General features: G+C 56.9%; 11 protein-coding genes, 1 long non-coding RNA gene and 1 other non-coding gene across 30 annotated transcripts in view; 5 read left to right on the top strand and 8 right to left on the bottom strand.

Moving 5' to 3' along the window:
* Nucleotides 1-1,253: 1,253 nt before the first annotated feature.
* WDR83OS (WD repeat domain 83 opposite strand) lies at nt 1,254-6,997 on the bottom strand. 2 transcript variants are annotated; one of them, XM_037887775.2, is made up of 4 exons: nt 6,844-6,997; nt 4,596-4,701; nt 2,227-2,324; nt 1,254-1,472 (listed from the first exon to the last, which is right to left on the bottom strand). In XM_037887775.2, exons 1-4 carry the CDS (start codon nt 6,891-6,893, stop codon nt 1,406-1,408), a joined length of 321 nt encoding a protein of 106 aa, XP_037743703.1. In that variant the 5' UTR covers nt 6,894-6,997; the 3' UTR covers nt 1,254-1,405. The 2 variants fall into 2 exon arrangements, with proteins under 2 accessions (XP_037743703.1, XP_043388854.1); XM_043532919.1 differs by lacking the exon at nt 6,844-6,997 and adding an exon at nt 6,455-6,773.
* Nucleotides 6,960-12,816, top strand: WDR83 (WD repeat domain 83). Of its 3 annotated transcripts, none has more exons than XM_037887773.2 (10): nt 6,960-7,077; nt 7,759-7,915; nt 8,372-8,492; nt 8,908-9,013; nt 9,603-9,651; nt 9,773-9,899; nt 10,233-10,300; nt 11,509-11,617; nt 12,052-12,166; nt 12,290-12,816. In XM_037887773.2, exons 2-10 carry the CDS (start codon nt 7,813-7,815, stop codon nt 12,443-12,445), a joined length of 954 nt encoding a protein of 317 aa, XP_037743701.1. In that variant the 5' UTR covers nt 6,960-7,077; nt 7,759-7,812; the 3' UTR covers nt 12,446-12,816. The 3 variants fall into 3 exon arrangements, with proteins under 3 accessions (XP_037743701.1, XP_043388852.1, XP_043388853.1); XM_043532917.1 differs by lacking the exon at nt 6,960-7,077 and adding an exon at nt 7,124-7,168 and having other exon boundaries at nt 7,613-7,915; XM_043532918.1 differs by lacking the exon at nt 6,960-7,077 and adding an exon at nt 7,130-7,219.
* Nucleotides 12,495-18,914, bottom strand: DHPS (deoxyhypusine synthase). Of its 4 annotated transcripts, none has more exons than XM_037887771.2 (10): nt 18,712-18,914; nt 17,899-18,112; nt 17,426-17,590; nt 17,035-17,156; nt 16,552-16,648; nt 15,988-16,074; nt 15,201-15,306; nt 14,733-14,836; nt 14,308-14,433; nt 12,495-14,167 (listed from the first exon to the last, which is right to left on the bottom strand). In XM_037887771.2, the coding sequence occupies exons 2-10, from the start codon at nt 18,100-18,102 to the stop codon at nt 14,072-14,074; spliced, it is 1,107 nt and encodes a 368-aa protein (XP_037743699.1). In that variant the 5' UTR covers nt 18,103-18,112; nt 18,712-18,914; the 3' UTR covers nt 12,495-14,071. The 4 variants fall into 4 exon arrangements, with proteins under 4 accessions (XP_037743699.1, XP_043388851.1, XP_043388850.1 ...); XM_043532916.1 differs by having other exon boundaries at nt 17,899-18,118; nt 18,692-18,867; XM_043532915.1 differs by having other exon boundaries at nt 17,899-18,142; nt 18,712-18,867.
* A 2,607-nt stretch (nt 18,915-21,521) lies between these two features.
* LOC122463396 (guanine nucleotide-binding protein G(I)/G(S)/G(O) subunit gamma-7-like) lies at nt 21,522-25,435 on the top strand. Its single transcript, XM_043532920.1, has 3 exons — nt 21,522-21,618; nt 22,687-22,779; nt 24,171-25,435. The coding sequence occupies exons 2-3, from the start codon at nt 22,687-22,689 to the stop codon at nt 24,294-24,296; spliced, it is 219 nt and encodes a 72-aa protein (XP_043388855.1). The 5' UTR covers nt 21,522-21,618; the 3' UTR covers nt 24,297-25,435.
* FBXW9 (F-box and WD repeat domain containing 9) lies at nt 22,083-36,640 on the bottom strand. Of its 9 annotated transcripts, none has more exons than XM_037887769.2 (11): nt 35,682-35,829; nt 33,340-33,768; nt 32,032-32,171; nt 31,305-31,466; nt 30,644-30,756; nt 29,562-29,653; nt 29,238-29,386; nt 27,956-28,069; nt 27,247-27,336; nt 26,663-26,728; nt 22,083-22,278 (listed from the first exon to the last, which is right to left on the bottom strand). In XM_037887769.2, exons 2-11 carry the CDS (start codon nt 33,764-33,766, stop codon nt 22,243-22,245), a joined length of 1,389 nt encoding a protein of 462 aa, XP_037743697.1. In that variant the 5' UTR covers nt 33,767-33,768; nt 35,682-35,829; the 3' UTR covers nt 22,083-22,242. The 9 variants fall into 9 exon arrangements, with proteins under 9 accessions (XP_037743697.1, XP_043388846.1, XP_037743696.1 ...); XM_043532911.1 differs by lacking the exons at nt 22,083-22,278; nt 35,682-35,829 and adding exons at nt 25,521-26,266; nt 36,505-36,640; XM_037887768.2 differs by lacking the exon at nt 22,083-22,278 and adding an exon at nt 25,521-26,266 and having other exon boundaries at nt 31,305-31,433; nt 35,682-35,866.
* Nucleotides 36,641-36,797: 157 nt separating this feature from the next.
* Nucleotides 36,798-67,480, bottom strand: TNPO2 (transportin 2). Of its 3 annotated transcripts, none has more exons than XM_037887845.2 (25): nt 67,210-67,480; nt 65,257-65,370; nt 64,838-64,913; nt 63,386-63,535; nt 62,236-62,342; nt 59,519-59,652; nt 58,082-58,163; nt 57,049-57,171; nt 56,083-56,201; nt 54,366-54,426; nt 52,020-52,188; nt 51,604-51,756; nt 50,488-50,713; nt 49,511-49,682; nt 48,717-48,803; nt 48,346-48,453; nt 47,807-47,965; nt 47,629-47,716; nt 46,880-46,978; nt 46,164-46,259; nt 45,266-45,341; nt 43,083-43,182; nt 42,157-42,231; nt 41,212-41,342; nt 36,798-39,777 (listed from the first exon to the last, which is right to left on the bottom strand). In XM_037887845.2, exons 2-24 carry the CDS (start codon nt 65,353-65,355, stop codon nt 41,235-41,237), a joined length of 2,667 nt encoding a protein of 888 aa, XP_037743773.1. In that variant the 5' UTR covers nt 65,356-65,370; nt 67,210-67,480; the 3' UTR covers nt 36,798-39,777; nt 41,212-41,234. The 3 variants fall into 3 exon arrangements, with proteins under 3 accessions (XP_037743773.1, XP_007058262.2, XP_027676478.2); XM_007058200.4 differs by lacking the exon at nt 67,210-67,480 and adding an exon at nt 66,378-66,512; XM_027820677.3 differs by lacking the exon at nt 67,210-67,480 and adding an exon at nt 66,316-66,392.
* Nucleotides 53,175-53,242, bottom strand: LOC114019150. Its single transcript, XR_003564259.1, has one exon. It is a non-coding gene; the product is annotated as a small nucleolar RNA SNORD41 (small nucleolar RNA).
* A 1,578-nt stretch (nt 67,481-69,058) lies between the features above and the next one.
* Nucleotides 69,059-76,662, top strand: LOC102935522 (RING finger protein 11). The gene is made up of 3 exons (XM_037887677.2): nt 69,059-69,272; nt 73,256-73,425; nt 74,792-76,662. The coding sequence occupies exons 1-3, from the start codon at nt 69,153-69,155 to the stop codon at nt 74,961-74,963; spliced, it is 462 nt and encodes a 153-aa protein (XP_037743605.1). The 5' UTR covers nt 69,059-69,152; the 3' UTR covers nt 74,964-76,662.
* A 2,619-nt stretch (nt 76,663-79,281) lies between these two features.
* On the bottom strand, nt 79,282-87,945 carry TRIR (telomerase RNA component interacting RNase). The gene is made up of 3 exons (XM_037887678.2): nt 87,396-87,945; nt 81,410-81,487; nt 79,282-79,951 (listed from the first exon to the last, which is right to left on the bottom strand). Exons 1-3 carry the CDS (start codon nt 87,675-87,677, stop codon nt 79,844-79,846), a joined length of 468 nt encoding a protein of 155 aa, XP_037743606.1. The 5' UTR covers nt 87,678-87,945; the 3' UTR covers nt 79,282-79,843.
* On the bottom strand, nt 84,797-87,062 carry LOC122463395. The gene is made up of 2 exons (XR_006286731.1): nt 86,062-87,062; nt 84,797-85,991 (listed from the first exon to the last, which is right to left on the bottom strand). It is a non-coding gene; the product is annotated as an uncharacterized LOC122463395 (long non-coding RNA).
* A 108-nt stretch (nt 87,946-88,053) lies between the features above and the next one.
* On the top strand, nt 88,054-97,294 carry GET3 (guided entry of tail-anchored proteins factor 3, ATPase). Its single transcript, XM_027820685.3, has 7 exons — nt 88,054-88,458; nt 89,236-89,383; nt 90,010-90,158; nt 91,950-92,100; nt 92,495-92,602; nt 95,826-96,023; nt 96,637-97,294. Exons 1-7 carry the CDS (start codon nt 88,298-88,300, stop codon nt 96,766-96,768), a joined length of 1,047 nt encoding a protein of 348 aa, XP_027676486.2. The 5' UTR covers nt 88,054-88,297; the 3' UTR covers nt 96,769-97,294.
* A 3,245-nt stretch (nt 97,295-100,539) lies between these two features.
* Nucleotides 100,540-109,992, top strand: BEST2 (bestrophin 2). The gene is made up of 11 exons (XM_037888081.2): nt 100,540-101,039; nt 101,552-101,716; nt 104,003-104,181; nt 104,459-104,553; nt 105,236-105,469; nt 106,608-106,762; nt 107,274-107,351; nt 107,550-107,702; nt 107,971-108,051; nt 108,300-108,454; nt 108,827-109,992. The coding sequence occupies exons 3-11, from the start codon at nt 104,030-104,032 to the stop codon at nt 109,404-109,406; spliced, it is 1,683 nt and encodes a 560-aa protein (XP_037744009.1). The 5' UTR covers nt 100,540-101,039; nt 101,552-101,716; nt 104,003-104,029; the 3' UTR covers nt 109,407-109,992.
* Nucleotides 109,993-114,311: 4,319 nt separating this feature from the next.
* Nucleotides 114,312-121,883, bottom strand: part of HOOK2 (hook microtubule tethering protein 2) — a 22,375-nt gene continuing 14,803 nt past the window's right edge. The window contains exons 15-23 of one of the 2 annotated variants that reach the window (XM_037887965.2): nt 120,977-121,114; nt 120,669-120,756; nt 119,847-119,852; nt 118,383-118,417; nt 118,067-118,149; nt 117,690-117,793; nt 117,291-117,398; nt 116,248-116,319; nt 114,312-116,041 (exon numbers count right to left, since the gene is read on the bottom strand). In XM_037887965.2, coding sequence (XP_037743893.1) covers nt 115,874-116,041; nt 116,248-116,319; nt 117,291-117,398; nt 117,690-117,793; nt 118,067-118,149; nt 118,383-118,417; nt 119,847-119,852; nt 120,669-120,756; nt 120,977-121,114 — 802 coding nt within the window. In that variant the 3' untranslated portion in view covers nt 114,312-115,873. The remainder of the gene's footprint in view (nt 116,042-116,247; nt 116,320-117,290; nt 117,399-117,689; nt 117,794-118,066; nt 118,150-118,382; nt 118,418-119,846; nt 119,853-120,668; nt 120,757-120,976; nt 121,115-121,883) is intronic. The other variant, XM_037887966.2, reaches the window with a different exon arrangement.

The raw sequence follows: 121,883 nt of genomic DNA, 5'->3' as shown, positions 1-121,883 counted from the left end.
AGGCAAAAATGAAGAGTAATCTAGCAGGCTATTAAAAGTCAATGAATTCGCTTTTTTAAAACTGTAAACGCTCAGCAATGAACCTCACTCAAACAACAAAACACACATTTGCTTTTAGAATTACTTCCCTTAAAGCCCCCCCTTTGCCCCCGGCCTCACCCCCACTCCACCCCTTCCATGAGGCTCTGCCCCTGCCCCGCCTCTTCCCACCTTCCCCAAAGTCCCTGCCCCAACTCTTCTGCCCCCTCCCTGCCCCTATTCCAACCCCTTCCCCAAATCCCCACACCAGCCCCGCCTCTTCTCCACTTCCTCCCCGGAGCGCACCGTGTCCCCGCTCCTCCGCCCTGGAAAGTCCTAAGCGTCGCCAAACAGCTGTTTGGCGGCGGGAGGCGCTGTGGGATAGGTGGAGGAGAGGGGACGCAGCACGCTCCGGGACAGGGCGGAGGGTGAGGGGAGTTTGGCTGCTGGTGGAGTCAGTGCCTATGGCGGGCCACAGGAAATAAATCCACAGGCTGCATGTTTTTCAGACCCCGGCTCTAGGGGATGCCTCCTGAGAGCCAGTGTGGGGCTCCCCCATTGGTGGGCACCATGGCCTGGAGTGAATCTCCCAGGGAGCTGAGGCTGGCCCCTTTGTGTGGGGACGGGGGCCAGCTGTGCTTTACGCTGTCACCAGGACTCTTGAGGGCTGGGGCGAGGTTTACACCGCCCCACCCCTCCGTCCGCATGCCTGCTGAATCTGAAGCCTCAGCCCTTCTCTGTGAAACGGTGCAAGTGCTTCCTAATAACCACGTTCCAGGCTCAAGCCCCCAGCCTTTCGCTGCTGGCCTCGGAGGCCAACTACAGCCTGCAGCATCCTGCTGGTTTGAAGCGAAAGTGTGTATTGATCTAGTGCTGGTGAAAAGGTGCCAACAGAACAAACCTCTGAGACTTAAGTCCTCTGTCCACAGAGCAGATGCAGCGTGGCCAGGAGCCAGCTTAAGCTTCCCCCTTATGCCATCCTCCCAGGGGGCGAGGACCCCACCCAGCAGAGAGCAATCTCTGTGGCCGAGTCAACACTTGGCCTCTGTACTGTCAACAAGTCAGTTAGTGCCAGTCATGGTGAATTATTTTTACAATGGGGACCCTCGGAAACTGGACTGAGACCCACAAAATATCAGTTCGATGGTAAGTACTTTCAGCCCCTATGAAACCGGTGGCAAAGAGATGAAAGGCACTATCCTACATGCGCACAGATTATTTTTTTAAACCAAAGCTCCTACAGCAACAACCCATTTATTTTGATAGCCGAGTGTTACAACACACTGCTTGTACAAACAGATGGTTCTAGCGTGTGAATCCTTCCTCTCTGCCGACAGCGTCTCTCTGGGATTTGCAAGAAGGAGTTGTGCAATGAGCTGTAATCTCTTCACCAAGGCGGAGACATGGGTTGGGGATTCTGTAGATAGGACATCACCACAGCAGAGATAGACAACCTGAATCCAGAGGAAAAAAATCAATCATTTTAAAAACCAACCAACCATGAGGTTTTTTTATTATTTCAATATCCACCGTCATGTCTGGGTCTTGTACAGCATTAGCATGTTGATGAACAATTCCCAGGGATTCCAAAGTACTTGCTTTCTCAACCATGCATACGAGGATTGCTCACCCACCCGGAAATGGAGCCACCTCTACAGTGGAAGGTAGCAGTCACTTAACATCAAACACTGTTCCAGTTTTTTGACAGATGAAGAATTTTTCATCCAACTGGAACTGCAGTGTAGGTATTAAGGAAACAGACTGTAGATTCCAGAGTTGGGAATTGGTCAGGACATGGGTTCACAGCTCAGCTTTTAGGAAAAGATGCCATGGAATTTAATATCCAAGAACGAATGAGACCTTGGTTTTGGATCTCATTCAAATGATGGCACCTCCAACAGACCAGCCCTCTATCACCAAAGCACCATGCTGGGGTGCTGGTTCATTGCTGACTAGGATGAAGAGTGCGCTGTACTAATCACCAACACCATTTTATCCCCATTTTACAGATGGAGAAACCAAGGCAGCAGGAAAGTGTCAAAGTATAAAATCATGCAGTATTAGTGGCAGAGTTGGGTACAGAACCCAGAAGTTCTGGCTTCTACTCCTCTGCTCTAACCACAACACGGACAGGCAGGCACATTTGGACGTATGTCTTCCATTCACATGATGAGTCAATGAGACAGTAAAAGAAAGACAATGACTCACATGAAGCTGCTCATCATCTGTTTGGTGTCCTCTGAGCTTCTGGAGTTGGCAAAGCTAATGAAGGAGCAATAGACAGCAATCCAAGCACACCACTTCAGCTAGAAACACAGAGGAACTAATGTGAGAGCCTCAAAGTGGGCACTTACGGGATCTCTCAGGATCTTCAATATCTAATAATACTGGGAAAGTCCCAGAGCTCTTTAAAACATTCATTAAACAAAGGTCACAATCCCTGCTCCCTTGTGAAGTTAGTTAGTTTCAGTACCATTTCACTGACTCGCCCAGAGTCACACAGCGAGTCAGTAGCACAGCTAGGAAGAGGACCTCAGTCCCTGGAAAAATCATGGAGCAGGTCCTCAAAGAATCAATCCTGAAGCACTTAGAGGAGAGGAAAGTGATCAGGAACAGTCAGCATGGATTCACCAAGGGAAGGTCATGCCTGACTAATCTAATCGCCTTTTATGATGAGATTACTGGTTCTGTGGATGAAGGGAAAGCAGTGGATGTATTGTTTCTTGACTTTAGCAAAGCTTTTGACACGGTCTCCCACAGCATTCTTGTCAGCAAGTTAAGGAAGTATGGGCTGGATGAATGCACTATAAGGTGGGTAGAAAGCTGGCTAGATTGTCGGGCTCAACGGGTAGTGATCAATGGCTCCATGTCTAGTTGGCAGCCGGTGTCAAGTGGAGTGCCCCAGGGGTCGGTCCTGGGGCCGGTTTTGTTCAATATCTTCATAAATGATCTGGAGGATGGTGTGGATTGCACTCTCAGCAAATTTGCGGATGATACTAAACTGGGAGGAGTGGTAGATACGCTGGAGGGGAGGGATAGGATACAGAAGGACCTAGACAAATTGGAGGATTGGGCCAAAAGAAATCTGATGAGGTTCAATAAGGATAAGTGCAGGGTCCTGCACTTAGGACGGAAGAACCCAATGCACCGCTACAGACTAGGGACCGAATGGCTAGGCAGCAGTTCTGCGGAAAAGGACCTAGGGGTGACAGTGGACGAGAAGCTGGATATGAGTCAGCAGTGTGCCCTTGTTGCCAAGAAGGCCAATGGCATTTTGGGATGTATAAGTAGGGGCATAGCGAGCAGATCGAGGGACGTGATCGTTCCCCTCTATTCGACACTGGTGAGGCCTCATCTGGAGTACTGTGTCCAGTTTTGGGCCCCACACTACAAGAAGGATGTGGATAAATTGGAAAGAGTCCAGCGAAGGGCAACAAAAATGATTAGGGGTCTAGAGCACATGACTTATGAGGAGAGGCTGAGGGAGCTGGGATTGTTTAGTCTGCAGAAGAGAAGAATGAGGGGAGATTTGATAGCTGCTTTCAACTACCTGAAAGGGGGTTCCAAAGAGGATGGCTCTAGACTGTTCTCAATGGTAGCAGATGACAGAACGAGGAGTAATGGTCTCAAGTTGCAATGGGGGAGGTTTAGATTGGATATTAGGAAAAACTTTTTCACTAAGAGGGTGGTGAAACACTGGAATGCGTTACCTAGGGAGGTGGTAGAATCTCCTTCCTTACAGGTTTTTAAGGTCAGGCTTGACAAAGCCCTGGCTGGGATGATTTAACTGGGACTTGGTCCTGCTTTGAGCAGGGGGTTGGACTAGATGACCTTCTGGGGTCCCTTCCAACCCTGATATTCTATGATTCTATGATTCTATGACCCCAAAGTCCTGGCTCCCAGTCCCCTAATTTAACCAATAGGACACACTCCCTCCTCCAGCCAGGAAGAGACCACAAGAGCATTGACTTCCAGTTCCCTTTTCTACCCACTAAACACTCAGCCCGGAACAGAAGTTGACTCCTTCTCTTCCAACCCTATTTCAGTGCAATGGCTTAGACCACTCTAGGTCTCCCCCTCATCCATCCCCCAAATCATTTAACATAGGGAGGCTCTCGAATCCCTGTCACTGGAGGTTTTTAAGAACAGGTTAGACAAACATTTGTCAGGGATGGTCTTGGCATACTTAATCCTGCCTCAGTGGGCTGGGGGGACATGCACAAAGCAGGAGGGTCTTGGAGCCCAGGCTCCCACCTGAGCGGGAACGTCTGCACTGCTATTCTTAGCCCTGCGGCTGAGCCAACTGATCTGGTTCTGAGACTCGGTGCCGTGGAATTTTCTTTGCAATTCAGATAGACACTAGGTGATCTCCTGAGGTCCCTCTTGCCCAGCATTTCTAGGATTCTGTGAAAGAGCAGCCAATTGGTTAAGGGAACAGGCACGGTGAGGCTATGGAGTGCTACAGCGCCCAGCTGCACAGATGTCCTTTATAATAAAGAGCTGGCATCTCATGTTTGCGTCACCCTAGAAGGCATCTTATCTATGCAAGAGCTAATGTTCATTCCTTTCCTGCGCACCTTAAGCATTAAGCCGCACATGCTGAAAATCATCCCCAGCAGGTTCATGTAATCTGGAGTGGGATCTTCCAGCGTGGGGTTGTTCTCTGTAGACGGAGGCTTGTACCTACAAAGCAAGCGTGAAAAGTCATGTTAGGAGAGAGAGGAGGGAGTGTTAACTCACGCTTGGAAACTATTAGCCCTCTTCTCCATAGGTAGCGTGAAGATAAACAGGGATCTGCAGGGGTGCGGAATGGGATAAGGGGCCTTTCATCTCCAGGTCACTGGTATCAGGCCAGCCCTAGCTCAAGCAGACTGGGTGGCTCAGGGTGGGGATAAGGAATCAGACACGGGGGCTTTCTCATCTAGAGCAGTGGTTCATATCCACCCCCAGGCCTGAGCAGCTTAGTACACCAGGGAATGAGATGTGGAGCCTTTCACCTCCGTTAACCAGGTCTAATGCAGGTAGAGAGGGACCTAAAGTCAGTCCCAACTGAGGTCAGTTCATGGGAAATGAGGTGGCAGGTTTCTGGTTGGTTGAGATTGGTGAAGGGGGTGGTGGTGTCTTAGGAACAAGAATAACCTGGGGTGAGAGATGCCAGTATCTCCACTTCCCTGCTCTCTGCCATAATCCTCTGACAACTGGCCAGATTCCTGCCACCCACCCCTCGGGGTCCCGCTGGGCAACCCCACCGGACACACACCCCACGGCGATCACCCACCCCTCGGGGTCCCGCTGGCCAACCCCACCGGACACAGACCCCGCGGCGATCACCCACCCCTCGGGGTCCCGCTGGGCAACCCCACCGGACACAGACCCCGCGGCGATCACCCACCCCTCGGGGTCCCGCTGGCCAACCCCACCGGACACAGACCCCGCGGCGATCACCCACCCCTCGGGGTCCCGCTGGCCAACCCCACCGGACACAGACCCCGCGGCGATCACCCACCCCTCGGGGTCCCGCTGGCCAACCCCACCGGACACAGACCCCGCGGCGATCACCCACCCCTCGGGGTCCCGCTGGCCAACCCCACCGGACACAGACCCCGCGGCGATCACCCACCCCTCGGGGTCCCGCTGGCCAACCCCACCGGACACAGACCCCGCGGGCGATCACCCACCCCTCGGGGTCCCGCTGGCCAACCCCACCGGACACAGACCCCGCGGCGATCACCCACCCCTCGGGGTCCCGCTGGCCAACCCCACCGGACACAGACCCCGCGGCGATCACCCACCCCTCGGGGTCCCGCTGGCCAACCCCACCGGACACAGACCCCGCGGCGATCACCCACCCCTCGGGGTCCCGCTGGCCAACCCCACCGGACACAGACCCCGCGGCGATCACCCACCCCTCGGGGTCCCGCTGGCCAACCCCACCGGACACAGACCCCGCGGCGATCACCCACCCCTCGGGGTCCCGCTGGCCAACCCCACCGGACACAGACCCCGCGGCGATCACCCACCCCTCGGGGTCCCGCTGGCCAACCCCACCGGACACAGACCCCGCGGCGATCACCACCCCTCGGGGTCCCGCTGGGCAACCCCACCGGACACAGACCCCGCGGCGATCAACCACCCCTCGGGGTCCCGCTGGCCAACCCCACCGGACACAGACCCCGCGGCGATCACCCACCCCTCGGGGTCCCGCTGCCCAACCCCACCGGACACTGACCCCACGGCGATCACCCACCCCTCGGGGTCCCGCTGGCCAACCCCACCGGGTCCCGCTGGCCAACCCGACCGGACACAGACCCCGCGGCGATCACCCACCCCCAGGGGTCCCGCTGGGCCAACCCCACCGGGTCCCGCTGGCCAACCCCACCGGACACAGGCCCCGCGGCGATCACCCACCCCTCGGGGTCCCGCTGGCCAACCCCACCGGACACAGGCCCCGCGGCGATCACCCCTTCCCATGTAACAGGAGAATTTGCCCTGCCCAAGGCGTTGGCTGTCAAGGCGCTGCCATGTGGCGCTCGCTGGCCGCTCGTCCCTCGGGCACGCTCCAGCCTTCCCTACGGGGCAGCGCCGCGGCCTCACGACGGGCCCAGGGCTGCCAGGCTCGGCGGTTCTCACACTTCTGCCCTGGTGACCCCCGGCACGGAGCGAGCCTCGGAGTGCGGCGCCCCGCGCCGGAAACGCCGCTTATCCGTTGAACACCGTTATAAATGCTGGAGGCTCAGCGTGGGGGGGGGGGCAGCTCGCGACCCCCCGTGTCATAACCCCCCGTTTGAGACCCCCTGACCCGCACCCCCCGCCCCGCCCGCTCACCTCAGCACCTTGTTGGGCCGCCGGGGGTCGCTCATGCTGTTGCCGGACATTTGCTCCGGGGGGGCGCGGATCGGTGTAACACCCCGCGGCCCGCAGCAATGGTTCCGGGACACCCCCCGCCCCCTGCGCCTGGCCGGGGCGAGCCGGTCCCCGAGCCTGGCCCCACGGCGGGCGGGGGACGAGGCGGGGCCGACAACGAGCCCTACACCCCGCGGCGGGTGCCGCTCGGAGCAGGTGGGGCCAAGCGGGGCGGAACCAAGGGAGCCGGAACCTGCGGGGCCGGGGGACGGGAACGGGAGGCGGACACGGAGCGCCCCTCTCCCCGGTGCAGCGTGGGGGAGAGGAAGCAAAGGGGGGGCCTGGGGGGGGCTAGGGGGTGAGTGAGACTGGGGGGCTGGGGAGGGCTCTGGGGGCTCGGGAGCGTGTAAGCGGATGATTGAGCCTTAACAGGCTGGGGAGGCTACAGGGGTTGGAAGGAGACTAAGGAACTGGGGGCCGTAGGGGGCTCTGTAGGCGCAAGGCTGGGGAGGCCCCGGGGGTCTCTGCAAGAGCTGGGTTGAGGGGCGCTGCACACAGCTCTATAGGGGACGGCTCCAAATGTCTGCAGCTCCATAAGGCTCCCTGGGTCTTAATAGGATGACCTCTGTGCCCCCGACCGCACATCGAACCCAGCCACGGCCTAGATCTAGCGGGGGTTGGATTTTCCCTTTCCCTGCCTCCTGTGGCAGCAACAGCCACCAAATCACTTTCCTGTTGTTTCCTTAGCCAGGGCGGCACCAACCGCTTCCCCGAGCTTGTGAGCGAGTGTCTCCAGCCCCCAGGGAGACATCCCTGAAGCTGGAGTGTGGTGAGAGATTTGTAACCCGCCCCAGCTGACCCCGATTGTGTCTCGTCCCCCCATCCCCACGCTTACAGAGTCCGGATCTCCCAGATCTAGCCACCGAAGGTAGCGGCCGCTTGGGTCCCATCATGGCGTTTCCTGAACCGAAGCCCAAGAAGCCAGAGCTGCCAAAGAAGCTGGTGCAGAATCTGGAGTGCAAACAGGGAGCGGTCAGGGCAGTGAGGTTTAATGGTGAGTGTGTCCTCACGGGCCCTGTGAAGTGAGTCAGTGGGCTCTAGTGGGTTGAAATGAGGGCCAGCACTCCTGGATTCTGTTCTCAGCTCTGGGAGGGGAGTGAGGTCTAGTGGTTAGAGCAGTGAAGTCAGAGCCGTGCGGTGCATTTAGAGCCCTGTTGTTGCCAGCAGATGTCAAAGAGTTCAGACTGATAATATGTTGTTTATTGTTGTGTTCTGGTGGGAATGAGGATGTGTCTTAGTGGAGATCTGCCCTTAGTTTCTTCCATCGTTTTGGGGGTTGGCTTGGAGGGGGCAGCTGGGAGAGCATGCATGGGACTAGCAGGGAGCCATGCAGAGCAAGAGGACAGCAGGGAGAACAGCACCGCTGTGGGGTGGAAATGCTGGATATGGGGTTAGTGCCTCTGTGGGTTACGCTGTCCCTTTGCATCATTCTCCATCCTGTCTCCTGCAGTGGACGGAAATTACTGTCTCACCTGCGGAAGCGACAAGTCCCTGAAGCTGTGGAACCCCCACAAAGGGACCCTCCTGAAGACCTACAGTGGCCATGGCTACGAAGTGTTGGACGCAGCTGGGTAAGGGCAGGGGACGGACTCTACCTCTCTCTTAACCCAAGGCACTTCAGGATCAAAACCACTGTAGAGTGTTTGGCATGCAAGTGGTTAAAGCAGGTGGGGAAGGGTATTGGTGGAGTGAGGACTCTGGGGTTCTATCCCCAGCTTTGGGAGGGAGTGGTTTTTAGTGGGTTGCATAGGAGGGACACTGCTGGGAGTCAGGACTCCTGGGTTCTATTATGTCACTGATATGCTTTGTGGAATGTGTCGTCCCCCACCCCCATTGTGCCTCAGTTTCCCCCATCCGTAAAACGGGGACAGCTACGCTGACATGCCAAAGGGATGCAAAGCCTCATAGATGCACGTCTGTAACCTCTCCCTGAGGGGTTGGATCCCCACGATAACACCTAACCTTGTCTCTCTGCTTCCCCCACAGTTCCTTTGATAACAGCCAGCTCTGCTCCTGCGGGGCTGACAAAACGGTCGTCCTGTGGGACGTAGCCAGTGGGCAGGTGATCCGCAAGTTCAGAGGTCACGCAGGGGTGAGGCCCCTTTGGTTACTGCAGTGCTGCCTGGGTTGGGGGGTGCTGCAGGCTGATGTCAGCCGGCCTGTACATGTGGGGAATGACTTGGCTGGGTGTGGGGAGGGGCCAGGGGAGGCCCAGCTACTCTGTCCCTACAGGTGTAGCTGGCTGCCCCATCGCTTATTACATCAGGCCAGGGAGGCTCCCTTGCTCTCAGCCAGTAGGTGTGACAGATGGCGACCTTAACCCTTTGTGCGTGCTACCAGGGTGGGGACTGAATCGAGGTGGTGCTGCCTAGGGGGCGCACGGACAGGTGCAGCAACTGAGTGTGGGTACGGGGGGTGGGTTTTAGGATGGTGAAGCAGGTCGGGGTCACGTTGAGTTGCTTGTAGGGAGCGTTGGGAGGGGAGATGGGGGGGCTGTGGGGAAGCTGCAGTCAGGTTCAGGAGGGGATGAGGGGATCAGTGTGGCTTGGGGGAGATGCTAACGAGCTGGGGTGATTGCTCGGCGGATGGCCCAGCGACTGCAGGGAGAGCACTCGACAGCCACGCACCGTGTGCTGAACTTGGCCCCGGCTGTCCTTCCTGACCTGTCTCTCCATCCACAGAAGGTGAACTGCGTGCAGTTCAACGAGGAGGCCACCGTGATCCTGTCGGGTAAGCAGACCGGCTCCAAATCCCCAGCTGACTCATTGCGAGTCCTGCAGGAACTCCGTGGACTGGCAGGGCTAGAGCCGGCCAGGCTGTTACTCCGAATCTGCTCTGTGCTCTCTCCTAGGCTCTATTGATTCCAGCGTCCGCTGCTGGGACTGCCGCTCACGCAGACCCGACCCAATCCAGATCCTGGACGAAGCCAAGGACGGGGTGTCCAGCCTGAAAGTGTCGGATTACGAGATCCTCTCTGGGTGAGGGGCGCTGCGTCAGGGAGGGGGCTGTAGACCCAAGTGTGAGTTAGAACAGCCAGAGCCCCCAGGACCCAAACCAAACAACCTTCATCAGGGTAGGGAGAGGCAGGTAACCTCCCCCACCAGGGATGTGCCGTCTCACGTTTGACCCTTGTGGGTTGCCATATTCGGGAATGGAGCTGATTCAGGGGCTTGACTCCCCCCTTCTCCAGTTATATTCCCAGGAGCTGCCCTGGGAGCACCCCAGCTGGGCCTGGACAGTGTGTGTGTTGGAGGACGGGGCATCACATCCTCTGTACTTGCCCTGTAACCCCTTCCCCGTTGCCCCCCCAGCTCCGTGGATGGCCGCGTCCGGCGCTACGACCTGCGCGCAGGGGAGCTGTACTCGGATTACGTTGGAAGTAAGTGAGAGAAAACAGCTACCGCCAGGAGCCCGAGCCACGGCCAGAAGGGGGCGTGGCGATCTTCTGGGCTGACTGCCTCCATAGCACAGGCCAGAGAACGTCCCTGGGTTCAGTCCTGCTTGTAGGAGACATCCCACCAGGACTTACAGTTGCCAGGGACAGAGAATCCCCCAAAAGCGCCCTATGCAGTCTGGGCAGGAACGTCCCAGTGGGATTAAGATCCCCCCACTGCTGACTAAGGAGGACTTGTGGCACCTTAGAGACTAACCAATTTATTTGAGCATAAGCTTTCGTGAGCTACAGCTCACTCCATCGGATGCATACTGTGGAAAGTGTAGAAGATCTTTTTATACACACAAAGCATGAAAAAATACCTCCCCCCACCCCACTCTCCTGCTGGTAATAGCTTATCTAAAGTGATCACTCTTTCCCTACAGTGTGTATGATAATCAAGTTGGGCCATTTCCAAAGCTATTACCAACAAGAGAGTGGGTTTGGGGTGGGGGGGGAGAGAAAACCTGGATTTGTGCTGGAAATGGCCCAACTTGATTATCATACACATTGTAAGGAGAGTGATCACTTTAGATAAGCTATTACCAGCAGGAGAGTGGGGTGGGGGGAGGTATTTTTTCATGCTTTGTGTGTATAAAAAGATCTTCTACACTTTCCACAGTATGCATCCGATGGAGTGAGCTGTAGTTCACGAAAGCTCATGCTCAAATAAATTGGTTAGTCTCTAAGGTGCCACAAGTCCTCCTTTTCTTTTTGCGAATACAGACTAACCCGGCTGTTACTCTGAAACCTGCCACTGCTGACTGACACCAGGTGCCATGGGGGAGGGGAGGCTGGCTTGGCTTGGCTGATTAAGGGGTAGGGAATGGCCTGTAGGGGGCGCCAGTTCCAACGCTGCTCCAATGTGGGCACTAGACTGTCAGGGAATGTGACACAGGGACCTTCCCCTCTAGGGGCGCTGGTTCCGATTCAGCCCTAGGGCAGGCTGGGTGGAGGTTGGGGGAAATGGGACGCTGGCTCTGATGTGGCCCCTGGGCAGGGGGCTGGCTGGCTTGAGAGGTAGGCGAACGAGTCACTGGCTCTGATCCAGACCCAGGGCAGGGGGCTGGCTGGCTCAGCTTTTACCGAGCACCCCCCTCTGTGCCAACTCCTGGTTTCCATCACCTCCAGCATCTGCTGCTTTGTCCTTGCAGGTCCTGTCACCAGCGTGTGTTTCAGCAAGGACGGGCAGTGCACGCTGGCTGCCAGCCTGGACTCCACCCTGCGCCTGCTGGACAAGGACACTGGGGAGCTGCTGGGAGAGTACGTGACCCCCTCGCCTTCTGGCCGGGAGCAGTCGGATGCGCATGTTAGGGACACTCCCCCTCCCCGGGCGCAGAGCTGGGGCTTAACACAGGGGCTCAGCCAGTCCTAGGACCCTTGTTGCATAAGAGTCTCACGCTTGTTCTCTCTGGGGCAACCACTCTCTGAGTCTGGGGTCTTAGACTCCCCTCCCCCCCGCTACAGCCTCCCAGCCTAACCTCTCAGGCCCAGCTCCTCAAAGATATTTAGGCACCTGCCTCACTGAAATCCAGGGCCCCAGGAGGGGCCGCTCACCGCACTAGGGCCCTGTACACAAGGAAAGGTGGCTTCAGGCCAGCCTGGGGCACGGCCCATGGTGTAATCCGGCTGGGGTACAGCAGGAGGGGTTCCCCGTTCTCCCCCATTCAGACGCTGTCTGGTCTGTTCCGCTCTAGATACACCGGCCACAAGAACACAGCCTACAAGCTGGATTGCTGCCTGAGCGAGAAGGACACGCACGTAGCCAGCTGCTCGGAGGACGGGAAGGTGTATTTCTGGGACCTGGTTGAGGTGAGGGGGGGGCTGCGCAGGGCAAGTCTAGCCCGCAGCGGGCAGAGGCCCCACTCCTTGCCCTCGGCGTCGGGCCCCTCCTTTCCTAGTCATTCTCACTGGGGGCCTTTCCTCCCCCCGCAGGGCTCCCTGACGCTGAGCCTGCCCGTTGGCAGAGGCGTGGTCCAGTCCCTGTCCTTCCACCCCAGCGAGCCCGGCCTGCTCACCACCACCGAGGGGCACGTGCAGTTCTGGAGAGAGGAGTCCCACACGGCAGAGGAGCAGCCACCAGGCTGCTGAGCTGGAGCATCGGGCATCCATCCATCCAATCACACACGGACTCAGCCTGGGGGCAGCTGCTTTATTGAGCCATGTCTCTGAGTCGGGGCCGGGACTCTACAGACTCTGTGGGGGAGCAGCAGCAGCGAGCCCCAGAGCAAGCCATGCAGGAGTCATAGGCCTGCCCAGCACCGATGTACCAACCAGTGACCCTACAGTCCCCATCTAACCACCTGGCCCCCCACTATCACCCTACACTCCAGGGGGCGGCTGGACACAGCCCCAGCTGGCTCAGGGGCCTGGGAGACTTCAGAAGATACTAGGGGCTAACATTAACGGGGAGGCACCCCCCACCCCTCCAAGGGCTCTGACCATCCTCCGTCTGGGACTTTGTTTTTTTAGAACTTCCTCAAAATCCATTCCCCAGGGCCTGGGCCCGGCTACTGCTGCCACACGTCCTTTCCATCGGTCAAGTACCCCGCAGTGACCCCCCCGGCCCCCACTGCTTCACCCTCAGCTGCCCCTGGTCCGTTCCAGAGGGCACAACCAGCGCCCTGCGAGGAAACCGACACCTGGGCACCAGGTCCAGACAGGAGCTAAACTCTGGTTTCCCTGCTGCACAGACGCTGCTCTTGAAGAGCAGCGGCCAGTAAATCGCTCCTGGGCAGGGGCGGGCAGGCGCCGGAGCTCAGCCCTGCCAGGCGGTTCTCTCTCCACTGCAGAAGGGGGTGTTCCGAGCGCAGGTTAGAACAGCAGGCACCCGGGCTCTCCCCACGGGGGCACAGCTCACATCCCCCCCAGGCTGCCCTTGCGACTGTGCTCAGTTAACCTGCGCTCAGGGCGTTCTCCCCTCTGGGTCGCGGAACACGCAGCAGGGCGGGTTTAACGCAGCTCAGCCGCTGACGTATGAGGGGAGCCGGGGGTGAGCTGCTAACCTCCGTTGAAAGCCGGCCGGCCGGATCTTCGCTGCTGGTTTCAGCTGAGGTTAACATCCGGGGTAGGGCAGATGTCCTGACCAGGTGGGATGGGAACACAGGGGTTCTTTCCCAAAAGCCGAATAATAAAATCGTGTTTGTTAAAACTTGCCATGCATCAGCAGGGCCGGGCCCAGGCCTGGCCATGCTGCCCCCAGCCACCCAAAGTGTCCAATCAGTAAATAAACAACTGGAAGGAAGAACAGGTCCCAGCACGAGTCCATGGGGCCCAAGGTGGATGCGGGTACAGGGGTCCGCAGGTGCCAGGTTCTGCCAACGCCCCAATGCACTGAGCATCACAGCCCCTGAGGGCAGGCAAGGCCACCCCCATTCTACGCGGGGGGGGGGGGGGGGGGGGTCGGGGGTCACCCAACCAGTCAGCGGCAGAGCTGGGACTCGAACCCAGGAGTCCTGACGCTCAGGCACGCCCCAGCCCTTGTGAATTTGGAAGCAGGGTGTTAAAGAGAGGGACAGGGATAAAGCCAGACCCTCCCCCACTTCCCTGGGATCCCAGGGCAAGCCCAGCACAGCCACAGGGCAGAGGCAGGGGGAGGTGCAGTGTCTGGTGATGGGCGGGGGTATGAACCTATTTGCTCCTGGGGCCTAGGACTCCCGTCCCCCTCCGGACTCCCCACACTACATCCCAGGCCGGGGCCCTGCTGGGCCAGGGGTCTCAGTCATGCTGCTTCTCGGAGCCGAAGGCGCTGGCTTTCTGGGCGAAGGTCTCGGCCACCAGCAGCGGGAAAACCAGGGAGGCGTCGGCATAAACCTGCCACCAGGAGAGCGAGTGGGGATGTGAGTGCAGGCACCCAGATCCTATACCCCTGCCATGCCCCCATCCCCCAATCCCTCCAGCTCCCCATCCCCCAACACAGCCCACACCCCCACCCTCCAGCTCTCCATGCCCACCTTCACTGGCTTGGCGTCTATGCGGATCTTCCCCCAGGACACCGCCTCGTCTGGCCGCGCCCCCGAGTCGGAGCCGTCGAACTCCTGTGCTGTGTTAACGTAGACGGCGTAGTCGGCACCGTTTCTCTGCAAGGCGGAGAGCGAGGGAGTGTGACACCAAGGCGGGTTTCTCCCAGCCCGCTCCCCCAAGCATGACGGGGAGGGAATGTGCCGTCTGAGGTCATAAATTTAATCCCCAAAAAATGTTGGACCTAAAGCTACAGCACCACTCTTAGATGCACCTAGGTTAACACACATGAGCCCGACGGGGGGAGCAGGCGCGGCGGCCAGGCAGGTGGGCCCACCCGAGCCCAGTCAGCAGGGACACACCCACCCACCCACCATCCCAGGCCGCAGCAGGGGTCCCAGCCCGAGCCCTCCCTCACCATCAGGTTGGCGTTGGCGATGTGGTGCTTGACAAGCCCCCCTCCCAGGATGATCATGCCTGTCTTCTTGGCGAAGATGGCCTGGGTGTTGATCAGCCGGAGATCTGCCGAGAGAAAGAGACCATGGTGACCCCCTTCTTCCTGCCACCCTCTCCCAGGAATAGGACCCAGGAGTCCTGCCCCGCCCCCTCCCCTGCCTTAACCATTAAATCCCACTGCCCTCCCCGAGCTGGGCTAGAACCCAGAAGCCACTCTGTGCCTTGTCTGGGGTGGGAGGTCTCAGCAGGGGGACAATCTGTATGCTCTTCGGTAATGCAGAGAGGGTTCCCAAGAGCTCAGTATGAAGGGGGTCCCCCCCACTAGGAATCTCCCCAGCACTGCAGGCAGGGGGCCTGCGATTCCTGCCCAGTCTAAGCCAGGGGGCTGCTGCAGAGAAAGGACCATGCCTCGGGGGAGGGAGACAATCACCTTCCACGATGTCCAGCACCAAACCCGGGTTCTTGTAGGAGTGGAAGAAGATCATGTCCCCCAGGGATCCGTCCGTCAGGGCCGGGCTCAGCACCGGGATGTTGTTCTGCAAAGGGGCATGAGTGGGGCAGGGAGTGTGGGGTGGGGCAGAGGAGATGGGAGGGGGTGTTTGCATTAGATCCCCTGTAGAAATTAACTGGGGGTGTGGGAGGTAAAGCAACAGCCTTGTGAGGGAGAGTCTCCCTCAAAGTAGCGTTTGTGGAGGAACAGGGCCACTATATTATGGTAGAGCCTAGACCCCCCCCCATGCCAGGTGCTGCGCGGACCCCCCCGAAACTTTCCCTGACCGAGATCAGGGCCCCCGGTCATGTCAGGTACTGTGTGGACATATAGCAAGAGATGGTCCCTGCCCCCAAAGAGCTCACAATCTGAAGAGACAAAGGTAGGAAGGGAAACTGAGGCACAGAGAGGGGAAGGGACTTGCCCAAGGCCACCCAGCAGGCCAGTGGCAGAGCTGGGAACAGACCCCAGGCTGCTGATCCCTGCCCCAGACCAGGTGGGACCCAGGGGGCCATTGTTATCTAGCCTGCTCTTAAAGGGGCAGCGCTCCAACCAGCTGGTCACCCAGGCTCTCCCAGAGAGGGACTCGGGGGGGTGGGAGGGGGGGGGGCAGCGGTGTGGTTCAGCTAACAGTCAATCCTAGCCCAGAAAGGTTTAGCCAGAACCCCAGTGGGGAAATGAACAGGACCCCCCCACACACCCCAATTTCTCCCTCACCCCAACTGACCTTCTGTGCCCAGTAATAGACCGATTCAGGGTTGTTTATTTCCTTGCCCAGCCGTGCGATCATCTTGGACGGGGTCCATTTCACAGCCTGCAGGACCCAGGGGTCAAAGCTGTGGTGAAACCCCCCTCTCCTGCCTGGGCAACGCAACCCGAGCTCCGCCCCCCGCTCAGAGGGAGTTATCGAGGTTCACGGGCTCATCCTCACAGCTCTCCCCGTTACGGTACGGATAGGGAAACTGAGGCACAGAGAGAAGTGACTCTCCCAAGGAGTAAAACCCAAGAGTCTTGACTCCCAGTGCCCACCCACCCTCTGCTCAACTCACTAGACCCCCAATTCCATTCCCAGAACCAGGGATAGAACCCAGGCATCCTGACTCCCAGCCCCCCTTTCTCTAACGACTCCCCTCCCATCTACACATGCCAAGTATTTTGGCGAGGCGGGAGGGTGTTGGGGGCGTTCAGTAGGGATCAGGTCAGAGACTTTCCCAGCATCCTACAGGCCCAGCACCATCCCTCCCCTGGGACACGGCCTCCCCTGATGCTTCCCCCACCCCCCAACTCTCACCTCCATGTTCTGCTCAGCGATCATCTGGTCCAGGATGGGCATAAGCCAGTCTTCAAACTTGCAGTAGTTGTCGTTGGGCACCAGCAGGTTCCCGATCCTGGAGAGAAACAAGCAGGTTCAGCTCTTGGCCCCCCCAAAACCAGCTGGATTCAGCCTCTCCACGAGTCTCACTCTGCCCCAAGGAACAGGGACACAGCTGGCATCTCCTGATCCCCACAGATGCCGGGGGGAGCAGAGAGGATCCCGGCAGAGTGGCTGGGAGCAGGAAATGGAGCCTTTCACCTCTAGAGCATCAGTTCCTGACCCCCAGCCTCCCCACTCTCCTCCCTAGACCCCACTGTCCTCCCAAACCAGGGACAGAACCCAGGAGTCCTGGCTCCCATTCGCCCCCTACTCTAACCACTAAATCCCACTCCCCTCCCAGAGAACCCAGGAGTGCGCCCTCCTGGCTAGACCGGAGCAGCCCCCCTGGCCCCCCTGTACCTGTTGATCCCGTTCTGCCGAAGCTCCTTCCCCCGCAAGCTGAACTCCCCCACGTAGGTAGGCGCCAGGCATTTGATGAGATCCTCTTCCACGCCGCCTGCTGTAGTGACCAGCACGTCCACCTGCGCGGCACAGGGACCCCGGCCTGTCAGAACCCCCCTGCCCTGGGACCCCAGTGCTGGGAGCCCCCAGCTGAAGGGGCGGGGGGGTGGCCGCTGTTCGGGTGTCGGAGCCCAGCACTGGGTTAAGGGGGAATATGGCAGCAGCCTGGGTGTCAGAGCCTGGCACCGGGAGGGGCCCTCAGGGACACAGGTGCTCAGTGCCAAGGGAGCACAAGGGACACTGGGGTGGGGGGCAGTGCTCAGGGACCGGGGGGGGGGGGGGGGCATACCATGTTGTGCTGCACCAGGTAGCGGATGGTCTCGCGGATGCCCGAGCTGATGAGGTTGGAGGTGTAGCCCAGGAAGATGGTGCAGCCCGAGGGCTGCCGGCGGCAGGGGTTCAGGTCGGCGCGGGTCTCCTCCTCCTCGCCCAGCGGCTCCAGCTTCGCCGCGATCTGGGAACCGGAGCAGCCACATGTCAGGGGCACCCGGTCTGGTGGGTCGGGGCACTCACCCCCCCCGTACAGGTCCCCAAGCTACCGGCCCCCTATCCTCTGGCTCTCCTGTTAGCAGCCTCAAGGAGCAAAAGGGACATGGAGAAACTGAGGCACAGAGCGGGGCAGTGGCTTGCCCGCAGCAGAGAGGTACAGAACCCAGGAGTCCTGACTCCCAGCCCCCATCGTCCTGCTCTAACCACTCGACCCCACTCCCCTCCCAGAGCCAGGGTAGAACCCAGGCGTCCCGGCTCCCAGCCCCCCCTCACCATCCTGTTGATCTCCTGCACGGCCTGCCCGAAGCTGGTGGCCTGGAAGCCGGTGGTGAGGTAGGACTGGAGCAGGGCGCGGTGATCCAGCCCGCGGTCGAAGTCGTAGCCCCGCACCTGCAGGCTCTCCTCGGGCAGCCCGGCGCTGGGCTTCAGCACGGCCGCCACGGCCGCGGCCGGGAACCGCTCCCCGGGGCTCTCCATGGGGCCGGCTCTGGGGGGGCCGGGGGGAGACAGGGCGGGTCACGGACCGGGGCAGGGGCGGCGCCTCGCCAGGCCCCCGCGCGAGCCCACGGGGCGAACCCCGCCCTCCCCCGCTCCGAGCCCCCGCTCCGAGCCCCGCCCCCCCGCGAGCCCACGGGGCGAACCCCGCCCCCCCCCCGCTCCGAGCCCCGCCCCCCCCGCGAGCCCACGGGGCGAACCCCGCCCCCCCCCCCGCTCCGAGCCCCGCCCCCCCGCGAGCCCACGGGGCGAACCCCGCCCCCCCCCCCCCGCTCCGAGCCCCCGAGCGAGCCCCGCCCCCCCCGCTCCGAGCCCCGCCCCCCTGTCCGAGCTCCGCCCTCCCCGCTCCGAGCTCCCGTGCGAGCCCCGCCCCCGAGCGAGCCCGAGTCCCACCCCCGCTCCAAGCTCCGCCCCCGAGCGAGCCCCGCCCCCCGTTCCGAGCTCCGCCCTCCCCGCTCCAAGCTCCCGCTCCGAGCTCCGAGCGCCCGTGCGAGCCCCGCCCCCGAGCGAGCCCGAGTCCCACCCCCGCTCCAGTTCCCCGGGGAGCGCCACAGAAACCCCGCCCCAGCCTCCGGCCCGGCTGGCTCCTACCGGCGCCTCAGGCCCCCGCTAGCCCCGACGCCAGACTCCTGCGCCTGGCTGCCGCCATGTTGACCCCGGCCAGCTACGGCAGCGCCGCTGGGTCACGCGTGCGCCTCGGGGAGGAGCGCGTCCGTACTGCTGGACGCTGCCATCTTGCCCCTGAACTTCCGCAGCGCTGGAACCGTACGCGTGGGAGCCGCCATCTTGAACAGAAGCCGGTTACGGCGCCCCTCAAGGGTCAAGTGTTCTCCAACTCCAAGAGCCTCCTAGCTTAGAGCATCTGCAGAGGTTTCCAATGGGCCAGTCTCAGGCCCGACAAGGAGCAGCCCCCTACCCCGGTCCACAGTACACCCGTATATAGGTGCCCTATACCTAGAGTGGCCAACCTCCAGGATTGTCCTGGAGTCTCCAGAAATTAAAGATGAATCTTTCATTAAAGAGTATGTTGTGATGAAACCTCCAGGAATAAATCCAACCAAAACTGGCAACCCTATCTATACCAGGTCAGGCCAGGCAAATCAGATCAGCTTCCCCTCGTGTGGATGCAGGTCTGGCACTACTATTCCTGTATGGGAAGGGGAATAAGCTACACCAGCATAAGGCACCTTTATCCCAGTGTAACTGTGTCAGCTCTAGGGGTTGTCCCCATTTAGGTCATCTGGGGGACAGAACCAGCATCCTGTGCGAGTAAATGCATGAGCTGTTCCTACCTGTAGCTCACGAAAGCTTATGCTCAAATAAATGTGTTAAGTCTCTAAGGTGCCACAAGTCCTCCTGTTCTTTTTGCGGATACAGACTAACACGGCTGCCGCTCTGAGACCCAGGCCCTGAGTCAGCAGCCAGCACCACACCAGGCTAAGTGGTTCCTGAAGCACATACCGGGGCCTGTTCCCTCTGAAAGGCAGCATGGCAAAGCAGCCCAGTTCTGTGCCCAGCTCTGCCGGCTGTGAGCGCAGACCAGCTCTCTGTTCTGGGGACCTGTACTCTGGGAACCATCAGCTCCTAGCCGGGCTTTCACAGCACAGAGACGGCCGGGAGGCGTACGTGGTGAATAGCGAGGGTAATTAACCACAGGAACACTTTGCCAAGGGTCCTGACGGAGTCTCCATCCCTGACAGTGTTTAAATGAAGACGGGATGTTTTTCTAAACAATCCACTGTCCTTCAAATGGGAATTGAATCCTACCAGGGAAATTCCATGGCCGGTTAGACAGGGGGTCAGACTAGCCGGTCCCCTTGGAATCTATGAACTAACCCCGGCAATCCTGCGCTGGCTGGAACGTGTCCCATCATCCTGAGGCTGCCTGCAGCCAGGGTCGAAGGGCTCATTGCTCAAGCTCTGTTCACGGGAGCGGGCAACACCACACGTGCTACCCTTGCTCCCTTGAGCCACAAAAACGGGGGCAGGCTGTATCGCCTCCACCGCCCCAGCTCCTTTCATCTCTAGGTAGGCTCTTCTACTGCGCCCCATCATGGTGGTATCGAAGTTGCCCCTCTTTCTGGTTCCTCTCCCCCCACCTCTGCCCCTTTACCACCCACCATCGCCAGCCGGCGCCTCCTGCCCGCCTGCCACTCTCCGGTGGGGCTGAGGTGTGGGGAGCAGTGGATGCGAGTCCCGATCACGTGCTGAGCAGCAGCCATGTGAGGCCCAGCCTGGACAGATCAGGTGTCCTGCTACCCAGGCCCCATGAGCAGACTTCTCCCCGTGCCCCACCTCGCCTTTATGCCAACAGCCATGAACCCCGGGGCCCCAAGTTGGGGACACAGGTGAATCTCACCCATCCAGATGGGCAGGATGCCCGGTCAAAGGGAAGTCTGTCTTCAAAGCAGAGTGACCGCCGCTGACCTACAACCCTGTCTGCCAACCTCTGGGGGTGCCCTGCAGTCTGGAGGTGGGACAAGGCAGGATATCATGGCTGGGGGAGACCCCGGAATGCCAGGGTTCAGGGTCCCTGCACAACCACCCCCTTTTCCCAGCTGCAAGGCCCAAGATCCAGCGAGGGACCCCCCACATTCCTGCCCCATGTCAACATGGGAATGGGGAGGTGCTACAGCCCTGCAGCATCCAGAACTGCCCAAGAGGGGCAGATTCCACAGTGGGGACTGCAGCTGTGTCCGAAGCAGCCTGGCAGGTTGGAAATGCCCACCCCTGCTGGTGGGTTAGAGCGGCCGTAGAGAAGCAGCTCCCTGCCCCCCAGATACCCTCGACCTTTGGAAGCAGATTGATTGAACTCCTGCAGCTCTTCCCAGGAGGTCCCGTAATACCAAAGGTTTGCCTGTGGTCTCATGAACACAGCAGTGGGAGTCAGGACTCCTGGGTTCTTTTCCTAGAGCAAGGAGGGGAGTGGGGTCTAGTGCTTAGAGCAGGGGGGGCTGGGAGCCAGCTGGGACTCCTGGGTTCTATCCCCAGCTGTGGGAGGGGTGTAGGGTCTAGTGGTTGGACTGAGAAAGAGGGGATCTGGGAAGGACTCCTGGATCCCAAGGCATGATTTCCACTCTCACCCCTCTCCCCCCACCACGAGCCCTTCACCCCAAGCCTGGCTGCATTTCGGCTCTGGCTGCTCTCAGGGCTGAGATGCTGGAGCCCCCCTGCTGGGGAAAACGCTGCCCCGGCCCAGCAGGAAGTGCCCCCCTTAGCCCTGGAGCTGCAGCTACACATTGCTGGGTGACATTTCGCTCTGTGCATGGCCCAGCTGGCTTCAAAGGCATCAAAGCATGCGGGGCGGGTGGGGAGGCCCAACTGAACCTCAGCCTCTTGAGAGCGAGAGCAGGCAGGCGGCAGCCTGGGGAGGGGGGATAAATAGGGCAGAGGCGGGGGCACCGGGAGGCTGGTGGAGACTGACAGAAACGGGCAGCGATACAGCATCTGGGGAGTGCACCAGGCTGCAAACGGGGGGGAAGCGTTTTGCCATCTCAGGTGAGCAGAGCAACCCTGTCGGGGGGGGGGCGGGGGGGCAGAAAACAGGCCCTGATTTTGATCCCCCCTCCCCTAAATCGAGACAATGGGGGAGGCCGTGGAATTGACAAGAGGTTCGGATCAGAGCCAGGCTCAAATGCTGGTTCTCAGGACCGGAGGGGATGAGTTTCACCGGCAGCTGGATGACTCAGATGGCTCCTGCCGGCATTGGCCCAGCTCTGGGACTGCTGGTCCCACGGGGCAGGAGCGACAAACAGGTGCAGGGATCAAACCCCAGCAGTGTGTGTGACCCCCATCCTGAGCTTGGGATAGAACCCAGGAGTCTCAGTCTGGGAGGGGAGGGGGAGACCGAACTCCTGGCTTGGAGCCCTGCTTCTGGAAGGGGAAGCTGTCTAGAGGAAGGACTGGGTGTCAGCACTCCTCAGTTCTATCCCCTGTCCTAACCGTGGGGTCTAGTGGTTAGAGCAGGGTGGGGGTGGGAGTCAGGCGTCCTGTGTTCTAACACAGCTCTACCACTTGGTTGGTGACCCCAAGCTAAATCACTGCCACGCTCTGTGCCTCAGTTTCCCCACCTATTCAGTGGTCCTATTACCTGTGTTGCAGAGCAGAGGGCGGGAGCGTGAACTAACTTTTCCAAAGTTCTCCAAGACCCTTGGGCATCTGGAGGGATGGGAAAGGATTATTAATGTGCCTATAAACAACATGCAGCGTGTTTGCACAACACCCAGCACAAGGGGGTCCTGCTCCATGAGCGGAGCGGCTGAGCGCTACCGTATTACAGCTAATCAATAATAATGGAAGGATAAAGGGGATGGGTGCCCAGGCTTCCAGGCCCAAGATTTAGTGCCTGCCCCAAACTGTTGTTGTGCGCTGTTATATATCTGCCATGCCCCGCCCCAGAGGTGGCTGCATTTCAGCGGCATTTGGGAGTCTTCAGCTCTGCTGCCATTTAAACGTCACGTGCTTTTGCCTCCTGCTTTGGTTCTCGCAGAGCAGCCTACGTGCTTGTGGAGCTCAGCATCTTCACCCCCTCCAGGTGGTGTAACCCAGCCCTCCTTTGCCCTGCAGATGTTGGGGAAGGCGGCCAGCTGCAATCACACAAGCCAGGGCCAGAGGGCGGTGGAGCAGCTGCGGACAGAAGCCGGGCTGGAGAGAATGAAGGTGACACGACCTCCCTCACAGTCCCTACACTGGGGAATTCATTTGGTGCTGGATTGGCGGGGCCCAGCCTTGCCCCGCTGCTGAGGGTGAGACAGGAGTTCTGCCTCCAGGCCCTGGCTCAGGACTCCTGGGTTCTGTTCCTCGCACAGACTCTGTTTCTGCCCCACCCCCGCTAGAAACCAGCCTGAGGCCTAACAAACCCATGTCATGGGAAGTAGCACAAGAGGTGATGAACCAGCAGCTGCTGCCCAGCTGGAGCAGAAGATTCAAGGCCTAAATGGGGACCTAAGGCCCCTCTTATCCACACACACCTACCTTGAAAAGGGTAGGGAGGGCGAAATTGACATGGCAGGATCCCAGTTAGAGGGGATCTTTCACCCGGGGGGCAAGACCCAGAAGCAGAACCATTTGATTTGGGTGGGGGGAAGGGGGGGCCCAGCCTTGCCCCATGCCAGATCTCCCCCCATAGGATAGCACCACACAGGGGCCTGAGAAGGGGCAGCTGCTGCTCCCCAGTGGGGAAGAGTGGGGAGCCCCTTTCCTACACCCCTGCCCAGGGCAGCTGCGACACGGTTGTGCGGGGCGGTTCCAGCCCTGCAGCAGCCGGGGTGCATGCCAAGTTCAGGCTGCTCTGTCCTCAGGCCCCTGTTTACAGGACGGAGTAGCGGGAGCAACACAGTGGGGAGCACGGTAATTGCCTGGGAGGTGGTGGCTGGGTCAGGCCGCCGTGTTCCTTTCAGGCGTGGTTTAGCAGGACGTGGGGCCCAGGAGAAAAACAGATCCTGCCGGGATCAGCTGCAAAGTCGGCTCTGAAAGTGGGAGGCAGCGGGGGGGCACGTAGGCTCCTGGCCTCTTTCAGCTCTGGTGGGATGGGGCCCTCCCCGCTGGCACCAACCTGCGCCAGGCCCTTACGTAAAGCTTACCCTGGGCTCACTCTGCCCAGAGTTGGTTTCCCCCTCAGCGAGATGGTGCTTTCTGCTGGCAAACTGGCTGGGGTTGTGGGGCGGGGGCTGGAAGTCAGGACTCCTGGGTTCTGTTGCCAGCTCTGGGAGGACAGCAGGCTCCAGTGGTTAGAGCAAGGGGGTGGGAATCAGGAACTCGCACTCCAGGAGCTCCCCAAGACAGGGATAGAACTGGTTCCCAGCACTCCCCTGCTCTGGCCACTAGACCCCTCTCCCCTTCCAGGGAGGGTGCTAGGAACCAGGACTCCTGGGTTCTGTCCCCATCTCTGGGAAGCCCCGCAGGGTAAGGTCCTGACTCCCACTTCCCTCCCAGATCTGGGAACAGAACCCAGGAGTCCTGACTCCCAGTGCTCCCTACTCTAACCACTAGCCCTGACCCCCCTCACCCCGCTGTTTGGGTTTGCTCAGCTGCCTTCTCTCCCGCTCTAGGTCTCCCAGGCAGCCAGTGAGCTGCTGCAGTACTGCCGGGCCCATGCCCAGAGCGACCCGCTGCTGACCGGTGTCCCTGCCTCTGCCAACCCCTTCAGAAACAAGAAAACCTGCAGCATCCTGTGAGGACCCTGGACCTCCAGCCCGATGCGGACAACAGGCAGCGGCCTCTGAAGAGGGGAGCAGGCTCGGAGGGGGCATGACGGGGTTCCTGCTGTGTCCCACCCTATCACCCTGCTCCCCTCCCCACATCCAGGTCAGCGCAGCCTCTGTGTGCAGAGAGCAGGAGACTTTCCGACCCCTGGGGCCCGATCCCTCCTGGTGTAAATCAGGCGAGAGGAGGAGCAGGGAGTTGGGGGGAAAGTGTGGCCCTGCTGCAGCCGAGGGAGCTTTACCATCACTTTCAAGGCAGCCAGGCTCTCCCCCAGGTACAGCAATCCCCTTGTCAGTTACAGCCTCTGCACACAGCATGGGGAAGGGGAGCCAGGCCAGGCCTGATTGCAGGGCAGGGCCGGCCAGCCTCAGGGACAAGCCGGCCCAGCAGCCCTGCTGCCCTTGGGGTCCCCATTCACTCCATCCCCCTGGGGCTGGGGTGCAGACTGGCCACTGGACAAGCTGCCCCCACTCTACTAAGCTGCCTCATCCCTGGCTGGAGGAACCCGCGCTGGGGGTGAGCACAAGGGGGAGGAGCTAAGACCCAGTGGGTCATTCCGTTCTCAGCCCCCCTCCCTGGGGAGATGGATGCCCAACTCCGCCACCGACTCCGTGTGTGACCCTGGGCAACTCACTTCCACTCCCCCGTGCCTCAGTTTCCTCATCTTCCCAGGAGGGGGACTGGGAAGCACTAGGTTACTACGGTGATAAGGGCCTGGTAGGCAGACAGCTACAGCCTGCCGTTGCAGGGAGCCCAGTCAGCGATGGCAGCCGGTTCTGTTGGGTACTGGGCCCGGCCGTGCCAGCTCGTTGCACACAGGCAGTAAGGCCCCTAGATCCCCCCGACCTGGACTGGATCAGACCCAGGAACCTCAAATTGCGTTTTGTCCATTTTGACAGTGAGCTCTTCGAAGCCAGGACCGTCTCACTTTGTGTTTGTGCAACCTCTGGGGCCCTGATCATGGCTGATGCTCCCAAAACACCCCTCCTAATAAAGCATCTGCAGCCCAGTTCCCCCCAGTGCCAAGTGCTTCACTTAGCTTGCAGATCGAAGCTAGCCTGGGCCCTTTCGTCTCCTACTTGGCTGGTGCCGGGAGGAAGCCGCCGTGCCTGGATTTTCAAGGCTACAGGCATTGAATTTAAAACTAAACACGTGATTTCACTGGGAAGGGGATAAAAACCCACTGACATCTCTAATCAGATCCTGTCTGGCAGAATAGTTTAATCAACAACATTAGAACGTGCGTCTCAACTGAGTCCCTGTAAGTTACACATCAGCTCTGGACTCTGTTTCGATCTGGTCAGCCCTTGCGTCTGTTTTCCTCAACCTTTAGCAGGAGCACCCTCAGGCTGTGTGGAGCTGGGTTGGATGGTTACTGGTTCTGACCCCTTACGGCCGTCCCCTCCTGCGCTGTGACCTGAGAGATTTTTGGAACCGGCCTCAAAGGAGCAGCAAGAGCCCTGCGCCGTGGAAAAGCAGGTGGGAGGTCGACAGATAAGTAGCACAGGCCGCCTGGCAGTCAGGCCAGGGTTGTGATAAGGAAGGAGCCCAGAGGGTGGAAAAGGGGACAGTGGTGGAAGAATGTGAGCCAGAGAGAGCTAAGTCAGTGCGTCTAGCAGGGAAAGACTGGCCAGGCTCCGATCCCTCTGGAAACTCAGGCATGGAAATCGCTCTGGGAATGGCAGCGCCAGGGCGAGCTCAGGCCGTGAAGCTTTGACCTCCCAGCTCCTCGAGCCTCTTCCAAAGAACAACGAACAAACGAATGCTGGAACTCTGGCCCCTCCCCTGGGCGGGAACATGGGCCGGTGCAGCACCTCCCTCTGGGGCCGCAGCTGCAAGACGTGGCTCTGCGGATCCAGGCCTCCCATCAGGCATCGAGCCTCCAGATTTCCAAGGACAGGCCCCCGGAGGCAGCTACTACAATGTTGCCTTCCGCGCTGACCTGTGAGGGAAGCCGGGAGCGGAGGGGTGGGTGTAAACAGGCGCGACAGGAATCAGGGACTGAGGCCATGTCAATCTGGGAGGCCAGGGGACCAGCTCCAGGGTTCCTGCTAAATACACCCTGCCCCCGCCCCGAGTTCAGCCACAAGGACAAAGCGTCCAGCATTCAGCACGGCCTCAGATTCACACCTCGGGGCAGCACGTTCTCTCCCCTGGGCGCAAGGGAGCGCCCCCTCTGGCTGATCTGAGTGGTCGCCTGCCCTGGCCAAAGGAAGAGAGCCGAGGAGAGAGAGAGGATTCCACATGGACATTCCCCCACAACAGACAAGCTGGCTGGGAGGGCAGAAAGCTCAGGCACCCTCGTCCCCCAGTTCGGAGTCCGAGCGCCCCTCCTTACCCCATTCAGCACGTTGTTGTGCGTCTGTGAACAGATAGTGCGAGGCGGGTCCGTCGGAACGTGTATCTGAAAAGAGAAAACTCATGGGGGAGGTTGCCCAGGGCTGGGTGAATCCTTGGGAGGAATTGGGGGAGCCTCTCTCTGTGCTATTTTTAGGAGGGCCCACTGGTTCTTTGGTCATCAGGACTACGGGGCTGCATTGGTGCAGCTACCCTGGGACTGGCTACGGGTGGCCGGAAGTGGGGCAGGCAGATCCCAGGCCCAGACGAGGGTGTTACTGACTTGGAATCAGAAATGGCTTATTTGCACAATCCTTGCTGTTTGCATTATAGTGAAGCATGTTCTGGTGATGAAGCTGAGTGTGCAGAGGGCTCTTCCAAGGGCCAAGACACAATCCTCAGAACCCTCCAGCAAGCAGGAATTACCTCTCTTCCCCCAGGTGGGGAAACTGAGGCACAGACAAGGGAAGTGGCTTGCAGCCAAAGTCGCAGAGCTGGGGTTGGGACTCGGGTGTTCCTGGCCCCCAGCCTCTATGAGTAAGGAGTGGGGTGGGGGAAGGATTGCTAGGGAAGCATGGACCTTACCCGCAGGGTCTTGTCAGTGGAGGTCGTGTACAGAGTGCCCAGGGAGTGCCAGACCCCAGTAATCTGGGACCGGTGACCCACGTCAAAGTACTGTGGGGCGGAAAGAGACAGTAAGCTCTCTGCATACCTCCAGCTGGGGTTCACCACAGAGGGGAAAGCCAAGGCACCTCTCTGTTCCTAGCCCGTGTGGGTCCCATGCATCTCTCTGTTCCTAACCCATCACCTTCATGCTGGGGACTCTCACGCATATGCATCCAAGCCCGACCAGTGGTTCCCACTCCAAGGTGCTTCGGAGGGCCCAGTCTAGGGTGTCGCAGGTCAGATCACACCAGGACCCCATGGAAATCTAGGTATTTTCGGTATTCATCTGGCCCCACCAGTAGGAAGTAGCAAATGGGTCATTGAGAGCCATCTCCCCTGGCCTCCAGGGAGAGATGTTCCGTCCAGGGCATGGGGAATCGAGACCCATCCAGCACGGGGTTCATGGAGGAGAGCCCTCAAGTGAAACTGACAGTGGCTGAGTTCACAGCCCCAAGCTGCAGGCAGGCAAACAAGCAGCAGCCCTGGTGTTAATCCTCTGGGGTGAAATCCTGGCCCAGCAGGACCTGGATTTCACCCCAGGGTGAAAGGGGGCGGGGGGAAAACAGACGTAGTGCTTTGCAAGCCTGCATCCCTCTGTTCAGCCCCAGATCAGGGCAGGCCTGCATACCCGGATGCGCTGGAAGCCGCCTCCTCTGTTTTCAAAGACGTAGAGTCGTCCCTGGTTGTCCCCGGCCCACAGCTGCGTCCCCTGGTAGGACATGGAGAGCAGGTAGGATTCCAGCTGGGGAAGGAAAGGAGCAAAGAGAGGATGGCACAGCTCTGGGGGTGGATCGGTGTATGGGGGGTAGTGGATCACACAACACCCTCTGCCTATTCTAAAGGAGTTCCTTGACATTGGACTGCATCAGGCTGCCTGTTTCCTGGTTCCCCGCAGGACATCACATGTCACGGACAACAGAGGCCTGATGAGTGGAACAGGAGAAAGAGGCTCAGGTTTCAGGGGGACCTAGAATGGGGGGGACCCGCACGCCACAGAGGTTCAGCCTGGGACACCAGCCCTGCAGCGTGTTTAATACCAGTCTGTTTCTTACCGTGCAGCCTCCCTCATTGCTGGTGAATGAGCAGAATGCCTGGTTCATCTGGCAGGAGGAGCTAGAAGGGCTTCACCGCCATTAAGCACCACAACCCTTCCTCTACGAAGGAGGCTTGTGTTACCCCACTGTACATCTAGGGACACCGAGGCACAGCGACTGACTTGCCAGAAGTCAAACAGTACGTCACTGGCAGACATAAGCCCCGACTCCGTGGGTGCTCGGGGAAAAATTAGTGGGTGCTCTGCACCCATTGGCAGCCAAGATCCCCTCCCGCCCGCCCCCCCACGCTCCTCCTCCGCCTCCTCCCCTGAGTGCGCTGCATCCCCGCTTCTCCGCCTACCTCCCAGCACTTGCTGCCGCCAAACAGCTGTTTGGCAGTATAGGAAGATCCGGGAGGGAGGGGGGAGGAACAGGACAGTGGCGAACTCAGGGTAGAAGGCTAGGCCGGGGTGGGGATTTGGGAAAGAGGTCAGAATGGGGGCAGGGCAGGGCTGGAGTCTGGGCAGGGCTGGGTGGTCGAGCAGCCACCAGCATGAGTAGAAGTCAGCACCTATGGTGGCAGACTCAGAAGTCCTGACTCCCAGCCCCACCTGCTCGAACCACAAGACCCCACTGCCCTCTCAGAGCTAGGGATAGAACCCAGGAGGCCTGACTCCCTGCACCTCACACCCTCCTTCAGATGCAACCAATTGGGTCAGGGACTCTCTAAGGATTACATATTCTCCTCCCCCAAAATGTCCTCAGGTAGGGAGCGCCTACAAACTCCCATCTCCCTCCTCTCCATGGTGATTCCAGGCAACCTCCACTACCTTCAGCAGGTAGGAGGGAGAATAGTCACCAGCTCCGGCCACCCACCTGCAGCCTCTGGAGGACGCTATTGGCCCGGCGGTCGAAGATGACCAGCGTCCGGTCTTCGCTGCCTGAGATGATGAAGTGCTCGTCGGCCACAAGGGACAGGACGGCGCTGGAGTGGAGCTTGCGGCTCTTCAGTGGGGCCTGGGTAGCTGCCAGGAAGGGAACGGCATCAAGATCTGTGGGTCCTAGCCAGGTGATGCCTGCACTGGGCCCTGGGTCAATTACCCTCCCACGTAGCCCCACTGCATTGGGCCTGCTGCGCTCAGGGGTGCAGGGATGAGCTCAACCAACAGCTGGAGCCTCGACCCTAAAGCGGACACTAACCTCGCGGGTCGTACACCGTCACCTTCTTGTCGTAGGTCCCGGTGACCAGGATGTCGGGCAGGTAGGAGAGACACAGCACGGGAGCTTTCCCACTGGGAGTTGGGGAGACAAGACAGCGAAGGGAGAACAAATATGATCCTTCAGGATGAGCCTCGCAGTCGTCACCCCCCCAGGGCTGGAATGCCCAAGGCCTTTGGTCCCTCCGTGCCCAGCCTTTGGGCGGGATCCCGATGACGTCTGCGCGAGACCCTTCTCCTCTGCTGCTCCTCCCGAAAGTATTTATCAGATCCCCATTACCATAATATCTGAGCGCCTCGCAATCTGGGCTCCCCCCACATTACCGTAATGTCAGAGCACCTGGCAATCGGGGCCCATATTACCGTAATGTCGGAGCACCTCCCAATCTTTAATGCATGTATCCTCACTAACCCCGTTGTGTAGGGCTGTGCAGTTAACCCTACTGTATGTGTGGGGAAATGAGGGCCAGATTTTTACAGGTACCTAGGCACCTAACGCCTCTGGATCTCACTGGGAGTTAGGCACCGAGATCTCTTTAAAAATCCGTCCCTAAGTGACTGGCCTGAGGTCTCACTAGACTCTGTGCTGAATCCTGCTCTCTTGTGTGCCGGGCCAGCGCCCCAACCATTGCACCCTCCCTCCTCTCCTGCCAAGCAGCAGTCTCCGTTGATCGTCTTTGCTCTCGGATGATCCACCTGCCCCCCGGCTGCATTTTAAGCCCGTGATGTGGTATTCTAGGGGACAGTCTGTCTGGCAGGGACTGCACAGTGCAGAGCCAAGTTGTAGCGAGCCACGCAGGGAGATGCAAAGGAACGGCTTCTTGCCCGGCAGCCCCCAGCTTCAGCCCACTTCCCCGGCCTGAGCCCTTGGCCTCCCCTCTTCGGTACTCTGGTCTAGACTCTGCCCAGCAGCACCATCTCCTCCCCCCTCCACCGAGCATGGCCGGCCCGACCCCAGTCTCTAAGGCACTGCAGATTCCACTGGTGGCTGAGACTCTGGTGGGAACCAGGCTGGGATCGCTTCCTGGAGGGCCTGTGGTGCAGGGGGAGGAGGGGAAATGGTACCTGATCTCCCCAAACTGCTGCCCGTTGGCCTCTATGTCCCACAGTTTCACCGTGCTATCCCAGGAGCCTGAGCACACCTTGTTGTCTCTTGAAGCGAGTGACCACACCCAGCCCTGCACCGGGAAAGGGAGAGAAAAGGGTTAAAGTAAGAGGCTGCCCTTTCCTGGTGTCTTTCCCCGAAGCCCTTTAGCCCCCCAGACTCCCTGCAATACACAGAGTTAACCCCATTGTACAGACAGGGAAACTGAGGTGCAGAGCAGGGACATGAACACAAGAGATCCCAGTGCCCCATTCCTGTGCCAGTCACTAGACACGCTGTCCCGGCTCAATCCAACCCGACAGAAGGGAGGAAGAAAGCTCACATTCAGCACAGGCGTGGGCAAAAAGGGCACAGGGAAGGGGGGACTGGGCCAGGGGAAAATTTCCCGTCCAGGGGTCTCAGCAGGCCTGGCATCCCCAGAAGAAACCCCCCATCTCACGGCTACTGGCACCAATTAGCTCCCCTCGTCATGGCAACAGCAGGGGCTGGGAGACAGCTCGCTCTCCAGCTGCTTGGGCGTACCCATGCTGAGGACAGAGTGCTACCAGCATCTTTCTCCAGCTCAGAGGAAGCCTGGTCAGACTCCTCCCCGCCCCGGGAGATTGAAGGTCAGGTTCCCACCTTGTGCGTCCCGTTGCGCTCTGTGCCCAGTGCTTTCACCAGCACCTTGTCCGGGGACTGGCCCAGCTCCCGCAGATCCCACAGGTTGACGTTCCGATCCCGGGAGCCTGAGACACAGAGAGCCCCACCCTGCAAGAGAAGGAGACAGACTGGCCACGGGTCCTTTGAAATGGGAGAAACTGGTCAGTCATTGGTACAGTAGCAAAGAGATGATGGGACACTCAGAGGCAGGGACTCAGAGGTTAGAGCAGGGCGAGGCTGGATGTCAGGACTCCTGGGTTCTACTCTTGACTCTGCCAACAATTTGCTACATGACTGCTGGAAAGTCACTTCCCTGGTCGATGCCTCAGTTTACCCCTGTGCACATGATGTGAGCCGCTCAGATACATGTAAAAGTATCGCCTACTCTCACCCTACAGAACTCCTGGAGCCAGAGACCAATGTGCGGAGCCGCCCTAGCTAACAGCGCTCAGAAGATAACACCACCACAACCAACCGTACATGGGAAGAGTCTTCCATGCCTACTCCAGCCAACAGCTGCATCTCATGATTAGAGATCAGCAGCTGTTAAACCCAGAAATAGAACCCAGGAGTCCTGACTCTGCTCTACCTCACTAGACCTCACATCCTTCCCTCCCACAGCCTGGAGTAGAACCAAGGAGTCCTCACTCTCAAGCCCCCCGCCACCAGACACCAATAGCCAGCAAAGGAGGAAATCGGATCTCACCTGCAAGAGCAGAACGGAGTCTATGGAAGCGAAGTGGCCCTCGGTGAGGGAGAAGTACTCTGTTCTCCTGCCATCACAGGCCCAGTGTCTGAGATGCTCCTCCAGCTCCATGCAGGCAACCGGCCAGTTGAAGTCCTCCTCTGCGTAGAAAGGAAGAGATCACACAGATCAGGGTGAGGGGTGTCCCGCTCTGGGCGTCCCATAGCCTGGGTGGGTAGGGAATCTGGGGCTTCCAAAACTGCTGGGAGCTTTGACCCCACAGCCACTCCCCATCTCCTGCACCAGGTCGAGGTGGGGCTGCGTAAAAATCGCTTTCTTCAGGGTAGGGGCTCTCAGTCTTTCCAGGCTACCGTAGCCCTTTCAGGAGTCTGATTTGTCTTGCGTACCCCAAAGCTTCACCTCACTTCAAAACTACTCGCTTACACAATCAGACACAAAAATACCAAAGTGTCACAGCCACACTGTTACTGAACAATGGCTTGCTTTCTCATTTTTATCAGAGAGTTATAAAATAAATCCTTTGGAATGGAAATATTGTACTTACATTTCAGTGTACAGTCTATAGAGCAGTAGAAACAAGTCATTGTCTGTATGAAATTTTAGTGTGTACTGACTTCGCTAGTGGTTTTTATGTCACCCGTTGTAAAACTAGGCAAATCTCTAGCTGAGCTGATGGACCTCCTGGAACATCTCTGCGTACCTCTGGTTGAGAACCGCTGCTTTAGAGTCCGTAAACCCTTCTCTTCCCAAGGACGGGGATATGTCACCTCTAGGGGCCCCAACGCGGCCCCTTTGAATGGATGGGCAGCAAAGCTAAGCCACAGCATTGCCGCCTCAGAGCATCACAAACCACCTCCCATCCCTCGATCCAAGGAAGGGCGGCGGGGGAGCTACGGCCATTACAGAGGTGAAGCCAAGGTAAAGCAGGGAGGGGACTTCGCCAGGATCACATAGTGACGTCAGCTGCAAAGCAGGGAACAGAAGTCAGGTGTCCTGGTTCCGAGTGCCCCCCTCCACTGTAACCACTAGACCCCCTTCTGGAGCTGGGGATGGAACCCAGGAGTCACGACTCCCAGCCCCCTGCCCTAACAGCTGGGGATAGGACCCTGGAGTTATCGTTACCCTCCCTGCACAGTTCTAACCACCAGCAACTAACTCTCAAGGTTGTAGAGTTAACAGGGGAACCCCTCTGAGGCTCATGAAATAGCGTCTGGTCCTACAGTAGATCCCTGGCCCACAGTCCCGTGCTCAGCCCTTGTCTCTCCTCCAAGTCCCACCTCCAATGAAGAAAGTCCAATGGAGATCTACCTTCCACCACCGGGTAACACCCACTGATCCTCTTCTGAAGGCGAATCCTCCAGGTCACTGGGTCCTGCACAATATCCCTGAGGGTCCGACAGACCAAGGGCAAGACCTCGAGAACAAACCTGGCTTCCAGGTAAGAGCAGATCTCCAGGATCAGCTCCAGAGGGAGGGCTAACAGCCCAGAGGTCACGTTGTCGCTTGCAGGAGACTTCTTCAGCTCGAGGGGAGACCTGTGCTCCGATGCCTGGGCCCTGGGCCCCACAGACAGTGACTCGGGAGGTGGGCACTGGGCCTTGTGGCTGGGCTGAGCAGAGCTGAGGATGCGGTCGACGTACTCCTGAGCCTGCGTGTCTGGATCAACCTTGTTCTCTGTGTCGGAGTCATTGTCGGAGCCTTGGGGGTCCTCGGAGGAGCTTGGTGCCAGGTCCATGGCTGCAGAAGCAGTAGGGACAGTGAGAGTGGCAAGCACAGCATAGGAACCAGTACAGCATATCGTATGTAAGCATAGAGCAGAGCATAACATTGGCCATTCTATCCCATGCAGCCGATACAGCAAGGGACAGGTTCAGTCCACCAGTCCCTTTCATTCTGCCAGCTCATCCGGTAGCTGTATGTGCTCAGGGTTGGAGTTTAAGGCCAGAAGCGATCATTAGATCATCTGGCCTGACCTCCTCTAGATCGCAGGCCATTCAGTGACCCCAGTAACTTGTGTTTGGCTAAAGCATCTTTCAGAAAGACAACCTGACTGGAAGACAAGACAAGATGGAGAATCCACCACTTCCTTCAGAGTCTGTTCTAATGGTTCATTATCTTCCCTCTCAAAAATCAGTGTCTAATTTCTCATTTGCATGTGTCTGGCTTGAATTTCCAGGTGTTCGTTCCTGTTCTGCATTTCTCTACTATGGTCCCTCTAGACCCACCATTGCATCCACCTGCTGTACCAGCTCAGACCCACAGCCCTATGTCCTCAGCTTCCCATCCTCTTGTTCTGCAGTGTTTCCCAAAATAGGGGGGGAAAGGAGAAGTGAGGACTGACAGACTTCTCAATTGTTCTCCAGAGTCTCAGCTTTCATCATTAATTAAGGTCTTCAGCTGTTGTGGTTGCAAGGAAAACCTTCAACACATGCCCTGACTGTAACACTGCCGGAGTCTGCAAAGAGCCTGAGCTCATAACCCTGAGACGGGGCTGTTGCCCCAAGTGTGACCGACACAGCAACAGTGCCTGAGTTTGCAGAGAGCCCATTCTCTCAGATGCCCTCTCTGAAAAAGTAGAAATTTTCTGTAATATTTGTTTGATTCCTACGTGTACCTCAGGTGCCCTATGTATTTGCCATGCTACCCAGAGTGGTACGAAAGTGTTATCTGCTGTTTGGGGCAGGATGTGATGGGAAGGATGTGATCTAACTGTCTGGGGTGGGATGAATGTGTCACTAAAGGACGGCTGAAACCGAGCCATATCTATGGAGAAGCTGGAAAGACAACAGGAACCCCAAAGGCTAAAACAGTCACACCTAGAAACCAAGAAGGAGGAGATCCCCCCTCCCCCAGGATGTGGAGCAAAGGCCCCAGCTGGAGAACGAAGAGGACAGGTGTCAGGGAGAAGGGCTGGCCTCTGGGGAGCCAGAGAAGCTTTCACTTGGGGCTGACAAGGAGACAGACAAGGATGGATTCCACAGTAGCTTGGCTGATGGGCCCGGCTTGGCCAGGACGGCCCATGGTTTACCTCCGCCTCTGGGCGCTAACCTCAGGGCATTCAGATGCTACAGCCAGGTGACTGACCTGCCTGTGACGCTGGAGGGGGAGCGCACAGGCAACCCGCAGGAGGCTGGCTGGGCTAGGCTAGATTTGCTGCAGGGAGCCAGGAGAGACAGGGCCAGACTCGGATTCCTAGGGGTCTGGCCCCACAGAGTTAGGGCCCTGGGCCCAGCTGGTTCAGGGGGGTGTCGCACCCCCCCCCCCCTCGCAGAGACCTGGGGGACCGGCTGGCTCAAGGGGGGGGTCGCCCCCCCGCCCTCGCAGAGACCTGGGGGACCGGCTAGCTCAAGGGGGGGGTCGCCCCCCCCCCGCAGAGACCTGGGGGACCGGCTAGCTCAAGGGGGGGGTCCTCGCCCACCGCAGAGACCTGGGGGCCCGGCTGGCTCGGGGGGGGTCGCGCAGAGACCTGGGGGCCCGGGCCCGGTCCAGGGGCGCCGCCCAGGGGCTGGCTGCAGCCGGGGCAGAGCTCGGAGCCGGGGCAGCGCGGCCGGCAGCGCGGAGGAGGCTCAGGCTGGCGGGGGAGGGGCAATGAACGAAGCCGCCGCCCCCGGGACCAGCCTGGCCCTACCCCGCCCCGCCCCCCTTCTTACCCCCGGCGGGGGCCGAACCGCTCCCTCTGACAGCGGAGCCCCGCCTCCTCTTGCTCTCCACTTCCGGATCCGGCGCGTCCACCCCCCAGCGTCACAGGCCAGGCGGCTTCCGGCGCCGGAAGATGACGTCACATAGCGGAACTACTGCTCCGCCCTCTTTCTCACGTGACTGCCCTTTCTAGGGTGAGATCATCCTCGGCAGGGTCTGGGTCATAGATTCCCCCCCCGTGTCATGACGTCAAGGCATTCATGTGACATCATACGGATGACATAACCCTCTTATGACATCACAGGATCAGTGTCTTCCCCAGCCTTAGGCAACAGCCTTCGTACACCCCCAGCCAGCGACCCCGCAGCCCTCCCAGGGGCAGCGTGGCAGGAGCCAGGCCCCAGCTGGGCTGCCCACCCCAGCTCCTCCCTGAGACAGACCAGGGCTGGGTCTGCCCCGCCCGAGGCTGGCCCAGACCCTACCCCCAACTATCGCACCTGTAGAGCCCCCGCCCTAGCAGCCAAGGAAGCACCTCTAACACCCCACTCACCCCCCCCCCCGTAACCAGCGAGCTGGGCTCTCGGCTGCCTCTTGCAAATCCAGAAGCAGGCCAAGGAAGCAGGGCACCACTGAAGGCGGTCAATGAGGCCAGCTTCCCAAAGCACTTGTGACCACAGTCTATCCTCATGCTCCATTTTTGAGATGGGGAAACAGAAGCACAGAACTTAAGTAGCTTGCCCAGTATCATACCACTTAATGAACCCAGGTCAGTGCCTTTAAAGCACACCCATGTGCTAATTCATTTTTTCATTTGTTCTGTAAATCTTCACCCACCTTTACAAAGGAGGTATTTTTCCCACTTTACATATAGGGAAACTGAGGCCCAGGGAGGGGAAGTGATATGCCCAATATCAACTCTCAGGCCTGTGGCAGAGCAAGAAACAGACACCCCTGCAGGGTTATGAGAAGTATGAAGAAACGTGGCAGCGAGGAATGCGGACCACAACTCGTGGTAGACAATACAAGGCCCTATATGTCAGTATACTTCCTAGCAGATTCAATTGTGCTCTGGAGATAGGGGAGTGAGGGAGCATAGGGATCAAATAAAGTGGGGAGGAGAGAATGGCAAAGTTTACAAACCCAATATTTACTTAAGAAAAAACACTGAGCTTAGACACACCTGTAGAGTGGAGTCACATGAAATTTGCTTTTTTTTTTTTTTTTTAAGTTGACAAAATTATACATAAAATGAGAAAAATCTCATTTCAGCAAGGTGCAAGCAGCGGCTTCAACACTAGGTACACTGTCACCATAGGAAACAGTACAGCACATTTACAAATATACAAATCCAGGGTTAACAAACAGGAGGCAGAAACTAGAAGCACTTATACAAAAAAAAAATCCATTTCTAGAGGCAGTCAGGTCAAGTAGCTTAAACTTCACTGTTCGAGAAAGAGTTCACAGCCTTCTTTCATCTTCCTACGTTTTGGGAACTTAAAACAATTTTTTTTAAAAGTGTTATAGCAAGCTGGGATGCCAATTTACTTAGCAGTATAGTTCTTGTTCATGCATTTAAAAAGATCACACCAGAACCCTGCTCTAATGGAAATCCATGTTTCATCCCTCTCTGGAGGAGGAATGGAGGGAAAGGGAATGCTTAAAAATAAAGCATCAAAATGCAAAAAAAAAAACAAAAAAAAAAAACATCTGATAATTTCCCAGAGACCTGCTCAAGTCTTATACCAATAAAAAATAAAAATAAAAAAGGAGGCTGAATTGAAGGAATGTATCTATTTAGTTCCCCATCCCTTCCTTCCTCTAAGGCAGAGATGCACTTAGGGCTGAATGCGGCTTGAGTCTCTCCCCACCACTCAGATCTTCAGCAGGAGAGACGGCTAGGGGCTACACCAGCCAGTGAAAGCAACAGTAGACACTAAGCCAGCCAGGGTGCCATGCTCAAAATTTTGTGGTGGAAGGCCTATTGGGATGTTCACCCGGTGAACTCCAGTGCAAAAACTTGGAGGGCGTTAAAAGAAAGCTTTAAAAAAAAAGTATAGAAAAAGGAGGGAAAGGAAGTGCTGAAAAATAACCAGGGAAGATGAAGGGAAAGGATCAGTGAAGCTTAAGTTACTGAGTGATCCCACAAACAAATGCTTTCAATAGACACAGGTGCAGCATGACTGATCCTAGAGTGACCAACTGCTGCTTTAGTAAATTGGTTCCCCCCACCCTGCATGACATTGCCACCCAAAAGAAGATGGTGGGTTCCTCACTGCAAGGTACTTTTGCAACAGGTGCGGCTGCAGCCTCGAGAAGGGTCAGACTTTCCACAGTTCAACCACAGGTTCGTCCTGCTGTCACCTGAGTGACTTTCAGTTTTTATTTTTATTTTTTTTTTAAAAAAAAAGGAGTCAGAAAACAGAAATCCAGGAAGGAGTTGGTGAAGAGTTCTCCCCAACCTGCACTCGGAGAAAAGCAGCGTCCCAGCGGCGCTCTCCTCTCAGGAGAACTGGAATTTCCCTTGGTTCGTGTCACTTTGGGAAATGATCTCTCTTCATCCCACAGCTCAGTTGATTACAGACAGATCAAGCAGACTCAGACACTTCCTGACAACTGGCAGCACCGCCTGCCCACTCAGTTATTCTTGCACCTTTAAAGGATTAAACCTTCCCCCTTCTTTCCTCCCCATACAGCTGCCTTCTGACTAGTGGCAAGTCAAAAACCACCCAGGCTGTCAAATGGTGCTTTCACAGCACATTTCCTCATTTATAGTTAAAAAGCTGTGGTTACACCAAGTCAAAAGCTTTCAGCATAACTAACCCCTGATTTTTGTTTTTTTGTTTGTTTTTTAAATAAACCGGGGACTAAAATTCATGGGAGTCTTTTGTCAAGACTCCAAATGAGCATGTAGCAGAGTTTATGGACTTGTCTTTAAAATAAATCTGACTGTTGCCAACACAAAGCTACCCTCCCATCCCCTCTGTGCTCCGCTACTTTGACTGCCCTCTTATTTTGTAAACGGAAGTGGCAGAAACTCCATTAAGACAGAAAGCGTAATTAACCGTAATGAATTATGTTACTTGGGACCGAGTGCAGTACATGTCTCCCTGATCAGGTGCTCCATAAACCAGGTGAAGACTAGATGTCCAGCCTATGCATGATACAAACACATCACTTACAATCCCACCCTAGTCACTTTCACCTCCCTCTGTCTGTAGCTGAAGGACAGGTTAAGAGAATTCACTGCACTGTGTATGTTGATTTTTTCTTTTTTCTTTTTTTTTTTTTAATATAAAAAACATGCTTCTCCGACAGTATTTGTTACAAGGGCCCCCTTCACAATAGAAATCAACTGGATCTCGGGTCAGGAGGTCCTTACGGGTTGGGATATTTTGTGCATCGCGTCCAGTAAACAACGCCATGGAACTATTTCAGAAAAGGTTTTTTTCTTGCTGTTTTAAGTTTCTAGATGAAAAACAATTACATGTAATTATGGGCTACTCACAGGATTGCTAGTCTACTTCGGTCACCATGCAGTCTTGAAGAGGTGAGGAAAAGCTGATCTCAAACACTGGTGACTGGTAATATTTATACAGTAGTATAACCTTGGTTTTATTATAGTTTAACCCTTCCATTCTCAACAGCTCGATTTTTAACCATTAGAACTTTTTATCCAATTTTAGCATTTTATTCATATCTTTGTTTTTAAAACCTAGCCTTTAAATGTTTTTTTTAAAATTATTATTCTTATTATTATTATAAGCTAGTCCTTTTCTATTATGGCCCTAGTTAGATCCCTTTCTCAGGAAGTGTTGCAGTTTAAGATCGCTCCCCTATTTTGGCCCACGGCCAACCCCCACCCCATCCCCATCTACCAGATGATCTCTGAAAAAAAGAGGAAAGAGCCCCTTTTCCCAATCACTGAGATTCCCTGGTTGCTTGTTTGAATTGATCTCGGAGGTCCCCCCACTTCAAAATTTCAGGAGATGGGAGGGAAGTCATTTTATGTCCCACAATGCTCCTCCCTTCCTCCCTAACCCCCCATTAACAGGGCTCTGCAACACCTGTGGACGAGTTCCCAGTAACCCTCCCAGCACATACAGGAACCTAGAGGAGAGACAAGAGAGAGGACACCAGTTAGTCAAGGTACACACGGGTCAAATGAAGCCCTCTGAAAGGGACTCAGAATAGCTGCAGTCATTATTAGCCACAAGTCTCATTTCCCCTGCTTTTCCTGGAAGACTCTGGCAATGGGAAAACTAGCAGATTATAGCAGCACATGTGATGCGGAGGAGGAAGAGATTTGTATCCAGGTTGGCTGAAACTTGTCATAACCCAAATGTGCAACAAACAGTTGGGAGACGAGCTCTTGGTTAAAAATCCAACACCTCAGTGGGTGGGCAGACAGAGCTCATAAGCCACAACCTAGACAGCCAAGGAGTCCTCCACCGAAATTAAGGCAGATGAGATTTGATAAGCCCTGCTGTTTCGAAGGCAAAACACAAATGGCCAATCAGGCTGACTTCATATTCCCCTGCTTTGGGGCATCAGATCAGTTTTGCAAACTGTCCATCTGCTAACTTTACATGTCAAAACTCTTTGTTCCAGGTAAGAGAGTTTTTTGGGGTTTTTTTTTTTTTGGGGGGGGGGGTGCGGAGGGAGAAGAGAAATATTTAAGCCAAAGTTTTAAAGCTTGGGTGCATTATAAATGAGAGACCTGATTCTCAGCACCCAGAAATCCCCAGCTTCAATGGAAGCTAAAGGTCCACAAGGATCAGGCCATTTTTATTTGAGTGTCTAAAGCCTAAATCTGTGTTTAAATTGACCTTCATCTCTTTGTCCGCATGTTAAGGGTGGGCAAACAGATCAAGTGTCTGGGCTGGTAAGTCTTCCTGAGTGTGCTACCTCAGGGCTTTCGATTTTTTTTCCCCACACTTCACACCTGTTTTGCTCAGGGACCTCAGCACCTCTGAGAGGAAGATTGAGCAATCATTCCATTTTAGAAGTGTGGAAACTTGAAGCAGGAGTCCTGAATCCCATTCTGCCACTGTAACCTTCAGACAACACTGCCTCTCCACACTTCCCAGACACTAAACATTTGGTTTGCTTTTCACCAGTTCTGCTCTTCTTGCCATTAGAAACTGACATTTTGCCTGAGGATCTTAATGCAGGTTCATAAATCACCATAAGTTCCACCCTCAGCCCCAACAAGGGAGACATCACACTTCCACTACAGATGGAGAAACTGAGGTACAGAGAGGAAGTGACTTTTCCAAGGTCACAGTCAGTGGCAGATCCAGGAGACTGCCAGCTCCCAGCCCTGTGCTCCAAACCCTTCACCACCCTGCCTTCCCACTTAATCTCTCCATCAACTTCTTACCACGTTAACACTTGAAACCTATTTGCCAGAGGAGTGAAGCGGTGGGGAGGGGCAATGAGTGGTTTTAGCCCCATGAGAATGGGAGCTAAAAGTCTATGCCCATCACCACCACACTGGCTGATCCACCAGAACCAGCCACGGTTCCCTGTGTCCAAACTCACCTGGTTCGGTTTCTCTGCGTTGCCTAGACCCCATAGAACGCAGCTAGCCTCTCCTTCAGCAGAGGAGGGAACTGCTCCGAGAACTGCTGCCAGTTTTCCTCCCCAACTTGGTCTTTGAAGCCATGAAGAATCTGAGGACGAAGAGCAGCGAGATGGGACTGCACAGGCTTGTGTGTGGGCAGGGGAGGTGGAAATACAGGCGCGTGGCTATGCCTACAGCCCTCCCTGTTACTGCGAGGCTCCTGGGTCAGCAGAACGAAGTTAGAGGAGGATGAACAGCCCCACCCACTCTCTGTGCGCTACAGAGGGAAGACGTGGACTCTCCCGCTTCGGAGCTGCAGACGGGCCAAGCGCTGCGATCCGCACACACTAACCCGAAGCGGCAGGGATTCATGCTGGGGGCTCACTGTTGAGGCCAAACAAACCCAGCCAACGCTGGCGGTTCCAAGCTCCACCCGACGGCAGCTGCAGCTGAACATGCTTAATAAGGCACTGAAGCTGCTGGAGTGTTTAGTAATGCTTATCCCCCGCACAACCAAGACACAATGACAGTGTCACACTCCAGATGGAGGCCTCTGAGTGCTATACACACATGAACCCTCACCACCACCCTACAGGAGCTGGGCTTCACAGTTTATAGATAAGGAAGCGGAGGCATAGACAGAGCTGGAAAGACCCCATATCGACCCATGAAAAGAACCCAGGAGTCCTGACCTCCCCAGCTCTAGCCATTGGACAGCACTCCCTCTCCATCAGCAAATAAATGGAGCTAGAGATCAGGCCATCACTTCACCTGCTTGCGATGACAAGGAAGCCCCTTGTCAGTTGAAAGCTCAGAAAGAGGGCCCCCCCTCTCGCCACAGTATTAGTCTGCAAAGATCCATAACTGAACTGAGGGCTCAGCTGAGGCATCTCTTGCCCCCCTCCTTACGACGCGTTACTTACCTTATAAAACATGTCCCTCAGGTCATCCTTCGGGCTCACCCACGAAGCAACAGCATCACAGAAGAAAATAAAGTCCTGGAACAGGATAAAGGTGCTTGGGAAAGAGCAGACCCAGACCCCAGCGCAGCGTGAATGAAGAGTCCCATTTTAAGGCCAGACAGGACCTTTAGATCCAGTCTGATTTCCTGCAGAACAGAGGCCAGGGAACCTCCCCCAGCAATTCCAGTAGCAAGCCCAGCGCTTCTGGATGAGCTACAGCAAGTCTTTCCAGGAAGACTCTTTTTAAAGTGCTGCTCACCCTTAACAACAGCAACACTAATTCCACTCGGATACCGACCTTGACTTAAAGGCCACGAACGATGGAAAATCCACCATGCCCCTAGGTAAGTTGCTCTAGTGGTTAATTACCCTACTATTAAAAAAAATCACCCCTATTTCTAGTCTGAGTTTTTCTACTTTCAGCTTCCGGCCATTGGCTCTCGTTATGCCTTTTTCCTGCTAGCTTAAAGAGCTGGCTTTATGGTGTGAAGCGACACCGCCGTGGGGACCTGTCCGATATCAGGAGCAAAGCAGGGTCAGGGCTTACCAAGGCAAATCTCAGGTTGCTGCAGGGAGAGGCGTGAGTGGCTTGGGAGGGGGCACTCTTCCTTTGGTCAGTGCTACTGGCTGCAGGGTCAGAGACTCAGTGGGGGCACTCTCCCCTTGGAATCAGTATGGACCCCGATACCCCAGTGCAGCACTGTGCTACGGGGAGCAGGGGGGGTGACTGTGTCAGGCACCCACTGCTGGAGTCAGTGCAGGGTTACACAGTTCTGTGGCTGTGGGGGTTCCCTTTGCAGCTGGGTAAGAGGGTGCTGTGTGGAGGGAGGTCCAGCCAGCTACTCCAGCAGTCACACAGCCCTAGAGAATGGCTGAAGCGCCGTTACCTGCACGACTCCACCAGGATTCACCCCAATCATCATGCAGATGCCGCGGAAGGCAGAGTCCTTCTCTTCGTTATCACGGATGTTCCGTAGAGACGTACACCTGGAAGGCAGAGCACATCCCACAATCAGTGCCAGAGGGGCTGGGCAGAGAGCAGGCCAATTAGGCTGAACAGCTGCACATCCAGCAATGCCAGTGCACTGGTGCAACCACAGCTAGGTAGATGAGCCCATGGCAGTTGAGCCCAAAAAACCAGAGCTAAGTTACTCCCTAGTACTAGTAGAATTAGCACCTGGGGATCCCTGGCGTTAGTGCAGAGACACCGCCATGCCAGTATTAGCTTCTCATCCTTCTGTCCCTAGATGCTTGACAAATGGATCTCCCCAGACTCAATGGCAGTGTTGGAATTAGAACCCAAACGCCCAGCCCAGTACCTCTCCATTGGCCCATCCTGCCTCCTTCCCCTCTCAGTAACTCATCTGAGGTTTCAGATACTGCGATAACTCAGGGCCTTGTTTCCCTGGGTCGCTGGAAGCCGGCTCTGTGCTATACTTGGCCTCACTCGCCTGCTGGGGCCCGGTCTGAGCTATCGTTCATGCAGTTACACTGAGCACCGGCAACCTGGTCAGGACACGGCAGCGTTAAGAGATTAAAAATCTACCTGGGGAAGTTGGGGGGTGGGGGGGTTATTTTTTAACAGAACGCTGAGCTAGCAGGAGTCCAACTCCCCTGCAAAAAACTGCTGTAAGATCCCAGCCGGGGGTAGGTGGAGATAAGAAGCAAAAAGAAGAGGAGTACTTGTGGCACCTTAGAGACTAACCAATTTATTTGAGCAGAAGCTTTCGTGAATTACAGCTCTGCTCAAATAGGTTTCAGAGTAGCAGCCGTAACTCTGCAGTAGCAGTAAGGACTTGTGGCACCTTAGAGACTAACAGATTTATTTGAGCAGAGCTGTAGCTCACGAAAGCTTCTGCTCAAATAAATTGGTTAGTCTCTAAGGTGCCACAAGTCCTCCTGTTCTTTTTGCAAATACAGACTAACACGGCTGCTACTCTGAAACCTGTCATAAGAAGCAAAGAGTCTCTATTAAAAGGTAACCAGTGCCACACTGCAGATGAGGCAGGCAAGCTTATCTCCAGAGAAATTGGAGCTGCAGGCTCCCCGGGGGAGGACTCTGCTGCTACTGTTCCCCACCTTTGTTTATGGAAACAAGCCCCGAGTTGTATTCCCTTTCCTCAGGGGACTGGTTTAGTCAGCCACTCGGCCAGAGAAATGGGGGAGTCTGTTGTGGAGGTCCCCCCAGGACAGAAGCTTGCTCAGGTACGTGCCAGTTCAGTTAGAACCTCTCCCTGGTGTGGGATCACACATCGAGTTTCACCAAACCGCTTGCCATTCCCTTTGGAGAAACTGTGGCGTGCAAGGAGCAGTCGATCCTGACACTCAGGAAGAGCACCAAGGGGAGGAGTTGGGGGGGCGGGCTGAATTTATTTCTAAAGCCTGGCAAATCCCCGCCCTCAGAGAAGATGGAGGGTGAAGCTCCAGCCACACAGAGAGACAGTCGTGCAATACGCAGCCCTCAGCAATAGCAGGTAAGTGTCACACCCACACAGAGCAGGCCCAGGTCTGGACACGTCAAATGCTATCTCAGGTAGTTTCCTGGCCCTGGTTGCTGTAGTATCTGAGAATCTCCCAATCCTCCTCATGCTTCTCCTCACAACTGAGACAGGGCAGTGCCATTATCCAGGTAGGGAACCTGAGGCAGAGACACTGGGTGACTTGTCTAAGGTCAGAGGAAGTCAGTGGCAGAGCAGGGTCCTTAATGCAGGTCAGTTGAATCCCCATTTCAAGCATAGACAGGCATGAGTGCTGCCCCAGTTCACCCAGCTCCCTCCCACAGTAGGGTCTCATTTGGAAGTTACCCAAAAAACCCTGCTCCCACAACTGCACTGGGAAGTATGGGCTTGGGGCTTTAAGATCCCAGAATGCACTGGTGCAAAGAGCTAGGCAGAAGAGCCTGGATCACTGGAAGCTTTTTGCCATGTTGTCCATCAGGCCGTGCTGCAATTGCCTGTCGCTATCACCTGGAACAGACTCCTCCCAAGGGAGCAGCCATGAACCCTTCAGCCAAACACCTGTTCTACACCAAATGCTCTATTTCCCCCTCTCCGAATGCGGTTTCACTAACCAGGGTCTGATAAACTGCTGTAGCATCGGCGCGACCTCTTGAGGGCAAACGTAACCCAGGCGTCCGATGGTGATGGCTGGAAGAGAGACAATCCCATCACGGATCTGAGCAGCGAGTCTGGGATTCAAGTATGTCCTGAGGACGCGGCACACGGCAAGAGAAGCAACTAGGGGACTGGGAGAAAGAAACGCCTTTCCCCTCTCGAGTGGCCAGGTCAGGGCCGGCCAAGATTAACAGCAAGCTGATAGGCCATTTGGTAGCACTGGTCCAGTTCCTCGTGGGAAAAGCATCTACTTTGTGTGATCCCACAAGTAGCTGCCCTGTTTTCCTGCCAGCCTCAGCTGCATAACACAAGACTGGATGGACCAAAGGCCGAACTCCCATCTTGGCCAGTGGATGCCCTCCAGGGTGGAGCTGATGCCCAGAGGCACGAAAGGGAAGCTTGCCCTGTTGCTGTCAGGACTGTAAGTATAGATTTCGGCTGTTGACTGGCTTCTTTCATCAGGCTCATGGTCCCTACCGCAGGGAAACCACCTGTAGAAGGATGGTCTACCCCTTAAAGGTCCAGGGACCAGCTGTTCCAGGGCAAGCCCCTTTAAAAACAGGAGCTTGGCTGTGATTCTGCGCTGGTGGACAGGCCAGCAGCCCTACCTCCCCATTTAAGGGCGGCAGCGGGGAGAGCAGCTCCTCCATCCCCCCTACTGACTCCCATTTAGACACTATTCAGGCCAATGGCAAATTGGTGGCTCCCGGGCCAGACCTTGTTCCCACTGGCGTCCAAGCCAGTTTCGCTCTTGGGAGTGGGATAAACTAGCAGGATTCACTCCAATCACTGTGGTCCCTCCTACGTGCGCAGAGCCAGAGGTTGGGGGTGACATGCTGGGGGTCCCCAACTCACCTGTGTTCTCCAGCAGCGTTTTGGGGGTGTTTGGCCGGTTGATAATCTCCACTAGGTTGTTCAGGACCATCTGGACGTACGGCTGCATTTCCGCCCCTGCCAGGAAGGAGAGTGCTGTCAGCTCCATCTTTGACTTGGCTCATTAAGCTTCCCCCTAGACCAGCTGTTCTTAGGACAGATCTCAGTGAATGAATATTCATTCACAGCCCCTCTGAGAGGCAGATCAGGATTAGCTCCACTGCAGATGGGGAAACTGAGGCATGGATAAGGAAATGTCCAAGATCAGTGAGTAGCAGACTAGACTAGGACTAGAACCCAGGAGTCCTGACTCCCAGCCCCCCTCCCCATGCTGTACACACAATGCCAGAGCCACCGCCCCATTGCATGAGGTGGGATCTCTACCTCACTGTGGTGCAGGGACCGATCTAGCACCAAACGCCAGGGTTCCTGTATCGAAAGAAAGCCAGGATGCAGCTCCCACCTGTGCCCCCTACTCAACAAGATCAGTGCAATCCACCCAGCCCCAACACCTGCCGGTGCGAATTCCGACGCACTAGACAGCTCCAGGAGCTCACCACCCCTCCCCTGAGGACGTGTGCTGGTGCACTACCCTCTCCTTGGCAGGGAAGGACGCAGCGTGGTCGTCCCCAGCAGTACGGGCATGGGAGTGAGCGAGCAGCAGACGCCAGGGCCAGCCTGGCTCTTGGCACGCTTACCCATCTGCATGCAGATCTCCCCGATGGCCCAGGTAGCGTTATTGCACACCGAGATAAACTCCGGGTTCAGGTTGGTGCCCAGGATAGGCATGAACTCAGCTGAGCACAGAGGAAGAGGAAGGACATGGGGTTAATGCTGGAGAGGTTGCAGGTGGGGCACATACCATCTAAGGTGTTGTACCGCCCCACCCATCACCGTAGTATCTCGGCACTTTCTAGGTAAAGTCAATAGCTGCAGCAAAGCCCTTGGTTTGCTTCCTGGAGTCTCTGGCTCTTCTCGGGACCAGCACTGTATGAAGGGGCCTACAGAAGAGCCATTCTTCCTCCATATGGTACTGGCTGGAGCCCCTACCTGAGGCTGGGGCCTCATGGTGCCAGGAACTGCCCAAAACACAGAGCGAGACAGTCCCTGCCCCCAAGAGCTCGCAGGCTGGACAAAGGAAAGGAGCATCACCTCCATTTTACAGACGGGAAAACTGAGGCCCGTAAGCTATTTAATTACTTGCCCGAAGTCATGCAGGGAACCTGCGGCAGAGCTGGGATTGAACCCAGCGTCTCCCATGTCCCAGCCCTGCTCCCCAATCACAAGGCCAGCCTGTCCCGCTCTGCCATTCCCTCTGGATCAGACAGTATGAATACTGGGACAGTCATAGCAAGAGCTCTGCTCTTCGAACTTCTCCATCATTTCCAGAGGCAAGAGGGCCCCTGTGACAACGGCAGCAAAGTGAGGGCTCGGCGCAGGGACCTACCGATACATGGCTTGACATGCATGAAGCAGGCTTTGGTGAGGTCTCCCAAGAGGGCGAAGGAGCTCTGCCGAACCTCCGGCATGGTGTCCTGCACGGAGCAACAGCGAAGGGTTAGACTGGGAGCGAGTCAGTAGCCACAGGGACACAGCTGTTAAGCCAGGGTCCGGAGCCGGCTCACCTGCATGCACTGGAAGAGCAGCGTCATGATGTTGCTTCTGGCCACCAGCTGCTCCACGTGGCATCCTAAGCCCTCTGCCAAGCCGCTTAGCAGATCCAGGGCCACGATCATAAAGTCTTTGTCAGGGGCCTCGTACTGGTCCGGTTGCTGATTGTACATCTGATCGGGAGAGGGGTTAAAGGCAAAGTCTTTTCCCAAAGGGAACCCCCCACCCCCACCCCCCATGTGCTCCAGAGGGGAGGGCTGTGCTTGTGGCTACAGCACTGGATTGGCACTCAAGAGACCCAGGTTCAATTCCCAGGGGAGCACGTCACACCCCCTCTCTGGGTCCCATCTGTAAATCGGGGAGAAGGATGCATCCTTTGTCTCGTCTATTTCAATCGCATGCTCTTTGGGACAGGCTCGTCTCTTAGTAGGTGTCCCGACAGCTCTTAACAATGGGGCCCCACCTGCACGTGATGCTTCCAGGCACTACTGCAAGACGAAGGACAATAGCCCAAGTTCCCTGTCCCACCTGCCGCGAGGAGTCCGGCACTTACCATGGCCTGCGCGAGCGTTTTCTGCACCAGCGTCACGCAGCGCTGGTAGACGGGTTCACAGTATGGAAGGAAGCCACTCTGGAGAGCGGTTGCTACGGACGATAAGCACTGGCAAGAGAGACGCAACACCTCAGAGAGGATGTTCACAGGGGTCCATCAGACCCAAGCCCTCCTTTTATCCCGATCTCACACAGGTCTGTTCCAATTCACACATCACAGGGTTTTATCCTTCCGATACCACCTCTCTCCCTCCCCCATCTAAGCCACCACAGTACAACTCAGGCATCAACTGCTGTTGAAGTTGGGAGACCCTGATACACAACCATATCTCCCAGCATGCTTTCTCCTGCCCGTTTCTCACAGTCACTCACTTCTAACAGAGGGAAGAGATCCTTGTCCTCATCCTTCAGTTCATTCCACTTCTGGATCAGAGGGGGCATCAGCTTCTGGATATACTCCTACAGCAAGGGGGCAGGAAAAGAGACCAGTGCTATCATGGGATGGGTTTTACACTACGGTCTAGCGTGCGTACTTTTATATACCCCTCCCAACCCCGGCATCACCGTCTGATCTGAGTACATTGCACTCTGTAGGACTGTGCTCTTGTCCCCATTTTATAGTTGGGGAACTGAGGCGCAGAGGGGCTAAGTGACTTGCCCAAGGTCTCATGGGGAGTCTGTGGCAGAGTTAGGAACTGAACCCAGGTCCCCATGCCCCAGGCTAGCATGCTGACCACTGCACCATCCCTCTCCAGCAATCTAAGCTCAGCCCAGAACTCTCAGAAAGAGAAAACAGTCCACACACTGCTTCAGGATTCGAATGTCTTGTATTTTCTTCCTTCATCATTGTTCCTGGGTGCAGAGCGGCATGGAGAAGGCACCAAGGGAATTTGGTAATGCAGCCACAGTGGCTGCTGGCAAGGACGTGCTGCACTGCGCAGCTACTGGTACTCACTCCACCCACGTCAATTGCTATCCCCTCAGCAGCAGCAAGTTTGTAAGGGCAAGGAATGGAGGGGTCAGCAGACATCGGGGAAAGCGTCCAAGCCGATTTATTACTGTCACACTGTGCGGGGGAAAGGAGGGGGCAACGAAGCATTGGTGTGTGAATGTTAGTACTGGTACCCCCGGCAATCAGTCGGATGGAGGGTGTAGGTGGCACGTACCGGCTGGTTTAGGTGATGCCCCACAGAATCGGCGAGGGTGCCAATTGCATCGTACAGGATCAGCAGGTTCTTGTGCTGGTATTTCCCAAAGGCAAACACCAGGGTGTCCAGGATGAAGCTGAGGTAAGGGACCAGCTCCGTGCAAGCCTCCTCCTCCAGCGTTGCAAAGGCGCTGGGATGGGCGGCGGGGTTGGGGAAAAACAACAAGCAGCATTAACCCAAACAAAGAAAACCTGACGGGTCCCAGGAAGCGGCACGAAGCCAGCGGCAAACTCAGCGGTGGGCAGCCAGGTAAGTCCAACTTAGAAAGCAGACGAAACCCACTTCTTGTGATACAACCACCCACGAAGCAGCTCATTCGAACCAATGTGAGCTGGCTCCCCACGATAACCACCCCAACTGCTGGCTTTGACCAGAAGCACTGGGCCATCTCCCCACCCCACGGTAATTCTCCAGATCAGACAGTATGAACACACAGTCAGTCATGGTTAAGATCAAACTTCAAGTTCCTCATCATGTCCAGAGAAAAGCACTGCGGGAGATGGGGAAGTTCCAGCTTGAGCAGTGACCAGGCCTCAAGCCAGGCCCCACATCCAGGACCAGTCCAGGCAGACCGTGGATGCTGGAGAGGATGGTTCTATGAGAGAGAGTTACTGCTCTCCTCAGTTCACCTGCTGTAGCAGCCATACAGGCTCCAGTGGCTGGTACTGGGAAGCTGACGCTAGCCCCAGATCGTAGCCAGGGTGACTACAGATGCTGGTTAAGAACAGTGGCTTGCGTGGCCACCGGCAAGCCTTCGCCGATATCCCGGGGCACCGGAAGGGTGCGTGATTCAGGATTAAAGAAGCTGGGGACTGCAGCTGTGGAAGGGGCAATCTGATCACAGGACTCTGTCTTTAGCATGGGGAGACCTCTCGGCACTGGTCTGCCACTGCTTCAATTCCCATGCCCCAACACCGCCCCACACTCCTGGGTACCTGCAGGCTGCCTCCTGCACCCTCTTGTTGCTGTCGAGGATGCGTTTGAGCAGCTCCGTCATCAGCGGCTTGAGGTGCATGTCGGGGGGCTGGCTCACCACCCAGTGGGCGTAGCGGCTGAGGGTCCAGCAGGCGATGGAGCGCACCAGGGCTTTCTTGTCCGAGAGGCACTGGATCAGGTGCGGGATGAGCTCAGGGAGGTAGGGCACCATGCCCTGCATGCAGCCTGATAAGAGGGGAATGCTCAGAGCCCAGAAGAGGGGGAAGAAGGGTATGCCCCTCTAGCCTCTATGGACTGTTCAGCCATGGCTCTCTCTAGTGATGCTCCTAGGCAGTGCTTGGCCTACCCCCAGCAGGCAGAGCAAGGACACTAACCCCGATCCCCATCCCTTAGCAAGCATTGTGGGGTCTCTGGGGAGGATCAGCTGCTGGGACACAACCCTCCTTGGCTTATTTTAAAAAGTTAAAGGCTATCATGTAACACAAGTTGCTCAGTCCCAAAACACCTGAGTCAGGTGGCAGGAAATACCAGTGCCAGTGGACCTGGGCACATAGAGGATTGCAGGCCAGGGTTCAGTTACAAGCCCCAGAAACCTCTGGAACTCATTGCCACAGGATGCCACTGAAGCCAAGAACCTAGCAAGATTCAAAGAGGGGCTGGATGTTTATATGGATAACAAGGGTAGCCAGAGACAGAGCAGTTAGTGCTAACAAAGCATTGGAAGGACATAAAGCCTCATGCTTTGTGGTTTAAGCTCATCTGATAATTAGGGGTCATGAGACCTCCATGGGAGCAGATTACCCCACATCTGCTCCTGCAGGGCTCCTTTGCCTTTCTCTGAGGCATGTGGTGCTGGTCACTCAAAGACAGGATACCAGGCTAGATGGGCCTTGGGCCGGATCCAGTCTGGCAGTTCCTGTTGTTGCACAATAAGGCTACAGGACGAGGAACAGCTGAGAGACGACCACCCAGTAAGAATTCTCCCCCTCCCCACCCTGTACAGCACTGCACACTAGATCGGTTATGTTGCCTCCCAACCACCAAGCATCGACCGGCCCCTGCAGGTTGCTTGGTGGATGTGATCCAGCGCCGCAGCTCCCACGCACGGCACTTGCCTTCAGCAATGGCCCCCAGGACTAGAATCCCAGACTCTTTGATGACCCACTCAGGGTGGAAGAGCAGCCCCTTGAGCAGCGGGAGGAGGTGCGGGAGGAGCTCGTCTCTGAACACGTTGGCCAGGACGTCCAGGGCTGCAGCCGAACACTTCCCTGTGGGGACGGATATACGTTCATTATTTATACTATGGCAGAGCCAAGAGGCCCCGACCCCAGCTCAGGGCCCTGCTGCGCCAGGTGCTGCACACACAATCCAGACTGTCCCCAGCAGGCAGCACTTAGGACACCCGGCTTTTCTGGGCAAGGTGAGGACTCTGCTGCACTTCAGCCAATGCCTTGCTATGGTGTTGCCCGACCATCGACAATGCTCTGCCCAAACCAGACCTGGGCGCGAGCCCAGCCCCTCCCCGACCTACTCAGGTTCCAGTCCGACAGCGTGTCATCGTCATCGTCCTCATCCTCCCCATCCTCATCATCCTGCGTCCGGTCCTCCTCGTGCTGCAGGGTGACGGTGCGTGACTTGTGGAAGCGGGGCTTGATGTCCTGCTCGCTGTCTGGGATGGCCTCGTCCTCTTCCACATCACCCTGGGGCGACAGAAAGCAGTTCGGGTACGACTGACAGCCGTGAGACGGTTCTCAGCATGGGGCGCTCCGGAGAGCAGCTGCTAGCAACCCTCTGCCCTTTCCTTTAAAGGAGAGCCACAGTTGGACTCCAACAGGCGTCTGGGGGTCCGGCTACACCTCAGCTGGAGCTGTAATTTCCAGCCTGGAGAGACGTACCTGTGCTAGCTCTGATCGGGCTACAGCACTTAAAATAGCAGCACAGTCACAGCGGCTCAGGCTAAGCATCCTGAACACGATTCTGTCTGAGACCCCGGGTACACACTCAACCCGCTAGCCCATCGTGACTACATGGCTGTCTTTAGCATGCTCGTTTGATCGAAGCAAGCGTGGGTGCATCTCCCGGAGCTGGAAATGCCGTGTCCCGCTGCAGTATAGCTGCACCCTAAGATTCAGCACCTGGGAATTCACATATACCCCCACCACACGGCTTGCGCGGCAGTATTGCTGAAGTGCTTTGGGGAAATTCTGGGTGCTCACCTGCCCTCTGTGCCTTTTGAAATTCACCGCCATGGCTTCACAACACGCTGCTCAAGCCCTCATGCCACATGCATCCGCTCTGCATACTGAGCTTGTGTCAACCCCCGCCCCCCCATAGGGAAGGCGTTGGCACCCAAACAGGAAAGCATTTTACAAGGGAGGGCAGTATCATTATTCCCATTTTACACGGGGGAAACTAAGGCACAGAGCAGAGAGGGACTTGCCCAAGGTCACCCAGCACACTAGTGGCAGAACTGGGAATTGATTCCAGCTCTCCTGAGTCCCAGTTTCCTGTGCTACCCTCCACTAGAAATGAGGGGCTGTAGGGTCAAGTCTCTGGGCTCTTGCAGGCACAGTTTTGCAGAGATCTCGCAGCAGGACGGGACGCCCAGCCCCAGCTAAGGCCATGCCTGTACCTAACATGCTCCTGTTTTAGATCCCCCTTCACAGCCGCTCCCGGTCACGCCTCCTTGGATCAGACAGTATGAATACAACAACCATCATTGTCATCAGGTTGGAAATTATACATCACTTCCAGGAGGTCATGAACTGGTACCTCTCCCTAACCTATGACCTATAATAGTGCTAAAAATCCTCTTCCTTATCAGGTGTATTACGGTAGCGCCCCAGGATCAAGGCCTCATTTTGAAGACATAGTGCCTGCCCCAAATAGCTTTCACACGAAACAAAGTACTATCCCCACTGCACAGATGGGGAAACTGAGGTGCACAAAGATTAAGTGACATGCTCAAGGTCACAACAGAGCGTCTGTGGCAGAGAAAGACTTGAACCTGGTCTCAGTGCAACACCTTACCTGCCAGCCCATCCTCCCTCTAGGAAGGATCCCATAGAACAGGGAGCTTCACTGCCAGCAGTCCACAGACATCTCCAAGGCTCCCCTTTCAATAAGCATGCGTAACACAGCCTGGACATAACGGTCCTGGAGACTGACACACACTGCCCAGGGTACAGCAAGCCATGCTTCACTCCTAACACCCACCTCACTGTGCCTCAGTAGTTGGATCTCAGTCTGGCCCCCTCCTGACCATGCCACAAGAGGGGGCTAATTGGTGCCAATGGTGCGTGGGTCCCAGGAGGGGATTGAGACCTGGTAACTAGCTTCACTCAGGCTACCCAATGGCCACGGCGTCCAGTAACAAAGACTCAGGTACTAATATTATATATATTATGGTAGCACCTAAGAGCCCCAGTCGTGGGCCAGGATCCTACTGCACTGGGTGCTGTACAAACAGACCAAGATGACAGTCCCTGCCCCACAGAGCTCTCAATGCTGAATGCTTTGCTGCACTGCAAACACAAAATGCCCTAATAAATCAATACAGCTAGTAGGCAGCTCATTAAAACAGAGAGAGATTCTCTTGATTTGCAAACAATGATCTAGGTAACTTGGAGGCAGATACAGCTCCCTGCCCTTTGAAGGGATGATTTGAGAAGAGAATTTCATACACAGCATGTTTCAGTGATTGTATTTAGCAAGCATTAATCCCATTTTACAGACAGGAAGGACTAAGGCAAACAGAAACGAAGGGACATGGCTGAGGCCACAGGAGGAGTCAGTGTCAGAGCTGGGATAGGAATACAGGCATCCTGGCCGTCCCAAGTGCACCCTCCCCTCTCTCTTTGCATCGACAGACACATACCTTTAGCAATATGATATCGATTTCAGAGTATTTCATTCCATTCACCAAGATCGGAATCAATCTGTCAAAAGGAGGGGGAATAAGGGTGGATTCAAAAATCAAGGTCGGAATAGAGGGAGGTGGAAATCACAGAGTGGGGCAGGTGCTTATAACCAGCCAGTACTAGAGAACAAAGGGGACAACCAAGCGAGTTGTTTTGTGTTCTAAATGCCTTAAATTGTTCGGTTATTGAAACCACTTGCAACAAGCCAAGAGCTTCAGACTGAATCTGCTTGCGGAGCGGCCTCCTAGCCAACAGCTAGACAGGCACATGACACTGGAGACTGAGACGACACCTAAAACGCTACAGCAGCACGGCTGCAGGGCTTCAGCATAGACTCGCTACAGCAACCGTTCTCCCGTCACCCTCGTTAATCCATCTCCGTGAGGGGCGGTAGCTGGGTGGACATAAGAATTCTTCCATTGACCTACCACTGTTTGTTTACTCCAGGGGTTACAACTGCATAGCTGTCTCTGTCAAGAGTGTGGATTTTTCACACCTGAGAGCCGTATCTATGCCAACGTAGGTTTCCAGCATAGATCAGCCCTGAGCAATAACCGATGTCCAACCCACCCTGTTCAGGCTTATCCAATACTTGGAGCTATACAGTCAGCTCTCAATGGGTTCTGCCCATTTTACAGACCAGCAAACAGAAGCGACTAGCTCTTGCAGCAAATCAGTGGCAGAGCAGGAAAGAACCCAGGAGTCCTGACTCCCAGCCCCCACCACTCTAACCACTCAACTGCAGTCCCTTCCCAGAGCTAGAGATGGAATCCAGGAGTCCTGATTCCAAGCTCCCAATGCACTAGCCCATAAATACCATCTTCAATTATTTAGTTACAAAAACAAACCCTCTTTGCACTAAGTGTTCCTTCTTTTTAAATAGAAGGAAGTGAATTTTACGGTGGTGTCTGCACATTGCATGGAACCTAGGCGTCCTGACTTCCAATCCCCTGCGCTAAACTCTAGATCACCCCCCCCGCCCCCGAGTTGGAAATAGAACCCAGGTCCTGACTCCCAGCCCTGTGGCTCAGTCCTTCGCCCCTGTCTGGGAAGCCTTATCAAGGCTACTGATCAATTTGCATGCCTCTCATTGGTTTACTGCTTCACCCTGAGGAAGTTAATATGGTCCCTTTACTTTACATGGGGGGGGGGGGGGTTGAGAGCTTTAATCAATCCACTCAAGGACTGAGTGCTCTGGTGCTGCTTCAGCATGGGGAGCTCAGTGCCTGATCTTTGCTTAGGGTGTGGCAATAAACCAATGAGAGACATGCAAACCCGGCTAAGACACAGACGAGCCACAGTCAGTTTCACTGTACTGCAGACAGCCGGTCAGGCGAGCTCACATGCACACACCGCTTACTAGTAAGAGCGGCTGCAAAGCTGAACTGGCAGCAGGAAGGGATGTGTGCCTGGCCTTAATCTGACCACCTGTATCACCGGCCAGCTATCCCTGTACTTAGCCCAACCTCCAGCCCCAACCAAGAGACACTTAAGCATCAGCAGGGGAGCAAACACACCCTCAAAAGCAACAGTATTTGCCTGTCCTTTCCTAGCGTGCCTCCAGGGTTGCTACCAGCCCAGCTCTCTGAACCCGTCGTCCCCTACTGGCCACAGTGGCAGCCCCAATAGGCTTCCCAACTCTTCCCCGGCTCGTACAGAAGCAAAGCTACTCACTGCACTAGATGCGAGGACAGCACCTCTTTGCAGATGGGCTGCTCTGCTAGCGTCAGCCAGAACTCGCAGGCTTCCAAGGCCACGTTCTCGTCATTGTCCTGGGTCCTCTGCAGCATGTACTGGGGAGAAGAGCAGCGATGATCAAATGCCAGCTTCAGGGCAGGCCTGTGACACAGCAGCTCCCAGCTCAGCTCCCCCTGCACGCGCTTTGTTTCACCCACCATGCAAGGTGAACCTCATGCACTTGGCTCCAATAACCCAACCAGTCTGAAGACGGAGCTGGATATGTTTCTGAACGTTATTTGACATGACCGCCCGGGGTGGCCTGTGGTAGCAGGGACCTATAGTCAATGACCCAGGAGGTTCCCGACAGCCCTACGTGCTGAAATGCCAGGCGGCGGACCAACCTGGCTGATCTCAACCTACACAGGGCTCAGCACGCTTCACCGTGAATCTCCATGAAACCTGATGCTAGGGGGCACAGTGTATGGGGCATTAACCAACATCCCAAAGCTCTGTAATCAAGCCACCATCACATCTCCGGGTAGGGGCAGTCACCCGCGTCCTGACAGAATGCCAACTGGGGAGGGAATTGCCTTTAAAACACAGGTGTAAAACTGGATGCTCAGCAAACCAACAGCCTAAGATCCCTACCTCAGAGGTTATACCAGAGAAGCCCAGCTTCCTGGACTTGTCTGGGCACAAGAGTAAACCCAGGCCGGATGTGGAGAGGGCAAGCAGCAACCAAAGGGGGGCGCTCATACCAACCTGAGAATCTGATTACAGCGTAAGCCAGTTTACTAGCAGGTCTGTTGCTCCTTCTCCCCACCCATGCTTGGGCCAGCATTTACATTAACCCCCTCCCCCCAAAGCCTGGAGACAGTTAATTGCTGATTTGATCCACAGTGTCCCCAGAAAGCCCAATCCACCACTGAAGAGCCTGCGGGATCCCGCTCTGGGACACACCTGAATGATACTGTGCATGTGAGGGATCAGACGATCTATCCGGACCTCTAGCAGCATCACCAGTGCTCGGCAGACGTTCTTCCGAACCTCGGGGTCTTCGTCCACCGCCAGAGCGAACAAGTGCTATGGGGAAAGAGGGAGCTGAGACTCCAACACCAAGGGTCCCTAGAGCAGGAATTCCCTTGCTGACTTCCATGGCATGGAACAGAGAGGCCTAGCCAGTCCCTAGGCTATTGCCTGACAGGGCTGGAGCAGGCTTGGCTTTCAAACAGCGAGGTTCTGGTTTAACTTGGGTGGGGGAGGGATTTCTACACACTACAGAGCCTGTGAAAAGCCAGGGGAGAATTCCAGGGTACCAGGCAGTTTTGCGCGGCCCTACGCAGAGACAGACCTGTAGTACATGAAGCTGCAGATATATTCTGGACTCCTCAGCACAGGCTAGACATCCATGGGGGTTAAAATGGATGCACGAGTCGGAGGCTAACACAGGAGGGAGATACGAGGTGGTGTTTGTACAAAGGAGGCAGACAAAGCTTGTGAATGTTTGTCTTGTGGTTGCCCCGGTCATGGAGACCCTTAAGCATCAGCAGGGGAGCAAACGCAGGGCTCCACGGTGCTCAGCACAGATACAATAATGGTCCCTACCCCCAGAAGGCAGACAGCGTGCCTCAGGGGATAGCACTCTGGATGAGGAGGCAAAAGACCCAGGTTCTATTCCTAGCTCTGCTGGGTGACTTATGCAAATCACTTCACCTCCATGACTCAGTTTCCCCCAACTGTAAAACTTCCTACATAAAGCGCTTTGAGCTCTACAGAAGAAGAGCACAATATGAGCTGGGTGTTATCACCACACTTCAGAGCAGCTGGCGTTCTCTGGGATCGCAGGCTGTGGTGCACTCAGGGAGGTTTGCAAACAGATGCCTTATGGGAAAGCTGAGCAGAGGAGCAGCATTAGGCTGGGCACATCTGTCTGAGACCATCCAGACACCTGGGTCTGGCCTGCCAGCAAGAGTGCATTGAAATGTCTCCTCACCTCAATGAAGGTGTCAATGTTATCCATCAGTGCCTGAGCTCGGTCCATGATGAACTGATTCACACAGGCGATGGCATGGGACCTGATATGGGGGGGTGGGGAGGAAAAAAAGATAGTGGGTCACCGAAGTATTCCAGGTGGTGACCCCTGCCACACTCCCAAAAGGGGATTTTAGTGAAATAGACATTAGGAGGCAGTGTGGCCCCAGTGGATATTCCTGTCTCTGGTGGCTTGGTGACATTGGGCAGGTCACTTTTCTTGGTGCCTCAGTTTCTTCACCTGTAAAATGGGACTGACCTCCTTTGAAAAGCATTTTGAGATCTACAGATGAAAAGCTAGGGATTGTGAGCCCAGCTTCCATGCACAAAGAGGTATAGGTCACTGCTCAAACAGCAGCCCGTCTAGTCATTTCAGGGCTTGACCTCTGATCTTCCCATGGGTGGGGACGTTAGTGGGACCAGTACACAGCTTTGATCTCAAGGGCTCTCAGCTGTTCTGTAGGCTGCATGCACAGCATGCAGGCCCAGCTCAGCCCTTTAGCCTCTGCCGATGATGGAACCCGGTTGCATGTAGCTCACCAGGAGGGGATTCTCTTGGGAGAGCTTGTAGAAACCAGGGTGTCCTGTCTAGACATTAAAGGGGGCGGGGGGAGGGTTGCCCTGGGGTTCCTGGGCAGAGTTCTCCTCCTCCACTGTGGTGCAGAGGGTAAGTTAGTTGGGTATTTCACCCCAGGAGGGGCAGCATGGAGATTGAGAGGAAGGATGTGTAGTGGTTAGGGCACTACCTAGAATTCAAAGATGCAGGTTCAATTCCCTGCTCTGCTACCTACTCCCTGCATGACCGTGGGCAAGTCACTTAGCCACTCCGTGCCTCAGTTCCCCATCTGTACAATGGGGATAATAGCCCTGCCCTGCCTCACAGCGGCGTGAGGAGGATTAATACATAAAAGATGGTGAATGCTTAGATATTGTAGTGATGGGGGCCAGACAAGTAAGATAATCTTACAGGAGAGATGCTACTTAAATCTCATCCTGAGCAAAACGCAGCATAACATTGTGTAGCAGGATGGCTGTTCTAACTGGCAACTTGAGCAGAATTCTCACTGCTCCTTCTGGGTCAGTTGCTGAACTTTGTTCAGCTTACAGCTAAGCATGAGGTCATGCATTCTGCTTATGAAGAATGAGTCAGGGTGTGCGGGGAGAGATCCTCCAGACACTTGGAAGCTCACCGGCATCTCGCCAGCGATCGTGGTTTGGTTCTGGGACCAGCCGAGAGACATCCCCCAAAGCAGAAAGCGAATGCACTCAGGAAAGGGAAGTGGGATGTTACGAAGGGGCGGGCTCCGTTGAGGTTTCATTCACGCATGCCCAACCTGTAACCCAGCACTACAGCAAAGAGCGCAGCGCTCCCCACACCGCCAGGCAAACTAATACGCACCTGATCTTGGGGCTGCAGTGCTTGAAGAACTGAAGAAATTTTGGAATCATGATGTTCAGGGGTCGATTCAGAGCATCGCTGTCCAGGAGTTCGGAAGAATCCTCACAGATCTTCTGCAAGGCACCAAAGGCCCCCTAAACACAACAGGCTCGTCAGCTCACTTACAGAAGGGTCCACAAGGGAAGAAGATATGTTACAGCCATGTAAATAAGAACCCCAGGTTACTGAGAATTCCTCTAATCCAGAGGTTCTCAAACAGTGGGTCGGGACCCCTTGGGGGTCACGAGGTTATTACATGGGGGTTTGCAAACTGTCAGCCTCCACCCGAAACCCCGCTTTGCCTCCAGCATTATAATGGTGTTAAATATGTAAAGAAGTGTTTTTAATTTAAAAGTAGGGGGGAAGGGGGGGAGGAGTCCGCACACAGAGGCTGGCTATGTGAAAGGGGTCACCAGTACAAGAGTTTGAGAACCACTGCTCTAATCCAAGATTCCTTTTTAGCCTTCCCTCAGAACCTCAGCCAACTACCCCAGAAAGCAGCCAGTGAAGGGCCCAATTAAACTGAGGGTTCTTGCAAGAACCTGGATCTTCAGATCTTGTGCTATCACACAGCACATTCTGTCCTTCAGTGGGGATACTCCTGAAAGTGACACAGGCTAGCAGTCCGAACATCCCACTGGGAGCCAGGAGTTCTGGAGCCCCACCCCCAGTTCTAGGGTTAACTCTGTGAGATCAGGCAAGGCACAGCACCTCACTTTGCCCACCTGTAATAATCTAGGTATTTATCTAGCCTCCATCCCAGTTTCACCTGCACATCTCAAACTGGGAGGTATTCCTTAAGGCTGGGAAGTACTATCCCACCACAGCTGGGGAAATGGATGCACAGAGAGATTTGGCTAAGGTCCCACAGGGAGTCTGTGGAGGAACTGAGATTAGCACCAGATCTTCAGAGTCCCAGACCAGTGCCCCACCCCAAAGCTGGCAGCTGACTGCAGAGTGAAAGGGAAGACTGATGTTTTTATGGTGCTCGGGAGAACAATGCAAAAATAGCTTTGTACAGACACACGCAGGTGAAATCTAAACTCAACCCATGAGTGTTTACAAAGAAGGGATGGAAAATGTGGCCTGGCTGCTTGTGTACTGCTGTTAGCATTCCCAGACCCAGCGATGTCTTATACAAATGCCAAGCACAATGGCTACCATTAAAGTTGCGGTGATAACCATAGCTATGTAGAAGGCAACGCTATCACCATCATAAACCTGAGGAAGGCAGTGTGGTCTAGAGGGTATGTCACTGGACGACCTGCTTTGTGACCTTGGGCTTCCCACTCTGTGCCTCAGTTTCCCCCACTCACCCTTTCTCTTGTTTATTTAGACTGTAAACTCTTTGGAACAGGGATCACCACTCTCCCTGGCAATTTGAGATGGAAACAAATTGGGGTTTCACTGTGACTAGACAGTAACTGGACCCAAGGGTGCGCCGCTGCAGGAGGTGGGAAAGTACTTGGCAGCTCCTTGCAAGATTTAGCCTTATCTGCATCTCTGCTTTGCACAGAATCCAAGAGTTTCACAGCTAAACCCTTTGACCCCTCCCCTGATCACTTCAGGAAGGTATTCATTTCAAAGGCCAGACAAGGCAATGTAAATGCTATTAAGCAAGGACAGTCTAAGCCCTTGTCTATGTAGGGAAACCGAGTGGATAGCCTTAGCAGAATAGCTAACATGAGTGCTGGGAGGAGTTCTGTCCATTTCCTGTTCTCCTTATGTCCCCCTCGGTCATCCTGACTCCAAGATGGAAGGATCAGGACTGCTGGGGCGGGGGAAGGTGCAATTTGCCCTGGGCCTCCCTTTGAGAGGGCCTCCAAACTAAGTGGCATTGCAACCTGGTGCTAAGACCCTCTGTGACTGGTCACAACACCACTCACTCAAGTTTGACCCAGCTGTCCTCCATTATGACAGAGGGGCAGCTGAGCCAAGCCTGCAGTGGGGAGCTGGGACCATCCCCCTGAGCAGGAGCCACCACTCAGGGGTGACCTTGCTCTCCAGTATCCCCATCCCAAGTGGTTTTTGTTGGTTTGTTTTTGTTTTTGTTTTTTGGGGGGGGGGCGGGGGGAGAGTGGCAGTTTCCACTTTCAGATTTTGCTCCAGGCCCTGAAAAATGCCCATGCAGCCCTGTGAAGGACAGTACTTTACCCCACCCCAGTGTTTTCCATCTGAGGAATTCCAAGTGCGCTCCCCTAACAGAACCCGTGTCTAGGTATTTACCTTGTCTACCAGTGATGTTAGTGAAAAATGAGATGTTTCGGGGGGGTGCGGTCAGCAGGGGGGAATCACACTGGGGACCTCTAGATCTAACAGCACGAATTTCTACTGTCTGGGCTAGAAGACCAAGGTTTGTCAGCTCAAAAGCTATACAGACTCATGAACTATGTATTCGGGTTCTGTCCGACGGCTAGAGAACCACACTCCATACGTGTGGGTTACATTAGGAAAGCAGACCCATTTTACAGAGGGGAAACCGAGGCACAATACCATAATACAGAAACATGGACATTTATCCCTACGGGAACCAGACTGAGATTTGACAACTCAGTTCACTTCAGGGCCACCCAGCCCGGCTGGATTTGAGCAGGTGACAGAGTTCGCCTTCTATACGCCCAAGTTGAGAGAGACCCTGATGTAATCCCGCGGCCTCCTCTCCCCCGACACTGTCTTACCTCACACGTGTTGTAGTCTTCAGAGTTCAGCAAGTTGCATAGCTGCGGCAGGAGCTCTGGCCACATCTGAAGCTCCCCCTTGGAAGCTATGGTGGTAATGAGAATCCCTGCCCATTGGAAACACACAAAATTTCACTCGTCATGCTAAGCTTTGGCTGGTCAAATCAAGTGTTCCACTCATTCAGTCTCTCAAGGTCATTTACACACACACACACACACACACCCCCAGGGGAGGTGTCATTTCCCACCCCAAATAGGCATTATCACGATCCCCTCCCCAACGCCTGCTCTAACACAATGGGTTTAATCAGGCCTCCAATCCCATAGAACCAGACTACAGTCAGACCCTTCTATCTGTCTGCTACCCCTTGAGCAGTAAGAAGGGCAGGTCAGTTCTCTCCAGGAACCACGCGTTCCAGAAGCAGCGATGCTACCAGAACTGCTAGGCAAAGATCAGGACCGGAGGCTTCTACACAAGATGATTCCCGAGCATTAGGTAAGCACACCCGTCTCATTAGAGACACTTTCTTGCTCCACATCTGTTCTGTGCACCTTTGACACACGCGCACTCATTTTACTGACTTCAACCTGACCTACAATTAAAGTTTTACCCGCATAACTAGATCAGTGAAAGGCGTGATTATTTTAGCAACAGATCTGCTGGTAGAAGCCCTAGTACAGACACTGTATAAGGGGCTTTATATCAGTGTAACTGCATCTACATTAGGAGACAGGTTTACTGCTTTAGTTATGCCAGCATAGTTAAGCCACCACACTTGAGGGTAGACCAGGCTAGAGTGTTTTATTCCTACTGGCCCTGCAGGAAGCGTACAGGAGAGCAAGCGGGGCTGTATCCCACCTCCTGCATCAGCTAAGTTCCCATCACCGATTCTTCATTGCTGGTGAAGCAGGAAGAACTCAGCACCAGCAATTAGAAAAATCCTCTCCTGATAAGGAGACGACACAACTTGGGCCACTGATGATTTTCCATGGCAGCAAACACAGCCTCGCTTTAATGGGATCATTACAATATACGCCTCTCCCCTACATGCAAATTAACTTACATGACATAAGCGAGTGCCTGTAAACGCTACTTGAAACTGGACTCACTTCCTACAGTGCAACCCTGTCTCTTTCCCACTGCTCTTACCGATAGTGGCTCGGATAAGAGAGGAAGCGTCACCAATGTTGTTCAGACATTCCTGTTTAATGAACTCCGCCACGGGCTGGGGGAAGCTCTGGTAGTGTGCCTTCACATTGTTCTTCAGGATCAGCCCACTGAGCGAGCGAGTCGGTTCATCTGGTTTGAGAGAATTTTTGGAAGAGTACGGGAGGTGGGGTGGGGGAAGAGAAAATTAAAAAATTCCATAAACAGCTGTTGCTGCTCACCTCACAGGTGGCTGCTTAACTGTGAGTGACTGAGTGAGAAGAGATTCCTGTACATATCTAGTCTGTTGAGCACTCCAACATGCTGTAGGGTGAAAGGATGACAAGCACGTGGGTTTGCTGCCCAGGTACAGATGCCTATAATCTCAATGCAGGCAAAGGTTTAGGATGCAGCTATCTGCCTTTTGTTGTTATAGTCACACTATACCTTCATCTACAAACACAATGACTTGCCATTTCTCTTCAAACACAACCCCCGCTTCGCAATGCACTCCAAGGCTTTGCATTACCCTGAGACAGAGTACCAGCCCCATTTTGAAGAGGCCCAAAATGAGCAGGAGGTGAACTCAGTCACTGAAGAGGTCTCAGCAAGTTCAGCTGGGAACAGAAGCCAGGAGTACTGGCTCCCAGTGCCCCTTTTGTAACCACTAGCCCACAACCTCTCCCACAGCTGGGAACAGAACACTGTACTCTCAGCTTGGAGAGGAAGGCTGGTCCAGTGGTTAGAGCGCTAGCCTGGGCCATGGATTCAATTCCTACTCCACCTGAGCGATCTTGGGCAAGCCATTTAGCCTCATCATGCCTCAGTTTCCCATCTGCACAATGGGCATAACAGCGCCTCCCTGCCTCATGGGGTGAGTGTGTGAGAAAGATTATGAGGCATCCAGATACTATGGTGATGGGGGGCATATCAGTACCTACCAATCACAGACTTCCCATCTCCTGCTCAACTACTGACCAAGTCTCCCTCTCACAGTGAGGCAGAGAACCTAGGCACCCCAGATCCCTACTCTGAGCCCCACCTCAAAGTTCTTAGGAAAGTCAGTCACTTGCCATAGAGCCTCTCTTTTTTTTTTTTTTTTGCGCAACACCACCTGTGGAAAAATCATTAACTTACAGCTATTCACAAGGAAACATCCGCAGACATTTCAAGTTTACCAGATACTCCAGCAAGAACCCTGAGGGGCTTCAGGTGTCAGGCCTAGATCAGATACAAGCTCATTTAAAAAGCAAGGGGGCCTAGCTCAGATGTGTCTGTGGAGCACCACCCCCACCAGGAAACCCACCTCCCAACACTCAATTTTTTATTGGCACGCTCACATGAGTTATCCCAACAATCCCCAGTTGAGGAGTTTTGCATACAAGACACACTTAGTGGCATAGGGACAAGTCCCCGTGCATCTTCCATTCACTTTCATCACAGCAGGTAACGTACCTTCCGATTTCAGCCGTGTCAATACAAATATCAGGTAGTTATTGAAGTCGGGGAATTGGTTCAATTGCTTCAGTTTCTACAGCGCTAGGTTAAAGAAAAAGGCGCTCAGCCCAGACAGGGATTTTAAAGGAAGGCTGATGCACAGCATCTGTCTGGACTTTGCAACATGAAGGACCAGATGGGTGCCCTGCCAAGCTGCATGTCAGTGACACAGATTCTTCTAAGATACAAAAATAAATCCACAGACAGGAGTACAAAAATTCTCCTCCCCCCCCATTTTAAGGCTATGCAAGGCACCTCGACTTACAGGGTATTAGTTTTCAGCACAGTTTACACAGCAATGAGCTAGGGAAGCAAACATACACAACTTGGTTCTGCAAAGACTTTATAGAGCGCAGCCTGGCTTATTCCAAGGATACATCTTGGACAACCCGCTGCGTGGCAGTGTTAGGAGACTGGGAATCTTTGAGTAACTGCAGCACTTGCTGTAGTCCCTGCTCATCTGGCTGCCAATCCATGGTGCAGAGCTGTAACTACACAGGAAGGAAAAGAGGTTAATGACACTCCATTCAGAGCATCTCACTAAATTGCAACAAAGATCATAAGGTATTGCAGAACTCTGGCTGTCAGCCAGGATGGACCTGCACTAGCTATGACTGGACACAGCTCTGATCCATGAGCAGACGGCTGCCTAAGAAAAGGACTTCTCAATGCACGTAGGTCCTTCCTGCCTTCATAGAGAGGAAAGAAAAGTTTCTGCTGCTTCTGCAGGAACGAAACTTACTGAAAATGCTATTTTTGTTTTAAAGTTTGGAGGGTGGGTTTAGTGGGGATAATATTAGCATAACATATCACAGAGCTAGAGCGCCATCCAAAGCACATTTGAATCAATGGAAGTCTTCCCAGGAGCTTCAGTGGCTGCTGGATCAGGCCCGCTGCTCCCCCAGCAGCATCACATCCATCTCCAGGGAAGTACAGATCTAGGAATAATGGCAGGGAAACCGATGGTGAAAGTTTAGGCTGACAATGGGAAAGGTTTCCTTATTGCAAGGGATCTACTGCACTGTGGAATTAACTTCTCAAGGGAAGCACCATCATTTGGGATATTTAGAATTGGACTGGAGAACAAACTACTGGGGGGAATCCCCCAAACTTATGTGGTCCCCCAAATGCTTATCACCAGGAAACCAAGCCAAATGGGGAGTTCAGCGGAAGAGGAGCACTCAGTGGATTATGAGATGAAGAGATTTGGGGGGGGGGGGGGGGGAGGGGGGTATGCCCTCATCGTCTCGCCGTTGAAAATAAGTTAGTGGGAGTTTTCATGAAATCCAGTGCTCACAACCCAGAGAAACACGTGGAGAGAGACTGAGCCTCCACCCTCACCATTTCCTCTCTGCCCCACCCTTTCCAGAGTAGACCCCACTTCCTCCTAACCCACCACCGCTCTGGGCCTGCCTTTTCTAAACAGCCCCCCTTACCAGTCCCTGCTGATCCAGCCCCAAATCCCAAGCTTCAGGATGAGGCAAATTCTCGGGGTTACCTTGCATGGTGCCATTTGGGCTGGTGGGAAAGAAAAGAGGGTCCCATCTTCCCACAGCCCTGAGGCAAGACCACCCTGGCCCTCAGCCCAGAAAGAGGAATGGGCCCGGGATCCATCCATAGTTCCCTGCCCCAAATGCTTCTTTCCTCCCCCGCACCCTACATCCTCCAGTGACTGCCCCCAACCCCAATCTCACCCTGGAGCCTTCCCAACCCCAAATAGCTCATCCCTCCCCGCAGCCACCCTGTGAGACTCCACCCCCCCCACCTCTGGGCTCCATCCTGGACTCCCTGCGTTTGATCTCCCATCGACCCCCCTTCCACCTGGGCTTGCCCAGTTTCCCACCCCTGTGACCGAACCCCCCAGACACCCTCTGCTCCCCTCCCGCCCCCCGCCTGCTCCTCCCGCCGCCCCATCCTCTCCCCTCCCGCCCCCCCTCCCCCGCCTGCTCCTCCCGCCGCCCCATCCTCTCCCCTCCCGCCCCCCCTCCCCCGCCTGCTCCTCCCGCCTGCTCCTCCCGCCCCCCCTCCCCCGCCTGCTCCTCCCGCCTGCTCCTCCCGCCCCCCCTCCCCCGCCTGCTCCTCCCGCCCCCCGCCTGCTCCTCCCGCCGCCCCCCCCTCCCCCGCCTGCTCCTCCCGCCTGCTCCTCCCGCCGCCCCATCCTCTCCCCTCCCCCTCCCGCCTGCTCCTCCCGCCCCCCCCCCCGGGGTTCCTCAGCTCCCCCAACGCCCGCCCCTCCCCGGCTCCCCGCGCCCAGGCGGCCACGCTGCCCCCGCCCGCCTCTCGCAGGCCCCGGCGGGCGCTGCGGCCTAGCCGGCCCGGCGCGGCGGTACCTGCCCGGCTGCCAGGGGCGGGCGCGGCGGCCTCTCTCGCTCTGGCGGCGGCTCCGGCTGCCCGGCCCAGGAGGGCGGCGGCGGCGGCAAAACGAGGCGAACGCGACACGCGGGCGCTGACCCCGGCCGGCCGCCGTTCCCCGCCCGCTGGCGACCGCACCACGTGACCCGAGGGAGGGAAACCGAGGGAGGGTCACGTGCTGGGGAAAGAAACGGGTACCGGTCACGTGATAAGAGGAAGGGGCAGGCTCGGCTCCCAAAGAGAGGTCGTAGCCACGCCCCTTCCCTCAATCTGTTGAACCAAGCTGTGATTGAAGGGTGGAGCCAGGACGCCTGGGTTCTATCCCTGGATGGGGTGTGGGGTCTCGTGGTTAGCCCTGTTGGGATCCAGGACGCCTGGGTTCTGTCCCTGGGTGGGGAGCGGGGTCTCGCGGTTAGCGCTGGGATCCAGGACGCCTGGGTTCTAGCACCAGCTTTGGAAGGGGAATGGGATTTAGGGGTTATTTGTATTACAGTAGCATCTAACCCAGTGGTTCTCAAACTTTTTTACTGATAGCAAGCCTTTGTGTGCGACCCCCCCCCCTTACAAATTAAAAACACTTTTTTACATATTTAACACCATTATAAATGCTGGAGGCAAAGCAGGGTTTAGGGTGGAGGCTGACAACTTGCAACCCCCCATGTAATAAGTTTGTGACCCCCGAGGGGTCCTTACCCCCAATTTGAGAATCTCTTATCTAACCTGTCAGATGTGTTGTACATACCTGAGGCCTGGTCTCCACAGTCATACAGGTTTAACTATAGGTGTCATTTTTAAACTAATTTTGGTTAAATTGCTACAACGGTGGATGCTTTTAAATCAGTTGAAACGTGGAAGACCCACAGGCTGGGAGCAGAAATTGAGGCACAGAGAAAGGAAGCGACTTGCCCAGGGTCACATTGCAGGTCAGTGGCAGAGCCAGAATAGAACCCAGGTGTCCTGAGTCCAAAGGCAGATTATGGTTTTGTGGGGACCTGGGCCAGCCCAAGAGGGACCCCTTCCACCTGCAGTCCCAATCTCTCCCCCCATCACCACTCCTACTGGGAAAATGGGGTCAGGGCGTAGGGACTTGCCCATCTCCACCCACCCGCCTGGTGCTCCTGCTGGGGAGCGGGGTTGGGGCATGGGGGCTTGCCCCACTCTGCTTGCCCAGCACTCCTACCGGGGACCCTGCTCCCCTAGCAAACCAGCCCTGGTCAGTCACCCCCAGACCAGACAACCTTAACTCTGCCCTCTGTTTGATGCCAGCATGTGATGATGAATCTGCAATCGTATAAGACAAGGAAAAGAAAAAATCTTCCAGGCTTTCTTCATGCACCCTGAAAAGCAAATGAGGGGCAAGTGGGTAGGATCAAGGCAGGAGAAAGTGGTGCATTTAGTCCAAGGTTAGGTATATTCCCAAATTATGAAGGTCATGTGGGGTGAATCAAATCGATTCCCAAATGGATTTTCACCAGTACATCCACCCGGGGAACAAAAAGCTGTCAGCCTTTTGTCACTGGGGGGAATGTGGGGGGCCCCCTTCTTTACACCCCCTCTCATCCCTTCCACACTGCCGCCTTCCCCTCTTCTCCCCTTTCCCCAGCCCCTTCCTCACAGCCTGTTTCCCGACCCAGCCCCTCCCTGCTCTGCCCCCTTCCTCACTGCCCGTCCTCTTTCCTACCCCCCTGCCCTCCCCTTCCTCGCTGATTGCTCTCCCTCCCAAACGCTCTACGCACGCGCGGAGACCCGCCAAGGGCGCCAGGACTCCAATTCCCGTGATGCCCCGGGACGGAGGGCTGTACCATTGCCAGGCGACGGGCGGGGGGGGAGCGGACGGCGTCGCTCTCTGCCCCTCCCCCTCCCCCCAGCGGAGGGCCGGGGGTGGCAGAGTCCGGCCGGGAGCCGGGCCCGCCGGGCGGGGATGGGGAACTGCCTCTCCTCGCAGGCGGCCGATGACCTCTCGCTGCTCAACGACTCGGGGGACGGGGCCAGCCTGGGGCCCGGGGACCCGCCGCCCCCCCCGGCTCCGCCCCCCTACCAGGTACGGGGCGGGGGGGCCTGGGGGGCCGTAGGGGGAGCGGCCCAAGGGGGCGGGGGAGCCTGGCGGGCCATGGGGCCCGTGGGGGGACTGGGGGGCCATAGGGGGAGCGGCCCGAGGGGCGGGGGAGCCTGGCGGGCCATGGGGCCCGTGGGGGGACTGGGGGGCCATAGGGGGAGCGGCCCGAGGGGGCGGGGGAGTCTGACGGACCGTGGGGGGACTGGGGGGCCATAGGGGTAGAGGCCCGAGGGATCGGGGGAGCCTGGCGGGCCATGGGGCCCGTGGGGGGACTGGGGGGCTGTAGGGGGAGCGGCCCGATGGGATTGGGGGGCCATGGGGCCCGTGGAGGGACTGGGGGGCCATAGGGGGAGAGGCCCGAGGGATCGGGGGAGCCTGGCGGGCCATGGGGCCCGTGGGGGGACTGGGGGGCTGTAGGGGGAGCGGCCCGATGGGATTGGGGGACCATGGGGCCCGTGGGGGGACTGGGGGGCCATAGGGGGAGCGGCCCGAGGGGCCGGGGGAGTCTGACGGACCGTGGGGGGACTGGGGGGCCATAGGGGTAGAGGCCCGAGGGGGCGGGGGAGCCCGGCGGGCTATGGGGCCCGTGGGAGGACTGAGGGGGGGCCATAGGGGGAGCGGCCCGAGGGGGTGGGCGAGCCTGGTGGGCCATGGGGCCCGTGGGGGGATTGGGGGGCCATAGGGGAAGGGGCCCGATGGGACTGGGGGGCCATGGGGCCCGTGGGGGGAATGGGGGGCCATAGGGGAAGCGGCCCCAGGGGGCGGGGGAGCCTGGTGGGCCATGGGGCCTATGGGGGGACTGGGGGGCCATAGGGGGAGCGGCCCGAGGGGCGGGGGAGCCTGGCGGGCCATGGGGCCCGTGGGGGGGACTGGGGGGCCGTAAGGGGAGCGGCCCAAGGGGCGGGGGAGCCTGGCGGGCCATGGGGCCCGTGGGGGGACTGGGGGGCCATAGGGGGAGCGGCCCGAGGGGGCGGGGGAGTCTGATGGACCGTGGGGGGACTGGGGGGCCATAGGGGGAGAGGCCCGAGGGGGCGGGGGAGCCCGGCGGGCTATGGGTCCCGTGGGAGGACTGAGGGGGGGCCATAGGGGGAGCGGCCCGAGGGGGTGGGCGAGCCTTGTGGGCCATGGGGCCCGTGGGGGGATTGGGGGGCCATAGGGGAAGCGGCCCGATGGGACTGGGGGGCCATGGGGCCCGTGGGGGGAATGGGGGGCCATAGGGGAAGCGGCCCCAGGGGGCGGGGGAGCCTGGTGGGCCATGGGGCCTATGGGGGGACTGGGGGGCCATAGGTGGAGCGGCCCGAGGGGGCGGGGGAGCCTGGTGGGCCATGGGGCCCGTGGGGGGACTGGGGGGCCATAGGGGGAGCGGCCCGAGGGGCCGGGGGAGTCTGACGGACCGTGGGGGGACTGGGGGGCCATAGGGGGAGAGGCCCGAGGGGGCGGGGGAGCCCGGGGGCTATGGGGCCCGTGGGAGGACTGAGGGGGGCCACAGGGGGAGCGGCCCGAGGGGGTGGGCAAGCCTGGTGGGCTATGGGGCCCGTGGGGGGACTGGGGGGCCATAGGGGGAGTGGCCCAAGGGAGCGGGGGAGCCTGGGGGGCCATAGGGGGAGCGGCCGAGGAGGCCGTGGCGGGGGGGAGGAGCTTGGGGAGCCATGGCGCCCGTGGGGGGCCATGGGAGCCTGGGGGGCTATGGGGCCTGTTGGGGGAGCGGCCTGATGGGGAGTCTGGGGGTATAGGGGGCAGGGGAGACAAAGGGGCGGCCCACGGGGGGGAGGGCAAGGGAGAGGCAATGCCGGGAAAGTATAGGGGGAGCCTTGGGGTGGCCTGTAGGGGAAGGAGGGGCTCATGGGCTGGGGGGGAGCTGTGGGGAGCAGTTGGGGGTTGGCTTGGGGTGGGGGGGACCGAGGCCTATGGGGGTGTTCCCAGGAGAGGGATGTATTCAGAGGTGTGGCCCATGGGGCAGGTGGGTTGCCAGGAGAGGTGAGAAGTTGGGGGGCTGAGCTGGGAGGAGGGGGCTACCGCTTATGGGGATGGGATTCTGGGTGGGGAGGGAGGCTGCGCTATGGCCTATGGGAGAAGCTCGCTATGCAGCTAGTGGTGTGACCCCTGGGAAGTATGGGGGGTTTGCAACCCTGTGGGGGAGAGGGCTCTTGGGGTAGCTGGCTCTGCAGTTGTGGGAGGTGAGCAGCAAGGGGTGTGGTCCATGGAGCAATTCTGGGGGTGGGGGTGCAGCTCATGTGATGTGCTGGGGGTGGCCCAGCGTGGGCTTCCTTTGGGAAGGGTACTAGAAGAGGGTGGGGTGATGTCTCCTACCTGACTTAGCCAGCAGCACTCCCAGTCCTGTATGGGTGCATGGCTGGGCACCTGGGACCAGCAGGATCCTCCCAGGAACTCCTGGGTTCCAGGCTTATTCTCTTCCCCTTGCCAGCCTTTGGCGGGCGCTGACTTTGGACATGGGGCTCTGGCATTCCCAGAGAAGCCAGACTGTATTTCCGACCAACTCCCATCAGCACCTCCTGCAAACTGGGAGCCAGAGAATCCTGGCTTGTCCAGATTGGGATTGTCTCCATGGGCTATTTCCAGGCCTTTGGTCCTAGTCTGAAACACCCCAAGCAATGGGGCTTCTCACAGTCTCCCTTGGGAAGACTGTACCCTGATACTCAGCCTACACTGTGCTCAATTTCAGCCTAACTCCACCCTAAACATTCCTCTCCCGGCTTGGTGTCTCCACCCTGAAGACACAGCTGTCTCCTGGGTGCTGTAGAAACGCCTAGTTAGATTGGAAGAGATCTGCCCAATGCTCAGAGCCATGTAAACTGTAAAGCCGTGTCTACACTCGCACTTATGTTGGCAAAACTTTTATCGCTCAGTGGTGTGGAAACCCTCCCCCGGTGTTGCCTGCACAAGGGCTTGGATGCACAGCGCTCTGTTGACGTCTCCCACTGATGTAGCTTCATTGAGCTGGTTTTATTCTGTCGATGGGAGAGCTCCCTCCCATCGGCATATTGTGGCTACACGAGTGATCTTACAGCGGTACAGCTGTGCCGCTGAAAGCTTGTAAGTGTAGACTTGGCCTAAGGCACCTATTGCGTTAGTAGAGATACACCAGACGGGTCTGAAGCCGCATAAACAGCCCAGTCAGTGTTTTCTGTCATTTGTAGGGGGAGGGACGTGTATTACACACTGGGGGTGGGGGGAGGCAATAGCATGTGTGTTTCTGGATGAAGGGCTTGACCCTGTGCCACTCAGATCATGGCATCCGGCTGGGTCTCTGGCCTGGCGTTTTTTCAGGAGCAACATTGGCATTCTCCATTGGTGCTTGAGTTCAGTAACACCATGAAGAACTGTCCACAGCCCTGCGGTGGGAGGCAAAGGACAGGGCTCTGAAAACTCCCCTTTGTCATGATGCCTGTAGAAACCTTGACACCAGCTAGGCAGCAGCTGTGCTGAGTGCATGGCTTGTTATGCTGAGCAGTCTGGTTTCCTTGGGCTTCCCTTTCTGTCTATATCCATCTGTCATCCCTTGTCTTACACTTGGATTGGAAGCTCTTTGGAGCAAGGACTGTCTTTTCTGGTCTGTTTGTACAGCACCTAGCACGCTGGGATCCTGATCCGTGATTGGGGTACTGGATGCTACCGTAATACACCTAAATAATGTACAGCACCTTGCACACTGTGGTCTTGATCCAGGACTGAGACTCCTGGGTGCTACTGCAGTACAAATAAGGGCACTTCAAGTCTCCTACTTGGGTAGACTGCAAAATGAACTCCTTAAATAGCATGATAGAAATGCCAGGCCGGAAGGAACCTCAAGAGGTCATCTAGTCCAACCCCCCCATGCTGAGGCAGGGTTGAGTCTACCTAGCCCATCCCTGCCCGGTTTGTTTTCTCTTAAAATCAGGAGGAGGGGGGACGTTCAGCCCTGGGTGCCTGTTACCAGGGGAATGAGCTCTTGTCTTTTGATTTTGAAGGAACATGAGCCGATCCCAGTGTATCACCCCACGCCGAGCCAGACCCGACTTGCCACGCAGCTAACGGAAGAGGAACAGATCCGAATCGCCCAGCGGATCGGGCTGATACAGCACCTGCCCAAAGGGATCTTCGATCCTGGCACGGAACCATCGGAAAAAAAAGTGAAAGAGTAAGTCCTTTGTGTCGGACACCCTTCGTTTCTTCTCTTAGCCCAGGCTGAGCTGATGGCAATCGCCATAAAGCTGAACAATCTGCCCCTAATGCATGTCTAAACAGTCCTTAGAATTTACTGCCTAAGTTTGCAGTAACTCCAAAATTGTCATGGAAACTTCCCAGGCTTGGCAGAAAATCCACTCACCCCTCGAGGGAAAACAACTGACTAGCTCCAAGCCTGTGGTATTACACAAGGCTGAATGACGTCTGCCTAGAATGGAAAGTCTTTGAGGACCGAGTCCTTGTCTTCATACCTCTTTGCTAGAGCAGCCAGCCCGCGGTTTGCCCTCTGCAAATATTTTTCTATCCAGTAGGCTGATCCCACTTCTTCCAGACAGCTCCACTTTATCTTCAAACCCTTTCTCAAACATAACCAAGCCTCCATGAAAGCTACTGCTTGTTAAGTTTTGCGTTTCAGAGTTCAGCTGGTATTTGAGTCTCCCATTGGAGGGCTGAGGTGGGAAGTAACCCTTTTTTTCTGTTTAGAATAGGGTGCTGGTTGTACTCTCAGTTGTCTCTCATAGAGCTTAAGGTCAGAAGTGACCATTAGATAGCCTAGTCTCACCTCCTGTATATTACAGGCCATTAAAGCATTTCAGTCGTCAGGAGACTAAACTCTGCTCCAGGCAGAGAACAGGCAAGAGATCAAGCTGCCATCGTGCCCAAGGCTCCTGCAATGGCAGGGAATTGATGACAGATGCCTAGATTTCAAATGCTTGAGGAGTTTTCCTGTAGGGGTCAGGAAATCAAACCGGAAAACTGTCCAGTCCAAAAGCCAGTGTATTAAACTTCCAGGCATGTGAAAATGAGAATGGAAATCACTTTGCTAGCCTATCTGTTTGCCAACCCCTGTTCATCTGGATTCACCCTGCTCAGATAGATGTAGCAGCCCCTACTGCATAGATGGGGGGGGGCGGGGGGGAGAGGATCGCTTTCACCTTCCTTGGAAGCAGCTAGTCCGGGGCGCTGTGGGAGGTAGAATACTGGTCTGATGCAGCCTTGCAGTGCCTGGCATCAAGTCCAGAGGCATTTGATTGTACTCAACTCTGTGCATCAGCTTATTGGGTCAAGACTCCTCCCTCTGAGCATGCCCAGGCTGGGAGTGTCTATATGCTGCTCTGCCAGAAGAAAGGGGCTTTTCTCTCTTCCCAGGGCTCATGGGAAGCAGAGCATGAAATAGAGCAGCCTCCAGGCTACTCTAGCTTGACAGGCCCCTGAACATAGGAGGGGTAAAGCCCCCAGGGCATGGATGGAGACAGTGGGGTCAGGTATCTCCCCTGCAGCTGGCGAGCTAACAGCACTTCCCCTCTCTCTGGCCACAGGTGTGTGATCTGCATGCTGGATTTTGTGTACGGAGACCCTATCCGGTTCCTGCCCTGCCTGCATATCTACCATGTGGATTGCATCGACGACTGGCTGATGCGCTCCTTCACCTGTCCCTCCTGCATGGAGCCAGTCGACGCTGCTCTGCTGGCCTCGTACGAGACTAATTGAGGCCAAGCGTCGTCGTCGTGGCCCACGCTAATGCTTTGAGGCTGGTGGTGCGGGGGGGAGGTCGGACAAGTGTGGAGGGCTGGGGGCTTTTCGTTTTGCACACTCACAGGATACACCAAAGACTCCAGCAAGGAACTCCAACCCTGCTGCCTTGCAGATCATCCAGAGCCGTTAGAACGTGGCTCCGACTGAATATCAGTTCAAAGCTGCCTCTTACAAGCTCTGTATTAGTGTGTCAGGCTGAGGTATTGAAAGTTCCCTTCCTGGGCCCTCCCAGAAAGCAGCACCTGCCCATTCCATGCAGCCTCTCCAAGTAGCTCCTTAGCGAGCATGGCCCGGCTCGGATGGGGATGGGGGGGAGGTGCTGTTCAGCTGCAGCCCCTGCGTGAGTGTGACAATATTAGCATAACGCAGAAGTGAAAGAGCAAGAGGTAAACGGATGAGGTTAAATAGAAACAGGTACTGATCCCCTCGGTAACAAACAGAAGGTGCAAGAGCGTAGAGGTGCTGGCTGCTCAAGATTGAGCTTGGTTAGGGATTTTTTCTGTTCCTCTCTGCTTTAAATAGTCACAACTCAGCTCCTTTAGCACCTGTCTTTCCCTTCCCCTGGGTGGGGGCAGCTGTGCTTAACCCCTTGACTGATTGAAACCGAACTGCCCACCCCCCAAAGGGCTGGAATGATGAAAATAAGCCCCCACGTGGCTCCCCACCCCGTTATTCAAACAGGAGTGCCTGAGAAGCAACCTTCTCCCTGTAGTGGGTGACTTTAAGTAGCAACATTACAGCAGGACTCTGCGATTCTAGCACGACGAAGGGCACCTGTGAAGGCGCTAACCTCCTTAGTGTAAATCTTGGGTTTGAGGAAGGGAAACCAAACCCTGCTCATTTTCTCTCTCCTGCTTTAGAGATTATTCTCACCAATCAGATAATGTTCTAATATTCCACCTGGCACATCTGCCTGAACAAAGCGATTTCCTGGAGGAATTTCTCTCACCCCCAAAAGGTTTTATAGTCCCCAAAATAAATTATTTCCATTAAGCCAAATCTGCTTGGCACAATGTGATTTTTATCGTGTCACAACTGAATGGCTTTAAATAACCAAATGCAGATTTCTTCCCTAGTGCTATTTTAAGTGTGTTAAGTGTGTGCCAGGTAAAGGGCAGTTGCTTTTGATGAATTTTCTCCTTTTTGAAGGCAGGGCAGCAATTAATTTGTTCCCTTTGAGATTGCAACTTTAAGACCAGTCATTAAACTCTACAGTATGCAGATCTGCTGCCTTAGTTGGCTCACAAGGCAACAAAGACTAATCAAAACTATGAGAGTAGAAAATTGAAAACAGAGGCCACGTTTCCTCCATGAAATAGGAAGTTTTCTTTCGCATGATGGGAGCACCAGGAGCTTCCCTTGTTGCCTTGAGACTTAAACCCACCCTAGCGAAGCCAGCTTGTTTGCCTTCCACGCACTCGGCCATCAGATGCCCCTTGCCGTGCAGGAGTTGACCCGGCCCACTGGGCTTTGCACAATTTTTTAGTGAGCTGCCAGTTGGACGGGCTGGCCTGTGCTCTGTTAGCAGTTCCCAGGTCAGAGGCGTGAAAGGGCTTTTCCAGTTATGTATTGTCCTTAACAAGGATTTAGCGCTTGAATGTTAAGACTGATGTACATCGCCTGGGAAATGAACAATAAAATAGATTGCCCATGAGTGCTCGGCCGCGTGGATTTCTGGTGGTGAGCCTCTCGTACCGTTCAGCCTCACAGCTTACAAAGGCCTAGGCACAGCACACACCTCTGAAGGAGGGACATGTCAGCCCTAGGCCCAGGTGGGGAACAGAACCCCACAGCCCTGATAAGATGCAACACTAGACCACATTTAAGACTCCTGTAGCCATCTCTGTCACGACCACTTGCATCACTGCCTGCCCCATACAGGAACCGCTACATCTACTGTCATGGTTTGCTGGGGGACAGCAATGTACTCCTCATGCAGCCAGAAATCAGTCAGGAGCATGGGCCGAAACTGTGCTCCTGATGGACCAGGTCACGTCACAGAGAATGGCAGTGCTAGCTGCTGGAATAGGATGTGCTTGTGGGAGATTTAACCTGGACCTGTGATCTCTTCACCCAAAACTGCTACCCACCCTCACAACCGCTTGCATCAGCTGTGGCTACCACCTCCTGCTGTATCTCTGACCATGTACACCACCTAGTTGTACCTGGTCAGAGATACCCTTTGTCTTAGTTGAGGTCTCAAGGCTATATGTCTCCACTGCAGTTAACCTGGGGGAGCAGTGCCTGGGTGTGTGTCCCCAGCACTGAACCATGTCCTCTTGGTTTCTGCACTTGCCTGTGTGTCTGGGGACATATCTCTGGGTTCTCTGGGCTGAGATGCTCTGGGATTCCTTCCCAGTCAATTATGGGAGAAACTGTCTTTCCTTCAAGACAGGGAATTGGGGCAAGAGCATTGGAGGACAAGTAGCACCCAAGTACTTCAGCCTGCATCCTCACTGCAAAGCCTGGGGGTTCCTGCCTGGGTTCCAATTCATCTCCCCAGCCAGGTTAGCTAGCCTGGCCTTAAAACACCTTCAGACCCACCTCAGACACTTACGGGACAGAAATGTGGTTTGGGAGGATTCTAGGTTAATGGTGCAGTGTAGACAGAACCCCCCGCCCCCTCCCCCAGAGTATTTCCATAGCTCCTTCTACCCAATGAGCTCAAGGCACTTACCTCAGTCCCAGGAGGTAGGTACCACCCTCTTTCTCCAGCTAGGGAAGCTATGCTGTAGCCAACAGCTTACCGTGCTCCGTTTACAGCAGCTGTACCTGTGAATGGCTTTATTGGCAGCAGACAGCTAATTAATTACACATGCAAAACTGAAAGCATAGACAGAAAATAGAGCAACACTTCCTGTGAAACAGGCCTACTGCCACAGCAGTATGTGCAACAAGAGTTTATTTTAAACAGCCAGTATGGTAAGAAAAAATTGTGATCAGCTCTGAGCTTCCGTAAGAGTGATAAATCAGGTGGACAGCCACAGGGGATATGTCACAGCAGCTCCAAGTCCCAGCCGTTCACTTAAAGCCTTACCTAGGTAGGATAGGTCAGCTAGGGTACCCGCTATAAGCCTCAGGTCACACTAAATAGAACCTGGCCCAAGAGATTCATGTCACTCATCTCTACCTATTAGGGGATCCAGCTTCCCCCTCCCCCCAACTGGTAGAGAAGATACACTGACTGGAAACTACACCCTTTCCCCAGCTCCTCCTGGCAAGAGCCATTCATGGGGAAAATCTGGCTCCAAAATATTCCAGGATTAATTGGCAACTGAACCTCTCTCTCCTCAAAGGTGCTGCTAGGTAGGAGCATCTCCAGCTGCTCACTGTGAACAGGTGAGAAGAGCCAGCTGAAGGCAAGTGGTTGAAAATGGCACAATGGGCCTGAGATTTAAACCCAACTTGATCCCACACTTCAGGAAATAAAGGCCCAGAGCAGAGACCCTCAGGCTGAAGCAGCTGGGTACAAGCTTCAGGCCCTGCCTTTAAGCCATCACTTAATTACAGGTGGATATTTAGTTTGCAATTGCCTCCACGTGGCAGATCATGCTAGCAACACCTGCAGACTTCACCACTGCCAGCAGCTGGAGTTTAAGATGTCACAGCACTGTAGAAACTCTCCTGACCCGACTTTGAAGTAAATATCTTGTGAGTAGGGGAAAAGACACAGAGTTGAAATGACTTGGTCACAGCTGCAGCAAGCCAGGGGTCTGAATTCCAGCCAGGCTTGTGGCCCACGTCACTCAGCCACTCTGATTTAGTGCAAAGCCCACCAGGATGACATGGCCCATTTGTGATCAGGCTGCTGTGGCAAAGCCTCTTACAGCAGCCTGGAGTCTTCAGGAGCAGAAGCAAGTTTTTAACACTTCAGTCTTTTTCCCCTCCCCACACACATCCCTGACCCTCATTAGACCACCCACTAGTGCCAAGTCTCAGGCTGCTTAGCTTACAGGAGCGACCACAGGCCTCCCATTCACTCGGACAGTTCTGAGAAACACCCCTCCCATTCCACAGGTAGCAATTGGGGGTCGCAGTCGCAGGAGTTTGTTAGGCAGGCAGTGATCGGGCAGTCTGAAACCGCTTGAAGTTGTGTGAAGGAACTGGGGAGAGAAACCACCACATGAGACGGTAACCCAGTAACCCTTGATTGGTCCTGAAAATGCTGAGAAGGGTAACGGAGCAAAGGTATTGCGAGGAACCAACTGGGAACCCTCCAACAGAGCCGCAGGGAACGCAGCACCGGCATCAAAGACACCCAACAAAGCAGAAGCAGCTTAAAAATATCCAAGGTCTTTAATGAGTAAATGCAATTGTGGCATCCACATTTACTTTTAATAATGGAGTTTGACGCCCGCCCTCTACCGCCTAGAGTTTCTACTCAAAGTTAGCTAGTATGAAGCTCAACTTGCTGAGACGGCTGGAGTCCTCAGTGGGTGAGAGGGAAGAGCAGGGGTGGTGGTGGTGTACAGATGTGGAAGCGAGTTGTATCTCACATGCGAGAGCTGGTGATTAGATTTTGCTTTGACAGCCGTGGAAATATACAACATTGTCGGGATTCCACTAGTTTGGATTCTTTTAAAAAAATAAAAGCTACAACTAATTCAGAGTCCGTACTTCCCAGAAGGAACCAACGAAAAACAAAACTAAGTAAACGACAGACTAACGAAAGTCTCGGCGCGCCTGGGTATATAAAAAACGTCTGTGGGAACCATCCATTGGAGCCAATGCTAGAAACAGCTGTGTTAAGTTCACAGTGACTAGCTACCCTCCTTCGCTGTTTTAAATAAGTATGTACAACAGAGCGTCCTCACGGAAGTCAGCAGAAAGAAGGGCTATTTAACAAGGGGTCTTGTTTTGTCATCATCGCTACACTGGTGGGCTTTGTATTTTTTCACTTCTGCCATGTATTTGGCCCAGGCATCTCCTTTACTTGTCAAAACCTGCAGAGAGAGAAAGGGGGGATTCAAAGGCTGTAACCAAAACACATGCACTGAGTGGATTTCGTTTTCAGAGGGCTTTACACTAATTAACTACCTGCCAACACCCTCACCAGGTAAAGTAGCAGTTATCCCAAACAGGGACATGGACAGGAAGACTTTTGTCCAAGGCCACAGCAAGCCAGTGACGGGACTAGAACTCAGGAATCTTGACTCCCAACTCTGATCGCTAGGCCCCACCTGCCCCTCCCAGAGCTGGGGACAGACCCCAAGAATCCTGATTCCCTGCCCCACCTCTGCTCTAAGCACCAGAGCCCCCTTCTCATGCCAGGAATAGAACCCAGGAGACCTGGCATCCAAATTTCTGTTTTAATCCCATACACACCTTGACTGTTATACTGAAGCCCCTTTCATCACTGACAGCTTAAAGTGCCCACAAGTGACTCCCTGCGAATCTCAGCTGCACAGGACGCTGGTGTACAATTACCACAAGGGCTCTCCAATGACCCACCCTGCCCTCAGCCGAGGCATGGGACGGGAGCATGGTTAGGTAGCACTGCAGATACTCTCTGCTTCCCAGGGCCACGGGAAACTGTCTAACTTGGAGCAGCTCAGAGGCTCTTCTGTCTGCACAGGGAAATAGCCCAGAACTACCACATTGGAAGTGGATTAATCTAAACAGAAGCAGTTCCGCTTATTCCACACTTGAGTGTGTCCACATAGCTCAGAATAGCTATTCTGGGCTATTTGCCCTTGTAAGGAAGCTGTTCTGTCTAACGCTCCACGTAGACACTCTTATTCAGTCTCCCTTAACCCAGCCCCAGAATAGGCAAGCGTAATGGTGGCTCCAAGTCTCCTCCAAGCAGCACAGGAACTGGGTCACTCAGAACTCATTTCCCTCCAGAACCCATTGCCCAGATATGCTCTTGGATTGATTTTTTCAAGAATGTTTACAATCACTAATCACAGTAGAACCTGCGTTTTACAACACCAACCTCCCCCTCCCCAGCCATGTGGGATGGGGAAATCACGTAATGAAAGTGATGTTGACGAAGAACAACGTCAACTTCCTTCACATTCCGATGCTGTCAATGCATTGGAAACCGCTTTGCAGCAGTTTGAAGGACAAGCAACCAAGCTATGCAGGGCACGATCCTGAACTTATGCACCAGAAACTGTCATTTTGAGACCACCACATTTATGAACTCTTCAGTTCCCAGTTGCTTTGTAAAACAGAGGTTCTATGGTCATCCCTAGCTCTTCTCTAGCATTTTTCCCACCAGAGATCTCAAAGCACTCAAAGATCAGTATCACCCCATGTTACAGATGATGAAATGGAGGCACAGAGGGTCATGAATTGCCCAAGAGCACCCAGCAAAGCAACGCCAGGAGCAGAAGCCAGGTCTCCTGAGTTCCAGTCCAGTGCGCTATCCACTAGGCAACCCTGGCTCCGCCACTTACCTCCTCCTCGGTCTTTTGCTTCTTTGCTACCACTCCTGTCTTCAGGGCTAGTTTGTTGCCACCTCTCCGCTTGCCCACCTGGGTGAAGGGACAGAAGACTGCAACCGTTATACGAGCCCTGGCAGCTGCAAGGGTAATGTTGCCCACTATATAATGGAATAGGGAGTCCTTCAATTAGATCATCTTAACGCGTCACGCCTGTTCTTCAGAATAAAGCTGCCAAGCATTACCTACAGCCTGCGCCCCACCACAGCCACAGATGCTTGGAGAAGACAAACGCACTTCCAACAGCTGGCTACCAACGCACCGTTTGGTTTAATCCAACCGCAAGCAGATGCCAAGAGAATTGGAATCCTAACCCAGAGTTCTTCCCCATCCCAATACGAGCCATTACAGCAGGGCTGTCCCCCCAGGAAGCTTTCCTTTTTCGAGCCTCATGCATCCCCTTCCACCATCTCAAATATGCCTTACGTGGTTTCACCTTCAGACATTGGCAGTCATCAATAGGGCATGCTGAGCATTGCACAGCCTGTCACACGAAGCTCCCTAAACCTATCTGCTGTTAAACTACTGCCCCATGTGTAGTATTAATGTGGATTTTCACAGACTTGAGGAAGTGCTCCGGGCACTCTAGAAATCTCTGTATCAAGCTTATAAAGCTAGTGGGGTATTATTTTTATGCAATGATGTAAGCAGAGATTATGTGCATTCTGTAATTAGCTAAGTAGAAAGTCAGTGGAAGACAAACATTTTGCATAAGAATAATTATCTCCAAGAGTCATTCTTTCATGGCCAACATCCGGTCAGGTAGGTTGCTGGGACTCCCAACCACAGCCTTGGGGAAACCCTGCTCCTGTTCCCGCTCTGCAGCCTGCGGAAGTATGAATAGTCAGGTTCAGAGACTCATAGACTTTAAGGTCAGATGGGACCATTATGATCATCTAGTCTGACCTCCTGCACCACGCAGGCCACAGAATCTCACCCACCCACTCCTGCAATAAACCTCTCACCTATGTCTGAGCTATTGAAGTCCTCAAGTCATGGTTTAAAGACTTCACGGTGCAGAGAATTCTCCAGCAAATGACCCGCGCCCCACGCTGCAGAGGAAGGGGAAAAACCCCCAGGGCCTCTTCCAATCTGTCCTGGAGGAAAATTCCTTCCTGACCCCAAATATGGCGATCAGCTGAACCCTGAGCATGTGGGCAAGACTCACCAGCCACACACCCAGGAAAGAATTCTCTGTAGTAACTCAGATCCCACCTCCTCTAACATCCCATCACAGGCCATTGGGCCAATTTACCACGAATAGTCAAAGATCAATTAATTGCCAAAATAATGTTCTCTCATCATACCATCTCCTCCATAAATTTATTGAGCTTAATCTTGAAGCCAGATAGGTCTTTTGCCCCCACTACCTCCCTTGGAAGGCTATTCCAAAACTTCACTCTCCTGATGGTTAGAAACCTTCGTCTAATTTCAAGTCTAAACTTCCCGATGGCCAGTTTATATCCATTTATTCTTGTGTCCACATTGGTACTGAGCTTAAATAATTCCTCTCCCTCCATAGTATTTATCCCTCTGATATATTTATAGAGAGCAATCATATCTCCCCTCAGCCTTCTTTTGGTTAGGCTAAACAAGCCAAGCTCCTTGAGTCTCCTTTCATAAGACAGGTTTTCCATTCCTCGGATCATCCTATTCAAAGGACATTCGAGCAAGGCAAGAGGCCATGAAATCCCTGCTTCCTCCTACCCCAAAAAAGGAGATCCCAGCTCCTGTTCCAGCCAGGCTGCAATAATACTGCAAGCCTTGAGTGACAGCCCATCTCCCTCACTACCAGTCCCAACATGTGCTAGGAATGTGACAGCATGGAGGCAGGGCTCTACAGCACAATGTGTGCAATTAGTACTTCATAACCAATTAATACACATAAAAGTAAAGGGCAGGAAACCCTCCTCCACGGTCTTCGCACTTGGATTTTCATTCTCTACAATCCCTGTTGATCCTGAGTTAGGGCAGGCAGAGGGAAAATGGGTTTTTGCTTCTCAGTCCAGACAGCTCCCTGGCACACAGAAAAACATGGTCTGCCGTTACAATGAATAAAAGTGCTGTTAGCGCCACATAAGGGAGATCAGATTTGTGCCTCTATCATCATCCAGGTCCAGTTTTCAGAGATCTACTGTACTATGTTCCGACACTCACTGGCCTGCACATGAAACCCCAAAATAGGGTTTAGAACCAGTAAATGTGCAAAATTCATCCCATGGGTGGCTATTTTCTAAAAGGCAGTTAAACAGCTCTCGCTAACAGCCCTACAGCAAGGTGGCATTCAACATGAAGGGAACAGAAAAACCCAGTACCAAAGCCTGTCCTGAACACCATAGAGCAAACAGCTTTACCTTGGTTAGGGCCTGATTCAGCAAGGTACACAGACACACAAATAACTTTTTTGCATATTAATAGCCTCATTACAGAATAATGTTAATATCTTGGTGAATCAGGGCCTATCCAATGCATTAAGCAGGCACCAGGATGGCCAGCAATGCTACTGATTATTAAAGCTACGATTTTTTCAGAGGTCGTGGAAGTCATGGAATCCGTGACTTCAGCCTGTGGCAGCCGGGAGCTGCAGGGTCCCCGTGCCGCCCAGTAGGGGTACCCCGCAGCTCCCTAGCCGCTGCAGGCAGTGTGGGGACCCCGCAGCTGAGCTCCCAGTTTTGTCATGGGTATTTTTGGTAGAAGTCATGGGTCACAGCTTCAGTGAATTTTTCTTTATTGCCCATGATGTGTCCTTGACTATTACTAAAAATATCCTTGACAAAAATCTTATCCTTACTGACTATTCAATGTACTCTGCTAGGGGGTTCCAAAGGGCACTGTGAGTGACCAGCACTGTAGGAAGGAAGAGTATTAATAGCTGTGGAGGCCAGGTCTGAATGCTGAATCCCAAAGCAGTTGAGGCTCTGAACCCGTTTAACATTTGCAAACACCACTGCAGTTTTCACGCACACCTATCATCACTTGTACAGCCAGTACCCGAGACAACTGGGAAAGGCAATAGTTATTCTTTAACATTATTTTCTCTCACTCAGTTTGTTGTCCCCATCCAACTCGCAACAACTGTTTCTGACCTTTGCTGTATCTAGCATAGTTCAAACTCTTGTGGGGACAGGGCCCAAGATGTATTTAGCCCATCATAGTTTGACAACTGACCCAGATATGTAATGGCAGTGCCGGGGATTTGCAATCTTCAGAAGTTACAGCTAAGGAGCTCCCAAGCACAACAGGGAAACAGTGCTAATAACTGTTAAGGAAGCACACTATTCAGTGCAAACAGGGCTCAAATAAATTGGTTAGTCTCTAAGGTGCCACAAGTACTCCTTTTCTTTTAGCGGATACAGACTAACACGGCTGCTACTCTGAAACCTGTCATTACTCTGAAGAGTAGTCAATTAAGATGTAAAGATCCAGGGGGTTAAAAAAAAAATAATCAGCAAGACATAATTCCACCCACATGCCAGGAAGTGAAAAATGTCATTGCTGGAATAAGTTTCTTCTGTAGCTCTAAAAAACTCTCCTTAGAAAGCAACTTCATCCAGAGTCTCTATTTTATAAATACCGCAAGTATCAGCAATAGCTCATAGCATTTGTGGGCCCTTTACTGCTTCATATTCTCTCAAATCTGTGAAGCAAGAGTAAGGGACTTGCCCAAGACCACAGAGTCAGCAGCAGAGCGGATATTAGAACTCAGGAGCTCCAGGTCCCCAGTCCCATGCTGACAAACCTGCTACAACCTTAAATTCCACAGCACTGACCATTGCACACAAAGCTCTAATTTCTCCAAGCTCAACTGGCTTTCAAGGCAGTGAGGGCCAGCTATTACAGCAAGGGGCGGGTAACCAAGAACAATGGGTTTGCCCTTCACATTTAAAGGGTGTATGATCTAGTGGTTAGAGATAGGACTGCAACTCTGGACTGGGAGCGAGTGGGAGTCATGCCTACCAGGTTCTAATCCAGCTTTGCTACTAGCCCAAGAGAGCTTTAGTCTGCCTGCAGTATCTCTTCTGTTTCCCTGGGTCAAAATCAGGGATAATACTTACCTCTAAGTAGTGCTCAGAATTAGCTACTTAGCACTGCAATGATCTGAAGTGCTACATAAACTCCAAGGATTTATTAGCCATCTGATAAGGGGACAGCCTTGATGAAGTACAAGCTCTAGTAATGACTTCATTCCTTAATGGGCACTCAGAGCACACACCAGATCAGCTGGAGCCCAGGATTGGCCATTCAAGTTCTACAGAAGAAACTTTTTGAGGACTCCAGCAACTAACATTTTCCCCCCTGGTCCTGGCACGTGCGCACAGCCAACTAGTTGAAAGTAATCCATGAAGCTGTGAGAGCAGGGGATGGAAAAGGATAACCTCTGTGAGATGCATCCACAGCTTCTCCCGGGGACATTCCAGAGACAAATCAGGTTTGGGGCACCTACCACCAGGCATTGGAGGGAGGAAGAAATGCCACTGCCAGGGAGGAGGAAAGACTTTTCATGTGGGAGGTGGAGAAGTTGCCTTCAGAGAGGGAACTTGCTTCCTAGTGTGGGTGGAATAAGGACACCCAGTGAGGGGGAAGGAGACACACCCCCCCCCCCCCACTATGGAAAGGGAACGAGGATGGGAAATATGGGTTTCCTCACTTCCAGAGGGTTCTAAAGCAGCAGGGGGATCAGGAGAGTGAGTGGCAGGGAACAGCACCCCACAAAGAGGGACAAGAGAGGGAAGGCTGCAGGCTCAGAGAATAAGGATAGGGAAGTTGGCAGGATACGTGGTCCAGGAGTAGATAAATATCATGGGGAAGAGATGTGCTAGAGAAAGTGAAGAAGAGTGCAACCTCCAGTGATGGGGCAGGTGCCATTGAGGGGGGGAGTTATACAGTAAAACGAGGTGCCTGGGAGTTGGGCACAGGCCCCCCATGGTATGGGAAAGTTTGAGGTCCACAGGGCTGATAAGAGATGTGTAGGAGAATGAGGCCCTGGAGGAGAAAGGAAGTAAAGGCTGGGAGGTGCGGGGAGGGCGAGCAGGGGAGGCCCTTGGAATGAGAGAAGAGGGATGGAAGCAAGAGAACAGGTGTAAAGCCCCATAATGGGTAAGAGAAGAAGAAGAAAAGGAAGGAGAAAGGGGGTCAGGGTCCCCCAGGGGATGGGGTAGAAGAGTGGACTGGGGGTTTGAGGTCCCAGGGGAGATAGGAAAAATAAAAGTGGGGTGTAGAGGAAGAGAATGGGGAGTGGAGGCCCTAGGGGAGAAGAATGGTGGGGGGGGGTAGGAAGGAGAAGTAGGTGGGGGAGGCCCCAGAGAACATGGGGCAGCAGGCTGGTGGTGTTGATGTAAGGGAGAGAACAGGGGGTGGGATTCATAGGAGCTAGAGGAAGATAAGAGGATTGCAGCTGGAGAGCACAGTCAGGGGAAGGCCACAGGGGGAGGGGAGCAGCGTAGGAGAGACTCCAGAAATTTGGGGAGGGGGGGAGAAGAGATCGCACTGAGGCCAGGGAGGGGAGTGGGGGTAGATGGGATAGGAGAGGCCCTAGGGGGTGGAGGCCAGAGACTGGGGGGGGGGGGGGGAGTGAGGCTGGAGAGGGGAGCGGGGGGGGGGGGTGTGAGGAGGCAGTGGGAGGGCAGAGACCACGGGGGGGGGGGCACGCGCGGGCAGAGATAGATGGGATGGGAGAGGCCCCAGGGGGTGGATGCCGGAGACGGGGGGGGGGGGGAGGGGAGGGGGCAGGGGGTCGATGGGATGGGAGAGGCCCCCGGGGGTGGAGGCCGGAGACTGGGGGTGGAGGAGGCCGGAGAGAGGAGCGGGGGGGGGGGGGGGTGAGGAGGCAGCGGGAGGCCGGGGGTCGATAGGATGGGAGAGGCCCCAGGGGTTGGTGGGGTGGGGGGAGGCCGGAGCGGGGTCGGGGGAGGCGCGGGGAAGCGGGGCCCCGGGTCCTTACGAAGCTGAGCGCGCTCCCGCTCCTCTTCTTCCCCTCCGGCGGCCGCTGCTGCTCAGTCCCGGAGTCCCCCGGGGCCGCCCCTGCCACCGGCTCCTCCCCAGGCCCCACCGTCCCGGCGGCGGCCGCTGCCTCCTGCCCCCCCTGCGCCGGCGCCTCCCGCCCCCGCTGCTCCGCCTCCATCTTGCGCTTGAAGAGCTCCAGGAAGCTGCCGTCGTTGGCGAAGATGTTGACGCCGCCCGGGCCCTGCGGAGCCGCCGCCGCCCGTCGCCCTCGGGCCGCCATCTTGTCCGCGGAGACCGCCGCCGCCGCGCCCCGGGGGGTGTCGGGAAAAGCCAGCGCCGGCCGCGGGGCACGACGGGACAAGCCCCAGCGGGTGTCGGGCGAGCGAGCGCTCTGCGGCCTCAGGGGCTTGCGGGAACTCGCCGGGGCAAGGCACGCTGGGAATGCGAGGGCCTGCCCGCAAGGTACGCTGGTCCGGCACGCGCTCAGGGGGAATGGCGGGCACCGCGGCCAATGACCGGCCAGATCGTGACCCTCGACTCCAATCAGGAGCCCTTTGGGTGGAAGTGAGGCTGTCGGCACCCCATAATCCAACGAACCAATCAGCGCCCCTCTCTTTAGCCCAATCACGTAAGGCAGATGTCGTAGAGACCAATCAGATGAGGCAAAGGGGCGGAACTTTTCCGGGCAAATCAGGATGGGCGGGCTTGTTGCGTGACCCAGTCAGATGATGAGGGGGCGTGGTCGGACTGTACCATTGCTGTGGACTGCGGGGGATAGTACGGCGAGCGTGACGGGGTAGGGCGGCCCAACTCCGTTTTCTGTCGCTGCGTGTTCACTCCGTGCTTCCTCCCTCCGCGAATGGTCTGGCGCAGCACCGAGTCACGTGAGCCGGTTCCAAGATGGCGGCGGCGGGGTCCGGCTGGGGGCCGGAGGCGGACGAGTTCGAGGACGCCCCCGATGTGGAACCGCTGGAGCCGACGCTGAGCAACATCATCGAGCAGCGGAGCCTCAAGTGGATCTTCGTGGGGGGGAAGGGAGGAGTGGGCAAAACCACCTGCAGGTGAGGGGGGTGGGTGAGACTGTTACAGTGGGCGGAGGGCCTGAGAGCGTGCGTGGCTGTACCACTATGGGGGAAGAAGGGGTGGCAAGGCCACCTGTGGGGTTGGGATGTACCATTATGGGGGGGGGAAGAGGAGCGGTTGGGGTTTGGGAAGGCCACCTGAAGGGGTTGGGATGTACCATTATGTAGAGAGAAGGGGGAGTGGTTGGGATGTACCATTACTTTGGAGAGGGAGGGATGACGGTTGGGAGTGTCGAGGCCCCTAGGAAGGGTTGGATGTACCATCGGGGGGGGGGGGCAGTTTGCGGCTGCCCGTAGATGAGGGCCCAATAGAATAGACCATGGCAGTATATAGGGAGAATGACACCACCTGTAGGCTAGAAGGGTTGGGATGTACCATTGTGTAGCGGAGGGATTGGGATGTACCATGATAGCGAGGTTGGGCGTGTTATTAGTATGGGGGTGGCGAGGGGGATAACTTGTGAGGAGTGCTTGGGATATACCATTGCACCAAGGAACAAGACTCTTCTACTGGTGTACTTGGTATGTACCATTATGCTGGGGGGGGGAGAATAGGAGAACAGACTACTTGCAGGGGAGCCGGCATCTACCATTGCAACTGGGCAGGGGGAGTGAGATGCTTCCTGCAGGGGAGAGGTGAAAGTGCCCCCTGCCCCCATATCCCACGCCTCACCCCTCCTGCTATTCCCAACCCCTTGGATTTCCCAGAGCTATTCTCCTTCTCATACCCACTGATTTGTCCCCCCCCCGCCACAGCTGTAGCCTGGCCGTGCAGCTGTCAAAGGTGCGCGAGAGCGTCCTCATCATCTCCACCGACCCAGCCCACAACATCTCTGATGCCTTCGACCAGAAATTCTCCAAGGTCCCCACGAAAGTCAAGGGCTATGACAACCTGTTTGCAATGGTGAGTTAGGGCTGGTGGGCGGGGAGGAGGCAGGAGAGGAAGGGGGAAGAGGATGGGTTTCCAATGGCTCATTTTGCCACGTGCAGGGCTGGAGCGGAGTCCCTCAGTGCTTGCAGTGACAGACCCAGGAGTCTTGCTTCCAAGTTGCCTGTTTTAACCACGCGATCAAGCTTCTTAGAACTGGGAAGAGAGGGGGAAGAGTCCTGACTCAGTTTCGCTTGGTCCAGCCTTTAGCCCCCACTTCCCTTTCAGAGGCAAGCGTTAGAGCCTTGGAGTCCTGACTCCTTGTCCATCCGTCCGTCCCGTTCCCCCCACACCACCACCACTCGAAACACTAGACCGCACTCCCAAAGCAGGGAATAAAACCCAGGAGTCCTGGCTCCCAGTTCTCACTGCTCTAACCACTAGACCCCACTCCCCTTCCAGAGCAGAGAATAGAATCCAACAGCTCTGGTTCCTAGCCCCTGTTCTAACCCATCAGGCATTCTGAAATGTGTCCATCTCCCCTCTGTCATGCTCTCGTGTGGAAGGCAAGAGCTGGTGCTGAGCCAACAAGTCTCCCATCGTTTGAACAGCGAAGGCCATTCTTCCCTAAACTCTTGCCCCCTTCTCCTCCCTTTCCCCAGGAGATCGACCCCAGCCTGGGGGTGGCTGAGCTCCCGGATGAGTTCTTTGAGGAGGACAACATGCTGAGCATGGGCAAGAAAATGATGCAGGAGGCCATGAGCGCCTTCCCCGGCATCGATGAGGCCATGAGCTATGCGGAAGTGATGAGGTGAGCTCGGCAGCCTGGCACTGGCCCATGATACTTGCCTGAAGAGATTGGGAAGCTTAGTTGATGTTGGAATAGATCTGACAAAAAGGTGACAAGGGCAGGCCGCCTATCACAGAGGAGGAGAGGTTGGGGACACACTACCTGTGGTAGGGGAGGAGGGGTTGGGATGTACCATTATGCGGGGAAAGGAGAAGGGGTTGGATGTGCTGTCAAGGCAGGGGATGAGACCACCTATAGATGAAGGTCACTAGAATGTACCATTACAGCACCGTGGGTGGGAATGAGACCATGTGTCGGGGAAAGAGGACTGTCTTCTATATAGGTTCTCATACTGCACTTGTCACTGGTCTGAGCACCTTCCTGTAGTGTGTTAAGCAATGTAGCTGCACATCTGTCGCATGGCGATGGGACGGGGGTAAGAGACCATCAGCAAGGGGTGGGGTGTACCATTATAGTCAGAAGGCGTCTATAGGTCTTCAGGGTGGATACGTTTCCCCCCCCCCCCCCCATCCTCATGGCGTCGTGCTTGGGCCTGTGAGATCTGGGTTCACCTGTTGACTCTGCGTGCGTAGCTGTTGGCAGGGTCAGAGGGATGACCTAATGGACAGGGCATAAACTCAAGATCTCTATTTGCCCGAGGCGTCTGCTGTGACTATGGGCTAGTGGCTGTGGCTGTTAGGTTCCCCAGCTGTAAAGCGGAACTAAGAGCATTTTTCTTGTCCGGCTCTTCTGTTTGCCCTGTGAGCTCTTCGGGGCAGGGCTTCTCACACTGTGCAGCGCCTGACACAGTGGGACCCCGATCTCTGCTTGGGCCTCTGTTCTCAATAACTGTAATATTATGATCGAGCCTAATCACAAAGACTTCTCAGCGAAGCATTTGGAAATGTAAACCGAGCAGAAGCAAAACCCGTTCCCTCCGCAGCGTGTAGTTCACCTGGGACTCTTGACTATGGGAATGAAATTCTAGGTAGCCAATCCCAGTCCAGATCCACCCCCATCTGACAGCTGATTGAGCCATCCAACTCCTGTCTAACGTGGCCAGAGTTCTGGGAACAGGTATCACAAAATCCACCCACTGCGCCAATTTGTGCCAAGCATGGAATGGACCACAGAGGGTGAACTCCCCTCTAGGGCAGGGGTGCCACTGCTCAGCCTGTGCGGGGGCCTATCTAGGGGACTTAGTTACCCAAGTGTGAGTTTATTACAGTGGGGAGGGGAAATATGGAGAACAAGCCCCTCCCCTGCACGTGGAAGGGCACTCTAGGCCAGTGGTTCTCAAAGCCGGTCCGCCGCTTGTTCAGGGAAAGCCCGTGGCACGCCGGACCAGTTTGTTTACCTGCCGCGTCCGCAGGTTCAGCCGATCGCGGCTCCCACTGGCCACGGTTCGCCACTCCAGGCCAATGGGGGATGCGGGAAGGGCGACCAGCATGTCCCTTGGCCCGCGCCACTTCCCGCATTCATCCGATGAAGTGAGCTGTAGCTCACGAAAGCTTATGCTCTAATAAATTTGTTAGTCTCTAAGGTGCCACAAGTCCTCCTTTCCATTACAGAGAGGTGCTCTGGGATGTACCATTATGTAGGACAAGATCACCTCCAAAGGTGAGGGAGGGAGGAGAGAGCCCTCTGATATATACCACTACAGCCAGGGAGGCGGGAGACTGGTTTGCATAGTCTGATACCTTTTACCAGCGCTAGGGAGAAGGGAAGGGGGGTTCCCCAGATTCTTGTGGGAATGAGCTGGGGGGGGTTTCGCTCCTGGCCCTGGTGCTAATGTCTGTCTGGCACATACAGGCTGGTGAAGGGGATGAATTTCTCCGTGGTGGTGTTCGACACAGCCCCTACTGGGCACACGCTGCGACTGCTCAACTTCCCCACTATCGTGGAGCGGGGCCTGGGCCGCCTGATGCAGATAAAGAACCAGATCAGCCCCTTCATATCTCAGGTAAGTGGGGAAGGGAGCTGGGGAGCCATTGCATGGTTCTTCTCGGCAAGTAGCTTTCTTTCTAGATCTGGGTGGGGTTGGGCTAGACCGTGGGCTGGGCCCTGGTGTGCAGCACTCGATTGCTCTGGCGTGGGTCATGGTGTGTCTCAGCGGCTCTGATCCGGCGTGGGCCCTCGTGGGTATGGCTCTGTATTCCTCTGACGTAAGTCAGGTTGGGTTTGGCTGGGGCTATGGGACACCCCGTCCTGGGGTCCAGCTGGCTGAGCCTGCCGTGGGACTGCATCCAGCCCATGGCCCTGTTGGGCTCAGAGCGCTAGCTACTGGCCGGTTCTCTGAGCTGAGCTGTGACATTGCATCACTATTAACCCTGCCTCCCTCCCCCGTCTCTCTCCAGATGTGTAACATGCTTGGCCTGGGGGACATGAATGCCGACCAGCTGGCCTCCAAGCTGGAGGAGACGCTCCCCGTCATCCGGTCAGTGAGCGAGCAATTCAAAGACCCGGTAAGAACTCAACAAGGGGGAAGTGGCGGGTCCATCGTTGCCTTTTTTGTCTGAGCCCAGCACCCGCACAGAACGCAGTGAAGACTCAAGGCACGTAGTGCTTAGACACTGTCACAATTAGTATCTGTCTGTATTCCAGTAGCACCCAGAGGCCCTGACCCGGCCCCATTGTGCTGGGTGCTGGGACCTACACGTATAGATCCTAAGGCTAGAAGGTAGCAGTGTGATCATCTAGTCCAGGGGTTCTCAAACTTCATTGCTCCACGACCCCCTTCTGACAACAAAAGTTACGACAGGACTCCAGGAAAGGGGACCACAGCCTGAGCCCACCCAAGCCCCGCCACCACGGGAGGGAAGGGGGCCAAAGCCACACTGCCCCAGGCAGGGGGCCTATAACCTTAGTCCCGCTGTCCAGGGCTGAAGCCCTCGGGCTTGGGCTTTGACCCTGGGCGCCAGCAAATCTAAGCCAGCCCTGGCAACCCCAGTAACACGGTTTGAGAACCGCTGGTTAGTCTGACTTGTAGGGCACCGGCCTGAATTCATTCCTGTCTGAACTAGAGCAGAAAAACAGCCAGTCAGGAGTTAAACATTGCCAGTGATAGAGGATGCACCAGAGCCCTTATTAAGTTCTTCCAATGATAAATTACCCTCCATGCCCCCACCTTTCCATCTGAATTGGTCCAGCTTCCGCATCCAGCTGTTGGAGTTTGTTGGGCAGTTCAGTCTAGCAGACAAAGCTCTATGATCTGGTCCCCAGGGAGGTACTTACAGACTGTGATCAGGTCAGCCCTTAGCGTTCTCCTTAAGCTAAATAGACTTACTCCTTGAGGCCAGCACTGTAAGGCATGTTTTCCACCCCTTTCCTCTCATGGCCATTCTCTGAACGGTATCGAAGAGCTTACGGTTTAAGGCCTCTGTCTGTCTACGTTCTTACCTGGCTCTTGTGGCCTGAGCTTGTCTACACTTGCGAGTTAACGCGGATTAACGTAGGATGCGAATTTAAAGCACACCAGCTGTTCCTGATGAACTGTGTTCCTTGTTCCTGTTTAGCTGAACCCACTCTGAAATCTGTTGTGATGGGCTCAGATCCAATCTTCGCAGCACCCCTGCGAGGAAGGGGGGAAGCTCCCGCCCCATTTTCACATGAGGCACGAAGAGGGTTAAATGATTTGCCCGGGGCTCTGTTGGAGAGCCGGGGGGAGAGCCTAGTTTCTTGAGTCCCAGGCCAGTCTACACCCAAAACTTAGACCTACCTGTGTCACACAGGGCTGTGAAAATATCACGCCCTGAGCACTGGAGGGAGATCAACATGGCTAGTCCAAGGGAAGGATTCTTTCATTGACCTAGCTACTGCCTCCTGGAGAGGTGGATTCCCTACATCAAGGGGGAAAAACTCCTTCAAGTGTTAGTAGCCAGGGTTGGGTAGGAAGGGGAGGGATCTTTTCGGTTGGGATGGCAACATCCCTGCAGCACCTGCCACCCAGACATCTCGGCAGTCCATTGGTGCTCTTGACATTTGTTTGTCCCTCCCTTTGGGACAGTGAAACTGGACTGGTCAGTTTGACCCCCTTGGTTGGTCAATTTCCAGTTCTCTGGCACTAGCCCAAGGCTAGTTGCAAACAGGCTTTGGAGAAAGGTGCTCTGTCTGGTATTTGATACAAACTGGAGTCTGACAGAGTTGGGCTGATTCCTGGTCCCTTTGTTCTTGCACATGGGGCAGGGATGAAGGACACGGCTTCCGGTCACTTTTGTGCTCCCTGCGTTCTTGGGGGCCCTGCTGGTGCAAGTTAGAGCAGCCTTGAGGCTGCTCTAGTTGGTGCTGTGATTCCTATGAGCTCCGGGAAGCAGAGAATAGCTATAGGGCATAGGGTTGCCAGTTTTGGTTGGATGTATTCCTGGAGATTTCACCACATGACATAATCTTTAATTAAGGACTAATATTAATTCCTGGGGACTCCAGGCCAATGCTGGAGGGTTGGCAACCCTAATAAGGCAGCATACTCCAGCCACCCCCCCGACTTACACAGAGGTGTGCATGGGCAGGGGGGAGTTTCTACCTTTTTAAGGCCCCCTTTGGGCTGCTCCAGCAGCACAATGCAACTGAGCATCAGACCTGGTATTGCCAACGCCCCTCGGGGCGACAGTGAACCCAGCCCACCAGTCCCTCTGCATTCCTGCGAGGCTGCTGTGGAATTCGCTGCCGCAGGGGGAACCCTCCTGTCTGCCCTGAAAAGCAAAGGGCCGGGGCGGGGGCCGGGTCACTTCTCACCCATTATCTGCTGCTCCCAGCTCTGGATGCTGCAGGGCAGACGCTGATTGCCTGCTGGGGTCAGGCAGGAATCCCTTCTCTTCCCACCCCACCTCCACGGGCGCAGCCTTCTCTGATTTAACCTCTTCCCTCCCCTGCCACCGAGCAATGTGGGCTGGGTGGTTAGGACCCCCCCACACACAGGTGAGGATCCGCTGAACCATTGGTGGGATTTAGTGCGGCAGCAGTGACCCTGGGCAAGAGGACACGGTGGGTCCCATCCTGGGAGCGGGGATGGGACAGGGCGCTGGGTGGGCCCGTTGATCTCCTGCCTGGGAAAGCTCTTTTCTTTTAAAAGCGACTGCGCGTATTTATTCAGTGTTTCGTGGTAGCACCCCGAGGGCTGGCTGCTGGACAGACACAGGACAGATGGATAGCCCCTGCCCCAAAGAACTTCCCAACTAAGCATAAGAAAAGATCATTTTAAATCTGCTCGTAGGCTATGCTGTCCTTGGTTTGGGAGCCTGCCTGGCTTTTAAGTTCCCTTAACAAACACTTCTTCCTGTGCATGTTTCCTGCGCAGGTCTCAATCAGTGACATGGGTTTTGGGAGAAGGTTGCATACAGGTCAGTGGGGTGAGATTCTCATTAGCTTTGTACTTTGTCTGCCTTGGGAAGGGAGCATGGTCTAGTGGGAAGAGCAGTGGGGACTCCTGGGTTCTGTTCCCAGCTCTGGGAGGTGAGTAGGGCCAGAAGGTTAGAGCAGGAGAGCTGGGAGCCAGAACTCCTGGGTTCTATCCCCAGCTCTGCCATTGATGTGTTGTGTGATCCTAGGCAGATCTCTTCGATTCTTGGTTCCTCATTTTCCCCCTCTGTCAAATGGGGGCTAACAGGGCTCCCCCAACCCCCCCTCCCACGCTGGGGGTCCTGGAAGGGCCCTGAGAGCAGAGTAACAGTGTCATCCCCCGCCCGGCAGGAGCAGACCACCTTCATCTGCGTCTGCATCGCTGAGTTCCTGTCGCTCTACGAGACCGAGCGCCTCATCCAGGAGCTGGCCAAGTGCAAGATCGACACCCACAACATCATCGTCAACCAGCTGGTGTTCCCGGACCCGGAGAAGCCCTGCAAGATGTGCGAGGCCCGGCACAAGATACAGTCCAAATATCTCGACCAGGTAGAGAGGGGGCTGGGCAGCTTTCCCCTGGACCCATACCTCTGGGTTCCCTCTAGCAGACCCCCTGCCCCTGGACTGGGCTCCTCCTGGCCTTCTCTACCTCCCCTTCCCGCCTTCCCCACTGGGCAGCTTCCAGCCTTCTCAAACTTCAGCCCCCAGGGGCTGGACTAGGCTCCTTCTCTGGCACGGGAGGCTGAGATCAGTGGGTACAGAGGTGTCCCAGCAGCCAGAACCCCTTTGTTATGGATTCCAGTGGCTCCAGGCGTCTGCCAGCCCAGCCCTGGGGGCCTTAACCCTCCCTGCTGCTACATGAGACCCAGCACTGGCGTAGCAGCTCGGCCTCCCCCCCCCCCCGCCCCCCCGATCCGGCCTCCAGCTCTGCTGCCCAGTGCCAGCGTGTGACACAGCTTGTCAGGCCTCAGCTCAGCTCGTGGCGGGGCCACGGCTCCGTGCCACGGCCCCAAGCAGGGAAGCCCCTTGAGCAGAGAGACCAACGACCGAATGGGACCACAGAGCCTGTGCCCCCTCTGCGGTGGAGGAGGAGGTGGTGCTCCCCTGTGCTGCGGGGGTGGAGGGAGGCTGGTTCTCTCTCACCTCTCCCCACCCCCTGCAGATGGAGGACCTGTACGAAGACTTCCACATCGTCAAGCTGCCGCTGCTGCCCCACGAGGTGCGAGGAGCCGACAAAGTCAACACCTTCTCCAGCCTCCTCCTGGAGCCCTACAAGCCGCCCAGCGCCAACTAGGGACGCGCGGCCGCTGCTCCGGTCTGGATCATTCCACTTTGTCAGTTACACACCAGGACCCCGCCTCCCCCCCCCTCCTCCCCGCAGAGCACAATCCTTCCTGCCCTGTCTGTCACATGATAGGGAGGCTTGCAGTCAGCAGGGGTGGGGGGGTCGTATTTATTTCCCCTTCCAAGGAGGGGCAGGATCTCTCTGCCATAGGGAGAATACTGGATTCCCTCCCTCCCCTTAACACAGCCCCCCCCACCCCCGGTAGTCTCAAGGCTGCATTAAAAACCAGCAATCCACGTCCTTCTCCCCCTTCCCTTCCGTAGGGGGCTACACCACTACAGGTCACTAGATGGGTCCCTTGTCTTTCCCCTCCCCTCTTTCTCCCAGCATGCTCTGCTGCTCCCCCCCTCGGTGGAGGGGGTTCTCCGGGCGCTGGGAGGCAGAGGGGGCTCTGCCAGGTGTTGTACAAAGCCAAGGCCCCGAAGCTTAAGGAAAAACATGTAAATAATAATAATAATAAAAAAATCGGAGGAAAGTATAGCTGTGGGGTGTTCTTGCGGGGAGGGGCTGGGACTTTCTTTGGGTGGGGGAGGGGCTGCACATGGGCGTGGGGCGGGTGCCGCTTGGCCCAGCAGAGGTGGGTGTCAGCAGGGAGCCTCTACATGGCACAGCCCACATGGCTTCCTGCAGGGTGGTCGCTGTCCTGTGTGGGGACTCAAGCCTTGATTTGGAGGCAGTACCGTGTAGGGGTTAGAGCGGGGGGGTGGGGCGAGGGCTCCCTGGTTCTGGTTCCCAGCTTGGAGAGGCGTGGGGTCTAGCGAGTGGTTAGAGCAGGGACACGGGGCGTCAGGACGCCTGGGTTCTGTCGCTCCCCTCTCTGCACTAGCCGACCCAGTGCAGAGGGGCTGGGGAAGGACAGTCATCCCTCTGTGGGTGCGATTGATCTATTGACAAGGGGGCTGGTGGGGACGGAGCCCAGTGACTGTTCTCCCACAGAAGGGAGAAAAGCAACTCCTGGCACTGGTGGGGGAGCAGGGCTGGATTCTCAGTCACTCCATCGTTGCATGTGGGCTGAAGGGGTGGGGCTTCAAGTCCCCTTGGCGTTCCCTGTATTCTGGGCCCCAGCATCAGTTAGAGCAGCCCAGAGGCTGCTCTATCTCTCGCTCGGCTCCCCTTGCCTGCTGTGGGCGGCTTCCTCCAGCGTGGAGGGGGATGCAGCTTCCTGTTCAAGCCCGCATCTCCTGGCAAGGCAGGCTGGCAGCTGTGGCCCTCAAACTCGTGACCCCCAAGCTCTCTGTACGATGAGAGCCCCAGTCCTCCGTGGGGGAACCTCTCGACCCCCTAGAGAGCTGTAAGGTTGTTCATCCAGGGAGGGCACCCAGTGGATAATGATTTCAAGTGCCAGCCAGGAGGCCAGGCCCTCCGACAGGATCCCCCTGCAATGGCTGGGAACGGGAAGCAAGCCAAGGTGCCATTGTTCCCTCCCCCCTCCCGCCCCCCCTGGCACTGGAGACCCCAGATCTCGAGTGGGGGCTGCCCCCAGAAACCCCCCTCCCCCCATGGGTTTGGTGACCTGGTTCCTTCCCTGACAGCAAATGGAGCAAACTGGGGTGACCCCGGTTTGAATCCAGCCCCCTGTCAATTGCCTCTGCTTGGTGGAATTGGGCCCGGAGGCTGGTATTAAACTGGGCTTGGCAGGGTGCTGGGGGCCTACCCCATGGCCCATCTCTGCTGCCCTGCTCTGCCTGGGCACTGGGGGAAGGGGACCAAGCGACTGCCTTGTTTGCCTGGCTCCTTCCCAGCCGCTTGAGGCTCTGCTGGGAAGCTGGAGGGGGGATTGCACCAGCCTTATCTCAAGGGGCTTCAAAGGATGGTCATTAACGAGGAGGGTGGGTCTTGTGCAGGGGTTCTCAAACTGGGGGTTGGGGTCGTGAGCTTATGACATGGGGGGTCACAAGCTGTTGACCTCCACCCCAAACCCTGCTTTGCCGCCAGCATTTATAATGGTGTTAAATATGTAAAAACATGTTTTTAATTTATAGTGGGGGGTTGACCCCCTTTCACGTAGGAAGCCTCTGAGTGCACCAGGACAACAGGTTGAGAACCCCTGGTCTTGTGGATCAAAGCCAACAGTAGGAGGCAGGACTCCAGGGTTCCCTCACTAGCTGAGGGGGGAGTGGTGTCTAGGGGTTAGAGCAGGGGGGCTGGGAGCCAGGACTCCAGGGTTCTCTCACTAGCTGAGGGGGGAGTGGTGTCTAGGGGTTAGAGCAGGGGGGCTGGGAGCCAGGACTCCTGGGTTCTAGCACTGGGGGGTGGGGGGAGCAGGGCCTAGTAGTCAGAACAGCACAGTGGGAGCCAGGACTCCTGGGTTCCCTTCTTAGGTGGGGCCGTGGCTGGGCCTCGCAGACTCTGGCTTTGCCTGGGCCGGAAGGGCAGGCTGCAGCTTCTCCCGCTGCCGTCTCTGCCCGCGCTCGCCCGCAGCAGGGCTGTGAGGCGTCAGCGATGGAGTCGTGAAACACGTGGGGCCCCGTGTGCGTCCAGGAAGGGGTTATGTAAGTCTCTCCGCGCCCGTGTCTGGAACTTGCGTCTGCCCCAGCGAGGGGCTGGGGGGGCTCATTAGTCCGACCCGCTCAGCCGTGTGTCTCCAAGCTGCCCAGCAAGGCAGTGGGCACCAGTGCTGATCTTAAAGGGCCAGTGCCCTGCTCATGGCTATTTCCTGATAGTGCATGAGGGGGTGGGTTTCAGAGCTGGGGTGTTGACTCTGCCCAGTAGGGCCTGCTCTGGGAGGGGAGTGGGGTCGAGTAGTTAGGGCAGGGAGTCAGGACTCCTGGGTTCTACAGCCATCACTTGCAGGGGTGCCGGGCTGCCAGAACAGTATCAGCCCCCCTCCCTTGTGCTGGGAGTGATGCCTCCCTTCCCCTCCGCGCTGCCCAACCCGGCACAAGCTGCCCCCTCCTCGCTTGCCAGCCCATGGCTTTGCAGACAAACAGGAAGGGGGGTGGGGGGGACTGCAGGCAGGTCCATGTGCCAGGGAGGAGCTGGGAGAGGAGATGATCGGGGAAGGGGGGGTTCAGGCCTGGTATTGAGGGGGGGCTTGCATCAACCTCTGGCTAGGTGCTGCCCCAGTGACCCCTGCCAGCCCGTGTGTGGGGAGGGGTTGATGTGTGTTGCTCGGGGGCAGGGCTGAGCTCACCCTGGCCTAGGCCACCAGCAGGGAGCCCCCAGCCCACATTGTTTCTAGAGGGCAGGGCAGGGCTGATGGGGGGGGGGGGGGGTGGAGGGGGCAGCTGGGTGCTCAGCCAGGTATGTGCTGGGTTTGCACTAGCCCCTGCCCACAGGCACAGCAGCTGCCTTGCTCGTTATGGTCACGATCATCACCCCACTTAGCAGTGCCCCAGGGCCCTGCTCGCTTGGGTCACACCTGGCCAGGGGCCGAGGGCAAGACCCAGCACCCCCCTCCCAGGAGTCCTGGCTACCAGTCCACCCTTGCTCCAACCACTAGACTCCATTCCCACCCCCTGGCCAGGGAGAGAACCCAGGAGTCCTCGCTCACAACCCCCCCTGCTCCAACCACCAGACCCCACTCCCCTCCCAGAGCCAGGTATAGAACCCAGGAGTCCTGGCTCCCAGTTCCCCCCTTACTCCAACCACTAGACTCTCTTCCCTGCCCCCACCCCGGCCAGGTATACAACCCAGGAGCCCTGGCTCACAACCCCCCCCATTCTACCCACCAGACCCCACTCCCCCCCCCCCCCCCCCAGAGCTGGGGAGAGAACCCAGGAGTCCCAGCTGCCCTGCATTTCTGGGAAGGGGGGTTGCAAAACTCTGGAGAATGTGCTGGGTGCTTTGGGGACTCCCGGCTGGAGCAAGTCCATTGTCTGGGCTGTTTGCCTGCTGAGGAATCAAACCTTGGAGGTGTTGACTTGTCAAACAGAGCTAGGGAAGAAGCCAATACAGGAGGGAGGGAGCCGGTTGCCTCAGGCCCCAGGCGTGGGGGGGGTTCTGAGAGGACAAAGGTCAGAGGGGTGGGCACTGAGGTATTTAAACAGCAGCCCAGGGGAGTGGGGTCTCTTTAAGCAGCTGCAATAGCTCCTTGGTGTCCCCCTGCCAGCTCCTGGAGGTCCCTGGGTGTCTTCACCTGCCTAGCAGCCAGCTCCTCCCCAGGCCCTGTCTCCTTTTGCCCCGCCCCAGGAGGAGAGTGGGGGTAGATTTGCTGCCTTCAGTTTAATTTCTCCTCCACCAGCGTCTGATTGCAAAGAGACCCGGAAGATCCAGACAAGGTCAGTGCAAAGCTCCCCCAAACCCGAGGCCCCTGCCGGGGTGGGAATGGCGGGTGGGAGTGTGAGGTGCGGAGCAGACAGTGGGGACTTTGGGGTGGGGGGAGTGAGCCTGTATTGGGATCTCCACAGACACCCCCTCTTTCCCCACAGGGAGCTCCGCAGACCTGGCCCTGGGCTGAGCTCCTTTCCAGACTGGAGCCTTGAGCCCTGCCTGGCAAGTCCCAATCCTGCAAAGGATTAGCTGTCATTACGGTAGCGCCCAGGATCAGAACCCCATTGTGCTGGGGGCTGAACAGTATTAGGTGTATTACGGTAGCACCTCAGAGCCCCAGTCATGCTGTACAACCCCCGGGGGGTGTGTAACTGATGTCAGTAAGTGCCCCCCACCCCACCCCACCAGTCACAAAATCTCCAGACAGGCGCCGACAAACATGGTCACCTGGGGGCTGTTTTTATTGGCCCTCTGCTGTCGCAGCTGCTGGAGCCAGACACTTTCAAGCCTTTTTCTGTAGCTAGCAGGGCGAGAAACTCTGGGGAGTGTCTGCCCATCACATGACTCCAGGAGCTGAAGCTTGAAGGACAAAAAGACCCGAGATCAGAAGAATTGTGGTTAAAACAAGGAGTCTCGGAGCAGCTGGGCTCGTTTGAAATGGGCTGCAATAAAATCCCAATAACGAGTATGAAAATCATTCGGGGGCTCAGAGAGATGACAGGCCTGGCAAGACAGCGAGATCATGAATCTGACCCCTGTCGCCCACAGATAGACCCCTGCTAGGTGTTAGAATACTTTGGGAATATTTTTCATAATTGCTCTTTAACTATGAAATGTGCTCGTTTCTTGTGGTTATCAGACTGGCTGAGCTGGGAATATGATGATAACGGACGGGTTTAGTGGTGGCTGTTGGCGAGCTTGGGAATATGCTGTTAATAGTGACGATCGAATTATTCTTGGAAAGTTTAGTTAGTTGAAGCTTTAAAAATTTACCACTTTAAACCCCCTCCCCCACCTGGATACATTTTGTAACGTCCCTTTGTGGAAAATGGTTTAAACTGGGAGCCAGGACTCCTGGGTTCTATCCCAGCTCTGGGAGGGAATGGGGTCTAGTGGTTAGGGGCTGGGGGGAATGGGAGTCTGGATTCCTGGATTCTGTTCCCAGCTCTGGGAGGGTGAGTGGGGTCTAGTGGTTAGGGATGGGAGTCGGGATTTCTGCATTCTGTTCCCAGCTCTGGGAGGGCGAGTGGGGTCTAGTGGTTAGGGCTGGGGGGAATGGGAGTCGGGATTCCTAGATTTTGTTCCCAGCAGTGGGAGGGTGAGTGGGGTCACCTGGTGGTTAGAGTAGGCGGCTCGGAGCTGTGAACAGAACCCAGGAGTGCTGGCTCCCAGCTGCCATGTGTCCCCCTCCTACTCTAAGGGGCTAGACCTCCCTGCCCAGCTCTGGGAGTCTGATCTAGAGCTCAGAGCGGGGGTGGGGGGCTGGAGGGTGGGTTCCCTGCTGTATGCAGACCCCCAGGTCGCTTAGCTCGGCTGGGAAAGAAGGAATGCTTTTACAAAAGGCCCCTTTCCCCTAAGGCAATAATTCCAGGTGCCTTTTAAGAGCCGGGCAGGTGCGGCTGTGACCACATGGGGGACAGGATCACAGACTTGCTGCCTCATTTGTATTTTCCCCAGCCTCTTTTCATGCCACTTGCCGGCTGCGTTTGCTCTCTGCTGGCTATTTCAGCCACTTCCTCGATTTCCATTGGGGTCCCGATCTTAGAGATGGCTGGAGTCTCCCAGCCTAGGGAAATGACCCGCCCCGATGGGCTTACACCCCATTTTGACAGAGGGGCGTTAAGAAGGCAAAAGTTGCTGATCGCCCGTCAAATTCCCTTGGCTCGATCTTGCCTCTGTGTTTCCCTACGTGTAACTCTCTGGCTCGGGAACACGCCACCCGCCCTCGGCCCTGTCTTAACCCAAACCCTCCGATAACGTTGGCCTTTTCATGGCCACCTGGGCTAAACATAGGGCCTGGCCTTAAAATCTCCATCCCCGATGCATAGGAAGGTTCTGGGCTCCTTGCGAAAGGCAAGACAAAGAGGAGGAGCGGGGTGGCGTCTTGTGAGTGGAATTTCTTTCTGCAAAGGGCTTTCAAACCTTGCCGGGGGGTGGGGTGGGGGGGGAAGCAAAGCAGGCTGGGGACATTAATAATGAATCAGCCAATTCCTGAGCAGTCCAGAAAGGGGGCCGGGTCTGAGATCCTGGTGGGAATGGACAGACTTGCCACGGGCTGAGTTCTTTTTTCTTTTCTTTTCTCCCCAATTTCGGGCAAACATCTGGGGGTGAGGGGGAAATTTACAAGGTGGGAATAGTGACTCTGAGTTTACGGGCGGGGGGGGGGGGGGTCTCATTCGCTGAGGACTGGTTAACATACAGTGAGTTACTAGTGGGTTACGTGAAGTCCCAGAGACTCCACATCCCCCCGCCACCCTGCAAGCTGCCTGGGTAGCACCCCTCCCATCCCCCTCTGTGTCAGGGATTCCCTGCCCCCTATGCCTGGTGCTCTGTGACCCTTCCCCCAGGCCAGGGGCTGTGTGCTCCCCCATTATCCACTTCCACCCTTACTGGAGTCCACATTCTGCCCCCCCCCTCATGCCAGGGGTTCTCTGGGCTCCCCTGTTCCCTCTTTATTTGGATTACGGGAGCCCCAGTCCCGGCCCAGGACCGCACTGTGCCAGGCGCTGTACAGACCGTGCCAACAGACAGGGTGTGCGGGGGAGGTGACACAACCAAGGCTCTAGCGGGGCCACACCTGGCGTGCAGGTGAGTGGCACCAGGCTTCCCCTCCCAAAGCGAGGACAAGGGTCACCCCCAGTCCCGCCCCAGGGCACAGGGCGGCCCACCTGACCTCCTGAAGTCCCTTCCGCCCTTTCCCGTCTCTGATTTCTCTGGCCCCGTGGCCATCGCTGTCCGTGTGTCTCTGCAGGGCCCGTGCCCCCCTCACCAGCCCGCCATGACCGTCACCTACACGGCCCGCGTGGCCAACGCCCGTTTCGGGGGCTTCTACAAACTGCTGCTGCTCTGGCGCGGGAGCATTTACAAGCTGCTGTACAAGGAGTTCCTGGCCTTCTTCGCCACCTACCTGGGGCTCAGCCTGACCTACCGGTGAGGGGGGGCCCTTTGCACGCGCGTGTGCCCCTGGGCCTGGGCACAGCAGTGGGGGGTGTGCCCCTTGCACACACGCTTGTGGCTCTTTGCACACGTGGGTGGAGAGCAGGCCCCCGGCCCCTCGCACGTTTGCATGCCTGCGCTCTCATGGGGGGGGAGGGGCGTGCATCACTTTGCACGTCTGTGTGGCTGCCCCATCCCCGTGCGCGGTCTGTGTGGAAACCCCACGGGCGAGGGCACCGACCTTCTTGCATTTCTCTCCCTCCCGCCGCAGCTTTGTCCTGGCCGAGGATCAGAAACGCTACTTCGAGAAACTGGTGATTTATTGCAACAACTACGCCAACCTAATCCCCGTCTCCTTCGTGCTGGGTACGAGCCGGGACCCCCCACATTCCCCGCCCAGCCCCCCGCGTGAGACAGGTGCCCTCCTCCCCCAGGCCCTTTGCCCTCTCCCAGGGCAGGCACTGTACGGTATATGGGCCCTGATGGATCCCGCCTGTGAAAAAGTGCTGGGAGCGGGGCAGAATGCCCCTCTGGGCTGTTTGTAGCACCATGAGGGGGGATAGGGGGGCTTGGGCTGTGGGTGGGGGCTCAGCTCTCCCACCAGGGAGGGACCAGCCGTGGGTTCGAATCCCGCTAGGCCCCTCAAGCCAGGGCTGGGAGCCTCCAGTTGAAGGGGATGAGAGCGAGCGACTCCTGCTGGCCAGCTGGGGAAGGGGCACTAATGGAGCCTCTCCCAGCCCCATTGGACCCCGCTGACCTGTCTGGGTTTGGGGCTTGTTTTCTGTCTTTCCCCCCCACAGCAACCCTGGGCAGGGCTGGGGGCCAGGACGCCGGGGTTCTGTGGCCGGCTGGACCCCAACTCTGTTTCACCCACGCCCCCCCCCCCCCCCGGGCAGGGCTGGGGGCCAGGACGCCGGGGTTCTGTGGCCGGCTCGACCCCAACTCTGTTTCACCCACACGCCCCCCCCGGGCAGGGCTGGGGGCCAGGACGCCGGGGCTCTGTGGCCGGCTCGGCCCCTGACTCCAGGGTTTGTCCCTTTGCCTGCAGGCTTCTACGTCACGCTGGTGGTGAACCGGTGGTGGAGCCAGTACACCTGCATGCCCATGCCCGACCGCCTGATGTGCGCCATCTCCGGCACCGTGCACGGCGGGGACGAGCGAGGCCGGCTTTACCGCCGCACCCTGATGCGCTACAGCAGCCTCTCGGCCGTGCTCATTCTGCGCTCCGTCAGCACGGCCGTCTTCAAGCGGTTCCCCACCATCGACCACGTGGTGGAGGCAGGTCGGTGCCGGGGGGGGGCGCGGAGCTGCAGGGAGCGGGGCAGGGGCTCAGCAGGGGGCGCTCTCCCCTGGCAGGCAGAGCTGGCCCCAGGGGGCGCTAGGGGGCGCTGTGGGGCAGGGAGCGGGGCGGGGGCTCAGCAGGGGGCGCTCTCCTGTCCCGATCAGTTGGGAGACAAAATGCAGGGCCCCTCGCGGCCAGTAAAACGCCACTGTCACTTCGCATTTGAGCTGCGGGGGCGGGTTGAACCCCGGCGTCCTGGCCGGCGTCCAGCACCGGGAATTCCTTACCACCTCCCTAACTCCCTCCCGCTGCTTCAGCTGTATCCAGATCTCACTTCACGGCCTGATCAAAACCTTGGCGCGGCCGTGCAGCTGTGAAGCAGCCTCCGTGCCAAAAGCAGCTGCATCTCGGCGCTGGGCCAGGGGTCCCTGGATAAACAGCCCCTGCTCCACCCCAGAGGTGGCTGCATCTCGGCGCCGGGCCAGGGGTCCCTGGATAAACAGCCCCTGCGCTCCACCCCGGAGGTGGCTGCATCTTGGCGCCGGGCCAGGGGTCCCTGGATAAACAGCCCCTGCGCTCCACCCCAGAGGTGGCTGCATCTCGGCGCCGGGCCAGGGGTCCCTGGATAAACAGCCCCTGCGCTCCACCCCAGAGGTGGCTGCATCTCGGCGCCGGGCCAGGGGTCCCTGGATAAACAGCTCCTGCGCTCCACCCCGGAGGTGGCTGCATCTCAGGGCCGGGCCAGGAGTCCCTGGATAAACAGCCCTCCTGCCCCACCCCAGAAGCAGCTGCATCTCAGTGCCAGGAGAGGGGTCCCATTGTAGCATCTGTTTAAAGGGTGGGGGGACTGTCCAGGGAGGCTGACGAAAGGGGCGTCTAATGGGGGGAGGGGCAGGTGGTAACATTTCCCCCCCCCCGCGCATTGAGGCTGGGGCAGTTTGTGCCCCAAGGGTCCCGGGTACTCATGCTGGAGGCGAACCCCATGTGCCTCTCCTGCTCCCCCTGGTGGCCAGACCTCGCAGAGACGTGTGAGTCCCTGTAGCTGGGGCCGGAGGGGCTGCGGGGCGCAGAGGCCGCAGGTTTGGTCCCCGGCCCGGGTTGTGGGGGCGGCTGGGTGACCCCTTCCTCTCGCCCGCAGGCTTCATGACCCGGGAGGAGCGCAAGAAATACGAGAACCTGAGCTCGTCCTACAACAAGTACTGGATCCCCTGCGTCTGGTTCACCAACCTGGCGGCCCAGGCTCGCAAGGAGGGGCGCGTCCGGGACAACTGCGCCCTCAAGATGCTGATGGAGGTGGGTGGAAATGGAGGTGGGGGCCTGACTGGGGACGCCTGGGTTCTGTGCCTGGCTCTGGATGGGGTGGGAACCCTGGCACCAGGGGTTCTGTGCCCGGCTGTGGGTGGGGAGGGGGGTGGGTCAGCCCTGGCCACCTGGGTTCTGGGCCCGGTTCTGGGTGGGGGCGTGGGAGGCCCGGATGCCTGGGTTCTACCACTTGTCCTGCCTGGTTTGAATCCAGGCCCTGGTGGTGACTGGCAAATCCAGAGCCTCATCTGCCAGGTAATGAGTTTGCTGGGTCTCTGCTCAGCCCCTGGCTGGCTGCATTCTGTCAGCACTAACTGGGGGCTGATGGGGGAGACTGAGCCCCCCCCAGCTCTAGAGGGGACCCCAGTGTGGAGAGACACCTTAGCGGTGGTGGGGGCTCTGCTGGGCAGGGGGCATTTCGTGGGGATGCCCCGAGTCTGTCCCTGGGGGGCTGTTGAGCTGCCCCCCCCAGCAGAGATCTGCCCCCCCTTTCTCCCCACAGGAGCTGAATCACTTCCGTGCAAACTGCAGCATGTTATTCCACTACGACTGGATCAGCGTCCCCCTGGTCTACACACAGGTGAGCTCCGACCCCGTGCAGTGGAGGCTGGGGGAGCCCGGACGCCAGGGTTCCGGGCCCAGTGCTGGGATGGGGAGGGGCAGGGCTGGGGAGCCCGGACGCTGGGATGGGGAGGGGAGGTGATGGGGAGGGGAGGGGCAGCCCGGACGCCGGGGTTCTGGGCCTGGCGCTGCCCTGACTCTCCGCCCCCGCCCCCAGGTGGTGACCATTGCCGTGTACAGCTTCTTCGTGGCCTGTCTGATCGGGCGTCAGTTCCTGGACCCAGCCCAGGGCTATGAGGGCCACGACCTGGACCTGTGTGTGCCGGTCTTCACCCTGCTGCAGTTCTTCTTCTACGTGGGCTGGCTCAAGGTGCGGGGCGGGGGGCTGTTCTCTGGCTCCTGGGGGGCGGGGGCAAGACAGGGGTGCAGGTTTGGGGCTGGCAAAGGGGGTCAGGCAGGGTATGGGGGTGGGAAGACTCCCAGAAGGGGTTGGGGGGCAGGAAGCTGGGGGGAGGGGCGGGACTGGTAGAGGTGTTGGGGGGGCAGGGGGAGGGGCAGGACTGGCAGGGGTTTTGGGGGGGCAGGGAGCTGGGCGAGGGTCTGCCCCCCCCACTCCAGTTGAGCCCTGCTCCCCACAGGTGGCTGAGCAGCTGATCAATCCCTTTGGGGAGGACGACGACGACTTCGAAACCAACTTGCTGATCGACCGCAATTTCCAGGTGCCTCCCCCCACCCCCACCCCGCTGCCAGCCCCATAGAGTGTGTGGTCCTGACAGACACCCAGCAGGGACCTTCCCCCCAACTTAGTGTCTGGCTCCAGCTCACCCAGTCAGTCTGGGGCAGAGCCAGGGATAGAACCCAGGAGTCCTGGCTCCCAGCCCTGCCCCTGCTCTAACCACTGGCCCCCACTCCACTCCCAGAGCGGGGGCTAGAACCCAGGGGTCCTGACCCCTCTCCTGCCCCCCAGGTCTCCATGATGGCGGTGGACGAGATGTACGACGACCTGCCCCTGCTGGAGAAGGACCGTTACTGGGACGCCTCCAACCCCCGCGCCCCCTACACGGCGGCCACCGTCTTCCTGCTGCACCAGCCGTCCTTCCAGGGCTCCACCTTCGACATGACGTAAGCCTGGGGGGGCTCCCTTGGTTGGCCCCTGGACCACCAGGATCCCAGGGGCACTTGGGCGTCTCTGCTGAGGTCTGACCTAAGGGGGATGGGATGGTAACGATGCCGCCCCTTCCTGGAACCTGCTTAGTTCGGAGCCTCCCACCCCAGAGCTGGCTGCAGCTCAGTGCCGGGTGAGGGAATCCTGTATAATGAGGGGCCCTGCCCTACCCCAGAGCTGGCTGCAGCTCAGCGCCGGGTGAGGGACCCCTGTATAGTGAGGGGCCGTGCCCCACCCCAGAGCTGGCTGCAGCTCAGCGTATGTATAATGAGCAGCTTTGCCCCACCCCAGAGGTGGCTGCATTCCAACCCCCGGTCTCTCCCTTGCAGGCTGCCCAAGGAGGACATGCAGTTCCAGCCGCTGGAGGAGATCGAGGAGGGGCTGGAGCCGAGCCGCCACGTCCCCCTGCACCTCCTGAACCGGCTGCTGTCCGCGGGGCCCGCCCCGGGCGGCTTCGGCCGGCGCCTCTCGCTGCTGCGCCGCAAGAACAGCTGCGTCTCGGAGGCCTCCACCTCCTACAGCTGTCTGTGCCAGGACACGCAGAGCACGGACTGCAGCTGTGGGCCCCCCACCCACCGCCCGCCCCTCGGAGAGGGGCCCTGCGCCCCGGAGCAGCGGGGCTGGGAGGGGGGCGAGGAAGCCGGGCACTGGGCCACAGGCAGCCACGAGGAGGCCTTGCCCGAGGAGTCGGACCTTGCCCAGCGGTCCCAGGTCTCCTTGCTTCACCCCGACAGCGCCGCCCCTGTGGCCGGCGGCTTCCCTTCACCGCAGGATACGGGGCCCCTCGTAGACACGTCCTTCCTCTTGCAGCCTGGAGCCGCCAAGGAGCCCCCCGCCCGGAGCAGCCCCCCCAGCGCCGGCTACCGCCCCTGGCTGCAGAACCCCATCGAGGAGGAGACCACGGCGTGAGCCGGGACGTGCCGCGCAGAGACGCCCTGTGGCCAGGGGAAGGAGGGGCCAAACCCCAGAGCCGGGCGGCCCCCCATAGCCAGGGGGCACGGCCCCGACACCTAGATGAGATGGCAGAGAGGCCTGGTTCTGGGCCAAAGGTAGCTGAGCCCAGACAGATCTGGGGCCGCCAGATGAACAGTTCAAATGGGGGGGGCGCTAATTGGGGGCCCATCAGTACTCCCCCCCCCCATCCCCAGCAACCCAGACCCGGCTGCTTCCTGTGTCCCCAGCTACGGGCCAGGCCCTGGTGGTGCAGCACCCCCTGCTGGCTGACCCGTGCTGGATCCAGCTCCGGTCCCCTCAACTCTCATCCCCGACAGAACGGGGGGGCCCTGCTGCAAACTTCAATCTTGGAGGCATTCATTAGCGCTGGGCTGCCCCGGCCTCTACCCTGACTCGCCAGCCGGGACTGGACATTGTGGGGGAGGCGGCTGAGATGCGGGGGAGCCTCACCCCTCTGTGGCTGGGGGAAATGGCTCAATCCCTTTTCTTTCACAGTCTGGCTCCTGCCTTTTTAAATATAATTTTATTAAGCTGCTCTTCAGTGGGGTCTTGTGCGGGGGAGGGTGGTGGGGGCATTGCTGGGAAGGCTGGCTGCAGTATGGCAGGAGCAGCTGCGTGCCTCAGTTTCCCCCTCTGCCGCAAGGAACTACTATCACTCAGATCTCTCGTGCTGGGCTGGTGCGCTCTGCTGGACAGAGGCAATGGGGCCAGTCCCACCTCCAGAAACTTAGCTCATGTTTAAAATAAAGTGGGCTGGTGAAGGGGGCGGGGTAGCGGTGCAGGAAACACAGGCCAGGGCCTCTTGACCCAGGTGTTACTGCCTCAGTATCCTCCCAGGGCTGCACCAGGGCTGGTGGCCCCTCTTACCAGCCCAGTGCCTCTGGCTCACATTCCCTCAGTGGGGTACAGAGCCTGGGCTAGGACCCTGCTGGAGAAGTGATGTCGGCCTGTGGCTGGACCAGGAACGCCCCAGGGTGGGACCTGCCCCTGGGGGTAGATGAGGGAAAGGTCCTCATCATTAACTACAGCACTGCTCCTGCGCATGCCCCTGTTTTCTCACGTTTGTGCCATGGGGGTGGCAGTGGGGAGCTGGTATTTGGCCCCTTGGGGCAGGAGTAGAAGCCGGGGGGGGGTGGCCCAGCAGGTTCAGAGCCTGAGCCTAGTTTGAACAGCTGCATCTTCTGCTCTGAGTTGCATCTCAGTGCTGGGCGAGGGAGCTGCATATAAGAAGCAGCTGTGTCCCACCCCAGAGGTGGCTGCATCTGCATATAAGCAGCAACTCTCCCAGGTGGTGCTTGAAACCGTTCTCCCTGGGCCCCAGGAAAGCCGGTCTCCCCCGGCCGTGCTCAGGGCTTGAAAACCACTCACAGCTGGCAGTAGTCCACGCTGCCCTCACCGCCCTGGGTCGACAGCTCGCGGGGGGCAGGCTAACCTCACGCTCCTAAGAGCCGCTGCAGGGCGTGGACAGAAAAACCCCTTCGCTGGCTGCTCCTGGCTGGTAGCACCCAGACCGGCCCTGAGCTCAGCTGAGAGCGAGCTGCGGTGATGGCTCTGCTCACAGGGAGGAGATTCCTGCTGGCCCCGAGCTCGCAGCCTGAGGGCCAGCGGCTGGACACAGGCAGCTGGGCTGGCCAAGCCCCTAAGAGAGGGGGCAGAACCAGGGCTGATGGATTGCCCATTGGGGGCAGTTTTTAAGCCCAGACTGACCCCTGGCCTACGCAGCCGTGGGCCCGCTCAGCCAGAATTTGTGCTTGATCTGGGGGGTGGTTTGTGGGCTGGAGATGGTCCCAATTCGCCCTTCTGGTCTCAACCCAAAAACACCTCGAGGGGGTGTAGCTGCTTCACCCTCCCGCCCCCCAGGGCTGGAAAGCCAGGCAGAGCAAGAGCCGGGCCAGCACTGAGGGCACCTGCCCCAGTCTGGTTTGATCTACAGTCCAGTACGCTCTCCCTAAGGCAGCTGGGTGGCTAGGCTCACAGAAATGCCCAGGGCCAGCTGCTGTGATTAAGAGCGGAAAGGTGGGGGTGTCATCTCCTTTGAGGGAGGGGGAAAGCGAGGCAGGGCTCAGGGCCTGCTTTCGAAGCAGGGAGCTGTCCATATCCCCTGAGTCCAGGGGCATTGGGGGGCTGGACTGAGATGGGTACAGAGCTGGCTCGAGGGCCCCCGGGGCCACACCGGCCCAGCAGGGAATAGAGTCCTGGGTTTATCACCGTGTCCTTTAACTCCAGCCTCAATCCACCTTCAGCCAAACCGGGGCAAAAAACCGCAGGCCCCTTAACTCACAGCCAGGTTTTCAACTGAACCAACCCCCCCCCCCCCCCCAATTGTTTGGCTCCAGTTGAAATTGGCTCAAAACCCAGTTTGAATTAAGCCAGAGCAGCTGCTGTTTAGCAAAGGCTAAGGGAAGTAGCCCCAGCCCAGGGGTCCTGCCCAGCTGTGCCTGCAAGAGCAGCCCCTGCTCTCCTGCATGGACGGATGGTTTTAAACCTGCCCCCCCTGCAGGGCTCACCACGGTTGTACAGAGAAAGCCTGTGAGGGCCTGGGGCTGTGGGTCGATCCTGCCACAACTTTTAAACGCCCCAGCTGCTACCTTGCAAACTTTCAGGGCCCGATCAAGGCAGAGAGAGCCAGATGCCTCAAGGGTGGGGAAACCTAGTGGAGAAGGAGGAGGAATATAGGGGACACGTTTCAGAGTAACAGCCGTGTTCGTCTGTATTCGCAAAAAGAAAAGGAGGACTTGTGGCACCTCAGAGACTAACCAATTTATTTGAGCATAAGCTTTCGTGAGCTACAGCTCATTTCAGCGGATGCATACTGTGGAAAGTGTTTATCATACACATTGTAAGGAGAGTGATCACTTTAGATAAGCTATTACCAGCAGGAGAGTGGGGTGGGGGGAGGTATTTTTTCATGCTTTGTGTGTATAAAAAGATCTTCTATACTTTCCACAGTATGCATCCGACGAAGTGAGCTGTAGCTCACGAAAGCTTATGCTCAAATAAATTGGTTAGTCTCTAACGTGCCACAAGTACTCCTTTTCTTATAGGGGACACGGGAAGCCCCAGCCAGCAGCTTAGAACCACTCCTGCAAATAGAGTTTCCACAGCTGGCTGTAGGGTCCAGACCCCCCCTCCTCTTTGCCCCGGGGCTGAGAAATTGGGAAATTCACACCCAGATTTAGCTCCCAGCCAGAAAGAGGAGTAGAGCCTGTGGGACAATCCCCGAGCAGCCCCAGCCCAGGGGAAGAATGGGGGATCTATGATATGAGCTGGAAGGAGTAAATAGGGGCAGAGAACGTCGGGCATGGGGGAGTCCCTGCGATGGTGAGAGGTGGGCAGCCAGGGGCGTGGGGGAGAAGTGGAGGAATACACAGGCCCTCCTCCAGGCAACACCCTCTGCCTCCAGCAGCACCCAGAGCCGCTCTCATGTTGCAGGAGAGAATTGGGCAGCTGGCCATGTGCCGGGGGCTCTGCTCAGAGCACGGCAGCTCCTGCCTCCAGTCCTGTTGTTCTCCACCAGCAGCCCCTGGCACTATGTGCCAGCTTCCCCTGAGTGGGGAAGTTTGTCTCCGCTTGGCCCTGAGAGATCACCCGCTTCCCTTGGGAACTCCCTCCTGCAGGAGGGTGCTAGAGGGAACAGGGGGATCCCTCCAGCCTGGAGCTGCACTCGTTAAGTCCCAGGCCCAGGAGTACCAACCACCCCCATGGGAGGGAGCGGGGCTGCTATTCTCTTCTGCAGGCTGGAATCTAGAAGCCGCAGGGAGGATCTATTCCCAGCTCTGCCCTGGGCCTGCTGGGCACCTCAGTTTCCCCATCTGCTAAGTGGGGCTAACACTAGCGACATTGTCTGGGGACCAGGGAGCTCTGCAGCTGAACAGCGCTGGAGAAGAGCCGGCGCTCGGCCGCAGGACTGTGCTGATCCGCCAAGGCCGCTGGAGATTCTCCTGGCACAGGGCAGTTGCTGGGATGGGATGGGTGAGACGGGCCCCAGCCAGATCTCCCGCCTTCAGCTCCAGCGGGCATTGCTTGAGGCAGAGGGCAGGGCTCCCCGGGGCGGGTTAACGCCTCCAGAGGCCAGAGAGAGGAGAGGTGAGACGTCCCCCGGCGTTGCAGATTGCAGGGAGTTAAGTGGTCCCTGGGCACAGCACACCCTCCCTCCCAGTGCCGCACTGGGGGTAGCACTGTCCGGGGGGCGATTACCCTCTGCTGAGCCCCACCCACCTGCAGCACCACTGCCCGTGACCAGCTGGGCTGCGGGCAGGGAAAGGAGTTCAGTTTGATGCCCAGGTCCAAGCCAGCAGCCAAGAGCCAGCCCCAGTCCTTGGCAGGAGCCCGTGTGAGATGAGTTTTTTTTTTTGTTTTTTTTTTGGGGGGGTGGGGGGTGGAATCTCAGCACAGCCCCCAACCAGGCAGGGAAACATGCTGCAGCGGCTCCTGCACAGTGCCACCCACCATGGGCCCTGCTCCATGACTGGGGCTCTATGCGCCAGACACTAGTTATTATTAGGTAGATTACGGTAGTACCTAGCGCTATGGGGTCGTGGGGTCTACCGTAGTACACCTAATAATCCGTGGACACCTGCTCCCAGACCCTAGGTGCTACCGTAATACACCTAATACACAGCCCCCAGAAAAATGGGGTCCTCTTCCAAGACAAGGATGCCTCCCCACTACTGTAATACACCAAATAATCCATGGAGGTGGGCTCCCAGACCCTAAGTGCTACTGTAATACACCTAGTTATAGCATCCAGAAAAATCCATGCGGCTACCGTAATTCACCTAATAATCCATAGAGACCTGCTCCCAGACACTAGGGGACAGAGCAGCCAGATTACTGGGTCTCAAGAGACAGATGAGCAGGAACGATTCTAGCATCTTTATTGGTAGTGTAAAGATTCTGCACAGGAGCCAAGATGCCCCCGTGCGCCATTGCAGGCTGCCCTAGAGTAGAAAAATAAAAGACACGGGGCCCACACCCACAGAACCCCTCATCGCTACCCCCGTCAGTTTTACAAAATATACAGTTTGTGTCTTTAAAACCCCAGCAGCGTTTGACTAAAATCATATTCTAAAATGAAAACAAAGAAAAAAAGAGGGGGGCTAAGCGCAATCTGGACCCCCTGCCACTTAAAAATAAAACTCAATCCACTTCAACCCACACAGAGCAGAGGTAAAAATACAGCAGATCACTTTAAAACCAAAAGACGCAGCTAGACCCGGCCTTGGAGAACAGCTACAGAAACCCCCAGCGCTGGAGAACAAGGGGCGGGTGGGGGGGAGGGCTGCGGGGGGGTTTGCAACAGGCTGTAGTGACCGACTCTGGGACCTGCCTTGCTTTAGTGTTGAAGGAGAGGTTTGAAGCATCTCCTTGCCGGTAGCTTTAGCCCCTCAGCCCAGGCCCCTGGCTGGCCGGTTCTGTTGGAGGGCAGGGAACGGAGCAGAACCTGGGCAACAGGGATCCAAGATCCCCAAAGTGAAGCCTGGGAACAGGTGACACCTGATGCCACAGCAGCTAGGAAACGGACAAGGAAGTGGGGAAGAGTCATGGTGCGTGAAGATGCCGGGAAGGGGGTGGCTGGCACAGCAAGCCAGAGGCTCCAGCAGGGAATTATGAAGGGGGCAGACCCCAGCTCAGAGGCTGCAAGCCATCTCCCCTCACCCATGGGCACTGGCTGGGTGGCATGAAGCAGCAGAATCTGCCCAGCCCCCGACGGGACCAGCCATGAGCGCAGGAGCTGTGGTGCTGGCAGAGACCACCCTGGCGTTCAATGCCCCCAGCCGCACCGGCGCCCACCGTGGCTCAGCCCCGGAGAGGAGTTCAGCCGTGTTGCCACATATGCCCCGAACACGAGCCAGCGCCCCCCCAGCTGGCATGGCCACAGAGGTTGACCGCCAGGTGCCTCAGAGGAGGGGCTCGTATCGCTGTGCTCAGGAGAGTGGCCAAGAAGGGGTTAAAATTCAGGGGGGTTCTTTCAGAGGGGGGAGCGAAGGGAAGGGATCAGCTCACATGCTGGTGCTCAAAGGGACCAGCCCAGGGAGCATGGGGGAGTGCGTGGGGTCAGGGGCACTGGTTAGGGGCTGAGGCTCAGGGGGAAGGGAGGGTCCTGGCTGATCCCCCCTGCTCGCTCCCCCCCAGCATTCTATAGTGCAAAGGAATGGGGGCTTGCAGCAGGGTCTGTCTCCCCCCCCGCAAGATCATGGGCAGATCCACTCCCCCCAGCAGCGTAGGTCGTTCTACCCCATCTCTGGGGGAGGGCAGAGGCAGAGTTAGCCCCTTGCTGACTCCATTCCCCCCACCGCAAGCGACAGATGGCACCACTGGGGGTGGGTGCCATAGGGCAGCAATGGGCAAGGAGCTCCAGTTCCATGACCCCCCCAACCCCACGCAGCCATGGAGGGGGGTGGGAGCGGGAGGGGCTCCGGTCAGTGCAGCTGTGGGGGCTTGTCTCCGTACTTGGCCAGCAGGGGCTGGGTCCGCCCCAGATGCCCCCTGCGGGCGTTGGTGGCCTGGCGCTGCTGGGCCAGGAAGGACTGGGCGCTGCTGGAGGTGGCCGATCGCTCCTCCGTGGCTTGCTGGTGGAGTGCCATGCCCTGCAATGGGAGGGGGGGGGTCAGCGTGGGGGGCACAGGGACAGCCCCTGGGCACAGAGGCCTGGCTGAGAGCTCAGCCCCCACCAGCAGGAGTCATGGGTTGCTGGGGCAGGGGGTCTGGCCCAGCCAAGGTGCTGTGGGATTCAGTTGGCACCACCCTCCTTGCCCCCCGAAGGCCCGGCAGCCTGGCACACCCCTGCGCTCACCGTGTTGTACCAGGCGCTGATGATCAGCTTCTCTTCCTGCTCCCGCTGGGATCTCGTTTTCTCCAAGTTGGTCTGATGGGGGGGAGAAATGGGGAGGGGGGAGTTAGTGGGGGAGGCAGAGCCAGGCTGGCTCCTAGGGCTCAGGATGGGCAGATAGGGTGCTCTCCCCCCACCCCCAGCTTTGGGTCCCAGAGGCCACATGGGGGCCTCCTGCAGCCTTTGGCTCAGGGCCAGGCCTGGGGGAAGCTGAGACCTTGGGAGGGGAGGAAGCTGGTGATGGGGGGGGGGGGGGAGCACAGGCTATTCTATTCTATTCCACAGCACAGGCTGCCTGAATAATCCAGCAGCTGGTTCAGGGCGCTTGGCCGTGGCCACAGGTATCCCCCCACCTGGGACTGGATCCCTCCCTCTGGCTCAGCCCAGCTGCTAGTGGGCCGGGCAACTCCCCCCCTCCCCCCAACTTGCTGGCTGCCTCTCTCGCCAATGGAGCCCTGCACTGGCCAGGTCCAGAGGGTCCTTCCAGGGCACCACCCAGACCATCTGCACCTGGGATCAGATCATCCAGTCTGAACTCTTGGCTAGCACAGGCCACCCCCCCGCCCCGGCAAGCCCCTGCAGTGGCAGGGAACGGATTAGACGCACCCAGATAACCACACCCAGTGCCCTGCGTTGCAGAGAAGGTGACTGTGACCCCCCACCAAGCTCCCTGACGATCCGACATAGGGGGAAGATCTGGTGACCCAGATGAGCCAGACCCACCAGCCAGGCACCTAAGCAGTGGATTTTCTGGCCCCTTCCGACTGGAGACCAAACCCTGATGCTTTGGAGGAAGGCAAACCCCCGCACCCTCCCAGAACACAGATGTGCCTGGCAGGGGTGGGAGTTTCCTTCCTGACCCCTGCAGATGACCGCTGAAGCCCTGAAGCACGAGGCTGGATTCCAGCCATCATTGCGATACAAGCGCTGTGAGGGCAGCTGCGGCAGTTCTGTCCTCTCCGGGCCCAGGAAGGAAGGAGACTAACCCCACAGTGCAGCGCCCTCACCTCCAGGTGATGGATCTTCACCTCCTTCTCCTGCAGCTGGTTCTTTAAGGCCTGGATCTCGGGGGGGGCCTTGGACGGCTGCTGCTTGGGGTGCAGCGTCTTAATGACCTGGAATGGAGTGGATACAGTCAGAGGCGTTACCGGGGACATCTCCCTGCCCCCATCCCATGCCCGGCGGGCCAGGGGAGACCCCACCCTCCCCCGCCCAGGGCAGGACTCCTGCTGTGGCTGTCCATGCTGCAGAGCTTCCCAGAGCAGCACCCCTTGTGGGGAGGTACAGGGAGGACGGCCCCAGTGGCGCTGGGGTGACAGGGCCCGGCCCTGCAATGGCTTGGGCCACTCGGGAGCGTCTCAAGGGATGTCCCCAGCCCAGCCTGGGGCTCCCGGCCCCGGGCTCACCGTGCAGGCCTTGTCCATGTAACGCTTGTAACGCTCCTCCATGGCCTTCATGTCCTCGTCCTTCTTCTTCAGACACTCCTGCAGCTCGTTGATCTTCCTGGCATCTGGGGGGAAGGGAGGGGGCCACATGAGCATCCTCCCCCCCGCCCATGTGGGGAAACAGAGGCACAGAGCCACCCCAAGAGCACCTGGCTCCCCCAGTCCCGTGCTGCTACCAGGAGCTTCAAGTCACCCGCTAGGGACATGCTGTGGACACGGCATCGTGGGGGGAGCGACTGAGGGGCCAGCCCGACCGGATCCCCCTCTCCATCACCCCCCCGTCGGTACTGAAGCCTCCCCCTCCCTGTGCGTCCACCCCTCCCCCCCAACCCCCATACTTGTGCTGTCCGCTTTGGGCTCCAAGTCCTCAATGTATTCCCGCTTCTTCTGCAGCTCCGAGTGGGCCTGGTGCAGCTTCTCCCTGGGGCGGGGAGGAGACCAGAGCTGTCAGATGCCCAGCGCCCCCCTCCCGCCCAGATACCTTGCCCCAGCTAATGAAGGGTCAGGCCTCCTGCTCGATTCCCGCCCCACCACTCTCCTTGGAGCTAGCGGGGGGACACCCACCCCTGTGGCCAGCTCACAATCCCGACACACTGAAGGCACCGTGCCCGCCCCACCCCGCCCCGCAGGTACTCACAGAACACCACAACTTACAGATGCTCTTCCAGCTTCCTCTTCAGCAGGCAGGACTAGGGAGGAAGAGGAGGGGAGGGTGAAGATCGAGAGCCCGGACCACGCAGGTTCCGAGGGCTGGGCCCCAGCGTTCACGGCCCCTCCCCGCTCCGGAGAGCTTCGGGGGGGATGAGCTGGAGAGACAGCGCCTCCAGCGTCTCAGGGTCACCAGCTGGGCCCTCTCCCACCCCTGCTCAGCTCTCCCGGAGCCGGCCCAGCCCGAGACAGGTGTGGCACCATCGGCACGAGTGGACACAGGCCAGCCTACGCCAGCCGGAGCGGGGGGGGGAATCCAGCCCTTCCTGCTCTGAAGCCCAGCGTCCTGGCGCTGCGGACGCCCGAGGGGCAGCAGAGCCACGCGGCTCCTGGGCTCAGCCTCTGGCGCTCCACACTGCAGGGGAAGCCAGGGCCACGCAGAGCGACGGTCACAAGCCTCTAGCTAGTCCCGCGACTCCGTCCCCACCCCGGGCCTGACAGAGCGGAAGCGATTTTACGTTGATTGAGCCAGTGCGGGGGGCCAAAACCCCAGGGGTTTAGATGGTAACCGTCGAAAGCGCATCTTAAAGGCAGTTTGCAGCAGCTGGCAGACACATGTAACCAGGGGGGCGGCTACGACGGAGCTAGGACCCGTCCGTTCAAATCATGGGCTTAGCTATGTCTAGAAAGGACACACGCCGCGATTTTCTGGGCCGCTCTTTAGAGCGAGTGTCTCCGTTTATAGCTAGGCCTGGAAGGAGTCGATTGCGTGTCAGAAAAAATCCAATTCACCATTCCCCCCCCCACCATGAGGAAATCACCAACGTGCAGACCGGCCAAGTACGATAAACGTGGGTTGAGAACTTGTCAGTCTGGGATTGGAGGAGATTTACTGGGGACCCGTGGACAAGTTGTGTTCTCGAGCTTTAGCTTTCTGAATCACAACGTCTGCCATTTGTCCGACCCCTCGCCTCGTTTCCCGCAACTGGGAAAAGTTAAATGGATAAAAAAAAAAAATGTAAATTATAAACAAAGGGAGAGAGTGTTCTGCCCAGTCTATGTATAAACCTAGGGCTTGTAATAGGGCTCCCTGCAGAGGCCGATGGGTAGCCAAATGGGCTGGAGGCACAGAATATTCTGCAGTTTCTCTTTAGATATACAGCTTGGTGCAATATACTCATATCTCCCAAGGGAGGTTAATAAGCCAGGAAGCGAATTAAGCAGCATTAACAGGCTACAAGTAACAGCCAAGATTTCCGACACCAACTAGCAGTATTTTGGGGGGAGGTCCCCCAACTCAAGACCCCTTATAAGCCGCCCAGTCCCCCACTCTCAGGAAGGGCTGGGCATCCACCCCAGAGATCAGGTGTCATGGGCCGGGCCCCAAACTCGCCATCCCCTCGCCCACGCAAAAGGAAAGGAGCACAGAGAAGCAAGGTGGATTTAAACGAGGGGCTGGTTGGTACTTACAATGGCCTGTAGGGGTAGGGGGACAATCAGCCAGCGAGACAGAGGGGGTGGGGGAGAGAGAGAGGTGTTAGCGTGATCACAGCACAGAGTTGGGGTGCAGGGGGCACACGAGATCGCTGTGACGATTTCACACACAGAGGCAGCAGCACCTGGGGAGGATGCGGCTGGAGGATAGCAGCGAGTGGGCTCCCATCCCCCCCACAGGGGACCCCAAGAGAACAGTGGGCTCCCCTTCCCAAGAAGGAGAAATCAGGGGAGGCTGAACCCCGTTCCAGCCGCCTCCTCCCCGTCATGCACAGATCTCCAGCTCCCCCCCTCCCCCAACAGAGCTGTGGGGCAGACTACGCCCAGCCGCTCAACCTCAAGGGCACCCCTTCCCCCACCCCCCAAACCCAGTGCATTGAGTGCGAGCTACTGCAGGTGCACTCAGCCACCCGGCAGCCTCTAGCCAGGGCGGAAGAAACGCAGGAGACCTTATTCCAAGTTCTCACATTCGGCTGGGCGCCCACATGGGGAGGGGCGTAGCCCAGGGGCCCTGCCATGGTGCCCATGCCGTGCCCACGCCGTGCCCACATACCCCAGGCTGAGCAGAACGAGCCGTTAGCTGCTCCAGCAGCTTCGGCATGGGAAAGGGATGGATCAAGGGGGACAAAACCGATCAGTCACGGGAGAGGGAATCTTTCCCCAATGCAGCAGGGCCCGAGGGTGCATGGCCCGGCACTGACAGTCCAGAATCTGCTCCCAGGAGGCAGGTCAGAGCCGCAGGGCGATGGGGCAGAGGTCAGGGAAAGCCATGTACAGCCCGTCCTCGGCCAGACTCACATCCTCTGCCTTGGTGCCCTGCTCCTGCAGGGCCTTCTGGAGCTCCTCCACCTGGGCCTTCAGCTCTGAGATCTGCTGCTGGTGCAACCTGGAGAGGGAGGAAGAAGGGAGAGGAGGCCAGCTGAGTGGAGGCAGTGGATGGCATGACCGGGACCCTCCCTGGGCTGAGGCTCCCATCCATCCCTCCCTCCCCCCCATATCAGCTGACTACGGGGCGCCAGGGGCCTCTCAGGTGAGATAAGTTTGGGGGAGGTCTCAGGCTACTTAGATCAGCAGCCCCCCCAGCCTGGTCTCCCCGCTCCCGTTACCTCTGCTGGGTCTCCAGCCGGTTCTTGGTGCGGTTGGACTCCTCCAGCTGCCCCTGCAGCTCGGCCAGCTGCTGCCGGTACGTCGCCTCCTGCACGCACAGCATCTTGTTCTCGTGCTGCAGGCGCACGATGGTCTCCCTGGGGTCGGGGAGAGGGGTCAGGTCAGGAGGGCAGATGGCCCAGGGGCCCCCCAGCCTGCTGGCCCAGGTGCAGCTCCTGGGGGACCACAAGTCCCAGCATGCAACGCTGCATCTCAACCCAAGAGCCAATCACTGGCTTGGACTGAGAAACAGCATTGCATGCTGGAACCTGTAGTCCCCCAGGGGCTGCAGCTCCTCATTGGGGCATCTCCAAGCCACCCTTTGGCTACTCACAGGCCTCTGCAGCACCAGACAGGGAGGCTGCAGGAGCTAATTCAGCCAGCCCGGGCAGAGGTTTGGGGACGCCCCAGCAACCCCGGGGGCGGGGGGGGGGGGAGGCTGGGAGACCCCTCACTAAGGTGGGAGGTGCAGCAGTGCTAAGAGCTGCCCCTCGCCCCCCTGCTGGGGCAAGGCCACCATGGCATGGGGGTTACCCTCCCTGCTGTGGGCACCAGGAGCCCGGCTGTGCAGTGACACGGCAGGCATCATGCCCCTGGGCCAGGCGGGCGTTGGCCTGCTCCAGTCCATTTGCCCCCCCCAGCCCAAAGAGTCACCACCCCGAGGAATTTAACCCTTTTACTCCTGGCTGCGCAGACAGCTGGGAACAGCTCATGAGCCTGAAGGTCGGCAGCAGAGACCCTCCCCGCAAAGGGGACTAGCAAGATTCTGCAAACGCAACACACCGGGGGCTTGACAGGAACAGCCCCCCCCCAGGTACGGTGGCCTAGAGGTGCCAATAGACACCACACCCCTCTAGCCCGAGGGCT

Source organism: Chelonia mydas, chromosome 20 (assembly GCF_015237465.2).
Source record: "Chelonia mydas isolate rCheMyd1 chromosome 20, rCheMyd1.pri.v2, whole genome shotgun sequence".
In the NCBI taxonomy this organism is placed as follows: Eukaryota; Metazoa; Chordata; order Testudines; family Cheloniidae; genus Chelonia; species Chelonia mydas.
This window is presented reverse-complemented; position numbering and strand designations above follow the sequence as displayed.

What these genes read in the sequence shown, in the direction of transcription:
- WDR83OS (XM_037887775.2), bottom strand. Translation starts at nt 6,893, where the DNA reads ATGTCCGGCAACAGCATGAGCGACCCCCGGCGGCCCAACAAGGTGCTG. An exon ending in TGTGCGGCTTAATGCTTAAG is followed by an intron (nt 2,325 to 4,595) that starts GTGCGCAGGAAA and finishes CTGTGTTTCTAG; the next exon opens with CTGAAGTGGTGTGCTTGGAT. An exon ending in CAGATGATGAGCAGCTTCAT is followed by an intron (nt 1,473 to 2,226) that starts GTGAGTCATTGT and finishes CTCTGGATTCAG; the next exon opens with GTTGTCTATCTCTGCTGTGG.
- WDR83 (XM_037887773.2), top strand. Translation starts at nt 7,813, where the DNA reads ATGGCGTTTCCTGAACCGAAGCCCAAGAAGCCAGAGCTGCCAAAGAAG. An exon ending in GAAGTGTTGGACGCAGCTGG is followed by an intron (nt 8,493 to 8,907) that starts GTAAGGGCAGGG and finishes CTTCCCCCACAG; the next exon opens with TTCCTTTGATAACAGCCAGC. An exon ending in AGTTCAGAGGTCACGCAGGG is followed by an intron (nt 9,014 to 9,602) that starts GTGAGGCCCCTT and finishes CTCCATCCACAG; the next exon opens with AAGGTGAACTGCGTGCAGTT.
- DHPS (XM_037887771.2), bottom strand. Translation starts at nt 18,102, where the DNA reads ATGGAGAGCCCCGGGGAGCGGTTCCCGGCCGCGGCCGTGGCGGCCGTG. An exon ending in CGGCAGAACGGGATCAACAG is followed by an intron (nt 16,649 to 17,034) that starts GTACAGGGGGGC and finishes GTTTCTCTCCAG; the next exon opens with GATCGGGAACCTGCTGGTGC. An exon ending in TCGCCAACGCCAACCTGATG is followed by an intron (nt 14,434 to 14,732) that starts GTGAGGGAGGGC and finishes TCCGCCTTGCAG; the next exon opens with AGAAACGGTGCCGACTACGC.
- LOC122463396 (XM_043532920.1), top strand. Translation starts at nt 22,687, where the DNA reads ATGTTGGGGAAGGCGGCCAGCTGCAATCACACAAGCCAGGGCCAGAGG. An exon ending in CCGGGCTGGAGAGAATGAAG is followed by an intron (nt 22,780 to 24,170) that starts GTGACACGACCT and finishes CTCCCGCTCTAG; the next exon opens with GTCTCCCAGGCAGCCAGTGA.
- FBXW9 (XM_043532911.1), bottom strand. Translation starts at nt 33,766, where the DNA reads ATGGACCTGGCACCAAGCTCCTCCGAGGACCCCCAAGGCTCCGACAAT. An exon ending in GTGTTACCCGGTGGTGGAAG is followed by an intron (nt 32,172 to 33,339) that starts GTAGATCTCCAT and finishes CTTTCTACGCAG; the next exon opens with AGGAGGACTTCAACTGGCCG. An exon ending in CAGCAGTTTGGGGAGATCAG is followed by an intron (nt 29,654 to 30,643) that starts GTACCATTTCCC and finishes CCCAACTCCCAG; the next exon opens with TGGGAAAGCTCCCGTGCTGT.
- TNPO2 (XM_007058200.4), bottom strand. Translation starts at nt 66,497, where the DNA reads ATGGATGGATCCCGGGCCCATTCCTCTTTCTGGGCTGAGGGCCAGGGT. An exon ending in CGCAGCGGGTTGTCCAAGAT is followed by an intron (nt 64,914 to 65,256) that starts GTATCCTTGGAA and finishes CTAGCGCTGTAG; the next exon opens with AAACTGAAGCAATTGAACCA. An exon ending in GACACGGCTGAAATCGGAAG is followed by an intron (nt 63,536 to 64,837) that starts GTACGTTACCTG and finishes CTCTCAAACCAG; the next exon opens with ATGAACCGACTCGCTCGCTC.
- LOC102935522 (XM_037887677.2), top strand. Translation starts at nt 69,153, where the DNA reads ATGGGGAACTGCCTCTCCTCGCAGGCGGCCGATGACCTCTCGCTGCTC. An exon ending in CGGCTCCGCCCCCCTACCAG is followed by an intron (nt 69,273 to 73,255) that starts GTACGGGGCGGG and finishes TTGATTTTGAAG; the next exon opens with GAACATGAGCCGATCCCAGT. An exon ending in TCGGAAAAAAAAGTGAAAGA is followed by an intron (nt 73,426 to 74,791) that starts GTAAGTCCTTTG and finishes CTCTGGCCACAG; the next exon opens with GTGTGTGATCTGCATGCTGG.
- TRIR (XM_037887678.2), bottom strand. Translation starts at nt 87,677, where the DNA reads ATGGCGGCCCGAGGGCGACGGGCGGCGGCGGCTCCGCAGGGCCCGGGC. An exon ending in GCGGGAGCGCGCTCAGCTTC is followed by an intron (nt 81,488 to 87,395) that starts GTAAGGACCCGG and finishes CCCTTCACCCAG; the next exon opens with GTGGGCAAGCGGAGAGGTGG. An exon ending in AGCAAAAGACCGAGGAGGAG is followed by an intron (nt 79,952 to 81,409) that starts GTAAGTGGCGGA and finishes CTCTCTCTGCAG; the next exon opens with GTTTTGACAAGTAAAGGAGA.
- GET3 (XM_027820685.3), top strand. Translation starts at nt 88,298, where the DNA reads ATGGCGGCGGCGGGGTCCGGCTGGGGGCCGGAGGCGGACGAGTTCGAG. An exon ending in AGCTATGCGGAAGTGATGAG is followed by an intron (nt 90,159 to 91,949) that starts GTGAGCTCGGCA and finishes TGGCACATACAG; the next exon opens with GCTGGTGAAGGGGATGAATT. An exon ending in GCGAGCAATTCAAAGACCCG is followed by an intron (nt 92,603 to 95,825) that starts GTAAGAACTCAA and finishes CCCGCCCGGCAG; the next exon opens with GAGCAGACCACCTTCATCTG.
- BEST2 (XM_037888081.2), top strand. Translation starts at nt 104,030, where the DNA reads ATGACCGTCACCTACACGGCCCGCGTGGCCAACGCCCGTTTCGGGGGC. An exon ending in CCCTCAAGATGCTGATGGAG is followed by an intron (nt 106,763 to 107,273) that starts GTGGGTGGAAAT and finishes TTCTCCCCACAG; the next exon opens with GAGCTGAATCACTTCCGTGC. An exon ending in TCCCCCTGGTCTACACACAG is followed by an intron (nt 107,352 to 107,549) that starts GTGAGCTCCGAC and finishes CCCCGCCCCCAG; the next exon opens with GTGGTGACCATTGCCGTGTA.